Source organism: Pseudopodoces humilis, chromosome 2 (assembly GCF_049639895.1).
Source record: "Pseudopodoces humilis isolate 2021_Gansu_Grassland_sample_001 chromosome 2, ASM4963989v1, whole genome shotgun sequence".
Taxonomy (NCBI): Eukaryota; Metazoa; Chordata; class Aves; order Passeriformes; family Paridae; genus Pseudopodoces; species Pseudopodoces humilis.
Window position 1 is genome coordinate 20,859,851 of NC_142201.1, and position 124,334 is coordinate 20,984,184.

General features: G+C 35.8%; 1 protein-coding gene across 2 annotated transcripts; it reads right to left on the reverse strand.

Annotated features, from left to right (window-relative positions):
- Positions 1-20,774: 20,774 nt before the first annotated feature.
- Positions 20,775-114,117, reverse strand: STS (steroid sulfatase). Of its 2 annotated transcripts, none has more exons than XM_088051409.1 (10): positions 114,093-114,117; positions 101,192-101,344; positions 99,374-99,495; positions 96,317-96,439; positions 90,281-90,704; positions 80,461-80,597; positions 58,037-58,174; positions 48,881-49,040; positions 46,180-46,301; positions 20,775-21,727 (listed from the first exon to the last, which is right to left on the reverse strand). In XM_088051409.1, the coding sequence occupies exons 2-10, from the start codon at positions 101,335-101,337 to the stop codon at positions 21,345-21,347; spliced, it is 1,755 nt and encodes a 584-aa protein (XP_087907535.1). In that variant the 5' UTR covers positions 101,338-101,344; positions 114,093-114,117; the 3' UTR covers positions 20,775-21,344. The 2 variants fall into 2 exon arrangements, with proteins under 2 accessions (XP_087907535.1, XP_005516898.1); XM_005516841.3 differs by lacking the exon at positions 114,093-114,117 and adding an exon at positions 108,879-108,945.
- Positions 114,118-124,334: the final 10,217 nt, after the last annotated feature.

Here is a 124,334-nt window from a genome sequence, read left to right on the forward strand (position 1 = left end):
TCTGTAGGCGATACATAGTCAATGAAAGGTCTCTTGCAAAGTATTCCTCCTCCACTGCGGAGGTGGCAGACAGGCATGGACATGGGAGAGGGTCAGAGGTATCAGCTGATACCTTTTACAAACAGTTGGGCAAAACAGAAAAATCCCATCACCATAAAGCTACATTCTTCCCCTTCCTCCATCCCATCCCTCTGCTCTGTCACATGGAGTCTCTCTTGAAACATGTGAGGGATGGGTGAAAGAGAGAACACTGAAACTTTGGGAAGGGGAAGAGCCAAGAGATTCCTGGAGCTGCCTGCTTCAGTATAAGGGTGGCAGAGAGAGAACAAAGCCCCCAGCCCTTGCCCCTAAATACTGCTCTGCTGAGGAATGTGTCCAAAAGTGGCCTACTCTGAGGAGTAAAATAAAAGAAGAAGCACAGGGGAAGAGTGTGATGGTTTGAAAGACTAGAAATCACAAGACTGAAGATTGACTTTTTGGCTGAAAAAGCAGCCTTGCCTCCAGTTACTGATTACCAAAGTGAGAGCTGGCAATTCTGGTTGTCACAGGTAGAACAGGGCTGGAGGGTTATTCTACTTAAAAAAGCAAACCAAGACAAACAAACCAACTGGAAAAAACAAACAAACAAACAAAAACAACCAAAAACCAACAAAACCCAAAGCCCTAATCTGCAACATTATCTTATTTATGTGTTTTGTTAAGGTTTTATGTCTGTGTTGAAAATGGATCTCTCCTTTTGGGAAACCCTGGAACTGGGATGGCAGTTCCAGAGTTCCTACTGCTGCATTTATAAGGGGATCCTGTGCATCATGTTTGAATTAAAGGAAAAAAAAAAAAAAGAAGCGGCATGTCATGATGACTTGATTGATGGCAAACAAGCTTCTAGTGAGGAGGCAGGAGAATCAAAGCTCTTGCAACACAACATAGAAGATTAATGCTAAGTATATTAGTATTGATGTGGGCAGTAGATTACACTTAATAAACTGTTTTAAACAGTATCAACAGCCAAAAAAAATGGTGCAAGGAAGTCAGACTGATAAACAATGGAATTTCAGATGTTCTATAAAAGATCACATGTATCATATTAAAGCAGAATAGTTAGAGTTTAATTTGGAAAATCATCTTCATTGTTGCAGTGTTATTCAGTATTATTTCAGTATTATTTTAGTACTATCTTACTTTTCAAGGCAAGGATAAAACCACCCGAAACACAGGGAAACACTTCTACCAGAGTCCCTTCTTTCTCATCATTAGGAATCAGTACTATATCTGATGAACTCCTCCAGCATGAAGAATATTGTTGCTCCCTATCTTGGACCTTTTATGTGAGAGGCCTTTGCACACCCTATAAATTCAAAGATATGAATGTGGTAAAAGTACTACATATGATAGAGACTAATTTCTCAGCCATATGGGTTTTTTTCTCTGTTTCTGTAATCTGGTTCAATAACCTGTGTTATCTAACACTGAGCTGAATGGGAGCTATCTGTGCTCTGGCAGTAACAGAGCACCCTACTGAAGCATTGACTGGAACAATAATGTGTCTTGAACACTGAAAAAGTATGCTTCAAAGCCATTTAAAAAAGAACAAACTTCACTGTGGCAGAGGGGCAGGGAATACTCACAGAACATAAACAAATATCACAAAAAAAGCTCAAGCTCACCCTTTAGTTTAGACAAAACTTTGTATTCCTTGGAAAAGAAAAATCTAAACTGGCTGAATAATGTCTTTTCAAGCAATGCTGAACTACAGAAGAGTGTTATATTTTATAGCAAAACATAAGGTACCTAACTATCACAGTTAAAACACAGATATCTGGGAGTACTTGGTAATTGAAAAATGATCCCCTTCTTGTTATGAATTGATATATGGATTCATATCCCTGATTGTAGGAATGAGGCATACATTCTTCCTTTTACTTTGCAATAATGTTTTCAGGGCATACAAGACCATTAACCCACAGAAAACAGAGAAAGGACAACACTGACTTAGTGTTGAAAATTGTAGATAATTGTAGAAAGCTGTTCTTATATTTTCCACTAATGAAAGATAGTGAGTTTTTGTCAAAATTTCAAGTTTTCATTAAGACATGTTAATGTTTTCTCAAAAATAAAAAAAAGGGAAAAAAGTCCAAATTTTCATAATCTTAAAAAAAAAATTCTAAATAAAAAAAGAATACAAAAAGAAGAAAGAAAAAGGAATAGAACAAGAAAAATAATTTTATGAAATAGTTAATATTTTAAATAAAATCCAATTAAATTTATTTCATCTGGTTTTCCTCTCTAATTACACAATCAAACGTTTCATAATAAAAGCAAAATTTCAGATGAATATTCTGCTTCACTACAGAGAGTTCTTTGAAAATATTGTGATTCCTGGGAAGTGTGTGCCACTATGACTGCATATCACAGTTTGAATCTAAACTAATGTGGTAAACATTTGAAAAATAATTTAAAATGTATATTCTATAGCTAGAAATCTTGACTTTTCAAGTAGTACATGACATCACAAAGCTTTCCATTACCTTCTGCAGCTCCAGCCTTTCATAGTAAAATGTGTTGCTGCTACTCTTTAAATGACCATGTTTTTCTGTGAAGAGAAACTGCTTACATTAGGAATACATGTATGCACCTAGATTCCTAACACATGACATGCATTGTTATTTGATGTTGTATTTTGTTTATGATATTCCAAAGGGCACTTCATGTGGTGTGACAATGGTATGCCCTTTACCATTCTTATATGTTACAGAAAGATAGGGACAATATTTTCTTAGGGGATCATAATTATTGGTGAAGACTTATAAAAATCACTTTTAGCTCCTGAAGATGTGGCAAAATGAAGAACATATTGCCAATGTCACCTGTTCTGGCACATTTCAGGAAGCTATTTAACAGCTACTGTGAAAAATATTATCATAAAGGTTAACAGGGTGGAGACGATAACAATTATTTTAATAGAGTTTTAGAAATTCCAGTTATAACCTTTTCTATTTTTTTTTTTTTTTTTTGCAAAGGGTATTCTGAAGGTTTATAAAGGGAACTTAATGATGTGCATGCTTGTCCATGCAGAGATTTTTTGCCTCAGTATTCCAGACCTGAAAGCACAACCAACAAGACCTCTTTGCAAATATGTTAGTTTGTGTGCCTTTAGGGCAAAATAGTTACCTTGTTTAATCTGGGAGCCATGGCAACAAAGAGGTGCAAGATCAAGTACAGATTGAGTTCAAAGGATCAGGCTGTCAAGCAACATCTTAAATGAACTCAGGTCTGGCATGGATCTCGAGATATATCCATGCAAGTTAAAACAAGGCTTTTTAACTGTCAAGGACACTGAGAAAAATCCTTTTTAACAAAGACACTGAGAAAAAGCTGAGGACAGACAATGTAGTTAAACGTAGCAACACACAATGGCTTCAGTCCCTGCATTCAAAGGCCTCCTAACAATAAATTACTTTAAATAAATGGGATACTTATTTTTGCATGGAAGGCTCCAGAATCTTTTCTCAAAAATGTTTAGTGTTTAATGACTACCATTGAATGAATCAATCATATACCATATATATTTTCATCATTTACCCTTGAGGGATAAGAAGCCTGTGTAGCCATGGAAATCATGTAGTCCAAGTCTATTTACAAAAACTGACATTCAGAGGACAGATCAAAATTTTCAGTTTCCTTTTCAGGGCTATTACTCTCTTCTCTGATGAAAGGAGTAGTTTTGTTGATACTACTGCCTTGATTCTGTTGTGGTTTTATATTGTTCTGGTGTTTTGATCATACCCTCAACTCCTTCTTTCCCTCACCATCAACATTTCAGCTGGTAGGTCTTCTCCTCACTCAGCTTGTGGGCTAACTCTGGTGACGCCTGTACAGTCCATCCCTCTGCACACGTGTCCTTTGACACCCCCACCTCAGCTTTCCCTCTAATGCCAGGGTACTGAAAGACTCAGAAGTCATCAGTATCACCACACAGCTGTAAACTCAGCAGGACTTCCCCTGATTAAAGCACTGTTGAATAAAAAGGCAAGGTGAGGTGTTGCAATCAGCAACCTCAGGATCTCATCCAGGGAAGTTGCAGGATTCTGGGGACCAGCATCAAACACCAACGAGACGGGCTCCCATTCATGAAACCATTTATTCAGCATGGGAACAAACTCAGGTCCAGAACAGAGAGCTCTGAACAGAGGCACAGCAGGGGTTTTTGAGGGACAGAACCCCCGGGGGTCCCCACCTTTCAGGGTGGAGTTCAGGGTCAGGGACCAGTAGAAGCACACCGAGGGAGAACCCCCCAGGGACTCAAACCCAATCAGAGCACCTGGGCCGCCCTTCACAAGGGGTTTGGGGTGGGACAATGTTAACTCTTTGTCTCCCTGAGGCACACTGCCGCAGTGAGGCGAGGGGAGTAGGGGAGACTTACATGAAATTAAATTATTTAAGGATGTTTTATCAGAGGTATCCACTAGTTAAGGGAACTTAGCGGCAGATTCACTTATTTGCATTGGTGTATCTTCTGAAGTAGTGATTAAACCTTTTTCTCAAACCTCATTCTCCCACTTCATAGAATTTTCACCCTGAATATCTTGTGTTAATCACTTCTTAACATTAATGGTATTCATCTCTTTAGAAAATGCTGCTTCTCTTAGATTATGAAAATGAGAAAAATTGCAATGGAATAAAGAGCACATAAATTTGATGGACAGAAATAGAAAAAGAATACAGATAAAAATTCTGTGAAACTGAAATTTAACTTTCTGCTGAAATCAGGTTACTGACTTCTTAACTATTCGATGCACATTTATTCTAATGCATTTCAGTTATGCAAAACTAAATGTAAATTAATACTGAAACATGGACAAAGAAACTATGCTCTTCTGTGATCATTAGGCTTGATTTTCATCTAAGGTGATTAGTAAAAGTTGTAGACAGTTCACTAAATATTGCATATTATCTCTTCTAAATAATCAATTACATTGGGTAGGCTTCATAATATGATGCTCCTTAAATAGATTAATATGCTTTGAATTTTCTAATTAATGTTGACAAGTACATGCCATTTTTGTTAAGACAATTAATTATGCATATGATTGGAGAGTCTTCTTCAACTCTGAACTTTTCTTCACTATTTTATGCTCTAGAAAGATTGACACACTAAAATCTTTAGAAATATCTCTTTCTTCTTTTTCTTCTTTTTTTTTTTTTTTAGGGTTTATTGCTAACTTTTGTATTGTGTTCTTCTATGAATTATTAATTGCTAAAAACAGAAACAAGAAATCAGGACCACAGCCCATTTAGACAGTTATCTGTCCAGAGGAAATCATCACCCTTTGGATATATTGTTTCTTGGATATATTGTATCTTGGATATATTGTATCTTGGATATATTGTATCTTGCTGCATTGTCTGAGGAAGTCAGTGCCAATAATTCATTAAAAAGTGCAGGGAAATGTATGCTTATAGTATTCATGCAGAAACGGTAAGTGTGTGAGTCTGAGTCTGATACTTTGTTAATGTGAAATTACTTCATTTTTGAATATGGCTGTACTGAAGATTTTGGTGCAGCTGAGGTAGATAGAATGAGACTTTTTTAATGAGCTTACCCAGCTGCTGGTTTGCAGTTTAACCTTGTAAGCACAAAACTGAACAAGGATTAATTTATGATTCTAAGTGATGCTATTCCTTTGGAAGCTACATTTTAAGAGGCTTTAGAGTTTTATTTAGTAGTAACAGCAATCTGGGCATTATATTTGACATGTTATTTGACAGTACTTAGGATCATGATGTTACATTGTAATGGAGGTAGGTAAAGAGCAGAATTACAGCGAGGAAGAGCAATGAGAATGCACAATTATTGTGTTAATGATTTATACCGAAACAAACTTACATGTCCCTAAGCACAAATGTGGTTTAAACAGAATTTGAAACGTGTATATATTACATTTTTCAGTCTGGTATCATAGCATCTATTCCAACAAATCTGAATTATTTTCTATTACTGTTTTTCATTTCAAAAACAAAGAAACAAACGAACAAAACCAAAAAACCCAAACTAAACACCCCCCCAAAAAAAACCCCAAACAAACAACAAAAAAAAAGCACAAATAAAACTTGGATACTTGTCCAAACATAAAATATTTTAAATTTAGGTGAAGTAAAGAATAATTTCTTCATTGCTAGAGGCAGTCTTCTTGTTTCTTAAATTAATATGTCTTATCTGCCCCAACATTTATCTAAATATTTGGTAACATTATATTTTTATAACATTGACCAAAATAGCCTGGTGAAGTCACACGTAAGTATTTATTTCACTTTCTTCAGGTAGAGTATGGTATAGACTTACCATAAAAGCTGCTGGTAATGCTGGAGGATATTCCTTGTCCCAGACAAAAAAAACACTACTTCTGGATTGCTTCTTCTGTTACAATTAACTTTGAGAATTTCTCTTTCAGCACCAACTGCAGGGGGAAACCTATGTATTTAATTTTATTGTTTACGATTAACACAAGTATGACATACCTCTGGAAACCTTCAAAGTCATTTGTGCATTAAATTTATGTACAAAAAGTAGGCATTTAGAGGGAATTCCTCCACCAATTACAGGGCTTCATAGATGTCCAAGTCAAACATATTTTTATATCACAGAATGTTTTGGCTTGGAGGGGATCTTAAAGACATCTAGTTCCAAACCTCCTGCCATGGGCAGGGGCACCTTCCACTTAACCAGGTTGCTCAAAGTCCCATCCAACCCGGCCTTGAACACTGCCAGGGCTGAGGCATCAACAGCTTCTCTGAGCAACCTGTTCCAGTGTCTCATCATCTTCACAATAAAGAATTTTAATATCTAATCTAAACCTGCTCTCTTTTAGCTTAAAGCCATTATCCCTTTTCCCACCACAACATGCCCTAGTGAAAGGTCCCTCTCCAGCTTTCTTTTAGCCCTCTCTAAGGACTGGAAGGCTGCTCAAAATTCTGCATACAGCATTCTCCAGGGTCAACAGCATCAAATCTCACTCTCTGTCTTCACAGGAGAGCTGCTCCAGCCCTCTTATCATCTTTGTGTCCCTTCTCTGGACCCACCCCAACATGTCCATATTCTACTTATGCTGGGGGCCCCAGAGCTGGACTCAGTACTACAGGTGGGTGTCACTAGAGAAGAGCAGGGGGGAAGACTCCAGTACCTCGCCTTGCTGCCCACACTGCTTTGGATGCAGCCCAGGACACAGCTGGCTTTCTGGGCTGCAAGCACACATTGATCAGTCATCTGAGCTTCTTGTAAACCAACACCCCCAAATCTCTCTCCTCAGAGCTGCTTTCAATCCATTTCTCACCTGTATTTGTGCTTGAGATTGCCCCAATCCCCACACAGGACCTTGCACTTGGTCTTACTGAACTTCATAAGGTTTTATCCTCTTTCATCCAGGTCTCTCTGGATGGCATCCCTTCTCTCCAGCATGTTGACCCCACCTGAAAGCTTGTTCCTTTTCAGCAGACCTACTGAGAGTGCACTCAATCTCAGGCCTGGACTCAAGTCCATGATGCCAACAAAGGTGTTAAACAGAGCTGATCTGAACACCAGGCCCTGAGGAACACCACTCGTCACTGGTCTCCACCTGGACATTGAGTCATTGACCACAACCCTTTGAGTGCAACCATCCAGCCAATCCTTCGTCTGCCAAGTGATCCATCTATCAAATCCACATCTCTCCAGTATGGAGACCAGGATGTTTTGGGGGACAGTGTCAAATGCTTTGAACAAGTCCAGGTAGATCACATCAGTCACTACTCCCTCAACCACCAGCGACGTAAGCCAGTCCTAGGAAGCCACCAAACTTGTCAGACAGGATTTGCCCTTAGTGAAGATGTCAGATGTCACAAAAGACCTTCTTACTTTCCCTGTGCCTTAGCACAGTTTCCAGGAGGATCTGCTCCATGAACTTGCTAGGCACAAAGGTGAGACTGAGTGACCTGTAGTTCCCTGTGTTATTCTTTTTACCCTTTATAAAAATGGGGGTTATGTTTCCCCTTTTCCAATCAGTGGAAACTTCACCTGACTGCCACAACTTCCCAAACACACTTCCAAATATACATCAATATACAGTAAATATCCAAGTAAAAGCAGAGCTGCTGTACATTTTTATTTATTTTATATCTTTCCGTGGTTACTTGAAAAATTAATATATTTTATACTTGAATCCATTTTTCCTGGATGTTAGTTTATTTGATGATTTTTCAACAGCATTTCATATCTGTGGAGTCATATGCCAATGTAACAGTACCTAATGCTAGGCTTAGCTCATTTCTATCGCCATGTGTAAAATGCTTCTTTCACCTCTCATTTAAATATTTTGTCCTCAGTTTTAACAATGGAATCTAACATATTTAGTGTTGCTTCTTGTGACCCATGTAAAAAGGTACATTTTAGAGCTGGATAGTAGCTGACCATCAATGCCTTTGGATTTATCCTCTCAGAAAGCTTTTCATTATTCTGTTAGTTTTTTATTCTTTTTTATCCAGTACATTCTATATCATGATCTTTATGGTAAACAGTATCCTAGTAACAGAAGTAATTTGCTGTAGAGCTCAGAAAAAAATTTAACTTGCCTTGCATTTTCAAAAAAAAAGTAAGGCTGGAGGCAAGCTTACAAATAGCTGATGGACACAGCCTAAAATTGTGGAATGGGAAAGATTAGAAACACCTGGAAATTAAAACATGCAAAATGTTTTTGATTTAGAATAAATTAAAGATTCTGATAGTAAAAGCAAATTGTAATAAATAGAGACCCTTTTGTTCGCCTAAACATGTAAGATACGATGCTTTGCAAAACTATGCTTTGTGTAATAGAGATGAGGTTGAAGGCTGCTGCTGACGTCTGTATAATTATGAGAACAGCCTTGCAAGCAATACTTTGATTCCTCCTCCATTTGTACCACCACCTCCTCCACGGGTCCCTCCCCCTCCGAACCCCGAGGAGGAGGATTTAGACGTGCCAGATGTGGGACTGTGGAAAAAAAAAGGACACTTTAAGAAAGAATGTAGGGTAAGAATCCAGGATAAAAAGATGTTTAATAAGATTAGGGGGGGTAAGGGGCTCTTTATTATGGGGACCCGAGAACATCAGAAAGAGCCCTTGATAAAGTTAAAAGTGGGTCTCCAGCACCAAGAAATAACATTCTTGGTAGATACTGGAGCTGAGAGATCAACAATTCAGTTTTTACCTAAAGGATGTAGTATATCCAAAGAAACTACTATGGTAGTAGGGGCAAAGGGGGAACCCTTTGAAGTGAGGGTTATTAAAAATGTGATGATAGAATCAGAGTCAAAAATTGTGTTGAGGAATTTTTTTGTTAATACCAGAAGCATTAAGAATAAAGTAGGAACAACACACCCCTTAGCACCCTCAAAGTTCAGGGAAAGTGGAAAGGTGGAAAAGATGAATGGAGAAATAAAGAAGCAACATACTAAGCTAGTAATGGAAACAAAACTATCATGGGTCAAGTGTATTCCACTAGCCCTTCTGAATATTCGAACCCAGCCAAGGGCAGATTTGGGAATTTCCCCTTTTGAGATGCTATACGGTATGCCCTATAATATAGAAGAAGTTCAAACACATCCAAATGTGAGTGATCAATACATCAATGAGTATTTGATAAAATTAATGAAGTTTAAAAAAGCATTGTGAGAAAAAGGGATGCTAGCTCAAAAACCACCATTAGATTTTATATTGCACCAGGTACAACCCGGAGAGTGGGTGCTGATAAGAAGTTGGAAAGAAAATCCCCTAACACCGAAGTGGGAGGGGCCGTATCAAGTCTTACTAACAACTGACTCTGCAGTTCGAACAGCGGAAAAAAGGCTGGACACACGCAAGTCGAATAAAAGGACCTGTGAAACCACCAAAATCTAATGACTGAGAAGTGGGTAGCCCGGCTGGGACTTGAGACTTAAGATATCCTGAACAAAATAACATCCCAAAACTATTAATTTGCTTAGAAACTTATGAATAATAAATTCCATAAAGGCTTTTATATAGAATATAAGATACCTCCATCTAGTAGTAAAAAAATATATAATAGAGGTGTTAAAATAGGCTGTACGTTATGCCAAAATTGTTACCCTTTTGTCTGTTTTAAATGTATAATATGTAAAGAACTCTGGTGGACCCACTGTCATAGAGGCTACCCACCAAGAGGCGTGTGTAGCTCTTGCTACACTGCCCAGAGGGATCTCACTGATTGGGCTCTAGTAACTAGAATACAAGCAGGAGAATTTGAAAAGGGATCAGAAAAGTGGTGGGCCATCTACTCAAAAGGAGTCAATCCCTTGTATTATTGTCATCATCCAAACGAACCTACGCCTTTTGTAGCAAATATAGTAGCTGAGTTGTGCAGACGGTGGCTCCAGAAATTAGGGTGTTATACCCCTTTAATAAAGCATAAAAGTTGGGAAAAATACATACAAAGAATTAATAAAAGAGGAAATAATTCCCCTCCTGAAGAGTACTCTTGCTGTCGAGAAGATGGTACACCCCGTGTCCCGAGGCAACCAGCTCGACGGGAGAGGCAGAGGAGTAAAAAAACCGTGGAGGGAAGCATTCCAATATACATGGGACCAAAGGATCATGGTTCTGGAAATGCCACAAGAGTGGGAATGAGACAACCCAGCGAAGTAATTTCTGGGGAATCCAAATTGACACCTCACAAAAGAAAAGCCTCTATTATAGTAGGGGAAGCCAATGCTCATTAAAGAAGTCAGTAACAGTTATAATCTTAATTAGCACATTTAATATTAGTACAAGTAAGACTCACGAGCCCTTCAATTGGTCCTTAATCCGATGGGAAGACCAGGTCGTTATCCAATCACAGATCACCTCTGAAGCCCCTAGCTTTCAAGTTACACTAGACTCTCTCATTGAGTGGAAGGGTACTAGTTATAAACCGCCTGAGTATAAGGTACTATATATGTGCCCAGCTTCTAATCCAGGCAGAGGATATTGTAATTACCCTGACGAATTTTATTGTAAATATTGGGGCTGTGAGACAATTTCCATGGGGTGGAAGGTACAGAACCCAGATAAGTATCTAAAGGTTGAAAGGGGTCCACACGGATGCATAGGATATCCAGGTCCACCTGGATAGGTCCCTCAGGGGTAGTAACATATGTTGGGACTTGCAAATTTCACTACATCAATATAACACAATCCCAAGACCCTGGGTGGTTATTAGGACGAACCTGGGGTCTCAGGGTGTGGGAACCTGGAAGGGATCAGGGAGTGCACATTCTTATAAAGAAAGAAGTAGTTCCCCATGATTCGGGATTTGTTGGACCGAATCCAGTGGTGTAGGGATCCGTAGACCCCAACGTAAGGAATCAAAATAACCATTCAGAAAAAAACTAGAAAATAGCACCCAAATAACAATCACGATAGGGACATCCCAAGAATATGGAAACAAGGCTCTTTGGAAAATTTTGCAAGCTACCTTTAAAGTGTTAAATGACACACACCCAAATTTAACTAGAGAATGTTGGTTATGCTATAACATTAACCCACCCTTTTATGAGGCCATAGGCTCCATAGCAGAACCAAAAAGAGCAAACGGCACTAATCCTGCCGCCTGCTCGTGGAAACCAGGAAGAGAAGACACCCCAGGAATAACATTATCTCGAGTTACTGGAAAAGGAAAATGTGTGGGAAATGTGCCCCCAGATAAAATTCACTTATGTCAAACAAAACTACAGATTAATGACCCTAGTAAGCCAGCTCAGTGGCTAATTCCAGCACCTAATACTAAATGGGTTTGTAACATTTTAGGAATAACCCCATGTGTTTTTATAACAGCCTTTAATGAAACCTACGAATTTTGCATACAGGTTATAATAGTTTCCCAGATTATTTATCATTCTGAAGAATATATGTATACACAATACCAAAATTCAAAGTTGGTGAAACGAGAACCCCTCACGGCACTAACAGTAGCCGTATTGCTAGGTATAGGAGGGGCTGGATTAGGAACAGGTGTAGCATCCTTAATGAATCAGCATCAGGGATTCAGAGAGCTTAGAATTTCAGTAGATGAAGATTTAAGAAGAATTGATAAATCTATAAAAGACCTCACAGACTCCCTAGACTCGTTGGCTGAAGTAGCCTTACAAAACAGAAGGGGATTAAATCTATTATTTTTACAGCAAGGAGGCCTATGTGCAGCACTTAGAGAAGAATGTTGTGTATATGTAAATAAAAGTGGGGTAGTAAGAGAAACCATGGCTAAATTACGAGAAGGACTGGAAAAGAGAAAAAGAGAGCAAGAAATGCAACAAAGCTGGTACGAATCTTGGTTTAACTATTCTCCCTGGTTAACAACTCTAATATCTACTATAGCAGGACCGCTAATTTTATTAATCTTAGGACTTATGTTTAGACCTTGTATTTTTAACAAAATCATTAGCATTGTGAGAGGCAGGTTAGAAGCAGCTCACCTTATGCTAATACGAGCTAAATATGAAGCCTTAAATGGGGAAGAGACAAAAGATTATTTAGAGTTAAGTAAAAGAGAACTACAAAGATTTAACAAACAAAAGTGAGCAATAGAAAAAGGGGGGAATTGTAATAAATAGAGACCCTTTTGTTCGCCTAAACATGTAAGATACGATGCTTTGCAAAACTATGCTTTGTGTAATAGAGATGAGGTTGAAGGCTGCTGCTGACGTCTGTATAATTATGAGAACAGCCTTGCAAGCTCTCTTGAATTCCAGAAAGTTAAGCCACTCAGATAAGCCTTAAAAGGAGAACAGTGAGGAAAGGTCAAAAGAGGAAGACTCCTGATCTTCATCCTACGACCACCAGAAGGCAAAAAGCGACCACCAGTGACCGGAGGCACATGCGCAGAGACACCCGAGAAAGGACACGTAACCCGGAAGCCGGACCACTTAAAAGGGAAGACACGGAAATCAGACGTGCGGCAGCCGAAGGAGCAGAGACTCCCCTGCCGCCCAGCGCTGATTTTTGCTTATTGCTTGCTTGCTGTAATTAATAAAATTTTTACCATATCACTCTCTTGAGTGCGTTCATAACACAAAATATTATACATTATTTGATCTTCTCTTCAACAGTCTCAACCAGCAAAATTCATCAACAAATTCCAAAGTGTAAATTACAAACCTTGTTCAAATGCCCTGGTGAACTAGGGTCTTTCTGCTTATGTTCTTACAAGGTATGTGTTTAGTCACATGATAATACAGAATATTAGGAAATAAAATCCATTAAGGTGCTGCAACTAGTTCTATACCTAATATAATGCACGGTAAACATTTTTAACTTAAGAAACAAACTGTAAAAAATGCCTAGCAGATGGAGCCCTAAAATATTTTTTCATGCATAATTCAGTGCAGTTTATATGTTTGCTTGGCTGCAAAGTATTTCTGAAGATATGAGAAGATGGAAAATGTGTCATATGCATATAACAATGTAAATGTTTTAACACTTAAACATCCACCATAGTAGAGGTTGAAAGATGTATTTTAAATGTAATGACATTTTTTCCAGAAGTTCTGCAGTATTCTTCAATTCAAGTCCTTTCAAAACAATCACAATTGATGTTAAAAGCAAATGTAATTTGGAAAAGATCTTCAGTTATTGTTAGAAAAACTCTATTCTAATTGAAAAGTCTCACCACAGTAAAATATTTAAAACGGCATAAAAATGACTAATATGATCTTAAAAACAAATTGCCTGACTTCTATAATGATGACACTTCTTTTAAAAGCTTCCAATAAGATATTTCTTCTCTTACTTGCAGAGCATAGTAGAGACAAGAAGAACTGAAGATCCATGCAAATAAACCACATGGAAACAGACATGTAAACAAAGACATTTATCCTTAAAAAAAAGACTGCTTTCAGTGAAAAATAGGTATTTGGTTGCAAAATTATGGCTATGATAAACTATTTTGAATTTCATATATGCCTCCCAACTTAAAAAGTATTTCTAAGATTCCAGGAGAAAGAAGTAGGATTCCACTCCCTAAAAACAGGCGTCATAGGATTTTATTAAATGTTTAAACTGCTTAATGTTTAAATGTTAAACCTGTTTAAACTGTATCCCATGTAATTTTCTTTCTTTTATAAAAGAAAAAGAAAAAGAAAAAGAAGAAGAAAAAGGGAAAAAAAGAAGAAAAGAATAAAAAGTGCACTAGGATTGACCCATCTTGGTTTTGTCTGACCTGGATAGGAATAGAGACAAACTCAGGTATAGATATCTTCACCATTTAACTTAAATAAATCTCAGACCTAGAACTGTATTTCTGCCTACAGTGGTTTCTAAATTCTTCTGCAGGCAGGGAATACATCCTCCCTATGTCATCTAGGTACTTTGATCCTACTTTCAGAGCACTACTGGCAGTGCAAGAATGAGGTCTTTTCTGCACAAGCACAGTATTTCTGAGCCTGGGATGAAAGAAGACAGATAATACTTTCATGCCTTCTCCCCTTGACATTTTTCTAGATGGGACATGCAGCTAAAACAAAGCATTCCTAAGCATCTGGCTGGGTGTGAAAAGAGGGTGGGCAAGGAGAAGTACACTGTACTTCCTGCCTTTTTTGTACAAATTTTGCCGCTCTGAAGCAGAGACTTCTACCCTCATCGGGTCAGGTAGTGAGTAACAGAGACAGAAAGTGACTTCGTAGCCATAAGGTATATCCGTCTCTGCTCCAGAGGCAATATGTGTGCCTCATGTGATTAAAAACACATAATCAGTCTTGAAGTTTCACTGTAAAGCTGTCATCACAGCCCAGGTGAGTGTCCTTACTGCTAGGGAATTTTATCCTCTTCTTAGCTCTCTGGATTTAATTTTTTTTACCATTCAGTGGCACAGTTTCAATCAGATGATGAAGACTTTTTTTTTTTTTTCATTCCAAGCCTGTACACTTTCCTACTTGATTTCTACATTCCCCAAAATGGGACTGGAGAGCAAAAGGAAAAACACAGGAGATAGCTGAAACCAACCATAGGTTTAATATGCCAAAATGGAGACTCTCTACATAGCCTGGTACTGAGTGCTTAAAAATTAAGCACTTTTTTAATTTTTAAACTAATTTAGTATACATTACTGCAGTTGCTGGAGCTCTAGCATTCATTATTATCATTAATCCAAAAAGAGCAGAGTGCTTAGCTGCTGGGGTTGGTCTTTTGTGGCTGAATTCTCTTGAAAGATAATCAAAGAGGGCTGTGATTTGGTAGCATAGACTTTAGCATCAGAGAGGATTTCCATTTATTTTTAGTAAAAATGATAGAGGAGGAGGACAGGGTATGAGGTGGCTCATTTTGCAGAGTAATACTCTTAAAAAGCATATTAAGATTGTCTGTGATGACACATCACTGAATGACTCTGTTTCCATGGGTATCAGACAGGGAAGTGTTAGGATCTAAAACTCCTAACAATCTCCCTGAAGTTTAAACACTCATCAGGACAGTAAATCCTCAGGCATTAATCAGTTACTTCCCAATGCATTGCACATGACAATGCAAGGTTGACACTTAGAAACCAATCAGTACATTTTCCTAAATCTGAGTATTTAGTCTGCTTGGCAGGAGAAGCTATAACATAAAAGAACAATGAGGAAAAAAAATGAAAAAAATTCTCATACACAGTACAAACTTCAAGTATTCATTTTATCACTAACAGCACAGGTAAACTATTCTTAAAGTTTGAGGATTTTTTTCTTCATTACTTTGTTTTTCATTTGTGAGCAAGGAAGACCATATTAAACCAAAGTTATTTTCTTGCAGCCCAACTTGAGTCATAAGGGTTTTGAGATACTCTGTATCTAATATTTTGTAATAAATATTGCTACCCAAAGCAACTTCATATCAAATTTTCTTAAAATAAGTGTCACAGGGAAGAGCTCTGCCTTATAATTTAAACTATTTCACAGCATTTTTAGCATAAATCAGGTACAATAAAATATTATCTGCATAAAAAGGCTTTATTATCGGATAATGGTAGAATAAAAAGCGTTGGAGGGATTTTATAACTGAGTTGACCCCACATGCCGAATTTGTTATTTTCAAATATAGCTTTATTTTCCAAGGGAAGTACCTGCAACACCATTTTCTAGCAGATAAAACTAACATTAATCTACATAAGGAACCTACCGCAATTGATATTAAAGGAATATTTTTTAGGCATAGAGGAGATTCTGTATAAGCATCACAAAGCCTATACTTCACATCTCCCAAGCTCAGAAATGTTTCATAACCTTGACAGTGCAATTAGAAATGCACAGTTAATCAAGCCAGTCTTCATCTCACTAACCAGTATAGCACAAACTCCAGTGAGGGTCTGGAATTCAGTATCTTCCATATGTATAAGAAACCTTCAGTTGCTGTGCCTTATGCCAGCACAATCTCTTTGTTCTCAGTACCAAACTCACAGGTTAAAGGTATTGTGGGGTTAAAGTTATTAAACAATAAGAAGAAATTATTAAGAAAAATTTGAAATATCCTTTGTTTGCTCTACATGTGGAGTTTCAGGCAGATTCTTATTAGCTTTGATGTAAATAAAAGCTAACAAGAAGAGCATGGAAAAGTCATATGATTTTCCAGGGTGTTTTCAGGACTCTCTGAATTATTTTCAGTTTTAGCAGCCTGTAAACTGGGAGTCCCTAGAGCCTGGCTCAGGTCTTCTGGTCGCCCAATGAAAAAAGTGTGAGACGGTTGCTGCCTTAGTGTGTCAGACTAAGATCTGTCACCTCATGTATGATGATCCAGGAGCACTCTGCTTGGTATAATTAGTCAGAGGCAAGGGGTCCTGCATCGTGTGGTTTCCAAATTAATTTCCACCTGACATCTTCACACAGAGGGACCCTGTTGTAGAGCACATGACAGTCCAGCTGGCCATAGAGGCAACCTCATTCCTCCTGGTCCCCTGCAGTCCCTGACAGACCTAGAGGAGCCAGCAATTTCATGGAATCACAGAATATTCTTAGAAAGGGACCCAGAAGGATTATCAAGTCCAACTCTTAAGTGAATGGCCCCTAGGGGATTGAATCCCAAACCCTGGTGTTATTAGTACTGCTCTCTAACCAGCTTAACCAACTGAGCTAACCCCAGGGTCAGTTTCCAGATCTCTGTCTTCAGATTGGAGATAACCCACAGATTCTATTTGCTTCCTGGTGGCTGCCACTGCAGAGTTTTGCTTAAGCCTTTCCTCCTGCCCAGGTGTCTGGCCACACAACTTGTAGTGTATATGGGCAGGGTGGATGCCTCTTGCTCCTTACTGCATATTTTGGATGCTGCACAGGCAGTGCCAGAGGAAATGGAGATGACAAAGATGGAAAGATCTGTCTTAAGCACAGAAGTATTGTGTTCTAATGTAAGTAAAAACTGTTGCAGTAATGGATGTCAAAAACATAAATTAAAACAATTTTTAATAAACATACTTTAGTAGAACATATGTTTTTTGTAGCTGTGCTTGCACTCTTTTTCCTTCTTTGTCCATTTTTTCCTATATCAAGTGAAATCTTAAGTGAATTTTTTTTTACATTGTCCACATATCTGAACACCCAGATCTCACATTACTACAAAGTGAAATAAATGATTGCTGGCAAGTGATGATTTTCACTATCTGTGAAGTATACATACCAGAATCTCTTAGTTCTCTGCAAGCTTTCAGTTGGATTTAAATGAGCTGGCACCTCTCTCAAAACCCCTGGCTTTTTTGGGGTTCTCGTTGCTTTTTTTTTTTTAAATTTGATTTTTTCTGTCCAAAATTGGAGGCAAGTCAGGACATGTCTATTTTTAATAGCTGTGACATCCAGTCCCTCAGGGAAAAAACATTATTTATTATTCCAAGTAATTTCCTGGCTGCTGAAAAACAGAATAAAAATAATTATAAAAATGTGACTTATAAGTTTCTCTGAATCCCAAGTGTGTATCTTTCTTAGCCATCTATTCTCTCTCCTCTACAATCCCACTTGCACTACACTACACACAGAACCCACCTGCAAACTTCAAGTTAAGGGTATCACATACCTCCTCATATAGGGCGATCTTCTACATCCTAGTTTTCCAGCTTTCAAATTGTATCTTCTATAGAGAAGTTACTAGAAAGTTCCTTTACCGGTTTACCACTCTCTGGATTTACTGTTCTTTCAGTACTCTCAGCAGTTAGAAAAATCCTTTTCTGAGTGCAGCAGAGGAACCGAGAAATTAGTTAAATGACTTGGTCTGGACTGTACAAGGACTCTGTCAAAAATTAGGATATGATACTGTTAAATAATACTGTAGAGGAATACACTACTGAAACTGAACTCCCAGTTTAAACTGACATATCCTACAAACAGGCACCATGTTACAAGAGCAGTGCTCATTAAATGATAGATTGAAAGTCAGTTTCCAAGTACCAGAGCAGCACATTCTCCTTGAGCCTTCCTTGTTACTAAGCTGTGAATCACTTATATCCCATCAATAACCTGTTGTTGAAATAAAAAACTTTTCCTTGTTAGATCAGACAGTGGCATTACACAAATTTTATATTGTCCTTCACATTTTATTTTGCAGACAAACACGACTACTTAAATTACCTTGATCTAACATGCCATCTCCAGAACAGAAGGTATAGTACTGAAAGGTATAATGCATCTGCAGAAGGTATAGTACTGAAAGGTATAATACATTTGCAATACAGGGAATGTTTATTTTAGGTATTAAATTAAATGGTATTAACATAGAGTATGAAAAATATTGCCCTGTTCTTTACAAAATCTTTCTTGAAGGAACAACTGTAAGAATGCATTTCAGATTTTACAGCTTATGTCAAAGTATTAAATGTTGTATTAAATTATATTTTGGAAAATATGAAGTTTGTTCCACAAAATATATAGATTTTATATTATTTGGGGCATCTCAGGTATGTTTAATTACTTATATTTCATAATGCAAAGTCAATTCTTGTTGGACCTTAAATAAGCAGGAGGCTAGCAGAATTAACGAGTGCTACAAGTCAAATTTTATTACAAAGACTACTTTTCATTTGCTGATTGATTGGGGCAAAATAGCCATTACACTCAACATGACAAGAAAACAGAATGATTTAGTGGCAAAGAAATAGGTGGAAAAGTATTTCAGGGGTGTGGATGTTAAGAAAGATTAGAAAGATGGCATCAAAAGCCAAGGGAGGTATGAAAGAAACATCACATTCAGTCAAGAAGAAATCAGAGCAGTAGAAAAGTCATAATTTTTGATACTTTGATCAAGCAGCACAGAATAACAGTTGTGCCTAGAAGAACAAAGAATTCTTGCACCTGCAGAAAGAAAGAAAAAGAAATAATAGCAACACAGCATCTTCCTGATTAAAAAAAAGTCAGTGTGGGTGTCCTTGAGAATATTAATTGAGATCTCCGTAAAGGTCATGGTCCAGAAACTATGGAAACAACGTAGATCTAATGACAACAAACCCATTTTCTGAGTTAGCACCGTACACTGGACATACCACATATTTTTCCCTTTTTCTTCAGGAGTATTTGTTTGAAAAGCTTTTGTGTAAGCTGTGGCAGAGCTGTGAGAGTTGGAAAGAGCATCCCTCCCCACCGTGGTGCTCTGGCACTCTGGCCATAGCTGGGGCTGCCCTTTGGCTGCAGGGAGGGACATGCTGGCACCAGTGCCATGCCCCAAGGGGTTCTAGGGCCACATGGTGAGGACCAAAAATTTGGGATGTATGGATCCTGCTATGACATTGAAAGGCAGCCACTCTCATGGAATAATGTTTGTATTCAAATGAGAGGCATTTTTCTTCCTAAGGTTATGTAGTACATTGAGTGATAAATATTGGTCATGGGGCTTTGCCTCCTATAGAGAGTTTGCTGAGGTCATAATTAAGATCATGAACACAAGGTGAAACAAAAAAAATAGGACTTCAAAGAAAAAGTACATTTCCTAGGACAGGCTCCTGGGTATTATGGAGAATTAAATTCTGAATGAAACTGCAACAGAAAAATCAAATAAAGCCTAGGTTTTGTAGACAGAGGAATGCATCATTTATCACAGTATATTTTTAAAGGAAAGGCTTCAATAGCTCACAAGAACAGGGTCACCACCTTAATGCTGGCTGACTGAAGCTACTGCATTACTATCATCACAGATCACTTTTGCCCCAAACAAGTTTTAATGCATTGTAATGTGGGAATTAGCCGCTGCTTTCTGATAAGGAGCAAGTCACCTTCTATTATCAGGCATCAAATCATTTTAGTATTTTGCTGATATCTTCTTTTCGTCTGCAATATGCCAAAGAAAATAGTTTCTCTGCCTGTAGAGTGGAAAGAAAATGTGCCTGAATAAGAAAGAGATAAAAATGGATACAAAAATTAGCCCTCGAGGACAGTAGATTTCCCTAGACCTTGCTAAGAACTCAGATACAGTTATATTTGGCTTTGAGTACTGAAGCCCAAGCTTATTTTCAGAAAATTATTTATCCTATTCAAAGAGCTTAAAAGATGGCAAAGATATTTAAAGGAAGACAACTGGAATATGATCATGAGGGTGTGCCTTATGATTCCTTATGATCCCTTATGTCCCTTATCAGGGACTGAAGGATTTATGGGTTACAAATTCAGCTTGTGCATATATATATATATATATATATATATATATATGGTAGACACTCAAGCACACAGCTGGTGCACTTGGTGTCCTTTCGAAACAAAGGTTGCTGTCATGCAATAGGACATGACAGCAGGGATGCTGGGGAGCATCATTTTAATATGGACACAAGGTCTTCCACTACCATAGCTCTGTGCATTTTTATGGCACATTCAAAGTTAGACTGCTGGTAATCTGTCAGTTTTTTCATATGTGTCAAGGCTGTTGATAGAGATCTGCTGCAAGTTTCCTCTTAACCTATCCATCAGTTAACAACTGTCACTCTCCACTATTATCTCTCTGTTTTCAATTACTCAGTGTTATGTCCTACTAATGGATAACACTTAGTAAAAAGGACAGGAAAGTTTGCATTTAGTAGTTATGATTCAGTAGTTGTGATTGACAGAACCAATAGGCAAACTCTTTGCTGTGTAAGAAAAAAGCTCAAGCTGAAGGTTTAGAAAACTCTCCCATAGAAAATGCCTTCAAGTCTACCCATGTATAGATGAGGATGGCAACATGTCCTTCATGCTGAGTGATAAAGACAGAGGAGGTGTGTCTTGCCTTCCCACTCTTGTCAGGTTTTCTAGATTGAAATTCTCTTCTACTGCAATATGTATTTAAAGACTGGTCCTCCAACGCAACAAAACCACAGGTTCAAGTCAGACACCCTCACTCTGCAGGTCCAGTTTCTGAAAAGGAATTTCAGCTTGTTTATCCCAAATGCAGCTGCAGTGGACTCCCTCCTGACTCATAGTCACAATAACAAGACTGAAAGAGAGATGAGCAGCAGAGCTGGAGCCATGGTTTCCATAGAAGGTTGTCCCATGACAGCTGGTTAGGAACAGCATGCAGGGATCTGGTGTGGTTGTCTACTGCTTGGTGCACAATCCTGAGGATTTCGTAGAAATGGCTCTCAGTTTCTGGAGTCAGTGGGACTTTCTCTTCAGGGTCTCTGGACAGATCGAAGAGCAGTGGAGGATCATGTCGTGTAATGAATCCTCCATGGCAGAAGCAAACGTGAGAATCATAGCAACCACTGGAATCCTCAGGACTGAAGTTTGGAGTGAAGAAGAACACTTTCCAGACAGATTCACCTGCAATTTACAGCCACAAAACAGCTGGTGATAAAGTGATAAAATGACATAATGGAAGTCCCTTATCTTAGGAAATTCCACCAACATGGCAAGTCAGTCTTTTAGTAAAAAGATAGTACAGACACTCTGTAACAGAGACTGCACCACACTGAAAGAGTAAAACAAGATTGAGCAAAGCAAAAATAAGCAAAATATGGTGATTTTTATGCTACACATATTAATGAAACAACTATGATAATTTCATTCCCATGGAAGAATTCTGATTAACTAAATCATAGAATACTTTAAATAATTTTGTGTTTTACAATAAACAGTACTAAGAAGATTTGCAGAAATATATACTAAATCTTCTTCAAAGCTTATTAAAATGTATTTTTGCCCCTTGACCATATTTACCCACTGATGGGCCCCATCTGCTTCTCATTTTGCTGATTGAAATAATTTCATTGTTACCTTTTCTCTCTCTTCCTCTCTTTGTTGCATTAACCCATTGTCCTCTGCCCCATTTCTTCATTGTAAACACCTGGATACTCATTTTATTAAATGGGATTACATGAAAAGGCATAATGGGTGCTAAATTCCTGTCTTACGCTTCTACATGATTTTTCCAAATGTAAATTATAAATTATAAATAACATTTACAGTAGGAAAATTCTTAGGTGACATTCTGCTTTGCAAAATGAGAACCAAAGTTCATTTATAGATTGGTCATTCTCAGTTTAATTTTCTCTGCAGAGAAAACTGAGCTGTCCATCCTCATGTAACTTCAGTTTGTGTTTTCACTGTTTGAAAATCCTAGTTATTTCTTGGAATATTAATAAGAAAATATCAGTTAGTTCTTTCAAGAAGCAGTCTCAAACAGGTCTGTGAGGATCAAGAAACACTTAACAAGAAAGATGTGAACAAAAAAGTTGTTACTATTTTCCTCAAGTATCACAGAACAAATAGGAAAGGCAGAAACAGAATAGAACTTCCAGGGAAGCATACCATCCTCCTACAGCCAGTGAAGTATATAGTTCTTCAGAAATGGAACAAAGAATAATTAATTAGAGTAAGAAACATCTGTATTTTATTCTTAATAAAAGCAGATTATTAAACAACTGAGATCTATAATGTCAGATTTCCTGTCCACTTGAGACTATAAAAACATTGGAAAAATGTAGTCATTGGTAATTTACGTTTCTCAGCACCCTACTGTGAATTTTCTTTTTATCACCTCATGTTTTTAAATACTGAGTGAAAAATCTCTTTCTGATATTTTGTTAAATTTTGTTAAGGTCACAGAAAGCTTGTTAGCTTAGTAACAGACTTTCAAAGACTTATGTGTGCTACAGTAGTTAATATTTATTAATCAGACCATCAGTACAACAAAATTAAAGGCACTAGAAAATATGGGATGGCTAGAGCAAAGATAAACTGGTATATGCCATGCTGTACCTACATCACACTCAGCTTTTAAAGAAAAAAAAAAACAAACCAAGTTTAAAGAGAAATGCTTCAGCAGACTAAGGAGTCACAGGCTGCAGTTCTAGACAATAGCATGGATTTAAAGGACAGTAGGTGACCTTAAGATTCTTTACAGCTTCTTCTGTTCCACAGAATTTTTCACATTAGAAGTGATTTTACCTTTAGGAACCAATTCAATGACAGAGCCTGGGGACTACCAGTTCACTTCATCTCCACTTAAATCGGGGTTGGATAGGCGATGGCTATTATACACATTAGACTGGGAGAACCCTCTAAATGCTTCTTGGAAGTCAGCAAAGGGGAAGAACTTTTAAAGGCTGAGTGACTTGCTGGCACAGACAATAGGATGTGGCAGGTTTTAAAAGGCTCTGGCTGTGACAGCCTCAATGGCACAGTCTTACTGGGAAAAAAATGAAAGGAAATTTAAAGGAAGGCAAAGCAAGAGAAGGCCAGGTGACATAAGATGGCATTCCTTCATCTACCTCCAGTAACATTTTGAAAGGTTGGTCTGGCACTTGAATCTCTTGTTTTCTTAGAAATAAAATAAACAAAATCAAATACTGCTACTTAAATTTCTTTGAACTTATGCACAGAACATTTCCAAGAAATATACCTATTGTTTACTGAGATTTAGAATTTGCATTCTGAGAAGGCATGAAATTCCGTACTAAGCATTGTTTCAGGCTCCTTAGACATGTTTAATTGGCAAGATAGATGGTGAAAAACATAAAGAGCCAAAGGGCTTGATCAGTCAGTGCACTGTACACCATTATAGACCATGCAACACTTACCATACCTGAGAATTTGATTCCCAGCACTATAGCAACTTGACAGAAGACCAACAAAAGAAAATTATATGTCTACTAAAATGTCAGTTAAAAGACATTCCAATTTAGCCATGCACAGGAAAACTTTGTGGTCAAGCTGTCTTACCACACATTGGTCTTTCATGGTACATTTGTGCTGAATTAAATTGAAAAGAAAATTTTCATCCACTTTTTTTGGTGCTGGGCATTGTAGCACCAGGTCTGCTCAAGGGCTTACAGATAGCAGTACAAACTCGGGTAGTCCAAATTAATGGAAGTTGGTACAAGCAGCCCATATAGGTAAGGAATAGGGAAAAGAAAAAAACAAGGAAGTTGCACTATGCTTTTTTTCCCACACAAAATAAAGACTTGTTTAGGTTTTGATATACAAAGAGCATACAGCATGTTGAAAAATCATGCGTGGGTTTTGGGACAAGACATGTGTGACATCATCTCATGTCTGAGTGACATTGCTAGTGTTTTGAAGAGCTGATGGTACTTTATCATCAGATAAGCAGCTATAGAATGTCATGATTATACAGTGCAAAACACTGAGCTCTGGGAGTGCAAAGCCTGTTACTCTGCAATGTTTATCTGTTGCACTGCAGCAGTGCTCCTGGAACTAGAGAAGCAGCAGCAGACTCTAAACACCTATTTCCTAAGCATTATAAAAACTAAAGCCTCTCTGTCAGTGGCTGTGGCTGTGGAGCAGCCAGTGCAATATACCAGGAGACATTAAGAACTGTCAGACTTCTAATCATCAGTAAAGCTGATGAACTATATAAGGCACAATATTAAAAAGAGAGACGTCTCTTCCAGTCTCTCAGCTGATATAAAATCTCATTTTGTAAGAAGGTTAACTACAAGGATCAAATTAATCTCCTAGTAATTAATGGTACCTGTGTTCTCCAAAGCATCTGGATACTAAACCCTTGTTATATAAAAAGATAAGGGAATGCCTCTTCCACAGTGAAGTTAGTAGTAAAATTGTCAGGGCTTCCCCAAAGCCAAGTATATCAAGCCCCTTCTGAAACCATAGGCAGGCTCTAAGCCTGTAGCACCCTTAAAGGTCCTGTCCCAGTGCTTCACAAATGATTTCAGTCCAATTTTCCTGCAATTCTCAGTTCTCTGAGCTGTCCAATAAATTTTCTCTCAGAATACCTCTTTCCTTTACATGTTAAAAAAAACAAAAACTAAAGAAGTCGTACTTCTGAATAGTTTCAAATTAAGATAGGTTGCCATTAGTCCAAGCAAATCTGCTATGAACATAGCTATTCAGTGTTCAATCTCCCTAGAAGACTCCTTTCATTATCCTTAACCCAGTTATTTATCCTCTCAAACAGACAATAGTAGCTCTAACAGACCGGCAGAGGCCATGAGATTAAATAAAAGTCTCTCAGTAAGATATATTAATATATTCAAGATGAAGTGACACACTGGATAGGGATGCCATTTCTGTTATAAATGCACCCTTCTTAATCATTTATGGCTAACTGGTGTTTTCTGATAAGCAGTGCTTGAATGAATAGAAGCTATTGTTGCATTATTGCCTGGGACTTAATTTTCACTGAATTTAATCTATCACAGTAGCTTTACAGGTTTGCAGCTACTGTAATTTCCTTTTTTCATATTATTGTGTTGCCTCTTTCTGTAGAAGAACAAGTTAAACAGGACTGTTCTCCACTGTACATTGGGGAGCTAGTCCCTGCTTGAATTCAGATGCCTCTGACGGGAGCCATTTGGGTGTAGCAGACTCAAAATCATAAATTGAGACAGACTTTTCTGTGTCTCAAGTGTGCTCTGTAGCCATTGTCAACTCCCACACTCTAACTCATGCTTCTCAACATTTCTACAAGGTAGCAGATGAAAACTGCAGCTCACTTGAAAATTACTTTCTTCAGATAACTCTTGTTATTGGATTGAATCCGTTCCTCCTGCTTCCTCTAACTTCATTCAGAATTTTTAGGTTCTCTGCTAATCTTATTCATAGCAGATATCACATATATTCAGCTCTTTGATAATTTAACAGTGTAGAAAAGGCTTCAGTTCTGAAATTCTTGTAGAACTATATATAGGTCTATATAACAAAGACAATACTATTTGGTTACTATAATGAAACTATACATATTATTTTATCACATTAAATATGCCATTTGAATTTAAAAATATGTAACTTTTTTGTTCTTACAATGAAAGTGTCTTTTTTTTTTTTTTAGATATTTGTTTTAAGAGTCTGGGTATCTTATATTGGATGTATATCTGGGTGGTATATTGTTAATCAGTCAAAAGACAGCACATCTTGTCCCAGTGTCAGTGGAAAATAACTGACTGATATTCAAAGACACAATGTTGATTTACAACAATCAGTTCTTGCTAGAAGAGGCTTGCATAAAAAACTGTGCAGAATTTACAGTATTTGAGTGAAAACCACGAAAAAAACAGCAGTAGTGATTTTAAAATATTTAGAATAAAACCTACGGTGTTAAGTATCCACTAAACCAGAAAGGATTGCACGCTCCTGAATATCTAATAGCCACACTGAACAACTGCTGCAGGAAAAATAGAAGACACACTGAATCCATGCCCAGATTGCTGATGACAGAAATCTCATGACTGAGTTCTTTATCTAGAGTAAATGCTATGGTATGAGAAACTTCTACTGAATTCTGTTCAAAAGTCAAGATTATCTGTTGAATTGTAGTAGATTAAAAAGAATTATTTTCCTGAATTCTTCTTCATTACCTTCAAAAAGAATTGATTGTTCATTTGCAGTGTTTTCTTGTTGAAGAAAGTCTTAGAAGGGAAGAATCTGTGGGTATAGAAATTATGCTGCTATAGTAGGAAGTGCTATAATGCAATGTTATGCCTCATATTTGGATGTCTTAGGTGATAGCAACATGGAAGAATGCATATTGCTCTGGAAGAAAAAAATCCATCTGTAGCAATTTAATGTAAATGATCCAGACACCTGCTAAAGATTTGTTTGAAGAATATTTACTTGCTGAATGGTCCATATAATTTTCAGTTCATCTAAGCAGCAGTTGATGGTATGCTGAAGACAGAAGATGTTGGCATACACACACAAAAAAGAAACCTTAACCAAACCAAATCAGAAAACAAAAAACAAAAAACAGACAACCAAAAAAACCGGGTCATTTTCAATCTCTATTAAAAGTCCTTGAAAACAGAAAAGCCTTATTATATTGCTTATGAAAAAAAGGCTTGATTTTCATGTAATAGCTTTCCATGGGAGTCAGTCACTCAGTTAATCAATTAATCAGTTAAGAACACCCCTAGGAACAAAGATAAGACTTTGCCAAAGATAGCAAAACCTAAAGAGAAACCTATTCAGAACTGTGTTTTGTATTTTGATTTTTTTTCCTGTCCTTAAGGAATGCATTCTACTACAGAAAATAAATTGAGGACAATCATTTTCATTTTTCATAAAGTGGATGCAATTTTTCTGAGTGAAGAGATCTGTAAGATTCAGAGAGCAATTGTCCTGATACTAATCAAACACAGGACAAAGATGCAGTGGAAGTCCTAAGCAATTTTTGCAGATATTTTTAGACAAGTTTGCATCAGCCAAAACCAAACCCATCATCAGGATTTTTTTTATATATTATTTTCTTCAGAAAGTTTTCAAAATTTGGATGTCAAAAAAAAATAAGCTGTTGACACATGGAATGCAAGTGAAGTATTCAAAATCATTAATATGAAAATTACTACCATGCCTAATGCTTAAGTTACCAGATTTACATCTAAAACCAAAGAAATAACTGTTAAAAAGTTACATTAAAAATTAAAAATAGAAATTTTGTAACTGCAGTTGCCTGAAATTTTGTGCTATGCCAAAGAATACTGAATAATCATTTTCCTTACTTTAAAAAGTTGAAGAAAAGGGTTAATTTCTCTTCCTTACAACTGTCTTTGCTAGTTGAATTATTTTATTTTTTTCTTTATTTTTATAAAGTTACTAGGTCACTTAAAAACCTTTTGGAAAAAAAAAATTGAAAATTTATTCAGTTAAGCGTAAATGACAAGAGAGGAAAGGAGTTTTTTTCATGAGACAAAAAAAGTTGAGTTAAAATTAATATTTTCAAGTAATTTGGTGCAAAAAAATATCAGTATCAGGCAGTCCTACATTTAAACAAAAAAACAGAATGACTGAAATTTTGTTTTATTCTAAAGATGTATGTGCAGTTTAGAACCTGAAATATGAGACAGCAGTTTTTATCCCTATGATAGAAAATTAATGTATTTTCCAGAATGTGGAACTAGTAAAAGATTACCAGTGATGTTAAACCATAAATTTGCAATTTTCCTAATACTGAGCAAACAATGCAAAAACCCTTCAAAATCCTGAATTAAAAACCTTAGCATGAAAAGGACAAAGCACAGAATGTTCTCTTACAGATGATCAGCAGAGACTCTGGTACAGATTACAAATTTGTCTTTAAGAACATTTCTAGAAGTGCATTTTCTTTTTCACAAGCTTGTTTAAGGTAATGGTATTTCAGAGAAATCCAGCAGTTCTCCAGTCTGGACCTTTATGCAAAAGCCAAACTTGATTTCACAGTTCTCCAGGAAGCAAAAATGTCTGCATTTGAAAGGAAGAGTTTTAGTAAAGTAATATTTTCTTGTTTTGGTTGGATGCAAAGTGGATGTAGATATCTCCAGCTATTCTCCAGATGACAGTAAGTGATGGAAAAAGAAAAGAATCCTGACTCTCTCATAATTTTCAGCTTAAAAATGCATGTGTATAGTGCAGTGAAAAACAGGGTTTACCCTTCAGAAATGCAATAACCTGCTAGAACCTCCTTCCTCTGCGAAACAAGAACATAGAAAGATGTCCTGTGGATGCAGATGAGATGAATATGTTTTAACTGTTCCTTATACAGGACTTGGATGGAAACAACAGCATCATTTTCATAAAAGATTACTTAGGTCTGGCATTCAATTAATACAAAATAATTTTTGTTTTTGAACTTGAATTTTCAGGGTTTGTTCATTGGGTCTTTTTGGGGTTTTACTGGGACTTTGTGGTGTTTGTTCTTTGGTTGTTTTTTTTGGGGAGGGGTTTGTTTGGGTTTTTTTGTTTCTGTTTTTTGTTGTAGTTGTTGTTGGGGGGTGGGTTTAGTAAGGACTCATTCAGTGAATTGGTCTGGAAGTCTGGCTTGTGCCTTCCATGCTGCAGCCATATTCCTGCCCCTTAGCTTGCTGTCTAAACCAGGATAAAGGGAAGTGAAAATAAGAAACAGAAAGGAAAAAAAATGAAGTCTCCTTTTCAGCTTAAATAGCTATGATAATAAGTTTGCTTTATGCTCTTGTTATGATTAGGAGTAGAGTTTGTATTTTTTTAAAGGACAGTATTTAATTTCTTTTCATTCCCTTTATTTCTCTCTCTCTCTCTCCCAGACTAAGTAGGGGAATGCTGGTAAGAAATGGAGCACTGCAAATCCCAGGGTATAAATAGCTCTGCCTGAGCCTAACAATAACTCTGCTGCCACTGACACAGAGCAGAGCAAAGGCAAGAAAATACTGTAACAGTATTTGTCATGCTTGTCAGGGGGAACACTTTCCTACCTAAAACATTGTGAGCAGAAGTGTATATCAGATGATTAGGTCAATTTTCTTGAGCTTGATACAAACATGTTTCATGGTGTCTGTTCATGCTGGAAATGCTCTTCTCTCTTTTGACAGTCATGTTATTTCACACTTATCAAATAATATGTCCATAACTGTGTCACCCAAATGCAACTGCAGCTGTTCTGATATGAGGCTCAAGATAGTAAATTAAAATTCTTAATGAGATAGTTTAGGTAAATGACACTTGATGCTTGTTTTGCTTCCTCCAGTTCTGTGGTTGAAACACTGAACAGAAAGAAGGGATTTGGGAGATGATTTGAGATTTTCGGAAGTTTTCCTTGATTGTGGTGCCTCCATGACATGGGGAAGATCAAGTAGAGAGAGGGGAAAAAAATACAACGGGGGCAAACATGGAGTAAAGATGATGTCCATAAAGCAAGTTAGGAAGCAGGAAAAAAAACCATCTTCAATAATCAAGTAGATGAAACGGTTGCAATGAACTACAGCAAGAAACAAAAGTGATTCAGATGTTTAATGCAGAGCAAAAATATGTTTCTTTTTGATATAATAAAAAATAAAATAAATGAGTAAAGAAAGAAGCCATAAACATCTTATAAAATTATCATCATCATCATCAACAACAAAAAACCCAACTCCAAACCCACTTTTAAAATGAGAGGCTTCTCTAGAGAGAGCAGTGGAAATGAAGGAACTTGTGAGACTGAAAAACAAAAGGCAAATGACAGATAAACCCTCATGAGGGTCAGAGTTCATTACAGCTTCTGCAGTTGCAGAAGGGAAAGATTCACAGAAGGGTTTGATCAATTAAGAGGATCAAAGTGGGATTCACTGTCAGTGAGACTAGAAGCATAGAAATAAGGAGAGAAAGGGGAATAAACAGATAGGAAAAGGATGAAAACACTGTAAAAAGACACAGTTAAGAGGGGAGAAAGGAGCTGCTCTCTGTCCAACAAAAATGTGCTGTAAGTAATGTTAAGACTCATGAGTTATTACTGAAGGAAAAGTGACCTACGTATTATGAATCAGATACTTGAAGCTATTTAAGTCCTTCAGTGGAGAACAAACACTAATGCATATCACACTGACACTTCAATGTCTTTCATGAATGGCAGCACTCAAGTCCAGAAAAGTGGTCTGCAGCAATTGTCTTCTACTCTTGAGGAAACCTTAAGGAACAACTTTGCTGTAAACTGTAACATACAAAAGTCTAATATCAGTAAAAGATATGTCTATGAATCTATGGAAACTTGTTACTTTTTGATACAAGTTTTTCTGCAATTTCTTTGATAGATTACTTTGCCAATGTGTTTTGCTATTAAAGACAAAGTCTGGTGACAAGGAATGAAGCTTAAATGAGACTTAATGAAATTTTTTTAAGTGATTTTGTGGAGGGACGCCTATGCTTCCACAATTAGAGCTGCCCCATAACCACCACCACCTGTAAGAAAAAGGGAGACAATCGTCAGAGAGCTGATAGCTACCAGACAATATAAATGACAATTTTAGTCTTGTGTTAAAAGGAAAATTGAACAAGCAAAGTGAGTGGCACTTTCTTAATTAGATTTTAAAGATATTTATGACAGTGCCACTCTAGTCAGGATTTGCATTTCAATATCTTTCTGACCATTCTTGTCAGTTCTTTCATGACACTAATGCATGAATAAAATGCTGCTTTGTGTTCCAAAACTGATTCACTATTTGCATTTTATTGCACATTCTAATGGCTATCTTATTTATCTGTATTTGTAGACAAGCTCTTTTTTGAATTTCTGCTGATTTAAAAGAAGAGATTACACTAAATAAATTCCCTGAGTCCACAATTCCCAGTCAACTTCAAAAAACTCCTATAGTGTTCTTCCCATCACTTAGCACAATAACACTATTTTCAGACTGCAAAAAAGGTAGCAAGGCATCTCCACTTTTAAATTCATGTTACTAAAATAGGATTTATTGCTCATCACTTTGCTACTACTTAGCATTCAATCTGACAATCTGGTCACCTCACCTAATTTTGGATCACTGCAGCCAACGTGCAGGTCTTTATGTAAACTATGGGTCTTTATGTTACCAGCCTATACTTATCTGCTTCTTAACTTTGTTAGAGGTGTTTAGGATGAGAAGAGTTATGCTTGTTTCTCTTTTGATGAGAGCAACTCTCAGGTTAGCTCATCTGTAGGCATCTACACTGTAGACATGGACATGTTGTCATCACCATCCTCAGAGTTTGCAAAAAACCAAAGTGTTATGACTCTTGAGGGAACCAAAAAGCCTCACTGCCCAGCCCTTGGGTGGACCCTCATAAGTGCAACCTGCCCATGGACCATGATTCCTATTTCAGCTCAGCCCAAGGTCACCAGTCCCTGCCTGAGTGGTGCAGCAGTGGCCAGTTCCCAGCCCTGTCTCTGGGTGTCTCCAGACTACAGCCTTCCTTCCAACTCTGTCTGTGCTCTCATTTCTTCCTGCTCCTGACTGCACTCCCTGGGTGTACCTTGAATTTGACTCACTACTTTTCCAGGACTTGGGCTACTGTGGAGTCTTACCAGCACCCAGCTCTGCTCGTTCTTCTCAGGTGCTGGAAGACATTACTCTGTCAGTAGTCACTGTCAGTGCAGGGTCACTCACAGTTCTGTTCGACTCACCTTCAGGATGAAGTGTCACCCCACTTAGAAAGCTGAACTTGTCTCTCCAGTATTCTTTAGTATACCCTCAATTTTGTTTTTATTATCAAATATCTATCTACAAGATGCTGCTGCTTATGAAAGTCCCACAGTGCTCATCCATAGGATGTTAAAAATTTCCTCCTCTTAAGGACATACATGTAAAACCCCACATATTTCACTGACATGGGCAGAAAAGAGAGGTTTCCCTTCCTCGTTCATATATGTTACTTCTGCATACTTTTTTAAAATGAGTCTTACTTATCCTTAATGATCATTCAATGACCTTTGAAATACAGTCACTAACTACAGTTCATCTGCATCAACACTGCTTATGAGATGCTGTATCTTGCTCATATAAATGTACAGTTTCTTCTGTTCCAGTTATAGAACAAAATCTCATTTCAGGTATTTCAAGTGAATTTTGTTTTTGTCATCAATTCATCCCTTTGCCACTGCACAATTGCTCTCCACAATGTATTTTCTAAGAGCTCTCTTGATGTATGGTGTCTTCTATTGTAACTTTTGTGCTACTATCATTCATTTCCTTTATTGCAGAAGACAAAGACATTTTATTGGCATGCTACTTTCACTTGGTGTTTTATCTACTAACTTTTTCAAATACAAATCCTTCACAAACTTTTTCTGGAGTTTAAATAAGGATTTTGGTACAGATGACTATCTCACAGTTCATTTGGTTTGTCCCATCCCTCAATTACCTGTTGCATTGTCTATTCTAAATTCCATTTCTACACCTTTTGCAAAATTGTGGTGCACTGAAGTGAATGTTAAAATCCCTGTGAATTTACTGATGATTTAATCTTGTTTGCCTTCAGTTCGACAAAGTATTCCTACATTATCTTTAAATAATAACCACATGCTTAAATTTAGCAAACTACAATGTATTCTATGACTGAAACTTCTGTGTGCTTAACTAATTGTTTAAGCAAGGATCTGCATATGCTGCTCAACTTCCATCAAATTTCCTACTTCAAACTATTTGACAAAAAATAATGAGTAAATTATTTTTTGGCCATCTGTGCTACTGCTTAATAAAACAGTTAATGAGAACTGTTTTAGTTTTTTGCAACACTGATATATATTAATGGATATACTGAGGAATTTATTTAATGTTTTCTCAAGGCCTATAGGAAGTGCTCATCCATACATGTATATGCATACATGACATACTAAATATATCCAGGTAAATCCAGGTGGTTTTGAGCTATGTGATATGTGGACCTAGGTGCAGCATTTGAACAAAGCCCTTCTCAGCTCTTAGGCCTCTTGGAGAGATTCATGGGCATAGGATAGTCCTACACAATGCCCACTGTGCTCAGCTGAGATGTTATCAGCTATAGAGTGAGTTCATCTCAAGCTAGAAGAATGCAGCAATGGACCTCGGTAACTCCAGCCTCCGTCCTTCATTCCCTGTGCTATATTTTCTTACAGATTTTTGTGTACATAAAGACAAAAGTGCTAGAACTTCAGGCAGCACTTGATATCTCTCCTAAAAATGACTTAAAACTTCTATCCAATAATTTTCATGGGTCACAAAGGGTGAGGGGTTTTGATGACACATGAGTAGCAAAAGGAATACTGGTAGGGTTTTTTTGCCTCTAGTTTCTGGAGCACAGTAGCTAGACCAATACTGTGAATGAGGTGGTAGAATCCATGTTAGTTGCCTTTGGCTTGATCTTTTATTTTTTACTAACTATATAATGCAATGTAGTAATTCTAACAAGCCTCAAAGTACCTTTGAAGACTGTACTTATCTCATAAACTTAATCCAACACCTATTATTGCTTCTTGTGGCACTATGAGGTCCATGATGTATAAGAGAGACAATTACAAAGACAAGTTAAAGAAAGCTTTATCCTTGAGCATGAAATTCTACATATTTTTACTGGTCTAAGAGTATGTTTCCATACATTATAGTTTTCTTTAAGGGCTCTGACCCCTTATTTTAAGAAGTGATATAAATAAAGAGAATATAGAACTGTTTGCAGTCTGAAGTCATTCAGTTACACATTGTACTTTCTCAGAACAACTGAAAGTGCTTTTGGCACTACATGACAGTTATAAATTTTATATATGCCCTTGCTCCTCACTGCAGTTAAGAGTGATGACATGATATTGTGAAATAGAAACATCTGCATACTGGTAGTTGTTTCTGGACTGTTGAATCTCACATTAAATTTTTAATTCACATTTCTACAAACTCATCTTCTATCTCTCAATTTTAGCTGGTTTCTTTATCAAAATACTCCTTATAAAATATGTGACAATAGTAATGGCAACACAAAGGACTAGAAAATGTTTTTTGATTTTATTTACTACCATGGCCCCTTCTAAGCATTTTTATGTTATTCTTCACAAGGCAAATAACCTTACATGTATTCCTTATTCATTGCAATGGAAAAGAAAATTGATTACACAAATGATTTTCAGCTGTAAACCAGGTTTTGTTTAGCATTCAGCAATGGTTTGCAGTAATCCTTCCTTCATATTATAGTGCTTCATATATAGTCCTTCATATTATATTATGACCGCATGCTGACAGTCATTCACCTCAATTTCATCTTGTTATTAATTAAAACACACTTTCTCTCACATTTCCAAAGTCTCTAACTAGCTGTCATTTACCCTTAACATGTCCAAGATTAGTCTTTCTTAAACTCTTTACTGATACCCAGAGGGAATTCCTAACTGAGGTCTTGGCACTTAGACTCTGTAGCCATACAAAGGAACCTGAACAGGATTAGAGAATAGGAAATCTTCCAACCAAAGTGCATTCAAGTGATAGTCAGGCCAGGCAGATGGATCTGCTAAACAATTTACCTGTCTTCCAGATCTTCACCCTCACTTTGAAAGCTTTGCCTGTCCTGTTGAATCTTGGATCACTACTCCCATATCAAACATAAAAAGACCAAAATGTTAAACATAAAAAAGTTTATCTGCTTCCACAACTAGCTCTGCAAGAGCAGGTCAGAATTTACAGGAGAAGTAAGATACCCATATACAGACATATTACACAGCTTACAGATGTCCAAGAATGCAGATAAAGCCTTCCTAAAGCTTCTCCTCTACATCCCTGAGACATAATGTGTCCTCGCGTAGCTTTTGCAAGTATGTAGCAACTGCAATGCAAAAATCTAACAATGCAGGGTGGCAAAAAATATCAGAGGTCAATTTGGTCCACAAAGCAAACAAATTGCCTGAAATTAGTTAGAAAAGACAAAGTATAAATATCATAGGAACTGTTGTGTGTCCAGGGAGAGACTGTGTTTACAGGCTCAGCCAAGCTCTAAGGTTCACGTGTTAATGGGGTAGAAACCTGTTTCTGACTCCTCCATGTCATGGCAATATATATCAGGCTTGACATGCAGACATTGTCCTTGTAATCATTTGACAACATCTTAGTTTGAAAAATACCCACTAATAGAATTATACTTCAAAACATTCAAATAATTTATACTTATGTCTCTTGATTAAGAGATAAAAATCTGTAACATTTTCACATTTAAGCTGTGTTAAAGAGAGTAGTGTTGCTTTTTTCATGTTTTCTATCTTCCAAATACAAACACTTCCCATGGATTAAATGCTTTGAAAGATGTCTACTCAAAAATATTTTCTGAAGCACAAGTGGCACATTTACTTTTCTCCACCTGCTAGTTATATTAGCATTAGCAACAAAATATTTCTCAGAACTTAGTTCAAGTTTATTGTTTTGGTTTGTCTCAGTTTGGCTAATTCTTTTCAAAAATCAGTATGTCATCACCATTTAAAAGCACTGATAGATATTAAACACTACCTATCTGGAGACCTTAAATATTTTGGTAATATAAAAGAGGGGAAAATGAGGCCTTTGATAATTATCAGTAGATACGGGCTTTGCATAATCTATTTAGTATCATGTTCCCAAATCCAGTTAAAGCATTTATCATCACCTTTGTCTTGATTATTACAGCCTCTCTGTAAATACCACCATGGTCTTCTAAGCCAGCTTGCTGTTGCCACAGCACAGTCCTTGGACCTACCCAGGATTCTTGAAATCACCAGAACTTCTAAATAACCCAACAGTTCCTCTAGAGCAGAGCTGAATGAACTGAAGCATATGAGAAAACAACCTGTATTCTTGTACAATTTTTTGTAATTCCCAGTTGCTTTTCTACCTACAGACTGATTGTTTCCATTGACTGTGAAACTGAACTGAGACATTTGTGTTCAGTACTTACTCTTGTGCTAAGATAAGCTTATTAATGCATTTTGCAAGATTTTCAGGATAAATCTGAAAACTGTCAAAATATGATATCCAAGAGATTATAGCTGTAAAAAAATCTGGTAATTTTTTGCCACTTTTGAAAAATCCAAATATTATAATCCAAATATTTCAAGTATCATAATTCATTTTCCATAATGGATTTAATTTTATTATAATCCCTATTTCAAGTCACATAACGTATTTTCTGCCACTAAAGAATGCATCAGATTACTAATCTTTTCCTTATTCAAAACATAAAATTAGAGAATGAAAATCAAAACAATGTCTGGAGTTCTAAAGTTTTCCATCAAAGTTTAAAAGTGACAACTGCAAACAGGACTCCAAAAATTCTTTTTTTACATGTTTTCAGTATTTGTTTTGAAAAAGCTCAGCTATATATAAAACCTCAGTTTCAGCATGACATAATAGCTACATTTTTTTCTCTCCCTTATGTTTTTGATTCAACCTTTGGTCTTCTTATTCTGATCAGCTCTATGAGGATAAAAGCTCCCACATAATAGTCAGGTTTTTTAGCAAATTTTCAGCTTTAAGGCAAAACTTCCCTCTCACAGCATAATTCAAATTGTCTTCACTTCTGTGAAACATGTATTTCCCCTCATACTTGCACATAAGCTCATGCCTTCACAGCATAGATACAAATAAGCCTCACTGATGAAACTGATTTCCCCTGGAAAAAAATGATAAGTTTTATTTAATCTCTGGCTTTCTTGTAAGTTTCTTTTTGAAAACTAACCTGAATGTTCAAGAGTTCTAGTTGTTTCTGAATAATATAGACATGTGGTCTTAGAGCCTCTGGCTACAGCTGAAAATTTTTTTTAGTATCAATTATATTGTTTTTCAGACTCAAAAAATCATTGTCAACTACAAGAAATCCACTATTCAGTATTACAGAGCTATCAGTATTATCCTGAATGCGTGGAAGTCATAATCTTAAACTTTTATGTAATATTCATGAATCAAAATTATGTTTGAGTATTAGGCTTTGAGAAATCAGACAATAAAACTATGATATCATATAAAGCACCTGATGCATATATATATATATATATATATAATTGGTTTAGCTTCTAATTTAGACATGCTGCATAAAAAAGAGAGTGATATCCTACAGCACAGAAAATTACATTTTTATATCAATGCCTTAAAACCCACAGCCTACCTACCGTAGACAGGAATTGAATCTTTCTGTAAAACACAATCACGTCTGACACAGAAAGGTACCAGCTGATCAAAAGAAACAGCAATGTAGTTGCAACAGATTCCCATTTGCTTGACTGGGATAATTTGAGAGATGAAGAAATAGAAAAAAGTGCATGAAAGTGCCTCCATGACCAGCTGTGGGATAAAGCAGACTTAGACCCTGATGGAACTAAAGGATTTGTGGTTCAAAGACACTGTGGTCATGAAGAACTAATGAGTCCTAATTTTATTGTTTCCCAGAGCATCCTAGAATTAGAGAGAAGCACATTCAAAAGGAATTCCAGAGTTTTGAGACACCATTTTCAGAGAATAAGTAATTCTTCACTCAGGTAGATTTATTTACTCACACTTTCTTGTCTAATATTTCAATCTTACACTTTCATAATGCTAAAGTAAAAATCTTCATGAAACCATTTATATTTTGTTATTACCTCTCTCTAACTTTGTGCTTATGTATCATGGTACTGTATTAGCAGCTTCACCAAGTGATTAATTAACAATGCTGGCTTTTGGAAGATAATAAAGTATTGGAGCTTGGCATTGGGTAGGGATGGGAGGGGAACCTTGTTTAAAAAAAAAACAACAAAAAAAAGCCCAACCAAAAAACAAAACAAAACAAAAAAACACCCAAAACAAACAAAACCACCCATGTAAATCAACTAAAGCCTTCCAAAATTTCAATTCTGTAAAGAGCTAGAGAATTCAAACTGGAATTATCAACAACACATTGTAATCAAGTAATCAAGACATTGATTTTGACTCCAATCTATAAAGCTTTGTGGCTAAGTAGTTTTGTTGTCAAGGATATGAACTAATGCTTAGGTAACTATAAGCTTTTAGGACTGAGATTCACTCGCTATTTGTCACCAAACAGGATGATACAGAAAGATAAGACAGACAGAAAAACTGCCTGTAAAAATCCTATAGCATTGAAGAGAGCCCACATAATATAATTAAGTTAATCTTGAAGATTCTATGGAGTCTTGAAGACACTACTCTTCTCACTGAGCAGGGTATCTTGCTTCTATGATATAATACCATATAAAAATTAATGTTCAACAGACAGGTAACAGGTTGTACGTGAAAAATTAGCACACACCTGGTAATGACAAAATTATCTTAAGGGTGATTAATATATCTTAATACTAAAAGGGTTACATTTTCTTTATTGCATTAGTGCTAATTCTAAGTGCTAAATTATCATGATCTTTATTGAGGTTTTATAGTCTTGTTGACTTTTAATGTCATAAGTGAACCATGATTTCTAACTTCCCCCTTGTACTGTGAATGCTAGAAACCTATTTTGCTTTAAAATGTTAAACTTGAAGAGTAATTGAGTCTCAGAAATGTTCGCCTTAGTGTCCAACTAAGTGTCCATGATACCATAAAAATCTCCCGAATATGAGTGAACTGTATCTGAAGAATTATTTCTGATAATATTTGGGGGCAAAACTTTGAACAAATATGAAAAATGTCACAATGTGCAGGAATCTATTCCATACTATTTCACCTAATTTGCTTTTCTACTAGAAGAGCTACAATAAAAAAACTACAAGTGAAATGTAGTCTCCTTCAGTTTCAAAAAGCTTTCATATAAATCCACTACAAAATCTCTGAACTAAGAATGACACAAAAGTAACAAATTATTGAAATATGTTTGATGTTTCACTGTGGGTTTCTTCCCTCCCACCTTTACTTTAAGAAACTACAGATGCCTTAAGAAAAGATACTTGAAAAATTCAATGTGTTACATATCCTCTGATATTTTGAGACCTCATAAAATGATCTGAAAGCAACAGAAAGACCACTCTTTGTACTGAGATGTGAGCTCTTCTCAGGCTGAGAACAGTTTCACTGATTATTGAGCAATTCTACTTGTGCTTTCTGTACAAAGTACTGATCAGAACTTAAATTTAGAAGGAAATACATGGTACAGAGTGCACATTGTCCACAGATGCACACTGGCCTACACCATAGTATTGTCCAAATGCACCTAGCCTGCAACCATTCAGTGTTTTCTTCTGTTTATTTCTTCTGCCTTTCATGGCAGGGTCTTTTCATGCCATGCCGAGAAATCACCTCACTATTGACAGTCAAGTATCCAGAGAATTTCTCTAATAAGCAGATAGTTTGCTTTATTTTCTAGAAGTAATTATATGATGTTAGAGACTGTGGCACACAGAATACTCTATGTGGTTTGTGCATGCATTAACTACTTCCCTTGAAGAACATTGCCTAAGACAACATATGCCGTTTGAATAAGATTTTAAAATTAGGATGAATCAGCGCTATGTTCTGAATATAACATGCAAAATGCTGCAGGCTCAAATCCAACATTGAACTAAAGATATTTTTGGAAGTGTAATGCTCCAGATATTGTTAAAGACTCACATTTAATGTTACTTGGAATGCTGAAATTAATTTTTGAAAGTTGCAGTGCATTTTTACCTAGTCTTTTACGTGGTTGTTGTTTTGACTACTGCTAAATTTGTAAATAAATTAAAGTATATCAGACAGTTGCTCTAACTGATACCTTTTTCTATTTAAGTCTTAGTTGTGGAGCTTACAGAAAAAATGATTTAAAGTCTTTCTTTTGTACACGTCACAAGTGCATGACAAAATATCTGACAGCAAATCATCACAGCTGAAGTTTAAATAGCACTGAATTATCTGCTTTAAATGCCTTTGTCATTATATGATCACTGAAACTTGTCAACATCTCCGTGTTCACTAAAAACATGACTAATTTAGGTCAAGATATTTTGAATTCAATTGACCAGTATGTTATGGTTTCTATTTTTATATGAAGAAAAACCACTCTGAGATGATCACTGTAAGTCTGTGTGTATAATGCCACTGTCAAGGGACATTTACCATGGTCTTTCACTGGGGGAACAGCCCTCTAAGACAAAAATGTTCCTACATAAATTTTACTACAACTAAAGAAAAAGTCTATTCTTTCTAGCTAGAAATCTGGAATTTTTGTGACAATAGGAATGTTTTACTCCTTTAAATGTTTATTCTATCTGGTTTATCCTTTGTCATCTGTTATTTGCTGAGAAAAGACACAAGTTTGGTGTGATAATATTTGATAAAAAAAAAAAAAAAAAGATGTTTCTTTGTAAGGAAACAAAATGTTTCCTTGACAGCAATGAAAGTCACATAGTAGTATCTCCCCTTTGAGGATGTTGTGCAAAAGAAATTTCTGGATACCTTCCTTTGTGGTGTTAAGCAATGAAAGCAACTGCAACTGTTGGCATTCTCAGGATCAATGTGAGTCTTTACTAATCTGTAACAACATCTTTTAAGTCCTTTATTCCCCATGGAGAAGGCAAATAAACCAAAAATGGAAAAAACTCATCAGGGAAGCAAACAAAAAGTTAGGCAAGGGTATGGGTTCTGCCAATGGGTCTCCTGTGTATGACAAGAACATCCCATATCTTACAAATGAAGCTGCTGTAACATTTGTTCACCCTATGGTAAAAAACACACTGAAAAATTTCCTCTTTTATTACTAAGAAAGTAATAAAAAAAAGAAGCTTACGAGGCTTTAGAGAATAAATGATTTCAAATTTCTTGTTTATATTCAGAAAGTAGAAGAAATATTAAGAGATATCTTTAAAATACCAAGTACTTAGGAAAAACTCTAATACTTTCTAATTCAGAGCAAACAAAATTGTTAATTTACTTTGTGGATGTCTGGATAATTGTATTTCTTAGTTGCACTAAGAGGACCAAACAAGGAAGGACAGGCATTTACAAACAAATGTTTTGGCACCACATAACACTCAAAAATCTCCCTTATATACACATTAATGCACTTCTGTTTGCTAGAGATGACCACTAGATTTGCCTGCCCCCACACTGAGAACTTGACTGTGGGAAAAACATTTCAAACTGGTTCTAGAGCTTCATAGAAGCTTTCCAGTTTCTGTTACTTGTCTAAACTCCAAGTTCTGTGTTTTTCCTCTGAGTACAATACTATGCTCACAAGCCAGAGTTTTAAGCGTATGAACTCATTTTACAGTTTTTAACTATTAACACTGAATGTGATATTACAAAAAATTAAGCTAAGAATGGCACCATAAATAATGCAAGCCCCCTTAATTTATAAGGTAACCCTTTAAGGCATGCATAAAACTGTGCTTTTGAGAAGTAAGGAAAAGTGGAAGGTATTCCTCATATTTAATTGTTTCAGAAACAGGTCTCATTTTAACTCAATTTCACAAGAAAGGTTGCAAACCAAAAGTTGTTGCAAAATGACCCATCAAAGACTTTTCATGCTTTATCCTCTCTTTATTATGACTCCAATGTCTCTAGTCAAAGTAAAACTGGAGTAATCTCTTATAAAACCCAAAATACTATTCTGTAAATTTATCCTATAAATTCAGTTTGAAAACTGAAAACCAAAATATTTCTTTCTCATTTACATTTTTTTTGTTTTCAAACTTCAATTTTTACAGCTGAAAATGTAGAAAAAGGATAAATTCATGACTAAGAAGGGTCTATAACCCCTAGCCATAGAGCAAAATATTTCTCATTAAATACTGTTGGATGCTGGAGAACATTGCAACAGCCAGGAATCAGAATAACTGATTTTGTGATATTACAGAAAGCATCCCGCATTGGTGAATTTGATTGAAATAATTTCAATAATTGAGGTAGTTCACAACATTCAAGAAAGTCAATATAAGCACTAATTGAAATGTACCTTGTTTGTTAAGTGAAGCAAAGTGGGAAATTTCTATATAAAGCTTTTCAGTGAATTTCTGCTGTCTTTAAAAGTCATTATATTTGCATGATAAGCCAGTTTGGCACTGCAGTCCAGTCTGCTTCAATTGAACTTGCCCTAGAAAATCTCCTTTTCTTTTGTTTACTGAATGACATATTCCACTGAATAACTAAATCCATTTTGAAATAGAAAAGGTGAAGTGCTGCTAGTAAAGTCACTTTAGCATTTATCAGAAACATTAATATATTTTTATCAGTAGTAAAACAATACTGTGAAGATCATTATTTCTTTATAATGCAGACTATATTGTATTATATTTCTCAATGTTTATTACACAGCACGATAATATATTTCCTCCTTATCAAATCAAAATTTTGCACACAATCAGTTCAGCCTGAAAGATGCATTTTCATTCAACTATAGATTTGTTCTGTATCTGATTAATCCTCCCCTTATAATTAAGTTGTCATAGCAAAGCATTTTTATTAGTACTGATTCATATGCCAGTAATATTCTGGAGACACTGCTCTTGGTAGATTTTTAGTACTCAGTTACTCTAAATTATAAAGTTAGCAAATAAAAAAGTACTGGTCAACTTGCTCCAGCAGAAGAACATGTGATCAGACTTAAAACAGGCCAAAGTATCATCTGACATACATCCCAGAAAGCAACACAAAATTTTGGGTGGCTCATCTCAAGTAAAGGCAGATCCTACATTTGTTTTATTTTCAACATAAATGCTTAATGATTAAAAAAAATTACTCAGAGCTTTAAAAACCTAGGTAATTACACCCAACTAGGAAGAAAGAAAATGCAGGGTTTTTTCTCTAAAGGTGTTGCTTTTATCTATTGGTACTTCTGTGGTATACCAGGCAGCTGTGCAGAAGTATTGATAATGGGAAATCACTACTTTACATGTCTTCTTCTCTGTATTTTTAACAGATAAATTAAATTTCAAATATTTATAAATTTTCAAAATAACAGGAAATCATCCTTCAAAGACTAGGACTATATATCTTGGCTGTTTCCAAGGCAATTATAGCAAGTTGGACTCAATGATCCTTGTGGGTCCCTTCCAACTCAGCTTATTCTGTAACTGTGATTCTGTGAAGTATCAGCATGCTCAAGTCTGTGAGAGCAAAAGAAAATTGCCTGATATTTAATTCATTTTTTTAAATTCAGAATGTGAAGGATTATGTGCATTATTTTCTAGGAAGAGGTAAAATGTGAGTCAAAGTGACATGAAGAAAAAATGGTGTTAGCTTATTTCTGTGGCTGAGAAAGATAAAGAAAAGAGAAAAAAACCTAAGAGATTACTTTCCTCATGGCTCTAGAAAGCACAAGATTTAAATTCTGAAGACTTGTCTGAGAAGATCATTGCATTGCATAGCCATCTTCTAAAGGCTCCTTCAAAGGACTGATGAAGGGGAAAGTACATTGTGAATGCAATAACTGACCTAACTAATATAAGTTAATGAAGATGTGTATTGATTTGGTTATGAGGAACTCTTAGCCTCTAAATACATAAATGCAAAATGGTAATTGTTCACTCTGAAGTTTCTGACCTTCCCTGAATGATGTGAGAAATGTGCCTGCATAAGTCAGACTAGAAGCAAGAAAAAGATGTGCAGCTACCAAAAATTTAACGTATGCTACATTTCTTTCATATATATGAAACAAATATACATATATGATGTGTAATATTATATACAAATATTTATATCATATATAAGATATATAGCGTATATAATATATATAATATATATTTGTCATAGGGTGACTTTACCTTTAAGATAGCTTTGGGAACTAAGGAAGTTGAAGCTACTGGTGGCTGTTGGGAGTCTTTTCTCCTGACCAATTATCGGTCATTTCTAAGAATTGACAGCAGTTTTGACCATTGAAAAAGTGAGATCAACTTGTGAACACCACCTTAAGATGTAAAGCCAGGGCTCTCTTGATCCTTTTTGGTTTCCAGCTTCTGAAGAGTTAACAGGCTCTGTCTCGGCCTTCTCCCCCCTCCAGGCCGGACAAGGCCGCAGAGGGCGGGGGGAGAGAAACGGAGCCGGCCGGCCTGGCTTGGTTTGTAGTTTCTGCTGCTGGACTGAAACCTGACACCATGAACATCTGCAGCTTTCCAAGACTTTAACTCTTTTACTGACTGGATAAAACTTACAGATTACTCCTTTTTCCCAGAGAGACAGAGAGAGAGATAATCAGCACGAAAAAAGACATCATAAAACCAACAAAGACAGTGAAGAAAAGAGTTAAGTTTTAGATGGGGGGAGAATAAGGAGATGTTTTATAAGCTGAAATATTTTCCTGTTAAAGCTATGGAGATAGACAATAGTGTTCTGAAAAAGCTCCTTTAAATTCATGACAGAGTATATGGGGAGGAATGGAGTGTTCAAAGTGTGGATTTTGAGCAAAAGGTGGAGTAATTGTGATACAGTGAGGTGCTGGAATAGAGAGGGGAGAAGTAATAGTTGAAGATTTGGGGCTGTTGTAGAGGCAAAGACAAAACTTCTGTTTCCAGGGAAGCTCACAGAGACAGATGAAGAGAATTTTTGCCTTTGAATAACTCATCCTTAAAAATAACATCCCTAGACTCATTGACCCATACACACCTCAGAGTGATGTGAAATGGGAGGAGTGAACTGATGACAGGATTTCCTGGCAGCTGGCGTCAGAAAAATAGAAAGCTGTAACAGAAATCGCTTTCTTGTGAGAAACTCCATAGATTAGCAGAAGAAGACTTCTGTTTCTCTACAAAGGCTGATGAAAAGACTCTAGCAGGAATTGGAACTGTTTTAAACACCAAAGTTCCAAAGTTTTTCGTCTCTATGTTGTCATGTGAACAAGGGAATGGTTGGGTAGTGGAGGATAAAGAGGTTTTCTGGAGGTTTATTCTGGTGTTCTTATCCTTACTTATTTTTTAATAAACTTTCTTTATTTCTTTTAAGTTTTAAGCCTGTTTTGCTCTTGTTCTAATCCATATCTCACAGCAAGTAATAAGTAAGTTTTCCAATAATTTTTCAGTTACTGCTTTAAAACCACGACCAGAAATATGTATTTCTCTCTTTATTTATTTCTATATATATTTATCTATATTTATATATATATTATGAGTCAAACGGTAAACAAAAAAAAAGGGAGTCTGGACTGAAGCACTGTGGAAATCTAATAATGGCAAAAATGGAGAATTATGTCATTCATAAAAAGCATGAAAATGGACTCTCTGATACTATATTCATTTATTGGAAAATTATGACTTTGATTCAGTGATTCTTCTGTTTTACTATCTGAATAATAAAAATGGTCAGACTGACATCATACTTGTGCTGTCATTCAGAAAACCATCCTATTACCTGTGCATTTTTATGACAATGAGAGTCAGCCTTGACTATGTCATTCTGTTGCACAGACTCTCTCTCATGAAGGTTTAAAATAAATGCATTTTCAGATACCATAGATCTCAGTATTGCATTCATATTTAACATTAATACATAATAACAAAATAATGTCAAACAGTGAAATGGTGAATGTAACAGCAAAGACAAAAGGGAAAGAGAAGGAAAAAGGCTAGATATTTTTAACAACTTTTTGTCACTACAGCCCAAGGCTTCCTCCTGATTCTTTTCAAGCTGCAATAAAAATTATATTAAATATTTAAAATGTGAACAGGCAAGTTTACTTACTGTTTCCTGGATGCCAGCGCACTGCATTTAAATATGCATTGCAGTAATGGAAAAGAAATTCATGCTTTGATCGAGTAACTTTTCCTTGAAGTAAAGGTAGCAGATCATGTCCATCAATAATCCTGAGTAAGAAAGCATTTCAAAATCAGAAAAATAACTCAAACCTTACTTCCCTAAGAAGATATTATAACTCTGCTCATCTGCTGCTTAAAAAACCCAAATCTGAATGGTCACCTCCAAGTGGTCAATTTGGAGAAAAACCTTCAGGTGCTCCTCCTTTTGATTTTTACATTACCTAAGGAAACAATTTTACATTTTTCTATTATGAATAGTTCCCTCATTTTATATTTTTTTTCACTTCTGAGAAAGTGAACAGACATAAGAGAATAAATTGCTACAACATAGTCCAACAGATATACCTGTTCAAGTTTTTGGGAGTGGTCTGGCCAAAGTAACCCTGAAACTAGAGAAAATATTTTGCTCTGTGCTAGCATCCCCAAAAGTAGTGGTAATATCTCTGTCCAACATATTATGTATGCCAGAATTTAAGATAGAAGTGGTAATTTCAAATTTGAAAAGGAGCTGTTTAAATATGCATTCATCAACTACAAACACACACATACACATAAATATACATAAATTCTCTAAATGCTGTTGGACAATTTGATCATGCTTTGAAGGAATCAGTCAATTTCCATAAAAATTGAGTTACAAAATAAGCAAGACTTTTAACTGTTTCCCTAAATTAAACCTTTGAATTGCTGACATCAGCTGGCAAGGGAGAAATCACAGTCTGCATTTTTGACCTGGTATGAATTACAAATTTTTATAGGAGATTACTTTTTGCTGATATACAGATCAGCAAGTAATGCTTTCTCAAGCATTTTGAGCAACATCCCATAAAATTTTGAAACTAATAAAAAGTTTTAAATGGTCTATGTTGATTTTCTTTACTTTCACATATATGATCATTTCATTACTATTACATAAAATATTTTTCACATTAGTGTAACTACTACAAGACAGGTACTAAGTTTACTTTTTTAAGTCACATGTGATGATTGAATTATTGTCAGCAACTTTATGCAACAAAGCCATTCAGGGTAACACTTTTCTCAAAGGATGGGCATGAAAACTTCCTGGAATTCTGAAAACTGTCTTGTCTGATAACTGTCATTGGGGTGAATCCCTGTCTGTGGGGGGTCTGTTGAAACAGTCTTTCCCATTTTCAGTTTTTCATGTTTTCTTGCACAAGTAACAGGCTCTTGTCTTGCTAGCTTGCTCATTAACAGATGCATGTCTACTGAACACTTTCTGCTCTAAAGCCTGTTCATGGGGAAAAAGGCATCTCCAGAAAAATGTCTCCAGTGCTCTAGCATTGCTACAGCTGCTGGATTCAGAGGATATATGAGACTTTTCTTTCCAATTACTAATTTCTCTTCTTTAATTAGGAGCATCTCTTCTGTTTCTTTTTAACCTGCTCCCTCACAGTGACAAAATATTAATTATATTAATTTTTCTTATTTTCCAGGAAGAATTCAGTGGAGCTATAAGAACCCAGCTGCTGGAACAAAAAATACTTTAAGCTGGTCCATGACCTAAGATGAAGCAGTACTTATGGCATCAGTCTAACACAGAAGAATCACAGTGGAACAACCTACAAGTGGAAGTTACACAAGTATATTTGAATTTCTATAAAGGAGATCAAGGAAAACATCAGTACTTAGTATTCACTCAAGCAATATGAAAACAAAATGCATAAGATCTGCCACGTAAAGAACAATCAGAACTTCTGAGGTTCAACTGAATTATTGCTTGTAGAGCATCTCTCAGGACCACCCTGACTAATTTTTAATGTCTTAGACTTGTCCTGCCCTGCCACTTCCTTCAAACACTCAATGAATAATCATTAGCAGAGTGACTCTGCTCACCACTGGGCTTCCCCATGTGGATTCTTGATGCTTTGTGTTCAAAAGCGGTTTCTGAGTCACACATGTGTTCAAAGCATATGCGTATCAACAGGCTTCTCCACTTACTGGATTTGGACAGCAACAGCATTTAGGCAGAGGCACCTTGCCAGTGAGACTGTGTATCTCTCAAATAAGATAAAGCCTGGGGATGTAGCAGTGTCAGGAAAGCATCTTATTAATTGTGGAAGTACAGTGGCTTTTCTTATCAGACTGCAAAACTCTGTATGGGATTATTTTCACTAACGAGGTACAGAGAAAAAAACAAAACCAAACAAAACTGTGAGAAGAGCCTAGATGGCATTTTATGTGTTTTATGATATTAAGCAGATCAAGGCTAAGTTCATTAAGTTTAAACTAATTTACATGTAAAGTTTCTTTTTCCACCAAATTCATTAATGCAGAAAATAATCTTGTCTTGGTACATTCATTTTTGCTTTTAGCAAGTAATTTCAAGTTTGGTTTGGCAGTGCATTGCTCTGATGGTATTCTGTTATGTTTTTGGTGCTTGGTGCTTGTTCTGTCTGTGAGTTAAGCTGTATTTACATACAACTACATACAATTATTTCTGTAAAATATTATCAGTACGTCAATATGAAAAGAGACAAAATAATATTGCAAGTATAAAACTTAGTTTCTTATTTACATTTTCACCTCTATCTTCATAGATATCACCAGAATGTATAAAACACTTATGACACTTTCCCTAAAACAGAGATGAATACAGAGCATACCTGTCAGAGGGTAACTGTGCATTTGCAAGTTTAACTATGGTAGGAAATATATCCATGTTACTCGTTGGTTCATCAATATGGGCACCAGCCTGCACCACTCCAGGCCAGCGGAGAAGACCTGGCACACGAATACCTCCTTCCCAGTTTGTTGATTTTCCACCTGAAAAAAATAGTTTTGTTTGCTATGAAATCAATTTCTTCTTAGATAATGTCATGCCGTAAGATTCAATTTCCAAATATTAAAGATTCTGTCTAGCTAGAATATTTCCATTAGATGTATTTTTCCTATTCTTAATTTTCTGGATTTTCTACCATCTGTAGTACTTTCTCACTATAAATTTACTCATAAGTTTTAGACAGAGCTTATAAAATGCATTAAATTACACAAAAAAAGAGGTTGTAGGAGATTAAAAAAGCACTTCACTGGAATCTTCACATGGGAATTGGCCCAGATAGTGTGCCCTATAGATATGTGAACCTATAACCAAAACACAAGAATAAAATAAAAAAAAAAGAGTTATACCTAGGTGTAGGAGCTATGAACCCAGAGAAGGTACATGATATTTTATTAAAAATGGTGCTTAATGACTTTACATAGAAGAAAGTACTTTTTAAGAACATTTAAGTATGTTACTGAATTCTCGAATTTAATGCATTAGAAAGAAATTCACTTCAGTGATGTTAACTTTCAGGATGCTGTGAAGAACTTATGTTCTAAACAACACAGTTGCATCAAATGCACTATCAACTGATTGCATTCAACAGTGACTTGCAGTCATTTGCTGTTTCTACAAGATCCATCACTGCCCAGTCCTTGCAACATCTTTTGCAGAAGAGTAATGGGTTTAGTCTATGACAGCATGTTCACCATTACTGAATAAATAATTGACATGACTCTGTATGAAAAGGCACCACAAATGTTATTACCAATGTGCTGCACAGTCGTGACTATGTAGAGCACTTCAGGGTGACCTTTGAAATTAATATATCACTTGAAAAAGAAGCCTCTGTTAAACAGATAGGTTTTGGATATGGTTAAACATGGTCAGGGCCATTTGGAAATAAATTGAGATTATTTTATACAATTAAAATGTCTGGAAAAACAGAAGTATATGGGTTGGACTTTTGTCACTGAATGAATCACATAGCAATTCATGGTTCAGTCAAAACTACCACAGGAGTTTTTTTTTCCTGTATCTCCTTTTTTCAGGTTAAAAAAAAAAAAATACAACAAAGTATTTCAACAGTTCTGTTTCCTCAGCATCTTAAACACCCAATATACCTTATAGATGTCAATATCTTTGGTATTGAGGTATGGACCCCAGGCCTTGTCGTACATGCTGTCTATTTTACTGACTTCTCAATTATCTTTTCTATTTCAGCAACAGGGGTTCAGAATCCACCTGGCTTTCTACAGGATTTTCACTGTTTGTAAAGGCAAGCAGTAACTTCAAGATAGACAACTCTTTTTTGTATAAATTAATCTTTTTCTTTTCTTGTGACCATTAGCTCGTTATATCAGAGTTTTGCTTATTTTTTTTCATGGGCTTTATGAATCACAATTCATAATATTGAATAGGCAGGGACACATCTAGTCTGACATCAGGAAAGTTAGATTTTCTAATATTCAGCCTTATGTCAAGCAACAATATTTGCTTGAAGATTTTTTTGCAAACAGTGTCAAGATCAGATCTCAACAGGATTATCTATCTTCTAGAACATTCTTAAAAGTTTACAGTCATCACTGAGTTAAATGAAATTCCATTCTCATCATGAAGTGTTTGACTACTATTCTAAAATTTAAGAAGAGATGCATGTCCTATTTTTGTTTACATTCTAGTAAAATAATATTTTCAAAACACAGTTGTAAAGAAAATGTAGATTTAAGTTCATAAATGTTGTTTGCTGAGATGTAGAACACCTGTCACCAGAAGGAAGTGTTCACCCAAAAGCTGATCAGTTGTTAATGTTGTTGGGTCAAGATCAGTGTAGATGTCAATAAGCTGTGTCCATCTGTAGAAAAGTTAACTCTACCCCTGTACAACAGCCATTAGGTTTTTCAACGTTTGGTGGGAATTAGGTGTTAAACAGCAGGAAAGATTAATAACCTGACTAAGCTATGGTGCATAGAAAATCCTGCTGAGTAGGAGTTGTTAAATCCAAATAAAAATTCAAGCATAAGGCCATAAAATTACAGATATCCTCAAATTAACATACTTTTAGTGAACAGCTAAGGGAACAGCTCCCAGCCAGGGAGGTGATTTAGCTCATGAGCCAGATCCTAATCCTTTGAACACAGGACAACAGCTTTATGGATGAACAGTATCAGCAGACAGACAACACTAAGAGTTGATCTGTACCTTAGGTAGCTTTAGGTATCATTTTCTTTTTGCTTCTGTATACCTGTCTGAACCAAATAAGAGTGCTAGACTGGATGTTTAAATAAAGTCCTGTTATACTGCTGTCTCCTGTGTAATCTGAAGACAGAGAAATTTCAAAGTGGTAAATCTGATTCTCACACATGTTGCAACTCTTAAAACCTAGATACTGGGTTACTTTCACAGCTCTTAGATTCACAGTACAATTTTCTTGAATCAGCAGAAAAGGACAGAAAAATTACACATTTCCCAAGCACAAAGGAATACTCCACAAACTCTGATGCCCTGCTGTAAGGTAGAAAAAGCAAAATGGATTCCACAGCAGGGCTTTCTCCTCACTTACGTCTATGAAGAAGTGACTGCTGTTTTCCTTTTAAAAGGCTAATTGGAGCACTTTTTTTTTTTTTACATCTCTGGAGATAGGGAATAGCAGGGAATCAGGGCAGGAATTGCAGGTCATTGCAGAAGACTGTCTTCTCTTATCTCTGCTTACATGGTACTCATTTTTATTAGAATTGGGTTTAGTGACTACAGGTGCTTAATGACATTACACAATTACAAATCCTTGGACATTAATCATCTTTAAAACTCTAGCTGTTAAACTTTGTTCAAAATATCTGCATTCTTTTTTCCCTAAAGAAAAAAAAATCAAGTTTTACTACTGATGCTTGAAATATGTAGCAAACATTTAAAAGGCTAATACAATAAAAAAATCCACAAAATGTCATTATTTTGAAACAAAATCTCTTGATATTTAAGGACCTGGCCCATTAGTTTTGTATTTTGCTCAGACTTGACAACATAGAAACAGAGAAAAGACTGCAACACTGTGCAAATACTAGGCAACCTACCTTTGTTTTATTTTTGTTCTCTTATATTCTTCTAAACATGTTTTTACAACAGCACAAAACACACCAGGCTGTATTTTCCTCCTTAGCTATCTATGCTTTCTGAGTAGTTGCACCTTTCAGTGTTATATGGAACAATAGCCAACATTCACCTTTCCTGAAAAATCTGCAGGAGCAGCCAAAATACAGACATAACTCTCTGCAGTCATCCACAACATGATGTCGAATTTCCATTTTAACCTCATTTCAAATCTTAGCTAAAAGAATATATCCTTTTTTTTCCCCCCTCTGGTTTAAATTGACTGCTATTACATAACTCTGGCAATAGAGCTTTTACAAAGAAAAATATATAAGGGGGAACTCTGCAGTAAATCACTATTAACATTATGAATGATGAAAACTAATTTAAATAACTTTCTTAAATCACCTGGACTGTAACCATACTAGCCTTCATACATTCTTCTTAAAAACAAAGCTTCCAAACCTCATTTATTCTCTTAAATGATAGAGATATACAAAGACATTAATTATTCTACCCATCTATACTGGACTTTATGCCACAAATATTAATAATCAAGACTAGTTACTATTGCTTACGTTATAAAATGGTTGAACAACAACTTATTTTTAATGACAAGTTTACTCTTTATTTTACTGATTTTTAACTTGTTTCATGTACTGTTTTTCTTAATTTTTTATCTGAGGTACACTTGTACAGGTGAATGGAATAGACATGGCTCATTTGGATGTTTCTCATCTAACATTTCTTCCAGTCAAATTAAATGATCACTGAGGAGACTTTTTTTTGTTTCAGTCAAAATTAGAAGATGGGTTGATTATTTAAAAATCTGGATCACTTCAGAGAGAATACAGTAATGTAATACAGCACATTTGAAAAAAAAGATCCACTACTGCTTTCTTTAAAGTCAAAAATAAACTCCAACAAATATCACTAGATATGCCATAACCATGATTCCTGGGGTCAAAGCAACGGTCAGCTTGATTTCTCTGTGGCTTACAGGAAGAAAAAGATTTACTAACAGCTTCAAAAGCCTGAACTAACTTATCACTGCAGTATACAAACTTGTTTTACGTAATAAATATAAAAAAAACTAAATTGGGTATTCATTTCTTGTTTTGGCCTCAAAGATCTGGAGTAGATTTAAAAAAACAACAGGGTCTAAGTCCTTAGGAAACATTAATTATTACTTTTTATGGATATTAACAAATAACTATGACAATACCTATTACAAAGGTACAAAGCACTCAAAATGAATGTTGTTCACAAAGTTTGGCTTTATCAGTGTTTGGCTCCACTTCCATTAGCAGCAGAACACAGGACCACTCTGGCAGGATGACAGTAGCCAAGTGCCTGCACTGTGCTAAGTGCTTCATAAGTACAATGAAAGATTGTTTCTAATGCAGGTCTGAGGTACAGGCAACAAGTACATATTCGAAAGATAGTAAGATGTAAGGAGATTGAACAGAAAGTCCTGTATGTGACAAAGTGAGACACAAGTGACAGTGAGGGAGGACTTGTACTGTCTGCGTATGTACCAGTGAAATAATATAGTGAGAAAAAGTGTAGAGAAAAGTTTTTATTGCCTTCTTTGTTTACTGCTATAAATTATGGATATGGATATAGATACAGATATATTATAGCACACTGAGGCTAATTTAAGAAATTGCTCACTAAGAAACTAAATAGAAATTACCACAAAATATTTAGATTCAAAATCTCAGGGTACCAAAGACAAATAAAATGGTTTCATTTAAATCAGTCATCTTGTAAGTCATGTTAATATAGAGGAAATTCTACTCATTTATTTATTCTACTTATCTTATTTGAAAGTAGAAATCCAAAGTATTTGGAAAAACTAACCTTATTTCTGCTCCTAAAGGAAAGCTATGTTGACTAGGTCAAATGGACATGCTTCAGTGAGGCAGCTAGTGAAAAACACTTAAGAAGAAGTCAGTGCAGATATCCTGGAAATCATATACACAAGCAATACCTTAATATTCTGTACTTTCAACAGACAAATACCACAGACTGAAAAAAAAAAGCTGGAAAAATTATATAGAAAGTTTTAAGAAGATATTTCAGTTACACCTATTACTTTTAATATTTCAATATTAACTTGTTAATATTAATGTATTAATTAAATTGTTAATATTTTTAGTTTAATTAAAGTATTAATAGTATCTCATACAAATACCAGGAGTACTTCATGAGTTCAGGTAAGAAGGCCTTCAGTTGTTGCCAAGAAATTCTTACTAAAATAGCCACTACTTTTTATTTTAGAAGCTGTATCTAGATTTAAACCTTTGAAAGATCTTTGACAAAGACCTTCAGGAGAAGTTACTGGAATATTAGTCATGGGTTAGGAGAAAAAGGATTGTCATGAATCAAAATCAGAATACCAGTCAGGAAACAGAAAGAGAAAAAAGCCTGTGACCCTTTGCAAAAATACCCCAAAACAATAGTAAGGTACCTTGATGCTACGCTGTGTTAAGCCCCTTACTATTTTAGTATATTTATTTCAGTTTTGAAAGGGAAGTAATTCACTTAGGAAAATATCCAGAAATTAGGGACAAGTAAAAACTCATCAGTTAAAAATCGTAAGAGAGATGGAAGAGACAATTATCTTCTGAATTTTACCTCTGAAAAGAGGCACTGTAAAAGTATACAAAACAAATATAAGCTAAGGAAGATCTAAAACTTTTCCCTCCTTTATGCTATATCTGTGAGAAAATGTTATTAAAATTCAAGATGTTCCATGAAATTTGCAACTATCTCATTTCAAAATAGTAAATGAAAGCACTGTGTTCTCATGGACAAGTGATAGAGGCTATGCTCAGACTTTAGAAAGACTCAAAGTGGAAATTAATCTTTACATGATAAAAATTTGTATAATTATTGTTAAGATTCTTCGTAGAATCTGAATTGTCAGGAATCACTTCTTAAACCGAGGTTATACTGTCTAGGATTAGGATCCTAGGGATTTTATTTACTACACAGATCCTTACAACCGTCAGAAAAAGGCCACTGGAAAGACATTGTATTACTATATAATGTTTTCTGAAAAGGAATACTGAAGAAATAAACTAGACCTTGTACAACAGCAATTGGTTAAACATTATGTAAACTCTGGTTTCTAATTTCAAGGGCTATCCAAATTTATGGTGAACTGTTCTGTAGTTAGAATACAGAGTACTAAAACCTTCAAACTGAAATTTCTCCTTTTTGCATGGAGTTTTGCAGCACTAGCTTAACTCTCCAAACCCCTCTTAAATTTTATTATTGCTGCTTATTTGGCTAGGTATCAAGAGAAATTAGTGAGTTAGAATTGTGGAGATTGGTTGAGAGCTTTTGATTTTAGGGCAGAACCAATTATTGTTGAGCATACTGCTCCAGCTCTGACAAGAGGGTTAAGTGGCTTGATTCATATTTGCATTTATACAGCACTCAGATACAAAAAGATAAATAGCGGAGATTGACTAGCAGAGACAGGGAGGGAGAAAGGATGTGCGTGTCTCACGTTTTTAAACTGCACACCACAGGAAGCAAAGTCTTGGTGTGTGCACACATAAGCACAAGCAGCATAAATATTGTCCTTTTGCTTTTTTAGGCACATTGCTGTATCAGTGCCTGAGTCCTGGAGCTTCATAGGTCTGGTTCTCATTAACTCTGCCAGAGATGTAGACACTTTTATCACATGTGACTTCTAATATGAATAAATTCCTATGTATGAAAAATGCTAGTTATGCAGTTAAATGATCATTTCTACTTAAGTCCTTTTGAAAATGATGCATAATATACCTGTTAAATTAAGGACTGATTTTGAGATGCAGGGAGTGGAATGCAAAGCAGAATTCATTGTATTTTAAAACATTAGCAGTATATTCAATGAATTACATGGGTCTTTTAATTTTTTTTTATTTTATTAAGAATGTCTCTTATCAAATAATAATTTTCTTTCTTACATTGTAATTATTTTCTAACCCATTTGTCAGCACACCACAGGTGTTAACTGCAAATCACACAGTTTTTCCTTTTTTTTAAAAAGAAGCTCCATTACTACCCAAATAATCCTATCAATCAGTTTTTTTTTCTTAATCCAGGTAAGATCTATTTCAAGTTTTTTCTCTGCACTGTAGGTATGAATACAAAATTTTACAAGGCTTGAGAGAAAAGACTCCATTTAATCAAAGTTCCTCAGGAAGACATATTCCCAAGTGTGTTTTTTCCTTCCTTATCATTTATCCTGTACCTTATGTCTGGCATTCTAGAAGGCAAATATTTTTTAGAGCTTCTAAAACACCTCAGGCTGTGCCTACGGCTACAGATATGTAACCATATGGTTCCTTAATTACTTAGATCACTGTGCAAGGCCTATGTGCTAACGTTCAAGATACATTTCACTCTGATGTTAGCCTAAAGGGACCCATCTGATATACAGACCTCATGACTGTGGCATTCCTTGTTTTTCTTGTGTGGAATTTACTTTGAAGCTCTCTTAAAATATAAGGGTCATTTCTCAGACAGATACCTACTGACTAAAAACTGTGGGGTCCTCTTGCTTGAAAACCCCTCTGTAAGGTTATTGCTTACTCTGTATGCCTGAATTATTTCCTTTTTGAAGGTTTGCAGGTGATATAAATCTGGCAGGAGTGGAAGGTTGTGTTACCATCCAAAGGGACTTTTATAGGCTTGGAGAAATGGGCCAAAAGGAGCCCCATTAAGTTCAGCAAAGGAAATATCAAGTCCACATCTTCACAGTGGTAACCTCTAGCAAAGCAAAGGCTGGGGAACAACTTGCTGGAAAGCAGCTCTGCAGAGAGGAACTGGAGGGTTCTAATGAGCAACCAGCTGATCATGAGCCAGCAATGTGCCCTTCTGGCAAGGAAGGACAACATCACTCTGATCTGCATTAGGAAAAATGCTTCTGGCAGGTCTTGTTCTCTGCGCAGCACTGGTGAAACACTCCTGGAGCACTGGGTCCAAGTGCAGAACTCCCCAGTACAAGGTACATGGGCATACCTGAATGAGTTCAAAGGAAGGTGATGAATGATTAAGCAGCAGGAGCATTCAGTATATGAGGAGAGGCTGAAGAGATGCTTATCCTGGAGAAGAAAATGCTTAGCAGGATTTTATGCATCTGTAGGGATTAGATGGATTTACCTGAGTTAAAAAGACAGAGCCAGACTCTTCAGTGGGAGGGCACTGACAGGACAAGAGGCAATGAGCACAAACTAAACCACAGAAAACTCTATTTAAACGAAAGAAAAAGGTTTTTTGGTTTTGCTTTTTTTTTTTTTTATGGTGAGTGTGATTAAATACTAGAGAAAGTTGCCCAAGGATGCTATGAAGTTTCCATCACTGGAGATTTTCATAACTTGACTGGATACAATCCTGAGCAATGTGCTACAGCTGACCCTGCTCTGCAGGGGCTGGGACTGCAGACCTTGGGAGATACCTTTCAGGCTCAACTACTAAGAGATTTTGTAGTTCTGTGATACTATATATATATATTTAAAAAAAACAAAACAAAAAAAAACCAAAAAAACCCAAAAAACCAAAGAAAGACCTAAGGACATTTTACTTTGTTATCTCTACAACCAAAACTTTCAAGTTGTGTGAATGACTTTCCAAAAATTGCTGGATTTCTTTATCTTGACCCATGAAATATGAGTGGAAAACAAATCACACAGCCTCTAGTTAGTGAAAGAATGAAAAGAAATTAATCTCTCATAAAGAGACAAGAAGACTTGTTGAATTTCCTTAAAAAGAATAAAAAAAAAACATTCTTACTTTATTTCAGTTAGATCAAAGATTTTATCCTTGGCCACACAGTACATTACAGTTTTGGTGCAAACCCAAGGAGATGCTTTCATCTTGCATTTTTTCAGAACAATCAGTGAATATTCACCTTTATATATACCATTGTATCCTCCATGGACTTCTCCAGCACTGGAGATTTCTTCAACATGAGCACCTTGGTCAGATGTAAAGTATACAAGAGTTTTGTTACTCAGATTATGCTTGTCCAGTACATTCAGAACTTGCCCTAGGTGGGAAAAAATAAAAAATAAAATAAATAAATAAATAAATAAAAGAAACAAAGGACAGCTTTAAGAATCACAGAATGAACTAGGTTGGAAAAGACCTTTGGGATCATCAAGTCCAACCTATGACCTAACCTAACACTTCGTTGTCAAGTAAAACATGGCACTAAGTGCCATGTCCAGACTTTTTTTAAACACATCCAAGGATGGTGACTCCACCACCTCCCTGGGCAGGCAATTCCAATGCCCAATCACTCCTTCAGTGAAAAATTTTTTGTGATTTCTAACCTAAACTTGCCCTGGCATGGCTTAAGGCTATGTTCTCTCATTCCATCACCTGTTGCCTGGAAAAAGAGACCAACCCCACCTGACTACACCCACCTTTCAGGAAGTTGTAGAGTGATAATGTCACCTCTGAGTCTCCTTTTCTCCAGGCTAAACAACCTCAGCTCCCTCAGCTGTTCCTCACAGGGTTTGTGTTCCCCCTCACCAGCCTCATTGCCTCCTCTGGATGCTGGAGACTTTAAATGACTTTTTTATTATCCTTGGCACATATAAACACTTGTGTCCTTATGCCATTTTGAGACTACTTTTCACATAAACTCTCTTATACACAGCAATTGGCACATGCAGCACGCAGTAGGGCATAACCACACAAGGCTTGTTGCAACTGGGACCATGACTCTGTTGCTGCAGAATTTCTTGAAGTACAATATGAGAGGATTTGTGCACATCAGAGAAAAGGGCTAATCCACAGAGAACAAGTGACTTTTGGAAGCAGTTGCTCCCAGTCAAGGAAACCCCTTAGCAAGAAGATTCAAGCCACTGAGGATATTCAGTAACACTGAGGAAAGAGTCTCAGCATGCACAGTAGATCTCACAGTTTGAGGGTAAAGCCTTGCTGCCTAGCAACCTATAGAGGCAGCATGGCAAAAATCTCAGCATGAGTGTTGGAGTAAGACAAAAAAAAGTATGTAACACCTTTGAAGTATGTGTGGTACCTAATAATTAGCCCTTAATATCTCCTCATATAGAAAAGCATCAACTAGACTCAAAATGTGTAAGTTAATGAACACACCCAGGTACACACATTTAAAAGTATCTACAAGGATATGTTTTGTACCATGGGCTCATGTTTCATTTTCACAAAGGGCTCCTCATACTACTTTGGCATTGTGGAGGGTCTTGCAGTTATATAAATTACACTGAAACCTATTTAGACTGAATTCTTTAAAGTGTGTTTCTATATGAAAGAGAGTGAAGCTACTCTTTGTAACTTGCTCCAGTGAATTTTATACTGATTAGGAATCTAAAATTATTGGTCCTGGAAAATGACCAAAGCTTAAGAATATAATTCTTCACATCAGCCTGAAAATGAATCTGTCCTTTAGGGATCTCAGAACATATAAAAATAATTCTGTCTTCACAACCATTTTATCTTTATTCTTTTACTTAAGCATCCAAGAATGGTCCAATCTGAATGTTAATTTTGATTTGCTAACCTGTCCACTAAGAATTAATTCATCATCTGATGACTAATTATTGTGTCAAAGAGGATGAGATAAGAACTTAGAAATACAGAGCCTTCTAAATGGTTTTCAGATCACTGTTTCTGTTGCTATGCTCTTTTTCTGGATAAGGAGTAATTATCTTACTTTATTGCTGCTATTTCTAGTTGCCTCTTAATGTTATATCATACTAAAGCTGTTTTTTGAACAGGTTGACTGTCTTAATTTTTCAAATGACTGAGTCATGAACAAAGGAACATCAGCCACTAAATTTAAGTAGATACCTGTTGGTCTTGTTTGTAAAGTAGGAGCAAAGAAGAAATATAAGAGTAGGAGAATTTGTTTATGTAAATTTTGAAGCCTCGTGGGAGTTGAAATTTCCCAACAGAGCTGAGAAAATCTGTTACAAAGGCTGACATTTTAAAGTCAGTGGGTTGAGGGAAAATCATGCAGATCCATCTGACAATCCATGTGCTTGCTGCATAAGGTGGAGTTAATGCCAGAAAAGAAAGAGGCCATTTCCCATTGGCTTCTGAAGTTGTTTGGAGATTTTTTTTCTAAGTGATTACAATATCTCTTGAAAATGTGTCAATGATGATAAAAAGTAGAGTATAAAGATAAATTAGAAAATTATGTGTAGGTATTCAGCCACATGACCTCCAGAGTTCCCTCCAAGCCTACATCAAGCTATGATCTTATGATACAATGACAATAATAATAAATAATATTGTGGAAAGAAATGTACGTGCAGTGATGTGCACAATAGTATTTTATACATACATTATATTCCATGATGAAATTGAACTTTCAAGTTAATGTTGTATACAAAACAAAGTGAAAATAAAATGAGAATGGTGCCCAGTATATAACATTAAATGATCTCTGGTGATCAAAGGTATTGGCAATCATTCAGTAACGGCCACTTTGATTTCCCAACTAATTTGGGAATATATGAGAATCAATGAAAACTGTCTCACTATCACAGATAATTAAACTTAAAGTTAAAAATTAATATTAAAATTAAATGTAAGACATTATAATTACTTTTTTTTAACAAGATTGAGTAACTTGACTTACTCTGAAAAAAAATATAAAATTCTGACATTCAGATGCTTCCCATATTAGGAAAAAATACAGCCATATAAAATGCATAGAAATTCTTATCCCAGACTTGTTAAACTCAATGGTAAAACTTCCATTTCCTTCAAAAAGGCTTTTAAACACAGAAGATTGCCTACATTAGGTTTAATTAATGAATGCTAAAATGCCAATTTTTCTTAGAAGAAACATTTTTCAATACAGATGGACTAATAGTGGTAATTCAAAAAACAGTATTGTCAGAGTATGGCAGTCACAACAAACCTTCCATTTCTATTTTGAACACTGGCACCTACTAGAATGAAAACTGTAAATAAACAGCAAAGTGTGTGCTACCAGGAAATAAGCCACATCTAAGTGCATTTGAATGGTGTGACTCCCATTAACACATGAAACATATTCACTTACCAATATTTCTAAATGATAACCAGTGCAAAAAAATGCAAAGAATGCATTGTGGATGTCTGTGGATAGTTATCTTTCATGTTCAATATTATATGAATTTTGGAAGCAAATACTCTCATGAAGACAAACACATCTTTTACTGTTATAATTTTTATTTTTTTTTTTTTGTAATTTTAACTTCTTTACTCTCACTACTTCTGTATATTTCAGAGACTTTGGAATTAAGTTAAAATTGATGTATAAATATTCTCAGGCAATGGCAGTTATTTTAGCTGCCTTGGAAGAGGTGAATCACAGCTGCAAAAAGACCTTTTTTAGCTGTTGACTGAAAAAGAGAAGATAGGCAAGTAACTGAAAACTAAATGCTTTCATATTAGACATCAAGGACAGTAAGATGAATTGTACCCAAAGTGCTAGACATTCAACTCCATGAGCAACACACTTTAATGAGTGTGGTGAATAGATAAATGATGTCTGCATAAGAGATGATGGTAAAATTGTATTGCTTCACCCATAAAATATGATTGGAAATATGTCATGCATCATGTTCTTTTTAGTTAGAAGAATGGGACTTCAGCTGTCTTAGTGTCCCCTGTGAGTTCTATTGCATGCTTCAGAAAGCAATACAAATTTCAATAGAATTTTTGGTTGTCAAGGGTTTATACAGAATATGAAACTGTAGGATGAATAGGTCAAAACGTCAGGAAAACCATGGTTTTGTTCAAGCAGCTACAGCTCACCTTGCTTGAAAGCCATGTTCTGAAAAATTAACTGCTGTACTGATCTATGTGGATGGTAACAGCTATTGTTTTTTTCTGATTTGAACAGAATGTATTTGGAAAGGCAACATTTCTGAATATCAAAATCAATCTAGCTGATGTAGCTCCATAATTTCTGCAGCTATTTAGAAACTAGAATTTCAGATCAAGCTACTCCTACCACTGCCATTATAGGAATGTATTCTGCAATGCAGGTGACTAACATTGTAGCAGACAAAGGCGTTAGATCATTGGACATTTTTCTTCCATTTATATATTTTTAAGATACAAAACAGACTGAGAACTGCGTTAAGATGTTATTTGACTTAATTAGTGCATCGGTATTCCAAAATTTAAATGAAACTTCTTGTGAAATACAGTGAGGAATGCTCTCTATATTCTGCTCTCCATTCTTGCTTCAAGCTGTGTAAAATTATAAAGAATTGTTTCATACTGAACGTGAAAATGCCAATTTCAGTGGAGTGATAGCCATGTGAAAGTGAAAAGAGCAATTGACTCTGTTCTTTGGAAGGAATCACAGAGCCATGCCACTTTTCAACTTCTCCAGCACTGCCTGAATGGTAGCTGAACCAGCCTTGCCAATGATGATCGTAATTACTGAGTTTTGACTCATATAAAGCTCCTACTGTACTCATGTACATGAAGAGATAAGGTTTCTAAAAAATGACTATTCATTTGTAAACAAGGTACAAACACTGAAAAACAATAAAGTGTTTACAAACATGTTAGTGATTTGGAAAAGTGTTCAAAGGTTTAGTCAAGCAAGCATATGAACAAATGCATTTTATTCAAAAATTAGTTAATCATCATTTCAAGTCATTAGGAAAGAAATATTATTTGTATTAATTCAAAATAATTTAGAATATTGCTGAAATTGTGAATAAAAAGCTAGAGGAAACAGAATACCTCTCTGTAATCTAGGCATTAGAAAAAAAATACTCTCTCTACTAGTGAGGAGAGCTTTAAAGCTGTTTGCCAAATTCAAAGACAAAATATGTTTCAGAAGGAGGGTTAAGGATCTGTCTCAGGAAAAGACAGTTGACAGGAAAGGAAATTCCTGTGAATGTAATGCTCCTTTCCATCTCCAGTAAACTTTCACATGCCTCTCTTGTATCCAGAAACTTATAGCAAGACACTTATTGAAAAAAGAATCCAATAGATCAGCCTGGGAAAATAAGCCATCACATCACTGCTTAGAAGAGGCAGTTTGATTGTTGCTGGTGTTTTATTGTTTTTATTTGCTGTTCACAATTTGCTACTGCTGCTCATATTTGGTTTGGAATAGCATCATTAACCAGAATCACAACTTGTAGTCAGCTTCAGGCATTCACCTCTGTGAGTGGCAAGCCTTTGAATAGATGCATAAAATCCTACAAATTAATGCTACATGCCTAAGTATTTGGAAATCCACATTTCTCCCAGAAAATATATTGATGCCTTTCAACTGTGTACCCATAGGTTTGCTACATAGAAACCTCTTGGGAGCCCCTTTCTGCTACAGCAGTTTAAGGTTTTTCCACAGTTAATCATCTCTTCAGGGCTCAAAGACTAAGATTTTCACCTTATGAAAACTTAATGTTGCAGCTTCTGCATACCATCATTCACAAGTTAACAATAATTTTAATCTCTATGTTGATTTTCTGTGATGAAGAAAAGATACTTCACTCTAATGCACTGATCTGATTACAAAAGCCACTGACTAAAACCTTTGTATTAAAACAAGCTTATAACTAAGATCAAGACATTCCTATCTTAATTTTAGCTTTTGTATATTTCAGGTTATAAATATGCAAATGTTCCTGTGGTATGCTCAGAGCCATACAGTTTCCCTTTGATAAATATGTAAATCAGTTTGTCTCTGCAGTGGGGAAGTAATTATCACTTTCAGACCTAGTCATTGAGTACAACACTTGAGGTAAAGATGGAAAATAATAAAACCATTGACAGCAACACAAGAAGTGGCTGCACATATGGTGAACAGTACATAAAGTCTGCACACAACTTGTTTAACATTCAGAGCTACAACACAACCACTGTAGAGTGGAAATTCTGGGACAAAGCATTAGGATATGCTATGGCACATTATCTAGGCAGTCAACAGAACATATCCACCTAAGAAGACAAGTGATTCTCATAAGGAGGACATAAGCATATGAACCTCAAAGGTGAGAGTGAATACTAGGTGGTACAACTCTTTGAGTAGAACAGAAAACAGAATCATAACTAATTACAAAAGGTATAAGGTTCTTCCTCCAAAAAGAACATAGAGTCTACATTTAGTACAAAGCCTTGAATCAGTACTACTGCGCTACTATTTCTAAAGTTACACCATGGAAACAAGCCATACAATGAAGTCTTCTCCATAAGTACAAAGCTGTTGTCTCAAATATGGTAAGCTCCTGCTAAGACAGGTTAATGGGATCTTCAATTTCAACCAGAAATTCTGCCAAAAAGTAGCATCTGGTTCTGAAGAAACACATCTATATTAGTGTTTTAATTTGTAACAGGATTGCATATTTACAGTAAATCCAATCACGGACAGTTAACATATTTATGTTTCCATAGCAAAGCCTTCTTGGATTTTGTGACCTGAATTTCTTCCAATCTAAATTCAAGGATGAATTCTGGGAATGCAACTAAGGCACTCACACTACTGATGGGCATTCAGTCAGGGACCACAGTAGAGCTGGTCTGAAGTGGGTTTCTTGTCTCTTCTGGTGTGCTGACAGTTTTTTTCCAGCCCAGAAGATAGTCCAGACCTGCCACTGTTGGCGGTTTTAAATATGATAGGATTGATGAATCTTAGATTGATCAAGTCTAGTGCAGGCACAATCCAGCTCCAGCTGTGTATACTGTAGATACATTGAGGGTGGGATTTACATACAGTGTACACAAAGCAAAACGCATAGGTTTTCATATGCAGATCACCTATCCTAAGAAGTTGGCCCCAAAAATTTTGAATTCTTTTCAATGTGAAGTAAGGTAAGGCAATTGCCCTGGATGTAACTTCCTACCACTAGAAATCAGATAAGAAGTTCTTAGGTCCCCATAGTCTGTAGAATATCAAACACTTTTCTGGTAGATTCCCCTAGACTCAGAGTGGTACGAGTAAATCAGTGGAAGTGCTCAGAAAAGTGCAGTCTTTTAAACAAGGCAACTTTGGTATGGAGTCAGCTAAGCTATCAGTGTGAAGTTGTTTTTTGTTTGAATTTAGATGCCCATGTAGCTGTAAACTTTCAATTCATTTGTGACTGTTTATACAGTTATATAAGTATAATGTGTCTTTCAGACCCTCAGGATAAGTTTTCAGCATAGTGAACAGCAGATTAGGTACACACACTGTTTAGCAGCTTTGAATAAATCAACCAAATTTTGACTTATGCATGAGGCTTTTCCTGGAGATGAGTACTACATCCCTTATTTTTCTTATTAATATAGGTTCAAATTATTTTTCAAATATGAAAGTTGTAATGATACTTTAGATATGTATAAATACATGTGCATAATAAAGCACCGAGTTAGGACATCTGAAGACCTGTAAGTACAGAAGTAAAAGAGACAATCCAGGATGGAAAAGTTTCCCGCACTGCAGCACTAATGATGGATTATTACAGGCCAAAAAGTATAACTAATCAGTGGCTATTTCCTTATCAGTATTTAAATTAGCTAATAAATGCATTGCTTTAAATTTACTTTTAGACCTTACATCTGTTGAATATAGGTCTATGTATTTCTAATGTAAATCTTGAATTTTAGCCTGCTTAAAATGCTAAAATATGAAAGATGGTCATGCAATTTTAGGAGGGTCCATTGCATTTGCATTTTGCATGACAGCTGTGATAACTTTTTGGGTAAATTTGCATCTTCATTCTGCACATATCTAAGATGCCATTTCACACATACAAGTAAGATGAATAATTAAAAAGACATTGTCTCATTTCCCACTGAGGTCTCACATGTTTTCTTCCAAATTATAAAAGGGATTCCTTTAGGTGTGACCTTGGCAAAATGTAGTGACAACTGAGGGATACCATTCAATTTCGAATTAGACTGTCAGGTGAATTTATGGCTTCAGGTATTTGACCATTCCAATATATGCAATTGTGATTAATTGCATAAATGGAGAGTCATAAAAGAAACTCTTTCCTATGTCTTCAAAGGTTTAAACATTTATTAATGTCAGACTAAGTTTTAAATTTAATATGTATATGGTCCCACAACCAAATGCATAATGACAACATTTTGCCAGATTAATCTTTGAAGAATTATGAAGAATTTAAAGCAGGGAAAAAAATTTAACCCCCCATTTTAACCCTCTGCACTTTTCTAAAAATTTCAAAGTATTTTCCAGTTGTTTACATCACTTTTATAACTTTTATTAAGTAAAATTCAAACTGTGAAAAATTGGCTGACATTAGAGCATAAGCATTTATTGTCTTTTTAGACATTTATTGTCTAAATTTTTTAATCTTTGCTGAATTTGGAAGCAGGTTTTAAACACTTGGTATAAATTGAATTCCATATAGTTAAGAGGATTTTTATCAAGATTGAATTATACTCATCATGAAATCTCAATAAATTTATTTTCCTGATTTTCTGATTTTAACTGTGCAAATCTAATCTAACATGGAAGTAGGTGTGCATTAACTTACTCCCAATACACCTTTTTTTTCTCCTAGACATGAGGATCACAATGCACACTTTTTAATTCACCTACATCTCTAACTTCTGAGCCTAAGTGCTACTTAGACACCCAAAGCCTCCTGTGAAATCACCATCTCAAAAATGTTACTTGATAATGAATCTCTGTACAGACACTGTTACTACTAATAAGAAAGCAAACCTGACTATGAAAATTGTCTCAAGGGAATTTTCCACTAATGATATAGACTCTACTGTGTCTTCTCTAGATGACATTCAGAATTTAGGAAAAAAAATACAAACAAATACATTGAGACCCACAAATTATGTATGATTTGGTGCTTTTTCCTCTGATATAGATATGTGTGTTAAACATGAAAAATATATGGTGACTTAAATTCCAGAGGATCCTTTCTGCAGGGAAGGCAAATCATTTTTCAGGTCATACTCATTGATGACATTGATTACTAGCTCAAAAAGAATACTCACTATCTCATGAAATGGCACTTTGATTCCTCAAATCATCTAAGTCCTCTTGAAAAAGTATTCACAGCCTATTCAAAAGGAGTTTTGTTGAAGTTTCAGGGCAGTATTCGGTACCACAGCAGATGCCTATGAGGAAATAAATCTGAGCTTTTCTGGTCTGAGGCCTGGAAAGAGAAATATGTCATTTTTGTTTTAAATTGGTTTGGAAATACTTGAGGGCTCTGCTTAGGCCAAGGTGTGTTTGACATGGTCAAGTCGAGATCAGAGAGGGCCCTGAGATCATTAGGCTCATTTATTTGCCTTTTCTCTAATTTCTACTCATTTAATAATAAAACAATAAAATGTTCTGTGTGAAATTACTAATTAATCTGAGTTTATAAAGGTTTAAGACTATGAATGCTATGTGTCATTTTGTTTGTCATTTGTTACAAAAATGGACCAAAGGGTATTTTTATTGTGTGAAGAGAAGGCCGAATTCTGAAAGGGCTCTGCCTTGCACCTAAGGATCACAGTGAGATGTGGTTTTTAGGATAAATCTGAAAGCTAAATGTGAGATGAGGAAGGACATTCACAAAACACTACAGATCAGCTGAAATATTTACATAGGTACATGGAACAAATTAGTCTAGCTGTAAGCAGACATTATTTTGGGAAGAGAGGAGTTATTGCCAAGGTAACTCTCCAAAGAACAGATGTCAAATAACCACATGAAGGCCCCAAGCAGCACATTTCTTACTTATGGGAATACTTATGGGAATATCCTATGGATACACAGGCAGGTAGGAGGGTTAGTTCCTCTCTATTATTGTGTGTTTTTATGAACTAATAATTTTTGAACCTATAAAATCAAATTTAAGAATTTGTATATAACCAGATGTCTTTGAACAGGAAATGTCTGCAATCTTCACACTTCACATGAAGAGTTCTGTAATGCACTGGTGTTTCAGTATCACATGCAGAGAGAAGTAAGTACAATCCAGCAAACAGATTTCTGCTCTAGAAGGCACTGGAGAAGTATGGGTGACTATACACAGGAACTGACTCTATCATTATCAAGATTCAACAAGTAAATACGGTAACAGTAGGACAGAGTATTTGCATATATTTACTGATAATATATTTACTACACCAGTTCCTCCTATTTAAAAAAGTTATTTTCTACTATTTTACCATGAATTCCTAAAGTTAATACATAACAAGGGAAGTAATTAAATGTCTCATCAAAAATCTGTTATATTCTGAGAGGTAAATGTGATATTATTGTCCAGTATTTTTTTGCCAAGGAAATCCTGAAAGTTCTCTTTAACTAGGCCATCTATTTTTTTAGAAGCAGCACCTGGGGTTTATTGCACAAAAAGATTGGCAAACTGCACCAAAATCACACAAAAGTTGGACTGAGAAATTTGGGATATGGAGCTTGACTACCTCAGCTCTAAATAGGCAAGAATATTTAGGATATGTCCTGTAGAAAGGTTTTAGTTGTTGGGGTTTTTTTTGGGTTTTTTTGTTTGTTTGTTTTTTGGGGTTTTTTTTTGTTTTGTTTTAAGGACAACTGCCAATTTTGTGCCTTATTAAAAAAAATGCTGGCAAAAAAAGCTGTCATAGCCGAACTTTGCTCATAACACCCTGCTAAGATGTTCAAACTTTGTTCTGTAGGATGTGCTGGTTACATTACGTCTTACTCTGCCCTGATGTTGGTTTGGAAGGGGCCTTCAAAGATCATCTAGTCCAACCTCTGCCTTAGGAAGGGACATCTGTCACTAGATCAAGTTACTCAAAATCTGGCTTTTAACACTTCCAGTGGCACAGCATTCACAACTTTTCTGGGCAACCTGTTCAAGTGTCTTACAACTGTCATTCTCCAATTTTCTTCCCAATGTCCAATCTAAATCTACCCTTTTGCTCTTTAAAACTTTTGCCCCTTGTCCTATCACTACAAGTACTGGTATCAAGTCTTTCTCCAGTCTTTCTTATAATTTATCTTCCTTTATGTATTCTCTCTAGAGCCTTCTCTTATTCAGGCTCTCTCTCAGCCCTGCTCTCTGTCTGTCTTCCTAGAGGAGGTGCTCCAGCTCTCGGCTTATCTTCACCAACCTCTGCTAGGCCAGCCCTGAGGGGCCCACATCTTTCCTGTGCTCAGGACCCCAGAGCTGGATGCAGCACTCCAGGTGTGATCCACCAAGTGCAGAGTAGTGGGGCAGATTCACCACCCTCATCTTGCTTTAGATACAGCCCAGGACACGGCTGGCTTTCTGGGCTGCCAATTCACACTATTGGCTCATGTCCAATTTTTCATTTGCCAAAAGGAAAGGATAAATTATATGTGTTTGAATTATAAAAAAATAAATTCAAAAGTGTACATTTATTACTTGCTTAACGTATGCTCTGTGACTTTGTGATTCAAAATCAACTGAACTCTGGATTAGAATCACTTTGCTACCTTTTACACAGCAGTATATGATACATTGAAATACATTTTCACATTTTTACAAGTAGTAATTTCCTTGACTTTACTAGAAATAATGAGGCATCCTGAACTATTAATTTCTTTGAAACATCTGGTATTAAGTTATCTTTGGATTCACAGGAAGACAAAGTTTCTACTGTTTTTCTGGGCTAGGCCATTCTTTAAGATTAATATGCAGTTAAATTTGTATTATTTCTTGTTTCCTGCTTTGTTTTAAATGCTATTCAGATTAAGAAACGAAAGTAAGCTTGATTTCTAACCCACAACTATCTCAACCACTGATATACAAGAGCCTTAAGAGCCAATACTTTACCCTCACAACAGCACTATAAAACCATGTAAACTGAAGGGCCTAAGTTAATCACACTTAATTGTAGACAAACTAAGTGTGACATTATAGATGAGTCCATCCAGTAGTTTCCTAAAAGGGCACTTGCTGAAAAAGAAAGATTTCTCTCTTCTTCTCCTCTTACACCTTCTTTCTATTTTCTTTGGAAGCTGGTTAGAAAAAAAAGAGATAAGGGAGAGAAGGATGTTCTGCCTCCCCTCTTGTGGATTCATAAGGCTGCAAGATCCAGTAAAGCTGTGGAATATAACTTCATGCTGGTCTAAGGCAAGAATTTGATTATCATGGAGTCTTTTTGTGCTCATCCCAAGTAAGCAACTCAGCCCTTAGGGGTCAGGTGTTCCTTTGGATATTGAGCTTACTACTGTAATACAAAATCAGTTCAGCGTTCTCAGGGTTGCTAAAATGTGTTCTTCATAAGGAAATGTTATAAAGAAAGTTTCACGGGTAGGGAGAGAGAATGATTTAAAAATAGAAGTATGTATACAAAGTCAAAAGAAAGCAAAACCAAAAATAGTATACTGTGAAACACTCAATTCCTGCCCCACATCAGTATTAAAACATCAGTATTAAAGAATAATGATAGGAAAGAAAAATAAAAATCCAGTTTCAGTCTTTCTTAAACAGCATCCTCAATTAAAACAGAAATGCCTTTTTTTACAATCAAGTGGTGAGAGAAAAAACTGCAGAGAAAAATTACCACTTTACCAGCCTTCCTTTCACTAATCACTGCATCATTACTCTACTACTTCCCCTAGCCCTAAAAAATTAACAATTTATGTCACTATTATATTTTGTTATTATACAGAAAGAAATAAAAAGCTTTCTTTAATGCAATATAAAAAACTGCTTTTTTAGAAAATAATGATCTTTAGTAGTATTACCTCTCTTCCTATTATATAGTGTGGTTGTTTTATCAGTCAAGTTTACCACTGAAAAATTACCAGCCAGAATTAATAAAAAGGCAGTTCAACAAACCTCATCAATAAGAGATTATTACCACGTGGAATACGAGCCTTGTCCTTCTGCAGTATGAAATTCTGCATGGAAATTCACTAAAGGGAACCAGTCTGTCGATGAACACTACAGAATTGATATTGTCATAAGCTTTATTGTATGATTACTGCTTTCACTCAGAATTAGCTCAGCTATTTTTAAGCAGCACAGTCTCAAAACAATTAACATACATTTCAAAAGAAGCATGAACAAGTTTCATGTCTCTCTCCAAAAAACAACATAGATTATTTTAAAAGAATCTCTAGTATTTTCAGTATCATCACTGAAACTGAAATGCACATGATCAGTTTTAGGTTTTTTCTACAGCTAAATAATATGCAGCCAGCTATGAAAAAATGGTAAAAGGCTGGAAGACATTCCCTGAATCATCACAGAAACTGTTCATATCACTATAGTTCATATATTGAAAAATATATTTAATTATCCTTAAAAAATACCACTTAGTCCCCAGGACCAGAAGAGAACCTGAATTCCTAAGTCCAGGTGCACATTCTAACCATTTCCAGCCTCCAACATGGATCGAGACAGCAAAAAAAAATTACTTATATTTCCCCCTTCCCAAATCCCATGCCATCTGACTTAAATGCTTTACTCTAGATCCAGATGTGGATTAGTGGGTGACTAGCAACAAAGTTATATTTCAGTAGGTAAAACTGAACATCATCTCTGTGTCTCAGTTTTTCTTCTGGGAAACAGATTAATGAGATTCCCCTATCTTACAAAGGCTTTGTGAAAATGCTTATTTGCAAGTCTGTTATACACTGTAGCAAACTACTGAACAGAAAAGATGAGAGATGTCAAAGAATCTGTCTTCAAAACAGAGCTTCAATAGCATGTGTTAAATAAATCATGAGAATTCATATTTAACAATGAGGAATATACCTACTGTTGAGAAGCTGCTCATTAAGGCACTCTGTGATGAGGAGGTAGGATTCCAATGGGAAAAGAAATGGCATGTAAACATGTTAAAAAACTGTACCACAAGACACAAGCATAGGAAGAATGTTTTTTTTCTATCTTTGAGTACTTGACTTCATAATCTTACAATATTCACTTGTGCCTTCTGCATGTTTGTATGCATTTATGGGCTGTATCAGGTATGTTAAGGTACTGGGTAATCCACTACAAAACTATCTGAAGATACAAAGGAAGAGGCATGGATGAGAAGATTCAAACACCCAGATTAAAAATCCTTGACATTTTCGTTTCTTTGTTCTTTAGTTTCATGTTAAGGCTTCTTTCATAGACATGCAACTACTACCAGCAACATCCTTTTCCTACTAGTACAGTCACATTCTTTATAAAACCATGATCACAAGCTCTATAAATACCTACACAGATATGGTTCTAAGTGTCCAACTATTGAAGAAAAACGATGGCAAAAGTCATGTTCCAAATTCAGGGATGAAGGTTAAAGATTGACAGCAGTTACACTTCTGCCAAAGTGAGTGAAGTCTATCATCCTGATCCCTTGCTCTGGATGACTGAATTACTAAATTCCTGTGGAGATTTTCTAGCACAGTGTAAATGTAATTTTTCTTAAAAGCTTCACAGTATCTGTGCTAAAAAGGTTGCTACGCAAAGGCACTTGATGAGCAAAACCTTTAACAGCTTCCTTGAAATTGTTTTTCCACTCTGTATTTTGGAGATTATCTACAATTTGAATAAAGTTAGCCCCATTTTTTTTCCTTATTACAACCTTTATCTGAGTATTCATACTCAGACCTGTGTCCATATTGATCTGTATTCCCACAGGTCAATTTTGGCTTAAATCTTTGCTTAAAAACATTTTTCTGTGTTCTTAATCTACTAATAATGGCTTTCTGCACCCACCTTAATCAAGGAGCAAAATCCAACCACACCATTTATATGTAAAATTAAACTTCAGAGGTAAAGGTTAAACAAAAGGTTGGTTGGACATTTCATTAGAGGATTCCTATCCTCCTTGATTGGATTTATCCTCATTGCTTGGAATCATCAGGATTCTCTATTATTTCTAGTTTACCTATAACAGGCTTTGAGCTCTCTATTACTAATGGAAATTAGCTTGTCTAAGAGTAATGCTAATTTTTTTCACTGATTGCAGCATTTTGATCTAACACAATGTAAGATGTCACGTCACTGGTTTTGTACTAGACCAAATTTTAAGTTTCAACAGAAAGCCTTTACTTTTTGAAACATTACATGATTACATTTTTGTAAAGAAAAATGCACAGTACCCTATCACACGTTGTTTTGACAATTTAGCTTCTGCAATATCAGATGTAAATGAAACTTCTTAGGCAGCTGGCAGCAAATTTTAAACCACACAGCACTATTACCACAAACTACATTATATTGAATTTTTCCATCATGGAGTACTAAGACATTATTTGAACATGACTGATTAAAAAGTGCCACAGAAATGGCCACTTAAGATATGCCTTTTAATCTTGTAAATAGTGTTCTGAGAAGGAGCTTTCCTGTATACAAAGATGTGATATAGAAAAAGGAAACTGTACCTAAGGAGGATTAGGTAGATCAGGAGGCTTATCATAGTGGAAACAGGAGTTTTTCATCACCTAGTCACCTCTTAAATTTGGTCCCATTCAGTAGTGACTGAAAGTCATTGCTGCTTAGTGACATATGAAATGGGTTTGGGTTTTAGAGCAGATTGTAACTGGAAAGCATCCATATCATCAAAGGCAGAACCACAAATGTTTTTAATCTGCACCCACATTGACAATTTTCCCAGGTGTGACCTAAAGAATGAATGTGCTTCAAGAGCTTAACTACTGTCTTAGCTGAGGAAACAGTCTCTTAATGCTAGGATAAAAGCAGAATGGCAAGACAGGGTGGGAAAATTCTATGCTAGTCACAGAGCACCTGCATTGGCTGAATACCTTCTTCCTCAGAGGTGCTGGCTGAACATCTTTTATGATAAGAAAACCAGCCTAATATTAAACCTTACGGATTTGAGATGTACACCAGTATACATTCAGAAAAGCAAGGTCAAGGAATGCACCATCAGCATCAGGCATCTATCTCCAGATTTTTAATTCTATTTTTAAGTTTTCAGGCTCAGCAACAACATTATGTCACATTCATTGTAGCTGGATAAGATCAGTGCTTATCTTCTGCTTCTGATCATGTGGCATCATTCTGCTCCGTTTATCTTTTAAATCAATGCTGCACTGTTACAAATGACTACATGAGGTGAAAAGCCATGATAAATTAGGCTTATCTTGCTGTGCAGGATCTTTTTTTGGGAAAAGTAAATAAAATTAAGGATAGCTCGTTCACTATTTCCCTCAAAACAATAGAAATTTATAATTTTCTTTCTTTCTCATATTATTAATAATTATTATTTTTATTTTTTCATATATAATATGAGCATCATATATATATATATAATACTGATATATATAGTATGAGTATAATTCAGAATTCTCAGAAGATTTGTGGTACATTTTTAGGTTGTTCCTTATAGAATAAATTTCTAAATAGAGTTTCAAAGTATACAAACAGTGCAAAGTGATAAAAAGATGTGAGAATTCAAAATAACAGTCTCTAAAAATTATATGTAAAAGAAGAAATATTGATTTCTGATGTAATTTAATAATACTAATACTTGTCTTCTAAATACATTACGTTTTCAAAAGCAACTTTTGTTTTGTTTCTGAAAGCACTATTTTCATCTATTGATGAAGTGGTGGTACATCTTTTACTAAAAAAGAGAAAGATGTCACAGGGATCATTAAAAATAGTTTATATTAAATTTAAATGATTTTCACTTGGACCTTTCATTTACATCATTCCAGAGTAGAATAAAGATTAAAAGTAGAGGATGTGATCAAGTTCACATATTTAATTATTTAAACATGCACAAATTCATCAGATAAAAGGTATGTAGGGATTTAGTTTTCATTATCTCACAATTGGGTGATATAAAGATTAGGAACCACAGCTTAATCCTGCACATATTACTGATATAATTTCTTTTATAACACTAGGAAATCTCATTAGGGAATAAATAAATAAGATGTTTTTCACAAAAGTCTGGAGCTGGCTTGGTGGAGCTTCGGCCCTTCTTTTCCTTCCTGAAAGTGCTGTGTGAAGCACAATTCTTAATAATGATAACAGTGGAATCAAAGAAAAACAGTTGAAAAGTGGTCTGATTCTGAATCTTACTAGATTGTACCCCAGCTTTCCTTCCTCAGTGAAGTAAGTATACTTTATACATCTGCTTTGCTGCACTTCAGTATAAGCTACATGTTGCCCTAGAGGGTTGTGTTGCAGAGTATTGCAAATGCTTCAACAAGTTCTAAATCTTCCTCATGTAAAGTTCAATATCTTCAGATATCTAAGGTTTAATTACATAGTTACTTTTAGTTAACTTTTTTTTTAGTTATTATTATTTTATAATATATAATTATATATATTATTTTGTTGTAAGGGTTATTATTTCCTTGTAAGGAAAATCTACTCAAGATGTCATTAGTATCCTCAAAATTTGTCAATCACTATACTAATAGAGAATCACAAAGTGGTTCAGGTTGGAAGGGACCTTAAAGATCATCTAGTCCAATCTCCCTGACACATTGCTCAGAGCCCTGTACAACCTGACCCTGAGCACTGTCAGTGATGGGACACCCACAGCTTCTCTGAGCAACCTGGTTGTGTCTCACCACCCTCAACACAATCACTTTCTACTAGCTAACCTAAACCTGCCTTCTTTCAGTTTAAAACCACTGCCTCCTGTCTTCTCAATACAGGCATTGGCAACAAGTCTCTCTCCACCCTTTCTATAGGCCCCCTTTATATATTGAAAGGCAGCAATAACCCTGGAACCTTTCCCTCCCCAGGCTAAACAATCTCAGCTCCCCAAGCTAAAGAACCTCAGCTCTTCCAGCCTTTCTTCAGGGGAGAATGTTTCCAGACCTCTGACAACTTATGTGGCTCTCCTCTGGACTTGAATGCATTACTTCAGGTGGGGTCACACTAGAGAAGAGCAGAGGAGGAGAGTATCATGACAGTGTCTCGCTTCTGTTTGCTTCAGAGGTCCTTTGTTACTCTACACTGACTTTTAAATGTTGTATTTGATTTTGTTTCAAATATGATTTGACTTCAGTGAACAGATTTTTTTTGTTTTCTCCAGCATCTCACGGAAACATAGAATGATTGATGTTGGAAGGGACCTCTGGAGGCTACCTTGCCCAAGCCTGCTGCTTAAATAGGGCCACTTGGAGCCCTGGACCATCTCCAGCCTCCACTACCTCTCTGGAAACATGTGTTGGTATGTGATCATCTGCAGAGGAGAAAAGGTTTCCCTGATATTCAGAGGAAACCTCACATGTTTCAGTTTGTGCCCATTTCTTTTTGCCACTGGGCACAAATGATAAGATGCTGGGCCCATTCTCTTTGCACCCTTCCTTCAGGTATTTATATAGGTCCATAAGATATTCTCTTTTCCAGGCTGAATTGGGTTTCAGTCCCAGCTCTCCCAGGCTTTTCTCTTAAAAAATGCCCTAGTCTCTATTATAACCCTTTTCTGGACACTGTTCAGTAGCTCTCTATCCCTCTGGTATTGGGAACATATCGAGCTATACTCTTCCTATAAAATTCTATAAAACCTTTTAAGATATTTCAAATAAAAGTTACATGTAAGAGGCTTTGGGATCCCTTTCCCTTTCCCTTTCCCTTTCCCTTTCCCTTTCCCTTTCCCTTTCCCTTTCCCTTTCCCTTTCCCTTTCCCTTTCCCTTTCCCTTTCCCTTTCCCTTTCCCTTTCCCTTTCCCTTTCCCTTTCCCTTTCCCTTTCCCTTTCCCTTTCCCTTTCCCTTTCCCTTTCCCTTTCCCTTTCCCTTTCCCTTTCCCTTTCCCTTTCCCTCCCTTCCCTTCCTGCTAACTATAACTGTAATATTTTCTTGTAATTTTCTTGTAATATTAACTTGATCCTAAGACAGGTCAAAAGATTATGGGAGAGAGGCTGTTAAGTTTTTTCAGCTTTCAGGGCATTCATATAATAAAGACATCCAGACAAGGCCCTCACTTTACAGTTACCTAGCCTGTGCCAGACTACAACTTCTGAGACTTTTTTGTAATTAAGCCTTTCAATTGGGATTATGTTACAAAGGAAGACCTGATAGGTAGTTCTGCTACTACTAACAGAATAATAACCAGCCATTTGCAAAAATGGTGTTGGATTAGTGTGTCTTCACACAGCTTGCATGCAAGTCTACAGGGGGCTCCAAAACTCTTTGCAGTGCTGTTTTGGATTAAATTAGCGTAATGCAATTTACATCAAAAACAATTTCTGGACATATCCATTTTTCTTCCTATACTCAATCAGGAATGAAGGAATGAAAGAAGGGAACAGAGGAAGGAAGAAAAGGATGATAGTACATTCTTTGATTCATTCATCATTTCTTTTTCCATTTTTAGACTGTTAAGATAATTTCATCTGCTTTCATATGAATTATAATTAATAGCATTAATAAGGTGCTTAGCCTACATTGAAAGAAAATTAATATTATTAGCCAGAGAATAATTCTCTAAGGCATGTCACATGCAGTGACATTATAACTGTGAATTCTTCCAGCACTGAATTCTGTTATACACATATCATCAATATGAAAAAGCAATAGACATACATGGTCCCAAAGCTTATCAAGAGGCTTTGTATTTTAGATTTTTGATGTAGACTGTAATAATACTATTCAGTATTGGTTTAACAAGTTACAAACAAGAAATATTCAAAGTATTTTATTCATGTGTCTTTTGGGCTTTTCTCCTCCTAATATTACGATTGCCTTACAATTGAATAATTGTCCAATTTGGTATTGATTTTCAATAAATAAACAAATGAAAATGGAATAATTTTGTTTTAATTCTGAGTCTTGAGTGGGCTTTTCCTTCTTACAAGTAAAGCTTTTGCTTTCTCCCTTGAAAATGGCACCTAAGTCTTTCTGATTCCATCTAATCTCTCAAATGAGGAATAATGTTTCAGCTGTATTTCATTGTTCAATCTTTACGTTTTTTTCATCACTGGTACCTGGCAATACTTCTACTTTCAACTTTTCTCTTTTCTACTCCTTTTTTTTAAGTCATCCACAAGAGTCTTCCACAACATGTCTCAGTCAGCAGAAAACACTGTAAATTTCTTTTAGAACTCAGTCTTGGTGTATTTTTCCTACCAAAGATGAAAGATTTCTGATGTTGCTCTATAAAGTGGTTTTCAATGCACTCATATTTTTTTCGTATGCTGTGTTGTCTTTACTTAGAAAGTCTTGCATATTGTTATATCTGGGTATTTTGTTCTTACTGCTTTTGCGAGCTACATTCATCTGTACATAAATACTAATTCCTGTCAAGTGAATGACAAAACCTCAGTTTTTGAAAAGCTTACAATATTCACTTTTTCATATTTTCTAGACAATTTTATTTTTAACTTTTCTACTCTAGCATCTTCAGAGGCCTTTCCAAGAGCATACTGATTACTGACATCAGCAGTACAGTGAATCAATCTACGTTCTCTGATGAAGCTGATGCACTAAAACTGGACTTTTCAATGGAAGTTAATGGAAATAAGTATTCCCATTAAAAAGAAAAGCTATATTATTCCTCCAGATTCATTTGGAAATGACAGCCATAACTTTTATTTTTTTTCATCAGGCTAATAATGGAGGAGAAAGTAGCAGAGGAACTAAACACATTTTCTACATCCTGGAGCAAATATGTCATCTCTCATCAGCAAGATCTTACCAGACATAAGCAAAACTGAGTAAACAGATCCCAACTGAGAAAAAAATTGTTATTTTTATGCTAGTAAATGACAGTTGTGGATCTGTTTCCTGATCAAGCTAGCTCTACTGCCCCTGCTGCCCCTGTAACAAACAGGAAAGGACAATACATGCGGAATCATGTGTATCTCATCTAAATTTGTTCTAATTTACTAATTACTAATTATCACCATCAAATTTATAGCTCTGATTTATCCCAAGCTTTTTAAATAGCATGCTTTTGTCCTACATTTTTGACACTTCTCCTAAAAGCCTGTGGTCATTATGGAAAAGAGCAGTGGTTTTCAATCTGTTACCACCTCTGCATCACTAAATAGCCTGAAACAGCAGCATGTCAGCTACCCTGCTTTCCAACTTGCTGTTTAAACCCTAGAGACACTCTGGGACAGTAAGGAAACTGCAAAATGCAATGGCAGCAGCAAATAACCAATTAGGCTGGAATAAGCTAAATATTGTGCAACAGAAAAAGAAACAGGAAATAAAGACAGTAAAAACAGCTAATGCCCAGCAGATTTTTACAACGTGGATGCAAACATAAATTATAAGACATGCATTCTTTGATCTAATGCAAGTACTCAATTGATCAAATGCTGGTGGCCACTGATAGACATGGTAAAGTTTCAGATAAAACTGGAAAAAAACAAAACCTGCTGTCTCTTTACAGAACATGATTTACAAAAGAGTGTTGTTCTGTTATATCCTATACTGAAAACCCTTCCTTAGCCCATTACAGTTTCCCACAACAGTTTTCCCTATTCCTGTAAGTACTGCAATAAGTACATTACAAATCACTAACTATTCTGTGCTGCCTTTTGCCCAGTATTTCTGCAACTAGGCTTCTTGATGCAAAATATGCAAAGAATACATGTTTAACTGCACATGCTGGCATAATTCATGTATGCACCAAAGCTAAATATCTGTTTATAGCAACTTAGTCAGAAAGCTTTCTTGAAGAAAGACAATTTGCACTGACTTGTACTGAGAAGAGAATCAACTTGTGGTATACAGGAAGAAGGACCATAAAGTCATCTTTAGCGCTTATAATGCTATTCTACCATATGATTATTTCCAAATATGAACTGTTACTTGTTTTCACAGGTGATAATCTCTGGAATCAGAGAAAAAACTTCCATACAACTAGAGATACAGGAAAGCTCCTGTTGAAAGAGGTTGAAAGATTCAAGGACCAGTTCCTCTCCAGCCTCAGAGAGATTGGAAGGCTCTGAAAGGCAAATTCATTGTTTTTGACTATACTCTATAAATAGAAGTGGACCTCATCTTAGTGATTTCAGTAATTCAGAGAACTCATTGAAATAATTAGCAAATTACTTTTGTTATACAATTTGTTTGAAAATATTTTGATCCTGATATCATATGATCGCTTTTTAAATTAATATATTGTTTTATAAGGATAATCTGAATAGGCCAGATGCATTCTGGAGCTCAGAGGGTTGGATTTAACCACTCAGCTTCAAAAATTCACAGTTAGATGTCCACATCTCTGCTACGTCCATGCTATATAGACCACCCTCACAGTCAAAGAAGGGAATGGGCTTTTGTAGGATACAATAAATTTGGCAATAAAGTAGATATTGCAAAAACTCAGATTATTGTGCTTTCTAAATGACTGTTTCTTTCCCCTAAGTCTGAAGGACAAGTATGACAGATATACTGTAGACACAAATAGCTGGTCTCAATTTGGTGAAGATAAACACAAGTCATCATGAATTCCTTCCACTGCTGTTAGAAGCGTGTAACATACCTACACTCCAGTCCATTTCCTCCACTGCATCACCATATAAACCATGCTTGCTCTTTCCTTTGAAACTTTCTGAAGCATATAGAGCAGTATGGACATGAAGATAAGAGAGGACAAGAAGAAATGGTGTACCAGTGTTCCTGGAAAACAAAACAAACCAAAATAATAAACCCTTAGTATATTTTATGAGATTTCTACAAATAAATCTTTCTTCAATAGAGTTAAAATAAAAGGTCCCCTGTCTCCCGTAAACAAACACCAAAACAAAACAAAAAAAGGTAAAAAAGAATACTGTAATTGATTATAGGGTCATTCTGAATAAACACACACCCAGTAAAAATGCTATGCTTTTACTGAATTGAAAGCAAAAATTAATGAAAAAATCTATCTAAATACTATTTGCTATATATATTGAAAAGGGACTTGTTTAAAGGTAGGAATCAAGATGTTTCTGAATACAAACACCTCTCCTCATTTTACAAGTTTATTTTTAAAAACCTGAACAAAATTTCTGTTCAAAACATACCCTCAGCACTACATATCTATGTGAAAACACAATTTCCTTCCTCACAAAGTCACGTGGAAGCTGATCAACTAAACTGTTATGGGGACCTGGGTCTTTATTCTGGACTAAGGTATATGACCAAATCTCTTTTCTTTCTAAGCTCTGTATGTGTACGCATGTGACTACATAACCTCAAAGTCATAGCAATATGAAAATTTGTCTCAGCAAAGTAATGAACAGTCTCAATTGTCTTCTATTTTCTTAACAGATACAAAAGAGTACCATAGACTGTAAATTTTGCTGTTCATGTGATCTGTCAACACAATATTTATGATCAGTTCCAGCAGACTGTGAAAGCACAGCTCAAACAAGTACTTCTTGCATTATTTATAGTACTTTACTTAAAATTGTGCCGTACTAGCCAAATTTACTGCTATATGCTCTAGCAGCATTTGCAGCATTTGCATATTGCAAATAGCGGCCAAACCACAAAAGCACTGCCCACAAAACTTGTCTGGATCTCACCTTAGAGAACACAGCTAATTGCAGACTACTTTTAGTTTTATTTATCATATTTTCCCTCACAAAGCTGTGGTGGATAATACCTGTGATTCACATCAGCATCAATGGGAGACAATGTATTTCCTCAAGCAGTTGGTTCATCCATCCTTTAAAGAGAGGAGGCCCAATACAGACATGCTTGTAAAACCCATTTCTTTAAAATTAACAAAAAAAATCCTAACATTTAGAACTTGAAAACAAAGTCTTTTAGTCAAAGAGATCAATGTGATATCAATTCTTTCCTCTTTAATAAAAATAATTAAATTTAATATAGTATATTTATGATCTATTTTTCCTCTCTCCTTGGTTTGATCTGTTTTTTCACAACTTGCACGGTTAAAGCTTTTTTTCTACTGGCACATACAGTAGTAAATAAACACAAAATGGAAAATTTTCATCCATATTACTAATTTGATAAGTGTTTTCTTGATAAGAATTTTTCTTCACAAAAAAATTCCCCCTATTTTAAGGAAACTCGGAAGAAATATGGAAAATGGATAAAAAATATTTTAATTCTCTTACAAACATTTGTGCATTAATCCTGTATTACCTTATTAATATAAAGTACTGATCCAAAAAATTTAAGAAAATGTTTTTCATAAAATACACACTTTCCATGAAGTTGTTTGCTGCTATTTGAAAGGTCATATATGTGAGAAATTTTCACAATTGTAGCAACAAATAAGAGGAGATACATGAGTCAATTAAAAAGGCTGAAAATATCACCAATTGAATTAAAAAAAAGACATATACTTAAAAGTTACATATTTAAGACATACATAAATGTAATACTGACCTTTCACTAGAGAACTTTACTGCAAGGCAGATGATTTTTGTTTTACAACTTGCATTTTTTAATGCCTGGGATTATTATTGACTTTTTCCTTAGACACAGTTCACTGAATTGAGAATAATATACAAATTCTAGGGTAAAACATCACAAAAATTATTTTGTATTTTTAATATTGCCAGCTAAATTTAATTTTCATGCAAACTACCTTGTTCTAATGCCATAGAGACACTGCATTCTCATAACTGCCTACTTGCTTTGCTTAAAGTATCAATAGCTTACATTACAAATGTTATTTTCAAGATGTAATAATTTGAGTTTGTTTGTTGTTTGTTGAACTCAGAGAAGATCTAATTTTCATGAAGAGTCATCAAATCAATGATTGATATGGAAGGGCACTACATCATTCTCTTTTTTCCAGCTAAAATTGATGGCTTTTGATTGACACCTTGCTGTTGGGTGGAGAAGTGTCTCACCTATTAATATCCTATAAAAGATCAGAGGCAGCTATTTATCTCCTGCCAAAACACTTTGAGAAGAATCATAACTGAATACCTTTACTCTGACCTTGAAAATGGAAGGACAATACCAGCTAGCAGGCAGGAGAGAAATTTGACAGTAACGGCTTAACTCCTGAGCCACTTCAAAAAACAGCTCTTTCAAAATGTATTCCACTACCTTTTACACAGCCCAAACACAGAGAATCTCTGTTTCAAAAGATTTGAGATTTTTAATCCTCACATGAGTCACACAGTTTTTTCAATTTATCAAGTAGCTAGAGAGATTACATACATCTGACATAAGATATTCTTCAGGGTGTTTTTAATGGATCTTGAAAACATCTTAAAGCATCACATTGCTGGTGACTCCTCTGCATTGCTGAGTACTGGGTTATTCTTTTTTTTTTATTATTGTGAGGCTTTTTATACTACTCAAGGATTCAGTTCAGGCTTGAGCTGTAAAACACAAAGTGGGTGAGAGAGCAATTAAAACTAGTCTGACTTTGTGCTTCAAACACAGATCTTTTAACTATTTTTCCTGCAAATCTGCTCTAAATGCTTTCTGCTTTGAGAACTCATTGGGCAATTGTTTGTTTTTCTGTGCACATAAGTGGCACAGTTGCCACACTGGAGGGAAGGAACACCACCCAGAAGCACCTGGACAAGCTCAAGAGTTTGGCCTATGAGAATTTAATGAAGTTCAACATGGCCAAGTGCATCTGAGTCATGTCAATCCCAAGCACAAACGCAGGCTGGATGAAGAATTGACTGAGAGCAGATCTGAGAAGGATTTGGGTGTGTTGGTTGACAAGAAGTTCCACATTAGCTGGCAAAATATGTGCTTGCAGCCCATAAAGCCAGCAGTATCCTGGGCTTCACCAAAACCAGCATGACCAGCAGGTAATCCTTGAACACTTCCAGGAATGGGGCATCTACAACTGCTCTACCTGTTCCAGTGCTTCACCACCCTCCAAGTAATGGCTTTCTTCATAACACCTAATTTAAACCTGACTCCTTTCTGTTAAAAATATCACCTGTTACTATCTGCCCTTATAAGAATTCCCTCTCCCTCCTTGAGGGGGCTCCCTCAAGTTACTGGGAGGCTGCAGAGCCTTCTCTTCATGCTCCACAACTTCAGCTTTTTCAGCCTGTTCTCATAGGAAAGGAGTTTCATCCCACTGACCATCCTCTGGACCTACTGTAAGAGGTCCACATCTTTCTTGCGCTGAGTGCCTCACACCTAGATGCAGTACTCTGGGTGAAGCAACAGTGTGTCAACACAAGCAGACAGAAACATAATATTTCCTTTCCTGTAATCTTCCTTTTACTACAAAAGCTCTTATTCAGTATCCCCCCAGTGGATAAATTCATTAGTACTTATTCCCCATGGATGCCTCCTCTACTTCCAGATTAGATCACCAGTAAAACAGTGCTTTTTGTGATAGGACAGGATGAATGCTCTTCATTAAACCTTCTTGTTCCTGCAGGAGGAAAAGCCAAATTTTGTCCTAGTTGTGTCAAAGCAGGATTTTATTTTGTTCTGACTGCTGATGGTGCTAAAATTCTTGTTAGTCTGAATGAATCCATGAATGAATGTTTCTGTCCTGCTCTTTTAAAACACACACCTTCAAACACAGATGTCATATCTTCATTTTTTATTTTCAAAATCAGAAAGAGAACTCCAGACTACCTGGGAATAATTTATCAGAACAAGAAATAGTGTTGAAAAGGTAACAGAGAGAAAGGGAAAATGTAAATTTATAGAAAATCAGACTCTTTCTAGTAGATATTAAAAGTAGGATTTTAGGATTGGTTGCTATTATATCTGCATTTTTGAAATAATTCTTCCATGCCAATAGACACAGCACTTCTACTTTTCCAATTTAATGCCTTCATTGCTTCCTTTAAATACTTAAGATAAAGAATTCATATAAGTTTTTATTTCCTTTCTATATAATCTTTTCTCTCCCCCTCCTAAAAAACATTTTTGTAAGTATGGAGAAAAAAAAAGAAATTTATCATCTAGTACAAATTAAACTTATTACTAAACCCTCTCATCCACAAAGCTTTGTAGTCCAGTACACAGATCTACCTCTGTTTTAGAAGTGTTCTATTGACCATTCAGTCTTCCACTCACTCCTAGAATGAGATCCCTAATCATTCTTAAATGATCTAAAGATTTAGTAAAGCCCTATATGAACCCACACCTTCTTCCTGTAACCTACTTGTTCAAAAGGCATAATCAGAGCTCTGAGAGAAAAGGCATGAAGGTCCAGTAGAGTTGTTACAACTTTTAAGTTACTATATTTTTAAATATATATATGTGCACATATACATAATATGTATACAGAGATATACAAACTCTTGTCTATAATTTTTATTTTTCAGTAAACTATAAGGAATATTCTTGTAGGATTCACTTGATTTGAGAACTGTAACTTCAGTACATGACAACTGTTAGATCTTAAGCCCTAGTGATATATGGAAAAACTCTAAACCACAGTCTCCTAGAGTAGATAATAACAAACTGGAATAGGTGTTGCAACCATGTTTCAAGGACTAAAATAGAATAAAGAGGAAATTTATAATTTATTAACTGTTATAATAAAATTTTGAAAATTATGCTTATGCAATCTATGACTGGTAAACCTAAGCAAGAAAATTCTTCAAATTCACCTTCACCACAGCTTTTAAATATAATGATGTTTGTATTTAAATACTGTTTTCCAAAAACTAGATTTCATTGGACTTTTAAAAAAATATTAATATCACTTGTGATCAGGTATAGAAATTTCTCAGAGGGGTATTCTGTATCACAGAGTGGTATTTTTATGTTGTTAATTTCTGATATGCTAGAAACTGGACTCTGGAATTTTGCAAAATTGGATTTTCTGTGCAGCTGGTCATTGAAGGGCTGAAGATGTATTAGTGACAACCGCATTGAATTTAACATGAAATAATTAGCATCCATTTGACTTTCAAATACATTGTAATACCAAGAGAACATTCTGATAGATTTACAACATGTAAACACACTTCCTCTCAGGCAAAAGCAATTGGAATTAACATACACAGAGATGACCTGCTGTCCTGGGGTCCCTAAACCAGGACACCTGCCCACTTACAATTAGGATAAGCAACTAAACTACTACCTATTTTCACACACCAGATCTGACACTTCTAATTGCATACATTCTTCTCCAGTGCCATTTTTGGGCACTGACTTGTATTTGCTCTCCTTCTGTCTGTTAAGGAACAAACAAAAATTGTAATATGCATGCACTGGACTAAGGAAGATAAAATGCAATAACACCTCTCCAAAAACCAAACCAAAGGAAGTACAACAGAACATAGCTATACACTATGAAGACATTATAAGACTTTAAAAATACAAATTCTAATGATTATATAGAAACACAGGTGGCCATCCAGCAGTCTAAGGTAGTAGTACTGAACACCCCCCTCATTTTGCTAGGAATCAAAAACTCTATCATTTTGTGATTTCTGTGCCCAAACAGCCTCCAGCCACCACAGCACCCACCAGTTTTTCTCTGTTCACAGTGAGTAGATCCAGCAGGGCCCCTCCCCAGGTTGGTTCACTCACCAGCTATGTCAGGAAGTTTTCTTCCATACACTCCAATTACCACTTACACAGTTTCCTGTCCACTGCACTACATTTCCAGCTCTGGTAAGCTGAAGTCCCTCTCATGAACAAAGGCCAGGAATTGTGAGACTTCTCCCAACTGCTTATAGAATATTTTGTCTTCCTCTTCATCCTGTCTGGGTGGTCCACAACATACTCCCACCATGGTGTCTACTTTGTTGGCCTATCCTCTGTTTCTTACTCGTAAACACTCAAACTTATCACTACCATTATTAAGCTCTGGACAATCAAAACACTCCTTTACATAAAGGTCTACCCCACTGCCTCTCCTTCTTTGATTATTCCTTCTGAAGAATTTGATGTTTATACATAGTAAGAAGTCACAAAACTGAAAATTACTGAGAAACAGCTAGGAAAGAGAATGTCTGGAATTCCATCACCTGAAATCTGAAGAACTTATAAAGGTAATATAGGCAACAGGTAAAATAAACTTACATAGATAAAACATGGGAAAATGAATATATCTTCATATACATTGTGTGTGTAAATATATATAAATATATATCATAAAAAAAGCTTTACAGGAAATAACAGTGCTGTTGAAGATTGGAGCTTCATGATATATTTATTGTAAAGATATTTAACCAACTAAAGGACATGTGATACCTGATGATTTTCAGTTTGATGATGAAATGTGTATTCAGAACCAGGTAAGTGAAAGTTTGAATTCTTTAACTTCAGGATGTTTGCACTCTGGTACAATTGTGCACAAGGATTACCAGTGCAGATAACTGAGTTTGATACTTTATGTATTTAATGTATCAGCTAAAGAAAAGGAGACTGTGTGACAAATTCAGGGTTCAAATTCAGGTGAGGCTAATGGGTTGAAAGAACTGAAATGACAAGAATGCTGTCAAGCACAGTGACTTCCAAAAACCTTGTGGCCCCTCACTTCTGGTTACCTTTTGGTGGCCATTCACCTACAAATGGCCAAAGTTAGTAAATTAGTCATAAAAGAAATTATTTACTGGTGCTCTGGAGTTTATAGATGTGAATTCTACCATGTCAGAACTAGTTTGTCAAAGCAAGTATTGATTTTGTTTCTCACAATAATACATGGGGCAGATCAGTTCAGTGAATATTAATCTAATTACTCATATTGTCAGGAGTAAGGTTTATGGTCATATACTTTGCATGTGGATTCACTAAAGGGCACAGTCAAGATTGCTCAAATGCCTTAATTGCTTCTCAATATTTTAATATGTTTGGATATTCTCTAACGCAACATTGACTATGAAGAGTCTGGGTTATAATTCTCACTGTAATAGCAGCACTCCTGTAACAAATTTTGTAGTAAATTATGAATATGTGCTATTAACCTTGACTTCAATTTAACATCACTGTTGTCTGAAAACTACACTGATATTTGGGGCCAAGTGTCTAAAATGATGTAAAGCCACTTATCTCCAGCTGGGTCAACAAAGCTATGCTGAGTTAGAAGATAAATTATTTTGCCAGCTGTAAACACTGGGGTTAAACAACAACACTAATCTACACAGTAACATATGTGCACATTACACATATTAATACAGTTAAAAGAGTTACCAGTTTTCTACCATTGATTTCCATCTTGAAGTCACCTACTTTGGGGCAACCATTTTATTGTCATGGCATTGAAATCAGTGAAACATTCACAGATACCAAAAACAGTACCTCTACAGATGCTTTATATACTTGTAAACAATGGAAGAATATACCAATGTATAGTTAACATACTTGAGAGTCTTTTGAAATCACCATTCGCTTGGTCACTAAGTAATCTCTCAACAATTTTCAGCTGTATTTGTTTGTGTGTTTGTAATAACAAAGTACTTCACTGTTAAATTAGTTACAATGTATATGAGAGGGCATCTTTATATCTATCCCCATCCAAGAGGAAATAAAGATGATTTAGTTAATTTATAAATACTTACGAGAATGTTGATTGTTGGGAACACTTACTTATTTATGGAAATTCTTTATAAAAACCATTTTTTTCAGTCTAATGTGTAGAAACAGTCACATCATGTATTCATAGAATAGATATCAAAGGATAGAAATGATTAAAAAATTGCAGTATGAGATTGAGATTTTAGATAAATACTTTTTCTTGCTATCTGCTAGAGGCAGCTGTTCAGTACGGTCATTAAGCCCAGAAAATTTAGCTGCAGATTCTTGGTACATGTTTTCATCCAGCAATGACACCATATGCATGCATTCACAGAAACTAATGCAACATATTTTAAAGAACAGTAATTCAGGGATGTAGAAGATCAGCCTAACAGCAATTCTATATCTTAAAATATGATTTTACCTTGATTTAGTATTTTTTAAAATGCTGCAACTTGTGTCAAAAGTGGTGGAGAAAAATACATTCACATATTTTTTTCCAGAAGTTAAATTGATTAATTTTTTTTCTCCAAATATATAGATTTCTATTTTAGAATATGCAAATGTACACTTTTTTCACTTAATCCCATTAAGAGCCCTTTGGTGTCAACTAGAGCAAAAATGAGTGAGCAAAAATGAACAATGACTTAGGATTGTTTTGTAAACCCAATGTTTAGGTGGCCCAATACAATGGCTATTAAAAACATTGTTTTCAAAACACCCGTTTGTTTCAAAGAATCACAGCATGGGTAAAGTCGGAAGGGACAACAGTGGGATCATCTGGTCCAGCCTCCCTCAGGGTCATCCCAGAGCACATGGCACAGGATTATGTCTAGACAGTTCTTAAATATCTCAACCAAGTGAAACTCCTAAACCTCTCTGGTTAACTGTTCCAGGGCACTGTCACCCACACAGTAAAGAAGGTCTTCACCATATTCAGGCAGAACTTCCTGTGCATCAGTTTCTGTCCATTGCCTCTTGTCCTTGCTTGGCATTACCGAGCAGAGCTCCATCCTCTTGACACCCTCCCTGCAGATACTTATGAACAGTGACGAGATTCTCTCTCAGTTGTCTCTTCTTGAGGTTGAACACGCCCAGCTACTTCAGCCTTTCCTCATAAGAGATGCTCCAGTCCCTTACTCAACTTTATTGCCCTCTGCTGGACCTGCTCAAGGAGATCTATGTCTCCTCTGTCCTGAGGAGCCCAGAACTGGACACAACACTTCAGATGAGCCTCACCAGGGCAGAGCAAGGGGGCAGGATCACCTCCCTCTACCTGGTGGCAATGCTCTCCCTAATCCCTCCCAGGATCCCATTTGCCTTCTTGGTCATAAGGACATGGCTGGCTCAGGGACAACTTGTCAACCAGGACCCCCAGGTTCTTCTCCATAGAGCTGCTTTCCAGCAGGTCACTCCCAGTGCCTGTCTTGGTGCCTGGGGTCTGTCCCAGGTGCAGAAGCTAGCACTCTAATTTCTGAAAATCAAATATTTTCAAAATTACTGTCATAAAAGTGGAGTCATCTAAAGTGCCAATATCTTAAAAAATTGGCCATATGAATGCCTTTCAATGGATGCATCAACTCAGTGATGAAGAACATTTCCCCATTCCAGAAAAGTCATGGATTATGACTCTGAATTGTGATTTCACAAAACAAAGTCACAACACAAAAGATTTTTCATATTTCAAGTTACATGAAATTTTTAAGAATTAAAGGTTTCCCTTTTTATAGAGAAATTAATTACATACCTGATAGGAGGAAACCAGTCATTCCTACCAAAAATACTAACTTCAGTCATCTTTTAAAGGAAAAAATATTACGATCATATATATAATGACATATTCCTTGTGCCCACCAGCTCACATTTTTTCTAATTTTCAGAAGCACTGTCATTATAAAATGTCAACATTAATTTACACACAGTTAGAAACCTACCTTCCAATAAACTGCATGGCTTCTTTTGTCAGCCTCCTAGTAAGGTTCTCATAGGACAGTGGCTGCTGGATAATCTGATGGTCCCTCATTAAAAAGCAGTTTAGGTGTCGAAAATGATAGAAGAAAAAAATCAAAATCACAAGTGAAATTGTTATTATTAACAAGAAGTAACCCAATGCTTGGAAGGGTACTCTGAGAAGGCCAATATACTGCACCATTGCCAAAGACACAATGGCAATTCCAGTGATTTGGATTGGGATGACAAGGTGTTTCTGAACACCCTTTAAAAATACGCTGCCTTGGCCAGGTTTGCAGTCTCTCAAATTGGTCACGGGAAGGCCATAAAAGTAATCAAATCCATGACTGAGGGGGTGGTGACAGAAGTCATTACTGCTTTCACAGTTCATCCCAAGATGCCACTTTCCTACAATGAGAGAAGGACAGGGAGTGTTTTTGTAGTTAAATCATCAAACTTACTCTTAATGTGCATTATTTCAAACACAAAACCATCACTATCTGACTGATATCCCCCTGCTCCCAGCATTTATTGTGTGGATCCCTATTTTCTATTTAAAATTTCTTTATGCCTTCATCAAAGATTTTTTTTTTTTTTTAATGTCTGCCTCTTCATCTTAGTTAGAAGTAGTTTGGCATGGCTATGATGAATATATTAATGCTGAAGAGCATACATTTTGAGTAGGCTAGCTGGTCATTGAAGAGCAACAGAGCACTAACAGACAGTTAACTTTGGAAATTAAGCTTTTGTGCATGTGAAGTTGTCATAAAAAATGATATTTTGTAGCAGCTACTGATTGAAGAAGAAGAAACAATACAGATTTACAAAACATCTTTTCTGAAATTTTTCTGGCAAATAATTTGACTTGTTTAAAAAAAAAAGGACAAAAGAAGAAGAAAAAAACAGTAACAAATAGAAAATAAATCAAGAATACGGAAATTATTAAAGCATTTATTAAATGATTGCAAAATCTCCGGAATTGCCAGTATCCCTCAAAATACACATACATACAGTGAGGCTGATTATTTTGTATTTGTATATTTCATATATATAAATAAAAAACAACAGTAACAAGTAAATTTCTGTCAAATACTATCTCTCACAGCATTTTATCCCACTAGGAAATCACTCTAATTCTGTGATAATGTTGGACACTGTCTGACACAAGAAACCACTGAGCCTGATTTGCATCATACTAATATAATCTATATTCATGCTGATTATGGTAAGTGTCTAGATAATTTGTTCTATGACTCAGGTACATCCTCTTACCATATGCTTATGCATTGCTTAGCACAACAGACCTAATTGGTAGCTGTTATTTGAATCAAAATGCATAATTATAAAAAAATTCAAATTCAGTTAAGCTTATTGAGATAGATTATGAACAGAGCTATGCTCTTTGCTCTCAGCAAGAAATTGCTGATAAAAAAAAAAAAAAAAAAAAAAAAAGCCACGCTGGCCTTGATAAAACAGATGACATTATATACTGCTGGGCCAAAATTTATTTATTTTTCTGAATCAAACACCTAAACATGACCAGCATAATTCAGGGGCTGTGATCAGAAAAGAAATAAAAAAGAAAATCTTCAAACCCAGTAAGACTTCATTCCCCTAACCTAGTGCAAAGAAATTTGAAATATTTGTTTTAGGGACATCAGAATACACATGGCAGTAAATTAAAAACTGAAAAAAATAGCATATACAGAATTTTCCCCTTTTCCAAACTTCCAGCTTTTATGCATCTGTAAGAAAGTCCTGATGCAAACAGTCCTGAACATCTTTTCCTGGGTCTCCAGAACAGCATATTCATTCTGCACTTTTTCCTTCAGCTGTGATAAATGCAGGTACTGCACTACCAAAGAGGGTGAATGTGGGGATCAGTTCTGCTTCCCTTAAATTTAGCCAATTAGCTGGGTGTTCTTACTTCTCTTCCACAAGTAACAGAATTGAGGTACAGGATGAGAGTGTCATATGCCTAAGTTCATCTGTCAGCAAAGGTGGAGAAAAAGCAGAAATCTTGAATTTGAGTGCTTAGTTGAGTCGAGTTGTCCTCATACATCTCTTGATGGTCTTAAGTTGAAAATAATTTCTGTATATCATCAAAGTAGATATAAAACATTTTCAGGTCTGCTTATTTGCCAGTGAAATGAAGGCCTCTATACCTTTCTCATTCTATCAGAACCTTTCCCTGTCAGATGGTCCCTCACCTGAGGTGGTATTCTGTTTTTTGTAACCAGAATGGTTCTGGTCACTACTTTTGACATGGCCCAGTGAAAATTACGGTGGTCAATTAAAAAAACAAGCAATATACACCATTGTACTGAAATTTCAGACATTATAGTGGTGATATAAAGGGCTAGGTAAGGCTGGAACTCATTTTCATTCCAAGCACCCAAAGATGCAGATTTTTGAAAATAAATGCTTCAATTTTTTTTTTGTTAGGTTTGGATGAGTGTCTTAATGGAATAATCATAAAGCCAGATGTATAACAAAGTGAGCATGAAACAACTGCCATCAACTTAGATAAGTGATTTAAAGGCAGAGGCTTACAATCATGAACATAAATGATCTTAAGGCTTTCATTTGAATTTTTTTTCCTATTTTATGTAAATCTTTTGTTAAAAGCACGTGTAATGTAGTAAGAAAATATGACACAGAAAGTCAAAAAAATTAAGTATACTTTCAAGGTCACTTATGATATGGAGTGGTTTTTTAACTGGATCTCCACTACAACCCAGGATAGAAAAACCTTGCAGTAACAAATTAGGACAGGGGAAATATAGGTCCTATTTTTATCAAAAGGGCTTTAGCAAGCACAACAAATTGTTCAATGTCAAGACAAACTTGGGCCTCAGAAAAAGATTTGTTGAGAAGCAACTTAAGCCAACAAAGCAGAGATCAGGTTAGCAGGAGAAGCAACAGAAGCCCCAGCTCAAATTATATCGGCAGCTGTGACGGAATGACACAATTGCCATTCTCAAATGGCTGGGGAGGTAGAAGGTTTTGATAGATCCTTAACTGCTCTCAAAAAGCAAGTGATGACTGGGTCCACAATACATGTTTTTTTTCATTCCTTGTGACAATAACCCCTGCCTTGAGCTAGTGCTTGAACAGATTACTGTAATGTGCTTTAGATTCTGGGGCTCTTCTGAATCTGAGAGCAATGCAAAATGCTCTCATCTCTTTGCCAAGTGATGCTTCATAGAATGGACACTTCACACAAGCATCATCAGCATTTCACCAGATTCTACCAAGCTTTTGAGTGAAATTTATGCTGCTAATTGTAAATTATGAGTAGCGTAATAATTTGAGACCTAGGCTTCTTTCCCTCTCTGTCAGCCACAATTAAGATTTCTGCAGAGTAAAAGCAATGCAATTAAAGGCAAGTAGAAGTGAGGGGCAAGCCCAACTCAGCCAAGAAACTTCACTTGAAACTCCATTTTTCAGAATCCTGGGGACACTACAGAATTCCATGTTTCCCCTGTATTTGTCCCTCAGATAGTGGTAAAGGGAGCAATATGAAGATTGATTTTTATATGATGACATATGATGAGTTCTTTTGGAATGATTTTGTGCTTTTCAGATAAATGGCAAGATACAAGATGTGGAGCAAGATGCTAACAGAAATATTTTATCTTCTTAAGGAAATATATTGAAGTACATCGCACAAATTATATGTATGTGCATATGGTATTAGCATTATTTTAAGCTGTTTTATGAATAACTGTTGTATTAATTCCACTCCATAAACACAGTCAACCTTGGACACCTTACTACTGTGATATGCCCAAACATTACAATACTTCATTCTGAAAGAAATAAGTACCAGTTATCAATTAGTGTTTTAGCTTTAGAGATAAGCTACATAGGTGGATTTTAAACTTCTCTGGATGCTGGACAACTGGCTGAATAGCAATACTGAGGAAAAATTAACCTTTACTCAACTGTAATTGAATATAGCAGTAATTAAAATACTATTTATCCAATTTAAGGAGAATTTTTGCATTATGAATAGCTATTTCCAACAAAACATCAGAACTTCTTCCCACTGGTGAAACATTATGTATTCTATATATCTGCTTTTTTTGATAGAACTTTATTTTGTTGCAGATCTGATTGTGTGCTTTCCTGACAGATCTATTGGTTGTCACCTTCTTTATGTCACAGGAGAAAACAATGAGGTAGAAAAGTGAATACATAAAGTAGATTTATAGCTAAAATATATTTTGAGACATATCAAACAAAAGGAAGCATATATTCAGAGGTGAAAAATTTAAAAAAAAACACAAAAATGTACCTAGGGAAGAAAGACAATGTCCTTAGAGAGGAGATTGGCAAAAAAATAGAAAAGACACTACAGGCTTGAGGAAAAGAAAGGCTTCAAATTACCCTTATGCCAATTCATCACTGGTGAAGAATTTGACAATTAACTGTTTGGGAACTGCTGAGTTAGACTGAACCAAGCAAAGACTCCCTGACCTAGAACAATATGATGTGATAAGAATAACATAAAAAACAGAGAATGGACTAGTTGTGAATCAGACTGCCTATCTAGTCTTCAAATCTATGTAATTTTTCTTTCTGTCATTTACATATGCTTTATCCCTAATTTTAACGCACTTCTTGATTTTTGGAAACCTTCATTATACTCTAAGGATATGGTAATATTACATTTTATGGTCTCATTCAGGCCACTTGGAAGAATTGTTCATTAAGTATCATGGAGATAACTTCTGGAGATCTAAGTAGCAAGCTGTCATGTTACAGCAAAAGTAGTTAAAAAAAGAACATTAACTAGGTCAGCCCCAGAAAATGAGTTGCATTACTGTGCTTGCTGCAAACAGAAAAAACCCAGTCTTTAACTGAATATGGAGAAATAGGAATTAAGTCCATAAGGAACATGACAAATTATGAAAGGTGTTTTTGTACTATGGTTTCAATACACCTACACTAAATGAACTTCTGATAAGAATTTCTGGTTTTCTATTTTCATTCTTTCAGGACATCATGGTATTTTATGCTTTATAAGACTGGGGTACAGCTAAGTAGGATTTTTAGTTAGAACACTGACATTGGTTTATCTACGTTATACAGACATTTTTTGAACAGTGGAGTGAATTGTAAGTCTTGCTAAACAGCCTGGTTTTTTTTAAACAAAAATTACTCTCAAAATTGCAAGGCTCTGTTTCATTTAAAAAACAAATTGATGCCTCTTTCATCTAAATTCATTTAGTAATATTCTAGCATGATGCTCTCTGCAGAGCTATTCCCTGGCAATTCCAGTATAGAAACACATTATGTAATATAAGTTGGACTTCACAAAAATCTTCTAAAATATAAGCAGCGTGGAATGAGTCAGGGGCCAAATTAAGAAAAAATTTCAGAATTCTTTAATGTTGTACCTTTATGACATTAATTGCAATTCTATTTAATATTAATCTTGTATGATTCCTTTTGCCCATCATATTTATGTTGTGATCAGTTATTTGAACTATTATTTGAACTATCTTTATAATGAGAGAGAAATACATTTTATATTAAATATCTACCAAATTATATGAAAAATTTCCTAGAAATGCCCATTTCTGTCTGATGACTAAGATGGTAGCCCAGGTACAACATTATTTACTTTATGGGAATTTGAACACTGATGAAATGAAAATCACCACAGTGCTGACTTGTACACTGTGATCAATACCTCATTGTCTCTCTGATGTGATCAAACTCCTATTTATACTGAAAACTTTTCAAGAGTTTGACTAATTTTCAGTTTGGTCACCATGTTTCTTCAGTACCTTGCAAAACAAGACTATAAAAAACATAAGTGAATTAGACGTACTTACCTGACTAGTGTTTCACATAGGCAAGGGAATGTGCCCAGCTTTGTTCCAGAAAAATAAATTGATTATGCTGTGGGGGAGAAAAGCTTAATGCAGACCCTTAAAAGCTGATATGGGAAGCTAATATTCTTCTCATTGAAATGAAAGAAACAGTGCTGAGCATGTCTCCAATTTTACCTATTAGAGCTGTTGCATAACCTCTCTGCTTCAGGAGTTTGGAAAAAGTTATTTCCTCAGAAGGAAGTCCCCCAGAAGAGGCAGAAAATAAGAAGACACCAACTCGTGAGAAGGCAGCCATTCCTAAATACAACAAAAAATGAATGAGACCAGGATAATAGAAAGAATTTCCATTCATTAGTTCTGCACACAGTTTTTTGCCTTAGGTGGTATCACTTAAATGGCATATTACAATCAGACTATTGAATCTGAAAACTAAGAGTTGCAAGTGGAAGATACAAGTATCCATTTAGCCCAGTGAGGTCTTTTCTGTATTGAAAAATTATGAAAAAAATACTCATATTGATATTCAATATTTTTCATATTGAAAATATGAAAAATATTCTGTATTGACACCAGAAACTGAGATGTGGAGAAAAAAATTCTGAGCCATGGGGCCAGACATCAACCAAACAGCTGCAGCCCCTTCTGTAGATTTTCTAAGGTATAGAAAAATCTTTAATAACTTGAGTCTGCATGATTTATTTTTCTTGTACACAGGGAAGGAAGGAAGATGAGGACTGAGTGAGATGACTCCTAAGTTCTCCTTTGAGAATTTCCTCTGTCCTCATATTTGGTTTTCTACAAGCCTTTAAGGTTTTTTGAGAGAAGGCATATTGAAATAGGGCAGTCTTACTGCTGGACATGCAAAATACCATGAGGTCAGAAGGAGCAAGAGAGAATCTGATCCTGTAAATAGAGTGGCTTGAGCTGTCAGCACTGATGGGGTGCTCCAGTGGCATGAAGACACACAGAGTGAGTGCACTAAAGGAGCAACAGGTACCAGCTAACAAGAAAACATCTAAATAAGGCACAGTAAGTTCTATATACTAAGAGTCTGAGAAACACAAATGAGCTTATAAACTGCTCTCAGGATGAGGAACTTGAAAGCTCAGGTTCATGAAAATTAGATTACTAGGATTCCAGATGAGAGCTGACACTGAAAATAGACAGTAAGAACAGAGAATATCTATGCAAATCTGTGCAGATGTATCTTCAGGAAGTTTAAATTATGCAACTGGATGATTACAGTGCCCGAATTACATGACTGATGTAGACAACCAGAATCCTCCCTCAGGTATCCCTTGTGGTTACACGAGAAAAAGACTCGTTAGACTCGTTAGGCTGGTTTATTAAAGAGAGCTCAAATGCTAACTTCAGTTTTTCACTCCAGATAGTTTTGTTGATCAACGCTTCAGATAGCTTTAGTTATATATTTATCTATATTTTATTTATTTATATTTATTTTTACACATTTCAAGTTCTTGTAAGTGAAATCAGTGCAATTCCATTAAATTATCAGAATGAAAGTACAGAAGCATGATTTCTTTTTTTTTCATCATTACCTTTCTCTGAGCTTGTGTCTCATCCAATATGGCATTTTGGAATCCTTTTCATCAGCTCAGTTAGCAGGAGTTTTATATTTCTAACATTTTTTCGACATCATGATTCTAGTGTCTTCTACAATAAAGCCTTTACTAGTTCTTCACTGATATCTGGAAGTAACCCATTTTTCAAAATTTTGTAACTTAAGTAAGACAAAGTTCAATTTTTGTACCTACATGGAAATTATTAAGTATGTCTGAGAGCTGATCAGTGAAGAAAAAAATTAGTTCAAGTGCTACTTTTTGAGAAATAAGAACAAGGAACATAATGGAAAGTGACCTGTGGCTTTACGTACAGTAAATATTAATAGCAATATATCTGTAACAGGTATATAAAATTTTCCTTTGCAGATGAATGTAATGGAAAATTTAGCAAGTTTATTGCCAGCAATTTAGCTGGCACTTTTGCAGAAGCTTGTTACTTGATTTGAGTGAGCAAGAACGTATCAAGTAGGCTCCAGAGTCTTGCTTTGCTTTCATTCCCAGAAGCAAGGACAGGATGTTTTATCACTAATGAACAAGTGATCTGATTAATGTATAATGATCCTCGCTAAAAATTATGTTAAGGGAATGTTAAAGTTGCATGGCTAAGCACTGAGAGGCCCAGTCCCAGCACACTAAAATAAACAGACTAGATCTTCATTGACTCAAATAGGCTTTGGATCAGGTACTTTAAAAATAAGAGAAATTAAATGTATGTATTCACAGGGTACTTAATACTGTATGGGTAGATATGGTACAAAAATAACACTTCAAATAGATGAGAGATTTTTGCTCTCTTTCCAGTTGTAGGGGCAACTTGAGTACCTTAATGAACTGTCCTGCCCCTACCTTCTCCCTGAAAAAAGAAGAAAACCAAAACACAAACCTAACAATTTGTCTAAACAAAAAGGTTTAGCAGAAGTAGAAATGTCTGAGAAGAAGTATTTACACTGGCTTATTCCACTGAATCTTTCTAGATGCATCTCTGTGGTGTTCAATACTTGGGTTGTGCACCAATGCAGTGGGAGCAGCCTGAATGCAACCACAGAAGCAGGCAAAGAGCCTGGGATCATTGAATACTGGAGGAATTTCACAGAATCACAGAGAATCACAAGACATGCTTAGTTGGAAGGGATCTACAGGAATCACTGAATTCAACATCTAACCCTGCACAGGACATGCCCATGAGTCATGCCATGTGCCCCAGAATATTGTCCAAACACTTCTTGAACTCTGTCAGGTTTGGTGCACATAGCACTGGAGGTGAGGCCACCATAGCACAGAGCAGCTCAGGACAATCCCCTCCCTTGCCTGGCTGGTGATGTCGTGCCTGATGCAGTCCAGAACATGGTTGGCATTAAATAACCACAGTCAGTTTGCTTTGTAAGTATTTAAACCAAAAAATACTTTACTGACTAAAAAAAAATTATCTTTGTGTCAACTCTTCTGAAATATGAAATTTCCCAATATATATGAAATATTTGAAATGTAGAGCAACTCTGCTGAGCTGGATCAGTCACTGAAATGACTGATCATTTAGCATTACTTAACCTGGTAATGATAAACAAATCAAGAAAGGCCAGGCAAAAACCCTGCATACAGTTTACTGTAAATAAGACATTTATATATAAATAAAGTGATGGGATTTTACCTGATCTTATAGGATATCTCCCTGTCAGGAAAGCTGCCCTGCTTGGAGTACAAAGTGGGGATGCTGCTACATGCTGAGTAAGTGTCACTCCTTCCTCTGCTAGCCTGTCAATATTAGGGGTTCTGGAAAAACACATGCAGGTGAAAAAAAATACACAATGATTATTTGGATATGGGCATGATAAGAACAAGGCACCTGAGCCAAGAACTATATGAAAATCTAGTTAAAATTTACTATATGTAAATTATCAAAAGTGTGGTGGGGTTGAAATTCCAGATACTATCATGTAAAATATTTTTACATTAGGCGTCAATACAGAACAGAGACACTGTAATATTGCGGCAAAAAGCTTTTTCCCACTTTCTTCTATTCTATATGGCCACTGTTAAACTGCAACATCTGATCATATAGTATTTCAACCCTTTTTAATGTGTTCCTTGACCAAACTGTAATTTTACAACCTTTTTCCTTCAGTAATGAGGGCGAGAGAGACCAGAGAAAGGTTGTGCTTCCTTACTTCCCACTTGGTGTCTCTTCTGTCTCTCCCCAGCAAAATCTTTTTGGGGTAGAGATAATGTTGTGTGGTGCTATTAGAAGAGATTCAAATTATTACGACTCTGTGTTATGTTCTATATTAACAATATCTACATGTCTGACATGATTATGTCTGCTATATTAGACCCAGGGGCACAACCTAGCTTCCATATCTGTATGGGAAATTTGTCTATGATCTGGCTCATCATGCAGATTAAAATTGGTTCCTGCAGGAAGAAATCCTGAGTCCTTGGTTCTACAGATAAAAATTACTAATGCAGACTGGTCAGCAGCTGCAGCATGCTCTAATAGATCTCTGACCTTGGAGATTAATGACCGTGACCTCAAGGCACACTAGTGCTCCCATCATCTAAGTCTGAAAAGTCAGAAACATTAATTTTCCAATGGAATTATTTTCTATCTGTGAAGTCACCTACTGATAACAATCAGTAAGTTGAAAATTCATCATATTCCAAAAATTGAATTCTGAATTCTCCCAGTGGAGAATACAGATCTTGGAGTCTTTCTGGTGCCTGTGAGGGGAGTGATCCAAGCATCAGTGTTGTATATATTTCCCCCTGTTTAAAACCAGAAGCTGTAATTTTTATTTTTCTTTTTAAGTTATGAGAAGATTCTGCTTCTAACTAACATCAGCAGGAACAAGAGCATTTGACACTTGACAGAACAGTGCTTTTAGTCTGAATGTGTTATCTTACTTTGCTAAAGACTTTGCACCACTGAAACACAATGGCTAGATATCACTTGCTCTGTTTACACAACCCTCACATCTAAGCTGGTAGCAAGAAACATCCCCAGGCACACTGAAGCATTATTCAAATATATTAACATTTGTTTTAATTAATACATTGATTACTGTATGATGATAAATTAAGGGCAAATATCAGTTCTTTATTTACAATTAACAACAAGCTTGTCCCAAACCATAAGTGCTTCAAAATATATTTAATTCATAGTAGTATTTGTGTCACATATATTATAGAAGAAAATTGTCAATTATACTTTAGTTCTCTAGAACTACCCTTACTTGGTTGGCTGCTCAATCCTCTGTTTATAATGTAACTTTTCAGCAGGATAAACGCATTAGCTAAGGCTTTGGTCAAAAAAAGAAAATAAGGACTGAATATTCAAATCTCTGGAAAAGTTATTAACTTTGGTTGCCCATAAAAAACCTAATCAAACCTCTGAATGTTCTGGCATTTTTAATTTTAAAAATCCATTGAAAACTCAATATAAAGGTATGACTCCCCTGAATTAACATCCTACCTTAAGGTTCTGTTCCCGTAACATCCCAGGTCTCCAATACCAAGATCATCAGCCATCAATAAAATTATATTGGGCTTTGAAACACTGTGTGTTTTGATACTGTTTATGGCACACTGACAAATTATTAGAAGTAAAAGGAGCCCCATCTTCTTCCTGGTGTGTAAAAACAGGTGGAAAATATAATAAATAGATTGTTAATCTAATTTACTATTATATTTTGCATAGTAAAAGAAAAAAAAGGTAGAATACTTTTAGTTGGCTTTCTTTTTTTCTTGAAAGTTTTTCAAAACATTTCCTCTCTCATATTTCTTAAAAATAAAAATGCATATTTTAGTGCATGACTAAATTTTCCTTCCACTCCTTTACACAGATGTAGCCTTTAAATAAAGACAAATAAAGAACTAGATAAAACCTCAGTGGCAATTTTGCTTATACACATGCACTACGCAGCAATAAATCATAAGAGCTAACAATGCTTGAGACTTTTTTTTTTGTGTGTGTTTGTCTTTTTGTTTGGGTTTTTTTGTTTTGCTTTTTTCTAGCTACAAATGTTATTTGAGGAACACAGAATCTGAAATCATTTAGGACCAAAACTTTCAAGGCTCACTGCAGAAAAAAAAAGTTAATCAATTCCACTAATGAAGTAAATGACAGAACTTCTCTTCAACAATGAGGAAAAAAGCCCAGCTGAAGTTTCTGGAAAGGAATAAATATGATGGAAAAGAGGGTGAAGAGATGCACTAAGAAATTATTGTAAGGAGTGTTTAAGAAAAGGTTCTTTACAAACATTATAAATACCAGGGTCTATAGCAAAATCAATTAAAAATTGATATCACGTTACAATGTTCTATAAGAAATGCTCATGTCATATCAAACTTAAAACAGGAAGAAGGATGTATTTTACAGCATACAGCATACAACATATGCTTTTATGGTAAAAGCAGAGCATTTGCAGATGTACATGATATGAATGCTGTTTTACCGTAATCAGAACTTGTCATATCTCTGTGTTAAACTGTACTGACCATGCCCTGGCTAAAACTGAGCGCCTTCAGGCTGTAATGGACTGTGCCAGGCATCAAAAAGAACAGGGACTCTATTCTGTCTCTTAGTGAGATTCCCATAATTTCTGGATGCAGGCAGCCTTTTTCAAATTCAGGCAAGGCATGAGTCACATCTGCACTTGCATTATTCTCAGAAAAGAGTGGAAGAAACCAGGACTAACGTAGAAATTTGTATGTGAAAGAATCGAAAAAGAAGATAGAATAATTTCCAGAGAGAATGGGGATAGCCGATCAAGAAAGAAAAATCTTGTAAATCAATGAGTTATGGAGTAACTGGTGAGAAGATAAAGAAGTCAAAACTGAAAGACCTGGTACAAAGAGACTAGACATCAAGGGAGACGAATACACGGTGAAATGAGGTGGGTAAAATTATTTGTAGAGGAGACAAAATAGGCAGAACTAGAAGAGTTTACTCTGACTTTAATAGCAAGAATGGAAGGTGAGAACCAGCTGGAATGAGAATTGCAGGCAGAAATGAGGAGAAATGGTAGAAGAATGAAGAAACTGGAAAAGATGACAGTGAACAGGAAAACAAAACTGAGGAACAGAGGTGAGAGAGAAGTGGAAATGTCTGGGAGGAAAGAGCTGGGAGTTATGAATATGGTCAATGAAGAGAAGTGATTAGAAAGAACCTGGGAAGATAAGATCTTCCCTGAAAAGATAAATAAACGTGATTTGCTTTCCATACTTTCCAAGAGAACAGTTAACACCCAAATTGACCCAAGAGGACAGGAACTGTTGCCAGATCCTATGTTCCTACTCTTATGTTCTGACTGCAAAGGTCTCAAAGGCTAATAGCAATGGGCATGTCGAAAAAGAGGACATTATATGTTGGTGAAATTATGTAGGGAGCTGCATGGATGCTTGCAAGCCCTGCAGAACATAGCCTCATTTAAAACCTCCATTTCTCATTTTGTAAATCAGCCAAAAATAGAGCTATTGAAGGTTGTCTCTCATACAATACTTCTGGATATTTCTCTACTCTGAAGGAGTATTTGTAGATACTCTCACAAATTGAGCTACTTGCCTTCACCTGAGATCATGTCCCTGAAGTGAAATCAACAACGCAACAGGGAAAAAAATAATCCAAACAACTATGATTCTCTGGTGCACTCTTTCTGCATCAGATTTTTGTGTGTCTTGAAAGGACGTGCATAGAAAGCAAGAAAAATCAGTTGGATGAAATTGAGTGGAACAGACAACAGCAAAGAAATTCAAAGGAGCTAAAAGGGAAGGACGTGAGAAGCATGAAGCTTTGAGGATGCTGAGGGCTGTCTGTATTACACCAGGGCATCTCCTGGTGGAAACACAAGCATATGTAGACCTAACACGAAAATGATAACACAAAATCAGATGAAGCTTTCAGCTAACTAATATTTCCTCTCTGTCCAGAGACAATCTAAATTAAGAAAAGATTTAAAAAAAAAACCTGGAAAAAGAATTATTTTACTAGCACACCCTTTTAGCTTTTGGCAGTCAGCATTAAAGGCATTTTGGAGAGGAAAACATTTTAATAAATATCTCTCCATAGATCTTTTGACCTTCATGGAGTTGTTATAATCTATTTCTAATTAATTAACTTTTTGTTTGGTTTGGTTTTTTGCATTGAAAGAATTTGATTTTATTTTTTTACTTCCATAACACTCTTTAGATGTTCCTTCAATAGGCATCAGCTTTAAAGGTTTGTGTTTCACATTCATCTGGCTACATTTTTCCTTATTTTTTACATATAGGGCACATAACTGCAAGTTTTAACATCTGCTTCGCGTTCCCCATGATATAATACAACTAGAAGTAGCTTCTTCCTTTCTGAGGTGGCTGATAAGTTGAATAGATTCAAGAGGTGCTCAATCTCCTAAAATCACATCCGCACAAGAATTCATATTTCACGCATCCTATTTCAACCTACAATACTTTAATTATTGTATAGGAACATATAGATATGCATACAAACACAGATCTGTCAATATGCACATACATGCATGTTGGGGCATATACATGTCCTAACTTTTTCTACATATCTCCAAATTGTATTTTTGGAATTCTAATACATATTTTCTATTAGCATTAAAAAACCCCAAAGTATAAATATGTAAGAAAAAATAAATTAAAGAAAAGCCCCAAGCAGATATAATCCACTATTTCACCAAACATTTATTTTAAATTTTAATTTTCTTCATTAAAAAATGCTGGTCAAAGAGTTGTGTTTTTTTCTTTGTTTGATTTCTTTTTAAAATCAGGATAACTGACTCAAGATATGGCTGTTATAGAATTACAGAATAAGTTGGGGAACTACAGTTAAAAGGATTATCAAAGTTCAACTCCTGGCCCTTAACTCCTGGCCAAGAGTCATACCTTATGCCCAGGAATATTTTCCAAACACTTCCTGAACTCTGTCAGGCTTGGTGCTGTGACCACCAACTTGAGGAGCCTGTTCCAGTGCCCAACCACCCTCTGGGTGAAGAACCTTTTTCTAATATCCAACCTAAACCTCCCCTGGCACAACTTCAGACCATTCTCTCAAGTCCTGTCACTGACCACCACACAGAGGAGATCAGTGCATACTCCTCCTCTTCCCCTCAGGAGGAAGTTATAACTGCAGTGAGGTTTCCCTTTAGTGTCCCTTTCTCCAGGATGGACAAACCGAGTGATCTCAGCTGTTCCTCATAAGGCTTCCCCTCAAGGCTCTTCACCATCTTTGCTGCTCTCCTTTGGACACTCTCTAATAGTTTAATGTCAAACCGTGTGGCACCCAGAACTGCTCCCAGCACTGCAAGTGTGGCCACCCCAGGGCAGAGCAGAACAGGACAATCCCCTCCCTTGCCTGGTTGGTGATGCTGTGCTTGATGCCCCCAGGACAGGGTTGGCCCTCCTGGCTGCCAGGGCACTGCTGGCTTATGTTCAACTTGCCATTGACCAGGATCCCCAGATCCCTTTCCTGGTAGTGCTTTCCAGCCTCTCATTCCCCAGTCCGTCCGTACATCCAAGGTTTCCCCACCTCAGGTGCAGAATCTGGTACCTGTCATTGTTGAACTCCATATAGCTGGTGTCCTCTAATTTGTTGAGATCTCTGCAGGGCTTCTGTGCCTTCAAGGGAGTGAACAGCTCCTCCCAACTTAGCATCATTGGCAAGCTTATTTAGTGTATTTTTCAATCTTGTATTGTTTATGAAGATGCTGAAGAGGAGAGGGCCGAGGATGGAGCCCGGTAGAACCTCAGAGGTGACAAGTCACCAGTCTGATGTCACCCTTCACCGCAACCCTTTGTGCCTGACCCATGAGCCAGCTGCTCTCCCATCACATGATGTGTTTATCCAGCTGTGTGCTGGATAATCATCTGACTACTACAAACACATGCATCTTTACAAGAACAATTAAAAGAAGATCTTTCAAACATCTCTTCCCAACTGAATAATTTCCGAATTTTTTATTAACTTTGATTAAGCAATTTATCTGTAAACTACTCTTTCAATGTAACAGAACCCTTTGAGAAAATTCTTAATACACTTAATCCTTGAAGGTACAGTATTTTCTGATGAAATAAACAACATTTAAAGATATTGACCTAATTAAAAAATGCTGTGCTATCCTTAAGCAGTATGCAAAAGAAAGAAAAAAAATTACCTTGCTTAACTGAATGTTTGAACTCCAAAAATTTCTCTAAAGTCATAAAAAATCACAGTGTAAACAAACTAGAGAAAACCCTGCCCTTCATAAGATTCTGTAGAGAAATTTCTTCAGCTTAGTGAGAAACAAAAAAAAAACAGAGTAAACTTATAAATTTTAAGAAATGGCAATGTAATCTTATGTATATAATTGATTATTTTCTGGTATCAGTTTAAGATTTGCTAAATTCTCTCAGTTAATTCCTCTCTTACAAGTTGGTAATATCTGTTGAATCTTTGATGTAATATAACTGATTTTCTGAAACTTTTCATTATATTTCAGTATGCATCTTAACTATATACATATATGAAAATCTGTATTTATTTGACTAAAAGTTGTCTCATTGCAAGAAAGAAATTTCACTTAATATAAGCTGGGAAAAACATTAAAACGAATAATTATTTCTTAACTGAAAATAATTATTGAATCTGAATTAAATAGAGATGAAGTCACAGAGCCCCTATCAGACCTAAGTTTAGTTTAGGTACCCTTTTTAAATGGTCTCTCAAGATTTTTCTACTTTTGTCTCAACTAAATTACAGAATTTAAAAGCAGTATTAATAAATAATAAACACTCTTTCCAGTAGCAAATTATAACCTGAATGGAGTAATATATCATCTTTTGTGATCTAATGTCATTATTCTATTTGTAATAAAAAACTTATATAATTAGATACACATATTAGAACACATACATTTTTACCCTGCCACTCTTTCATAATATTATCTGTTAGCCAAATGCTCATTAAAATGTTGATTTTGGGCTCTGGTCAGCAACATAAGAAAGATCCTTGAGATAAAACAGGTTGTAATCTTATTTGCCTGTTATGCACCAACCTCAGAACAAAAAATCTTTTAAAATAAAAAAGAAAAAAAAGCCAATAATGAATAATTAAATAGTAGTGATTATGCCACATCACTTCCTGAAAACCAGATGTAAGTATCCAAAACAATTATTAGAAATCTATCTTACATACTTTGAGGGCTTAGCCAAACTTAGCCATGATATTTAGCTTACTTAGTAGTTTTGAAAGATGTTGAATCAGGGTTTTTTTAACATAGACTGATGTTGAGTGAAATGACTTTTTGACAATGCCTTCTTCAAGAGTGTCAAATGGACATGCAGAGAACTTACGTGCCTACAATTTTGCACTTTAGAGTTATGCAATCAGATAAGGACTGTAAAGCTCCGCAAGACTGTGACTCTTAGACATAAAATTAACAGTTTGGTTACATCCATTTGAACTGGACAACATGGAAACCACAGCTTCATCTCACTGACTAGTTACAAACTTCACCTTTGCCTAACTGCAGCCAAACTAGTTTCCCTTGAGTTTCCATTCATATTCATTGCAGTGTTTAAAAAAAAAAAATTAAATAGAAGTTCAAATTAAAAGTAGTATTGGACTAAAACACTCAACTTCACCAGCACAGTGCCTTCATAGGAATAGTGTACAGATCTGAAGGTTGGTATTTAAGTCCTGCTGTAAGTCACTGAAGGGACAGTAGCACAACCAACCACTTAACTGAATTTTATTTCCCCTCAATTTGAAAGCAGTTTCTAAACCCTTTTCACTGAAATTATAGCCTTTGGATGTCTATCAGAGGAAAACATGAAACCAGACAGAAGAGAAACCCAGACAACTTAACCCCAACCAAAACCCATCTCTCTCCCATGAATTACTTAATGGAATCCTCTGGAGTCTGTCAAGATCAAAGCTCTGGATTTTATAAAACCATATTCCTCTACCTACAATCACTCTTCTAGACAGAATGGTTTACCAGAGAAAATTGCAGGGAAATGGCCAGGTAATTTTTCTTTGCTACATAAGGCTAGCAAGTAGCACATCAATAAAATGACCCAATATGTTATGCTATTTCCAAAATGATGCTTCATTTAAAGAAAAAAGGCATTTGAATTAGTTTGTTCTCAAAGAGTTATTATTTTATATTTTATTTTTAAGTTCTCTTGTTATTTATACTTTCATTATGATAACACTTAAGGACTCAATAATGCTGATTGTAGCAGACAGAAAAATTAAGACAAGGTTAAATTTAATCAATAATGATTTTACCCAAGTAGAATTTAAGTACCTATATGGCCCACAGCAAATAGTGCAAACCCATCCATGTGAATTTATTAATCTTTAAGTTTGGCATTTAGTGTGAGCTAATTACCTAAGCTTTCCTTTTAATTAGTAGGAAGATACAGGCACCTTAAGAGTTTCTTCTTAAGACTAGTATAAATAAATTTTGGAAGGGATGCTCATGACCTTTTCCACAGACTAGAAACACTTAACACCTAGTTTAGACTTGATTTACACAAAAGTAATAGTTACATGAAATAAATCCCATCCTGATGATGGGTTGCCTGTATCCTCTCAGCATGAAATATGAAAAAAACCCTTTTTGTAATAAATAAAGATGAAGTTTTTCAATTAGTATGATGTGCTCTACCAACCTTATTGGTGTAATAATTTCTTATTCTGTGAGTAGTAATTTCTACTAGAAATCCAAGAATTGGGAACAACTCCTCATGACTATTAGTAGTGAATTTTTCCTCCAAGGGATTCATTTAAGTATTTTTCCTTTCCAGACTGTATAGCAATATGATGAATATTCCATTTTAAATATTTTATTCTTTCATTACTCTAAAACGAAGGAGATAAGAGTGATTAATTCAACAGCAATGACTATTTTATAGGAATATTGGTAATTCTCTAATTGAAGTCAGCTATAGCCAACAGGTGTTCAGGTTACAGTCACAAACCTGATTGGTAAAATAAACTTTATTTTGACATAGTTCTAAAAGAACAGAATTTATTCAAGATGGATGATATTTAAAGAAGCTTTTGTCAGGGGTGACCAGCTAACAGACTGTGAGCTCAGCCCATGTACCTCCTGCCTACTTTCCTATGAGGAGCACACACAAGGCAACAACAACAGTCTGTGACTCACCAGTGATCACTAGATCCTGTTACATTCCTTCATGAGGTCCTTGTCACAGAAACAAAAAAAACTTCAGTTCCTGATACATGGTAAGAAAAAGTCTGTTACTGTCCATGGACACTGTTCAGCAAGTCACACGGACAATGAACATTATGGTCATAACACCACTCAAATGTAGAAGTATCTTAGACATTCTCCTGATGCCCATCACACCATGGGAAATTAATTCATTCCAATCATGGAGCAGTGATGCACATGTTTGTCCTGTCACGTAAGAGGTAGAAGAAGAGGTAGGCTGTTTTGACAGTGGAGTTGCTTTGACGTTCCAGGGGATGCCTCTGTGAGGACAGACCAGGAGTTGCTCTGCACTGAACACAGTTCCAGCCAGCTCTGTGATGGACACACTGCAGACCACAGGCGAGCCCTTAGGGGAACATATTTAAGAAAGGGCAAAAATACTGGTGGGGGAGGGAGGAACAGAGAGAGAAGGCTGTGAGGAGCAGTGGGAGAGGAGGAAGAAGAGAAAAGAACAAAACAGCCAAAGCAGTAGGAAGTGTCCCACACTGGATCAGGAACATGCCCAAAGGCACTGTGGTCTGTGGAGCAACAAGAAGTAGCACAGGGAAACAGCCAAGCACTGACTACAGCCTTGTGTGCCACCCAGTGCCTCCCTGAAGGGACTGTGTACAACCTACAGCAGTAACACAGCAGCAGGTGTCTGGAGCGACGGTGTGGAGACCAGGAAAGTGAAAGAGAGGAATCTAAAGCTGAACCTGGGAGAGTGGGAGGAAAACTGTTTTTCCTGTAAGATTAAATGTTTGTCCTTTTTTTGTTTTGTTTTGTTTCCCAATACTCCAACCAATTAAATATTTATGCTACCTATCAATAAATTAACTTGTATTCCCCAAGTGGTTTTGCCTACGATGTGCATTTTCCTGTCTTTATTTTACCACCAGTTTTCTCACTCGCTTTCCTTCTGATTTTTCCCCATATCCCTGGGGAAGGAAGGAAGGGAGTGAGCAGCTGTGTAAGCTCTTGGCTGTTAGCCAGGGCCAACCCACCACATTTAAAATGAAAAGGAATAAATGGATCCAATGGCAAATTACTTTAATTGATTATCAGGAGCCAAAAATTTATTTGCTGTTATTGAATCCATCTAGATCTAAGAGTGAACATTTTACCAGGGAGAGAAATGGCCAAGCTCATTAAGCAAAAAATGACTTGAGACCAACTAACGTATGGTGTTGCTGCTATAAGCAGGAGGCTCACAGGACATAAACAAACAACTTCTCCTTCCTCTTAATTTGCATGGGTAAGAGACATTAAAAATAGACAGGTAGTGGCTTATTGAAAATCTAGCTCCTTCCCTACAGTTTCTAAAACCGGAAAATCTGGTTTATGTTACTTTTGTCCTACAACTAATATGCATGGAATGTTGTCCTCATTCTGCAAATAGTTATGAATGAGATTGTTTGGATTTTTTTTGACAAAAGTCTTTCTAGCAAGGAAAAAAAAAGTGGGTTTAAACAAAAAAAAAGCTTTTCTTTTTTAATTGAGGCAATTTAAAAATAAAATTGTTCTCTCTTCCTTTCAAACATGAAAAATAACCTGTTTAGCATTTACAAGCACTCACAAGTTACTTACAATGTGAAAACAAACCACCTTTTCTGTTCTTTTGGCTGGGAGATATTTTTACTGCATTGTTTTACTTGAGTTAAAAGATTAACTCACAAATTACCCAATTTTTAGCACCTGCTGCAAAATTAAAACAAAGATAATAGCTTTATCCATTCACCATTTCTATTTTACCCCCTAATAACATAATGAAAAAGGGCTTCAGAAAAGAGGGGAGGAGGAGACTAAGATGGTAAGTAATTTTCTAACCACCTTTAATGAAGAGATACTCCACTAGCATTATTCATAAAAGTATGAAACAGCTTAAAAATAAAATACAATCACTCCAAAACAAAACTGAAAACAATATGTAAGGATCATGAAATTAGGAGGTCTTACAAACAAGGAAAATGTTTACCTTAGAAAGAACATTTATACAATTAGGAAAGGAAGGATGATGAGCTGCATAGTGGCTGTATAGCTGTCTGATTGCACATGACATAGATCAAGAGTCTGCTAAAAATGTGGCAGACAAAAGGCAAAGATATTTCCAAAACAATACATATATATACATTAACCAAATCTGTATCCCAGTTCCAAAGATTCAATCATTTACTAATTGCAATAATCTTACAAAAAGACTTTCCCATCAATAAAAAAAAAAAAAAATTGTGACTATATGTTGCTTGGCAAAATATTTGAGGGATAGACTTTAAACATCATAGGATTAAATAAAAATTAAAATTAATATCTTAAAATGAAGGATACCCAAAACAGCAAATAATTCTAAGACTAAACATATATGTCTACGATACAAGAAGAGGCCAAGTAGATCCTTAGAGACAGACAGAAAATAAAAATACCTGAATAAACAGTGTAGAAATGTAAATATTGTATTACAGCAATACAGGAAAAACAGCAATTTAAGCCAGAGGTATCCAGATTTATTCTGCCCTGTGCAAGTAGAAAATTCTTGCTTCTTCCCATCCTTCCTCCCCTTCTTTTTCTCTAGTTCTTTACCCTTTGCTTACATAGGAACTCTATGAAACTTGTAAATTCTTTCTGTTAAAATAGAACAGCATTTTTTTTTTTGCACATAGGAGTTAAGGCAAAATCCCAACATGATAAAATGAAAATACCAGTAGCTCAAAAGTACAGCAATTTATTTCATTTCCACCTTATTTTGAACAATGTTTTAAGATCATAAATTAACTAAAAGGTAGTAAAATAGAAATAGAAAATAGAAAAAGGCATTTTTCTATTTTCTTATGGCACACCTTTTCTTGTGGTACACCAGCATTAGCTTTTCCATTAACATTTGGAAGTTTCTCAGTAATAGCTCCAGGGTTCTCATTATGTTTTGGCTTGGTCTGGAGCATGCTGCCAGTATTTCTGAAGCAAATAACATACTTTTCCAATTGTATGAGAACGTTTTTAAATAAGTTTTTAAGAAAAGATGTTTTCCTTTGCTTTGTGCCTTTAGGTACAACACAACCTTATGTGTTTGAAGGATGGATTCTGTTCATCAGTGAGAAAGAACATATCAATTCCTCTGTTCAAAATGCCTTTTTTCAGGACAATACTGCTATTATTAGACAACTTCTACACTAGAGAACACACCCAGTTGTCTATTATAATAATACAGGATCTGGAGATGCTAAGAGTTACTCTTGTGACTAACCCATGTTAATATCTTCTCATTTTCTTCATCATAGTAGTCAGTTCTGTCAGCGGTGCAGAATATAAACAATAACAGAGAAAAACAGATCTGTTTGTGCTCTGTACCCTAAGATTTCCTTATGAGTACAGCTAGTCAAGTGATTCTTTAGCATGGTAGACAAAAAGAAGAGGCCATTTTTGCACCAAATTTGAAATGTTTGTCCAGGATGCATGCAAAAAAAAATCCAAAATCACTATCACTGCATACCTGAAGTTGTTCAAACTTGTGTGTTTAAAGCCTAGAGTGCCATAGACACAATTCTTGTTAAGGACTTTTTAAAAAGCCGTCTCAATTGTCCTGTAGTCCTCATCTCAACTGAACTTTTCACCTGAACTACTTTAATTTCATTCCTCCTTATCCCCAAACTTCTGCTCATACAATCAAGAAGCAAGCCACTGCACAAACTCTTCTGCAGTCCTAATCTTTGCAAACCATGGAAACTATTTCAAATCCCTTTTTACTCAAGAATCCCGTATCAGTGTGCCACCAATGTAAACTGAGGCTGAATACCTTTTGGAAGCAGTGGCTGGACTCCTCCAATTCTGCTTGCCCAGGTGCTGTATTTTCACTGCCTCTCTAGCTCTGGTCGCTCCTCCCAATGTTGCTGTGCCTTGCCGCCTGCCTCCTACATGACTTCCCTCAACATAGGCTCTTCCATGGGCCAGCAGTACACAGTGCTCCCTACTGGTGGGTGGGGCTCTCCCTGTGTTAGCACAGCCTCAGCTGTTGGACTGACAGGGCTTTAACACAGGTCTTACTAAAATCCACCTACAGAACATCCTAAGGGCAAAAGCAAAATACATGTTTGTGAGAAAACAGGACGGATGGAATACATATTATGAATGAGCCATTAAAGAACTGCGTAGCAAGCAATATGTATGGTCAGATTCTGTTCCAGCGCTTGTTTACGTTACGTAGGCTTCGCTTTCATCTTCCTCCTTCTTGTCTCAGTAAGGTTGCTCAAATGCAATTTTTTTGTTTAAGCCTGGCAGATACAACATATCCAGAAGTCATGAATTTTTTCCTTACCTTTTCCCTTTCCTTATCACCCTTTGCCCTTCTCTATCTCAGAGATTCCTCCTACAGATACTCTCCCCTCAGTAGCTGGGTTTACTCCCAGTTTGAAAGGTTACAAAGGAAAATAATGGATTTATTTAATATACCTTTAAAAGTTACAGGCAAGTCTTGCAGGCTTCCACCTTTGAACTGGACTTTTTCAGACTACATACACTGCACATGAACCAGTCACTTCAAAACTACAAGCTTATTTCAGAACCTACCCCCTCCAAAACTATTTAACAATTCATTTCCATTTGATCCTTGAGACAGACTCCATAATCAAAATTACATACACTTTTAACATTACTTTTTAAACAACTAGAGCTTAAGTGCTAAGAAAAAAAGCTGTACTGTGGCACAGTTGGAAAATCTTCTATTTCATAAAGACCCTGCTTTCTATTTTCTTCAAAATGCTTTCACAATTCAAGTAATTCAAGTATAGTGTTTTTAATCTGTTCAAGGCAGGGAAAATTCTACTCCATTGCAATACCTGATAACAAAGTGCATTCTGCTACAAAATAATTTGCCACTATATTTTACAGTATCTTACAGAAATGAGTGTACGGTTTCAGCAATCTCCTTTTCATTGTGAAAAACACATTATATTAAATTAATGCAGAAAAGGCAACATTGAATGTTATTATTTCTCATAATTGCTAACTTCCTGCCATAAAGAATTTCTTTGAGATGTGAAAGAATATGAACTCCAACATACATATAACATAAAACATACATACAACATATACATAACATACAACAACATATAACCCCAATGTTTACAGTTAAGCTATATATAAATGACAGACTTTGGGGCAGAAAGGGTGTTTTACCTTGCAGCACGGAATTTTTTCTTTTTGCCTCTCCTATGCAAACAAGATGGCTGTGCACTTATCAGTATATGGGTACAAAGTCCAGTCGTGTGAAATGAAACAGAAGAGTGGAGGGGAAGAAGGACAACACTGAAAAAGATAATTTATAAAAGACTGACAGGATTTCTTGATAAGACACTGCTTCACTAGTATGAAACAATCTCATCATGTTCTCATAATGGATAGAAACATATGCCTAAGCAAGATGCTTGTTCAGTTTGTTACTGAAGATCTTCTGTTAGACTTTTTTGTGAATTTTCACTGTATTTTTGGAAAACAAGGGCTGTGCCAGAATCTCAGCTACATTTCTGCCTTCGGTACACATAGGAAGCATTCCTACAGAATATCTATGTAGTAACTTTGGACAAACTGCACTAAAACACCATTTAAAGCATAATATCAGATCAGTGTTTTTCAAACTTTTCCATTGGAGGCACAGAATATGAATATTTGAGACTCTTTTTATTTTTATAAATACCATACACTATAGCCCATCCTGGTTTCTTCAATATGCATTGTCTTAGAATATGTGCTCCCAGATAACTGCTTCCAGAAAGACCAAGGACCCTAATGTGAAAAATCATTCATTAAACTTCAAAAAAGTCCTAGCTAGCTGACATATTACCTTCTTTCTCGGCTATTGTCCTCCTCACCCCATTTATGTATTTGTTATGAGAAAATTTAATCAGGAAGAAAAAGATGGATGTCCAAAGATGTGTGACAACCACTGCTGATGAAACTTAATGGAATCCAAGCCTTACAAACTAAGTATGAAGTTTTACCTTTTTTCCAGGCAAAAACTGGGAGCTCACAATGACTTAGAAATTAAATTGAACCAAGATTTTTGAGCAGCTGCCTAAATGCAAAGTTTAAACTACATTTTTCTGTGGTTCAGGAAATCAGTACAGTTTGTCCTGAGCCTTTTTCTGCATTTTTCCTCTATATTAAAATAACATTCTACTATAACAACTTTGAAAGAATTTTAAATTACCAACCTTTCCTCTATTTCAAATACTGATTGGAAATGCTAGATTTACCTTAAGCCTTTGAAAAACTGCACTATTGTCTTACATTTATTCAAAGCTTTAACAAGTGAATAGAAAGATAATTGTTAAAAAAATCTTGTCAGTCTCTCTAAAATAGCCAATTACTTTTCAATCCCTTTGATTAATGGTATTTTTAGATAAATAATGTTTATAAGGTACTAAAAAAATCCCTGTATATGGATAAAAGAAGCAGTACTACATCATGATGAGAAGATGATAAGAAGATGAGAAGATGGGAAGCAACACCACTGGTAAAACACCACCTCTTGTGTACATACACTGCAACTCTTAAATGCATAATAATAACTACTTACAGTAAATTTCATTAAAACAAATTATTAAGAAACAATAATTCAAAACCTTGTGATTATGTAAATTAGAAGAAAGTAATGATAAAACAAGTATGTGTAAGACAAAATATAGATAAAATGAAGAAAAAGAAGATCTGTCTGTGCTAATTAGCATGACAATTCAAGGCATTTGATATGGAAAACCAAAATGCAGTGTATAAAGATCTATTCATTCTAACTGTAAGAGTATGCAAAAAATTACAATGAGTTAATGAGTGAGAAAATAAACATCGTCTAATATCCAAATTTGAGTACTGAATGAAGATTGAATAGAGGGGGCTGGTTTGTTTAGGTTTCTTCTCTGTGATTGATTAAACATCACTAAGGGGTCCTAAAGTGACAATTACTTGCTGACCTCAAAGCTTAAGCAGGAATGAAAACTAAAATGCCAACAGGGAGGCTGCATTTAGCCATGGCCAATAGAGTACTGTGTTACTCAGTAATGTATTCTCTGTTGTAGTGCATCTAAAAATCTTGGTACCTCCCAAGGGTAAAACTCACCTCTGGTTTGTGTAATGTGAGTTCCTACCTGAAAACCTTCTTTCCCTTCCCCCTTGCCATTGGCTGTGACCTCCCTGCATCCCCTGATCACCCCTGCCCCCTGGTATAAGAGATGAGACCCAGAGCATTTCGGTCTCTCTCTTGCCCCGGATGGACGACAGACAATAAACCCGGGATTATTCCAGCAAGTTTGAGCCTCCTGTGTCTAGATACTTTGAGTCCGTGTTGTATCCACTCCAGGACCCCCTCGGCCGCCTGTGCCTTGAGACGAGCAGGCTCTCACCACGGGGGGTGGGACAGAGGGGTCCCATCGGGGAGAAGGATTACAACAATTCTCCAATGATCTATATTAGTTAATGGATTATATTATCCATTTTGGCCACCATTTTGTGTTTGTGGTTTGGATTTCTTTTTCCGCATAGATATGAACACAAAGTCTACTTTTTTTTCTCTCATAATATGTTAGAAACATTATTTTTTAAGGTACTTTGGACTTCTGGCCACAAATGGGAGTCTGTATCTACCAATTTATTTATGAATGTTCATATGTATAAGAGTTCAATTCATTTAGCTGGTATTTGAATTGTAATGTATGAATTGGTAAATTAATTCGTGTATGGGATGAAGAGGAAGAAGGATGCATGATTCAAATTACTGTAATATAGTGGTAAGGCAGAGCCACAGCAAGGCAGATCTTTTGTTTCAGCTCATCGAAACACCTCTGCCAAAGTTTTAGAAGTTTAGGATCCAACTTTACCACACCACTACATGTCCATCTACCATGTACAGTACAGTGTCTTGGTAAAAACAAAATATGATACACTGGTATATTAGCCTGCCTGGATGTTGGTGCACATGTAAATGATTCTGCTTTCACATAAATCTGCTAATCCAAACTTGTATTTTACTTAGATTCAAATGAAACATACCAGCAACAGAGGTAAAATGAAACAAAGGGTATTTGTTAACTTGTTATCATAGTGAAACCCAAGGAATATAGCTAATTTCAAAGAGTATTTTAGAAAGACACATAGAATTTAAAGATAACAGTTTTGCTGTTCTAGAGACTTTGTACAAATTGGGTTGATTCTAGAGAACACTAACAAATCTTCAGTGAAAAAAGATGCTTAAACGTCATTCTTCAGCTTAGTCTAAAGAACCAGTGGCAAGTTTCCCTCTGAAAATTCTGTAGTCATGTAGGTATCTCAATAGAAAGTCATTACATGAACTTGTGAAATCTGTGGATTGCACAGGACTTTTATACAGTTCGGAAGAAGTCCCAAAGGCTTTTATACATAGAACTCTATGACACTGTCTAATGGTTTTTTTAATGGTTGTGATTAACTTTTGTTAAGACTTACATATGGGAGCTTAGCTGGAAGAATGAGTTGGCTACGCCATGAAAGAATAAAGATTCAGGTTTTGTAGTTGCTATAACTATAGTTTCTGACAATCAAATAATACTGGTCTAAGCTACTGCAAGTCATAAACAGAACAGGATTTTTAACGAAAGATGGGCTTGAACAGGTAGGAAAAATATTTTTCATTTGATCTACAAGATAATTAATTTTATTTCCTGGATGTGATGAAGTCAGAAAAAGCATATGGATATTCAGGTCCCCACACTCTGTCAGGTCCTTCAAGAATCAACAAACATCCAAAAACTGAAAAATTTAAATCAGGCAAGGTTTTACTTTATTTCCACCAACTTCAGAAGTATTGGTGCAAACATCACCCTAGTTGATGCTGGTAGAAATTTGGTGACAAGAATGCCACAACCTGAATGAAGCTCTATGCCCCCTGAAGCCTGTAGGCTTTCCTTCATGCTCTGCAACTCCAGAATACACCCTAATCGTGTCCCATTTCACAACCACAACACAAGCTCAGTTTTGGCACGGCACATTAGGATATATAGCCATCTTAATATTAAAAGTCTTGTTAATAGCTTTTGGAAAATTGCATTAGTCTAATTTTTCCAGATGAGAGGATAATTATTGGCATAAAAACGAAAAGTCAGTGAAAAACAGATTATGGAGCCAGGCTGTCAAATACAGTCATTAATATAATACTTATTCCCTTCTGCTTGTAGCAGTCACTGGTCTAAATGACACATACAACATTTCTGAAACAGGGATACAACAATTCATTCTGTAGCACAGATTCTTGCAGATATCTGCCTCATTAGGCTTGCAAGACAGTAGTTTTTCATACTTAAAAATGTGTAAAGATATTTTGAACTTCATGAAGAGATAATAAGTTTTTAATGGGCTAGAGATATTGTCCCGGATCTCTTCCACTGAAGTATGATACTGACTCCTTTTAATTAGTGAAATCACATATAGAAGTGAACCATAATGAAAATTTTAAATTGGACAAATAGCAACAAAAGTTTTGAGTTTTTGACTTGGTACAACATGACTGATCAGCACTAACAACCAAACTATGGTAAAGGCAGTAATTAAACTCTTATATTAATTCAAAGGTGTTGCTCTATCCAGGACTAAGAAGGCAGTCTAATAGCAAAGAAATGACCTTCTATTTTTCATTTATAAACCCCACAGCTACAGTAATAAATGTACCCACATGCTGGACTTCTTTAAGGATACAGAAAACCTAAATGCGGAAGAACAATCAAAATGCTAAAAGCTTCAGAGAGCATAACTTACGCCAACAAGTTAAAGAAATTAAATTTTTAAAATAAAAAAAAGAGAAAGAGTAGAGGAAAAACACAGGATAACCTAGCAGAGCAAAAGATTCACTGAAAGATTCAGAAAATTTTAGGCATAATGTCTGGACAAATATTTTAAGCCTATACAATTCTACTGCATAAAATTCATCTAGACCTTGAATGTTTCTTGTGGTCTTACCTATATGTAAGTACATGAAATGAAAATCTAGGACTCTTTCAAACCTGCAGCGTCAGTGTAAGCAATCATATACCTTACAGAACTCAAAGCAAAATGTTTGAGATTACCTGATTAAGTGGAGCTAGTTGTCTTAGGGAAAAAAGTCAGGGACTGATTGGCTTGACAGCACTTGAACTTCATTGCATTCTTCTAGGTATCACAAATATCTAACCATCTAACTGTATCAGTACTTACAACTGCTATTATTGTTTAATAAATGTATTATGAAAATAAGTGTCTGTTGCTGGTCTTCTACAGAGAACATTTCAACTGAAAGTCTAAAATAAGAAACAGAGCTACATCATTTCCTCATCTGTTTTGTTACAATACACTGAACCTAATTCCTTAAGGTAGGTTAACATAAGCCTAACTTAAAGTAAGTTGACAGCCCAGTAATGGGACTACTTCCTCACCCAAAAATTAATCAGTGCCTTACACTGCAGTGGCCATAAAGCGTATTTGACACTGCCTGTGCACAAGAACATGTTCTGAGGTATACTACCAGTACATTTGTGTGCCTGTACATGGGAGAAAAAGACAGGGCAGTAGCTTCAGGGGCAAGAGAATTAAAAAAATTGAATTATGATTTGGTTGGGAAGCACACTAACTCCGGCAGCCAAGGAGAAGTCCCACCTCCCATAGCAATGAAAAGCCTGGATGTCTAACACAACTCCACTTGCAACGAAGCTGGCTTACTCTCCTTGGCATTGCCCCTCCTCCTCTCTCCAACATCTCTGCTTCCAGATCAGAGCTGCTACTTCATGTGTATCAGCGTAGTGCTATTGCTTTTCTGCCTAGATAGCTCTAGAAGCTGAGACCACCAGAATCACTGCAATGAAAGAGATGTCACAGTACTGTATGATAGCTGATCTCCAGCTGCCTCCCTGCACTCCCCAGGCTGTCAGCATGTTCTCCCTAATCATGCAGACATTCTGGGCTGAGTGTCAGCCGGTTCATTTATTTATACTCAACTCTTCTGGATAGATACAAACTTGTAAGGGCACACAGCCACAGCGTAGACAGAATGTCTTAGCTGTGGAGATTCAACTCCCTGGCTTGTTGCATCCCAAGTAAGGAACATGCATATAGAACCTGAACATGGAGCAGCATTACAGATCAGTGGCTTAAGAGAACTTGTGACCCTGAGAATCACATTTCCTTCTGTCTCTTCTCCATCTGAAGATCTAATTACCACAGCCTTTGAAAAGGTTGAGCTTAGGAACCCAAGACTGAAAGAGACCACTGAAAGGGTGACTGCATTCAGTTTCACCTTTACTGCCAGCAACCAAGTGATAGATGACTTGCTCAGAAAGGTTCACAGAATGTGCATTCCACATGACAGTACAAATATATATTTTTTTCCTACAATCTAAAATAATCAAACTGTAAAATGAACAAAAAAGACAATTAAATCCACATGCAGACAAGAAATAAAACCAAGTTAATAAGAAATATTTTAGGTTCCTGTAACTATGGGAAGTTAGATAAATAAAGTTACACAGCAAAGCCATATCACAGGAAAAAAAAAAAAGCAGGACACAATACTTCACATCTTATCTGGGAATGCAATCTCCTCTGTCATAAACATTCGAATAGCTTAAGGCTGAGCAGCAGTGCCATTAGGCACTTCAGGATGTTCATTACAATGATGCTGCTAATCACCTCAACAGTTTTCCTGTGTGCAGCCAATATTTTATTAGAAGGCCAAAAGGTACATCAACAAGCTAATTCACAATCCATACAAGATAATGCTTCCCAGTGACCTTAACAGAAGCAAAATGGCCCAAAAGCATGATATTAAGGCTTTCTGTCGCAGCTTCAGAAACTCTGCTCTGTTGTACAATCCTATCAATAAATACAGCAATTGACATCTAAAAATATCAAAGCATTACCCCCTTGTTCCCTCTTGTGTGCTTGGTTAAGTTTTCTAGAATTTCACCTCTCATTGCACCTTTTTGTAGTGCCTCATCTAAATTTATTGAGATAAACACATGTGAGAAACACATATCTTCACTTCCTTCTCCTGCAGTGTAACACATCACCTTCCTTGCCTTTGTAACTAACACACTTGTAACTGGTGGTCAATACCAAAATCTAGAAAACAGATGGCTCTCCTATCCCTGCTTGCTTGGCTGAGAGAAGACACATGTGTTGATTAAAAGAGCATGTACACCCTTTTAACTTATGTACTTAATAAAACATGACCTAGATCAGGAGTTGCATGATACTATTTAATTTCTTTAAGACACATGGTCATCTTCCATTTTGCACCTATAACTGAACTGAAACAATAAAATTCACCTAATTCATAATCTTAATGCAAAAAGCTCATGTTTGGTGACATCCAGCACTGAGAGGGGTTTCATTTTCTGAAGGCTTATAGGCTTAACTGTATCAACTGTTGAGAATCTCAGCTGATACCTGAATTTACATATAATTCTAAGTCATTCCAAGTAATTTGTTACTAATAGTGGGTTTAACAGCTGTTTATGTAAAACATTATGAAAGCTTTTAAATTACTGGATTTATTCAAGTCTTTTGATTCTTTTTTAATATTCAAACCAAAACGGATTATAATCTGTTTATCCTCTTTGTCAAGGTGCCTGCAGAAAAAGAAAAATAAAGTCAGTCGTTTCTGTGTGAAACACATAGTGCACGATGCTCCTATGAATGGCATAAAAAATAGGTAAGTGAATCCATGCTTCAAGCATAATATCAAATAGTGGAATAGGAAACTGCAATTATTGAATCAAAAGTATTACCTATTAAAACACTTCAGCATATTCTGAAGCTTTTGCTCTCCAGGAAAGAACTCAATCGCTTAAATTTTTCAGTGATGTACAAAACTTTCAGCCTCAAAGTAAAGAAAGCTCAAAAAATGTAGAAGTTAAGAAAAGGTTAAGAGGACCAAGTACATAAAACATTGTGCTGCATACTTAATAACCCCGTGGCACCTGAGTATTTTCACTTTATCTCACATTCAAGAACAATAAAATCAATGAGATTTTAATGTATTATTATAAAACCAGAGGAAATTATTTGTTTGGCATTAAGTAGGGCTCTCTATAGGCAGCTAACTTACAGTTGCTTAAAAACCTGGACATGCAGATATATATCTGACATATAACACCATATATCTGCTTTGGTGTATGCCCAGATAGGAACTTTAATTAATTTTAAAAATGTACAGGAAGCTAATTGTGTTCTTCAGACTTTACAGGATTCAATTCTAGTTACCAAATTACATCTTAGTTATTGAATCCGAGCTCATATCTCAATAGGTATACATCAGGTTTGTAGGAGTATAATTAATTATTTGTATTCGTAGTTACTGCACCTCAACTACAGTATGCTTCCCACAACTCTAAAGTTACTGAAGTCTTCATAACTCAAAACCAGCTTCAAATAAGTAATAAAAAAATAGTAGCAAACAAAAAATCAATTGCATAATTCTCAGTATCAAATTCTCAATATCAAATTTTCACTCCCTTTCAAGGAAAAAAAAAACAACCCAACAAAAAAACCAAATACTACTGGTGAGTCATTCGACACAGATTTTTAAGACAGCTCAAACAAAACTTAGATCAGCACATTCTCTTACTTATCTATCTAGAAAACTATGCTCTACCATGAATTAAAAGTTGCTTGGACTTTTGCTTAATTTCATTGTGTTAGTGAAAAGACTTAGTCACGCAGAATAAACCTAAACAGTTGTCTATATTGGGAAGATTTTCCTTTGTTTGAACACAGCTTTGATAAATCAAGTAAGCTAACATCACACTGATTATCACTGATGAGCCACAGTAAAGCAAAGAAAATTGAGGTCATCAGCCTGTCAGCAGTGTGACAGTCTTGAAATGTGTACCATAGGATTTGTAACCCAGACCATTTAACCCTAAAAATGTTCAGCTTCTGTGATTGCCTATGACGTATTTCTGCTTTAAATACTGTAAAGTTTAGCAAAACCCTTTTTTTCCCAGATTAAATGGTAATTTAAATGCTATAAATAGTGTTTTTCTCCCCTTTTTAGGAGGCTAGAAGTAATAGAAGTTGTGATCAACTACTTTTTTTCTAATGAGAACAATAAATCAAGGTAACAAGAAAAAGCTACATCCATTGAGTAATAAAGGTTTAACTCTGTCACCATACATACAATTTAAAACCAGCTTTTCAGAATATTTGCTAATTAGAAATTTGATAAACCTACCTCAGGTACCACTGTCATACAACATCTTTACTCACCCTCTAAGTATTTGTCACAAGTGTACACTCCTACAGCGGAATCACATTCCTTCTCAAGACAGCACAACACTACCATTTTAAGTATTGAAAATAGTATTTTAATTCCTTTTAAGAGGTTAACACTTTTTTTGACATACTGTATTCAGGATTCTACCTCTATTGATTCTAGCTATGTTCCTACCTAAGTGTGCTACAAAAGAAACTATAAATATTTTCTGGAAACGAAACTGGAATATTAACTTGTTGCACAGTGTTTATTGCAGAAACAAAACACCCGTGGGCCTTTCTAATACTCATATATTGTAAAGTTATAAAAAAAATCCAAGAAACTGAAAGCATGGGAGCCATTTTCTTAAATCTGCAAAGGAACCAATTTAATAACTACACATGGAATTTTTAAAAGACATTGAAGGTGCCACACACAATCCTTTTCCTAGCCTACACAGGGCCTAAGCAGCATTATCATTACCAAATGAGACAAGGTAAAAAAGAGAAAACCAATCCAAAACTCAAAAATCTTTGAAAGTCAAATTTTATTATTCAAAAGGTACAAGTAATGGCCAAGGATGTTTTATTTGTCTTCTTATTTCCCAGATAGAAGGTGTGAGAAGCATTCTGTGCCTAAATTTCACACAAATGTAGGTTGAATGTACTTGTAAGGGATAGGTTTTGGGGGTAAGTAAGATGCTTAAAAAGGCTAAATTAAAATTCAAACATAGCTATGTGACACCTACAGTTAAGGTTTTAAAAGGCCCCACTAACTTGCTACCATGGTGAAGCATTGCCAATTCAAATGAAGGCACTGTTAGGAAAAAAAAAATTGCTGCAAAGCCTATCTACAAACAAGACAGGACTTCCCCTATGTGAAGCTGCAATTAACCACTGCCCTCACACAGAACAGCATAGCAGTGCACATCTTCAAGCCAGTATGTCACCTCAGGAGCCTGACACAGCTCTTTCCATGTCTGCAATTGGTGCTTCAATGATCTTCATGCCCAGTGGAGAGTCACCTGCATAAAAACATACAAAAGGAAAAAACTGATGAGGTTACGTGCCCTCTTTCCCTCCCAACTACCCAGTAAAAATCAGATGATGTGCCAAGGCAGGAAGAAGAGCCTTGTTTCTTGAACTTCAGAACTTCTGGAATGTTTCAGAAAA

What these genes read in the sequence shown, in the direction of transcription:
- STS (XM_088051409.1), bottom strand. Translation starts at nt 101,337, where the DNA reads ATGGGGCTCCTTTTACTTCTAATAATTTGTCAGTGTGCCATAAACAGT. An exon ending in TACGGGAACAGAACCTTAAG is followed by an intron (nt 99,496 to 101,191) that starts GTAGGATGTTAA and finishes GTGTTTTTCCAG; the next exon opens with AACCCCTAATATTGACAGGC. An exon ending in GGAAATGGACTGGAGTGTAG is followed by an intron (nt 58,175 to 80,460) that starts GTATGTTACACG and finishes TTTCCCACCTAG; the next exon opens with GGCAAGTTCTGAATGTACTG.